At 35.8% G+C, this 144,179-nt stretch overlaps 11 protein-coding genes, 1 non-coding gene and 7 pseudogenes across 16 annotated transcripts; 11 read left to right on the top strand and 8 right to left on the bottom strand.

The window, feature by feature from the left end:
* The first annotated feature begins 7,777 nt into the window (after window positions 1–7,777).
* Window positions 7,778–11,289, top strand: LOC120164783 (tubulin alpha-2 chain-like). The gene is made up of 5 exons (XM_039174443.1): window positions 7,778–8,058; window positions 9,331–9,397; window positions 9,856–9,923; window positions 10,362–10,862; window positions 10,953–11,289. Exons 1-5 carry the CDS (start codon window positions 7,778–7,780, stop codon window positions 11,254–11,256), a joined length of 1,221 nt encoding a protein of 406 aa, XP_039030374.1. The 3' UTR covers window positions 11,257–11,289.
* LOC120164758 (importin-5-like) lies at window positions 10,869–20,951 on the bottom strand. 2 transcript variants are annotated; one of them, XM_039174424.1, is made up of 23 exons: window positions 19,725–20,951; window positions 19,198–19,401; window positions 18,557–18,661; window positions 18,388–18,453; window positions 18,134–18,298; window positions 17,516–17,590; window positions 17,282–17,436; window positions 16,770–16,905; window positions 16,616–16,685; window positions 16,398–16,525; window positions 16,242–16,298; window positions 15,601–15,786; window positions 15,377–15,469; window positions 15,180–15,265; window positions 15,035–15,101; window positions 14,889–14,955; window positions 14,679–14,815; window positions 14,308–14,399; window positions 14,129–14,195; window positions 13,821–13,981; window positions 13,611–13,617; window positions 11,615–11,622; window positions 10,869–10,882 (listed from the first exon to the last, which is right to left on the bottom strand). In XM_039174424.1, coding segments are annotated over exons 1-21 (3,330 nt in total). In that variant the 5' UTR covers window positions 20,937–20,951; the 3' UTR covers window positions 10,869–10,882; window positions 11,615–11,622; window positions 13,611–13,616. The 2 variants fall into 2 exon arrangements, with proteins under 2 accessions (XP_039030355.1, XP_039030356.1); XM_039174425.1 differs by lacking the exons at window positions 10,869–10,882; window positions 11,615–11,622; window positions 13,611–13,617 and having other exon boundaries at window positions 13,820–13,981.
* On the bottom strand, window positions 11,635–12,956 carry LOC120164784 (annotated as a pseudogene).
* Window positions 20,952–24,224: 3,273 nt separating the features above from the next.
* LOC120164716 lies at window positions 24,225–26,868 on the top strand (annotated as a pseudogene).
* Window positions 26,869–26,985: 117 nt separating this feature from the next.
* LOC120164785 lies at window positions 26,986–28,917 on the bottom strand (annotated as a pseudogene).
* A 6,646-nt stretch (window positions 28,918–35,563) lies between these two features.
* Window positions 35,564–37,377, top strand: LOC120164786 (annotated as a pseudogene).
* Window positions 37,378–38,703: 1,326 nt separating this feature from the next.
* LOC120164806 (DEAD-box ATP-dependent RNA helicase 37-like) lies at window positions 38,704–43,255 on the top strand. Its single transcript, XM_039174456.1, has 7 exons — window positions 38,704–38,924; window positions 39,321–40,168; window positions 40,249–40,332; window positions 41,037–41,279; window positions 41,712–41,879; window positions 42,032–42,145; window positions 42,374–43,255. The coding sequence occupies exons 2-7, from the start codon at window positions 39,419–39,421 to the stop codon at window positions 42,836–42,838; spliced, it is 1,824 nt and encodes a 607-aa protein (XP_039030387.1). The 5' UTR covers window positions 38,704–38,924; window positions 39,321–39,418; the 3' UTR covers window positions 42,839–43,255.
* Window positions 43,256–48,393: 5,138 nt separating this feature from the next.
* Window positions 48,394–52,834, top strand: LOC120164763 (F-box/kelch-repeat protein At1g55270-like). Its single transcript, XM_039174429.1, has 3 exons — window positions 48,394–48,404; window positions 49,820–49,912; window positions 51,338–52,834. The coding sequence occupies exons 2-3, from the start codon at window positions 49,847–49,849 to the stop codon at window positions 52,586–52,588; spliced, it is 1,317 nt and encodes a 438-aa protein (XP_039030360.1). The 5' UTR covers window positions 48,394–48,404; window positions 49,820–49,846; the 3' UTR covers window positions 52,589–52,834.
* Window positions 52,835–57,077: 4,243 nt separating this feature from the next.
* On the bottom strand, window positions 57,078–59,206 carry LOC120164710 (metal tolerance protein 4-like). The gene is made up of 7 exons (XM_039174375.1): window positions 58,830–59,206; window positions 58,547–58,728; window positions 58,248–58,446; window positions 57,853–58,031; window positions 57,611–57,761; window positions 57,386–57,516; window positions 57,078–57,303 (listed from the first exon to the last, which is right to left on the bottom strand). The coding sequence occupies exons 1-7, from the start codon at window positions 59,032–59,034 to the stop codon at window positions 57,124–57,126; spliced, it is 1,227 nt and encodes a 408-aa protein (XP_039030306.1). The 5' UTR covers window positions 59,035–59,206; the 3' UTR covers window positions 57,078–57,123.
* Window positions 59,207–67,749: 8,543 nt separating this feature from the next.
* Window positions 67,750–72,197, bottom strand: LOC120164787 (annotated as a pseudogene).
* Window positions 72,198–76,633: 4,436 nt separating this feature from the next.
* LOC120164713 (transcription initiation factor TFIID subunit 11-like) lies at window positions 76,634–85,995 on the top strand. 2 transcript variants are annotated; one of them, XM_039174380.1, is made up of 6 exons: window positions 76,634–76,723; window positions 78,005–78,380; window positions 78,587–78,674; window positions 79,098–79,197; window positions 79,292–79,461; window positions 85,914–85,995. In XM_039174380.1, the coding sequence occupies exons 2-5, from the start codon at window positions 78,010–78,012 to the stop codon at window positions 79,417–79,419; spliced, it is 687 nt and encodes a 228-aa protein (XP_039030311.1). In that variant the 5' UTR covers window positions 76,634–76,723; window positions 78,005–78,009; the 3' UTR covers window positions 79,420–79,461; window positions 85,914–85,995. The 2 variants fall into 2 exon arrangements, with proteins under 2 accessions (XP_039030311.1, XP_039030310.1); XM_039174379.1 differs by lacking the exon at window positions 85,914–85,995 and having other exon boundaries at window positions 79,292–79,549.
* LOC120164712 (octanoyltransferase LIP2, mitochondrial-like) lies at window positions 76,671–105,764 on the top strand. Of its 2 annotated transcripts, none has more exons than XM_039174378.1 (2): window positions 76,671–76,723; window positions 104,961–105,764. In XM_039174378.1, the coding sequence occupies exon 2, from the start codon at window positions 104,964–104,966 to the stop codon at window positions 105,669–105,671; it is 708 nt and encodes a 235-aa protein (XP_039030309.1). In that variant the 5' UTR covers window positions 76,671–76,723; window positions 104,961–104,963; the 3' UTR covers window positions 105,672–105,764. The 2 variants fall into 2 exon arrangements, with proteins under 2 accessions (XP_039030309.1, XP_039030307.1); XM_039174376.1 differs by lacking the exon at window positions 76,671–76,723 and adding an exon at window positions 103,583–103,829.
* LOC120164788 (protein NRT1/ PTR FAMILY 7.1-like) lies at window positions 82,863–84,228 on the bottom strand. The gene is made up of 3 exons (XM_039174444.1): window positions 84,001–84,228; window positions 83,366–83,919; window positions 82,863–83,259 (listed from the first exon to the last, which is right to left on the bottom strand). Exons 1-3 carry the CDS (start codon window positions 84,226–84,228, stop codon window positions 82,863–82,865), a joined length of 1,179 nt encoding a protein of 392 aa, XP_039030375.1.
* Window positions 85,228–86,244, top strand: LOC120164790 (AP2/ERF and B3 domain-containing transcription factor At1g51120-like). Its single transcript, XM_039174445.1, has one exon. It carries the CDS (start codon window positions 85,228–85,230, stop codon window positions 86,242–86,244), a length of 1,017 nt encoding a protein of 338 aa, XP_039030376.1.
* Window positions 92,492–105,759, top strand: LOC120164711 (annotated as a pseudogene).
* On the bottom strand, window positions 96,053–100,235 carry LOC120164708 (annotated as a pseudogene).
* A 4,012-nt stretch (window positions 105,765–109,776) lies between the features above and the next one.
* On the top strand, window positions 109,777–119,378 carry LOC120164698 (actin-related protein 4-like). Of its 2 annotated transcripts, XM_039174361.1 has the most exons (20): window positions 109,777–109,983; window positions 110,114–110,205; window positions 110,312–110,467; window positions 110,572–110,726; window positions 110,824–110,884; window positions 110,961–111,010; window positions 111,619–111,673; window positions 112,173–112,250; window positions 112,332–112,385; window positions 113,024–113,077; window positions 113,151–113,211; window positions 113,450–113,501; window positions 113,776–113,842; window positions 117,393–117,455; window positions 117,558–117,620; window positions 117,839–117,901; window positions 118,113–118,177; window positions 118,901–118,969; window positions 119,085–119,178; window positions 119,226–119,378. In XM_039174361.1, exons 1-19 carry the CDS (start codon window positions 109,971–109,973, stop codon window positions 119,128–119,130), a joined length of 1,317 nt encoding a protein of 438 aa, XP_039030292.1. In that variant the 5' UTR covers window positions 109,777–109,970; the 3' UTR covers window positions 119,131–119,178; window positions 119,226–119,378. The 2 variants fall into 2 exon arrangements, with proteins under 2 accessions (XP_039030292.1, XP_039030291.1); XM_039174360.1 differs by having other exon boundaries at window positions 119,085–119,378.
* Window positions 119,379–140,563: 21,185 nt separating this feature from the next.
* Window positions 140,564–142,176, top strand: LOC120164734 (transcription factor MYB83-like). Its single transcript, XM_039174397.1, has 2 exons — window positions 140,564–140,906; window positions 141,457–142,176. Exons 1-2 carry the CDS (start codon window positions 140,620–140,622, stop codon window positions 142,082–142,084), a joined length of 915 nt encoding a protein of 304 aa, XP_039030328.1. The 5' UTR covers window positions 140,564–140,619; the 3' UTR covers window positions 142,085–142,176.
* A 1,622-nt stretch (window positions 142,177–143,798) lies between these two features.
* Window positions 143,799–143,880, bottom strand: TRNAS-GCU. The gene has a single exon. It is a non-coding gene; the product is annotated as a tRNA-Ser (tRNA).
* Between the last annotated feature and the right edge of the window lie 299 nt (window positions 143,881–144,179).

The raw sequence follows: 144,179 nt of genomic DNA on the forward strand, positions 1-144,179 counted from the left end.
TGTCTTTTTGTCTTTGTCCTATTTTTCGTTCCACGAAAAAGGACAAAGAGGGGCAGCTGTAGACACTCATTTTCGTCCGGATTTTGGGCGTTTTATTTATTTATTTTTATTATAGTAATATAGTATAATTTTTGAAAATGTTTTTGAAAAATATATTTTTGAAATAGGTATTATATAGTTTTTTTAAAACGTTTTTGAAAACTTATATACAATATATAAGTTTTAAAACATTTTGGAAATTATGTAGTATATAGTTTTGAAATCATTTTGAAAATATAATATATATTTTTTAAAAACATTTTGGGAAAATTTATATAATATATAGTTTTAACAAAACATTTTGGAAAACTTATATAATATTTTTAAAATCATTTTTGAAAACTATATAATATATAGTTTTGAAAATGTTTTTATATATAATATATAATTTAATTTTTTTTGAAACATATATATTATATAATCTATATTATTATTAATATTTATTTTATTTTATTTCATTTCATTTTATTAACTTAATTTAATTTATTATTATTATTATTTGTTTTTGTCAGGGTCCAAACGGGGTCCAAAAACAAAGACTGGGCCTGAACCAGCCCAGCAGCATGTTAGGTTTCATATCCAGTTTCAACCAAGGCGCCGCACGACCCGGGCAACCAAAAGCCACGCGAAACAGACGGGCAACAGTGCCAACGACGGCCGAGATCCCCGGGACTGACCCATCCCGGGGTGACCGGTCACGAGCGCCCCTATTTCGGGACCACAACGGCCGGTGGAGGCCTATAAATACCAACCAGAACACCATCATCAACGGGGGGGGGATTTTTTTGAAGATAGTAAACAAAAAACCATCACAGTAAGCCGAGGGCTCAAACCCACTGTACCATCCAACAGAGAACACAGATCTACACCAAACGTCAACCACATACATAACCACAGTACACCGAGAGCCATAACCAAACACAAGTCCAAACAAAACACAACCAGAACGCAAAATAAACCAAAACAACAGCAAAAAACAAAAACAAAAGCAGACAGCCCCGATCTAGGCCACGAAGGGCCATTGGAAGCGGAAAGGTCGCCGGAGACGGGTAGGTGTCGAACGGTTTTTTGTAGATCTACGGTTATTTGGGTGTGTTTTAAAGATTTGGGGCTCAGATTCGGGTGCACGACGTTGGGGGAGTTATTTTGGTAGGTTTGGGTTTCCTACGGCCGCCGGCAGCGGCGGCCGGCACGGCGTTGGCACGACGGGGAGACCACCGGAGCTGTGGCCTAATATCTCCCATTTGAGAGAGTTTGAGAGACGAGAGAGAGCGCAGAGAGAGAGCGCAGAGAGAGAGGGAAAAACGACCAAATGAGAGAAATGAAGAAACATAACCCTATTTTCGGCTTTAAATACGAAATTCAAAACGGCATCGTTTTACGAAGGATTGGTCTGCAAATAGAGGATTTTTAAATCCTCTCCGCAGTCCCTGGTATTTTGGATCGTTTTCATTTTGGTCACTATTTGTAATTTTGACTCCGAATTTGCAATTCAATTAATTTGGTCCCGGTTTACATTTCTTTTATCTTTGTGAATTGGCTCCTAACTTTTTCAATTTTTTTTACAGTCCATTTTAATGTCAATTTGGCCCGTTAATTTTATTCTTTTTAATTTGGTCCCCCAACGTCTTACTGTATTTTATCGCTATCATTATTATTATTATTCCGTCATATTTTTTTTGTTACTATTGAACTTTACCTTTTTTTTCTTTTTACTTTTTTAATTTTATTTTTATCTATCATATTTTTCTTTCCTCTTTGACTTATTTCTGTCTATTTATTTCTTTTTCACTTATTAATTTTTTTTTTCTTTTGACTTGTTATTATTATTACTATTTTTGTTTGCGATTCATTTAATATTTGTTTATTGTTTTTTATCTAACATTTTCGATTTTTCTTTTAGAATAATTTCAACCGATCAAAGGTAAGTAATTCGAATCGGATTTCTAAATTTCAATTTAAATTTTCTAATTTTCGTAATTAAAGACAATCGGCAAATTAATTGGTACCGAAAGGGCGGTTCAAGGGTGCTAATCCTTCCTTGACCGTAACCGACTCCCGAACCCGATTCACTTCTGGTAAAACGCAGATCAGGTAAGATGGTGTCCGACCTACCTAAATTCGTTTTAAAATGGTCGGTGGCGACTCTAACCCAATTCATTCAAGTCGAAGCCCAATTCCGGGGCCCAAACCGAAAGACGGTCACGACAGTTAGGTATGGCTCATAAATATACCAGTAAAGAGGACAGGAGATGGAGCGGAGTGAGCGAAGCGAACGCAGCGAACATCAACTGTCCTTACAAAGAAAGTCTCGTTGTGGGGTTACAAATTATGTGGGTTGAGGGTGCGGGGGTACAGCCCCCGCGGTACGGTACAGGGTTAATTTTGTAATTATGTACCAGGGTTTTCTATTATAAATAGAGATGTAACCTAGACCTAAAAGATCATTGAATAAAAATTCTAGCGCCGCCTAGGCACCGAGGAAGTAAGCACATTGCCGAACCTCGTAAAATTCTCGTGTTCTTTCGTTTTCTTTACCCGTTTTCGTCAACAATTGGTATCAGATGTCAGGAGCAAAATTCGAAGTCGCGAAATTCGATGGTCAGGGTAACTTCGGATTATGGCAAACGAGGGTGAAGGATCTATTGGCGCAGCAAGGGATCTTGAAGGCTTTGCGACCTATAAAGCCGACGTCGATGGATGAGGAAGATTGGGAAGAATTGCAGCAGCGAGCGGCAGGAACCATACGATTATGCTTGGCGGACGAGGTCATGTATCACGTCATGCATCTATCGTCTCCAGACGAAATTTGGAGGAAGTTGGAAAGTCAGTTTATGTCCAAATCCTTAACGACAAAACTGTATCTGAAGCAGCGGCTGTATGGGCTGAAGATGCAGGACGATCACGATTTGGCGCAACACGTGAATGTCTTCAATCAAATCGTTTCTGATCTGGCTCGGCTTGATGTGAAAATTGAGGATGAAGACAGAGCGATGATTCTGTTGTGTTCTGTCTTCCTCTTACGAACACATGGTGACTACTCTTACATATGGGAAAGAGACTATCAACGTTGAGGAGATTACTGCAGCCTTGTTGGCTCACAACCAGCGGAAGCAGAATGCAGGGGAAAGCTCTCAAGCCGATAGCTTATATGTCAAGGGTAATCGAGATCGTGGACGGAAGCTAGAGAAGGCAGGGTCCGGGAAGCGGAATTCCAGATCCAAATCCAGGGATAAGAAGACGATTCACTGTTACAAGTGCAAGGAGGCGGGACATATGAAGCGAGACTGTCCGAAGTTGAAAAAGCAGACTGATGAGAAGCGTGATGGCTCATCCAAGTCTGTAAACGTGGTCGAGGATGATACTTCTGATTGCAGTGAGGGTGATATGCTTTCTATTTCAACGACACAATTGACGGATGCTTGGATTCTTGATTCTGGATGTTCTTATCACATCACGCCAAATAGGGAATGGTTTTCGACATACAGGCCGGTTAATTCTGGTTCGGTTTATTTGGGTGATGATCGATGTTGCAATATTGTTGGTATTGGTGATGTCAGAATAAAGATGCACGATGGCTCCGTTCGGACGTTGAGAGGTGTTCGACATATCCCAGACTTGAAGAAGAATTTGATTTCCTTGGGCACTTTGCACAAGAATGGTTTTATCCCTAAGGCTGACGAGGATAGGGAAACCATTCGGATTGTTAAAGGAGCATTGACTGTGATGAAAGGCAAGATGACTGCAGGGAATATCTACAGATTGTTAGGGAGTACCGTTGCAGGTGGAGTTCACTCTGTTGAGTCCTGTGATGATACAACAAAATTATGGCATATGCGCCTTGCTCATCTTAGTGAACGTGGTATGGCAGAATTACACAAGAGAAACTTGTTGCATGGTGTCAAAAGCTGTAAGCTCGATTTTTGCAAGTATTGTGTTCTTGGTAAACAGACTAAAGTCCGTTTCAAGACTGCGAAGCACACAACTCAAGGGATTCTTGATTATGTGCATTCTGATGTATGGGGGCCTTCCACGACATCGTCTTTGGGTGGATCTAGGTACTATGTTACTTTTATTGATGATTTTTCACGGAAAGTTTTGGTGTATTTTTTGAAACAGAAATCTGAAGTTTTTGAGAAGTTCAAGCTGTGGAAAGCTGAGGTAGAAAACCAAACAGGACGAAAAATCAAGTGTTTGCGGTCTGACAATGGTACGGAGTACACAGATTCACAGTTCCTACAATTCTGTAAGGAGCATGGGATTCAGAGGCATTTTACAGTGCGCAAGACACCACAACAGAATGGTGTTGCGGAACGAATGAACAGGTCGTTGAATGAAAGAGCCAGATGTTTGCTGTTGAATGCGGGGCTTCCCAAACACTTCTGGGCTGAGGCTGTTAACATGGCGTGTTACCTTATCAACAGATCGCCAAGGGCATCGCTGGCTGGGAAAGTTGCAGAAGAGGTATGGACTGGTCATGATGTTATTTTTGATAACTTACGGATTTTTGGTTGTCCTGCTTATGTGCATGTACCTGCTGATGAGAGATCCAAACTTGATGCAAAATCGAAGGAGTGCATTTTTCTGGGTTACAAGAAAGGTGTCAAAGGATTCAAGTTCTGGGATCTAGTTGCGAAGAAAGTTGTGATTAGTAGAGATGTCGTTTTTGATGAACAGTCTATGTTGCAGCAGAAGCAAGACACGACAGTGGTAGATTTCGAGCAGTTTCCAGTTGAGAAACCAGAAACTTCTCAACCGACTTCTGGTGGTTCCACTACGGATGATTTGCAGGATTATAGTCTCGCCAGAGACAGGGTGAGACGGACGAATATAAAGCCTCCGAACAGATTGGGTTTTGAAGACTTGGTATATTTTGCACTTACTGTTAGCAGTGATGATCCAGTTACTTTTCATGATGCCGTTACTAGTTAGGAAAACGACAAGTGGATGGCAGCCATGGTTGAGGAGATGGAGTCTTTGAATCACAATCGCACATGGGAGCTAGTTCCCTTTCCTGAGGGTAAGAAGCCGATTGGTTGCAAATGGGTGTATAAGAAGAAACCAACAGTAACAAAACAAGAGGGGGAGAAGTTCAAGGCTCGTTTGGTAGCGAAGGGTTTTTCACAGCAGAAAGGAGTTGATTATGATGAAATCTTTTCTCCTGTGGTCAGGCACACTTCAATCCGAGCAGTACTTGCATTGGTGGCTAGTTGGGATTTGCATTTAGAGCAGATGGATGTTAAAACTGCTTTTTTGCATGGTGATTTAGAGGAGCAGATCTACATGCGGCAACCTGAAGGTTTCACTCAACCTGGAAACGAGCATTTAGTTTACAGATTGAAGAAATCTTTGTACGGGTTAAAACAGTCTCCGAGACAGTGGTATAAACGGTTTGACTCCTATATGATCAAGATTGGCTACAACCGATGTGAGTATGATTGTTGTGTCTATGTTAAGAGCCTTGATGATGGTTCTTTTATTTTTCTATTACTGTATGTTGATGATATGTTGATTGCTGCGAAGAACATGGATGATGTTATCGGTTTGAAAACTTTATTGAGTCAGGAATTTGATATGAAAGATTTAGGTGCTGCAAAGAAAATTCTTGGAATGGAAATTTGCAGGGACAGAGACTCAAGGAAACTGCGGCTATCTCAACGGGGTTATGTTGAGAAAATGCTATAAAGGTTTGCGATGAGCAGCGCGAAACCAGTTAGCACTCCATTGGCGAATCACTTTAAGCTCTCATCAGAACAGTGCCCTAAGACAGATAAGGAAGCTGAAAATATGGCAAAGGTTCCGTATTCTAATGTTGTTGGCTGCTTGATGTATGCGATGGTATGTACTCGTCCTGATTTAGCTCATGCTGTTAGTCAAGTTTGTAAGTACATGTCTAAACCTGGTAAGCAACATTGGGATGCAGTCAAGTGGATCTTTCGGTACTTAAAGGGTACTGTGGGACATGGAATTATTTTTGGGAGTCAGCGGGATAATCCTTTGGTTGTAGGATATGTGGATTCAGATTATGCAGGCGACGTGGATAATAGAAGATCTACGACAGGGTATGTGTTTACTCTTGGTGGAGGGCCTATTTGTTGGAAGTCTACTGTTCAATCTGTCGTGGCACTATCTACAACTGAAGCTGAATACATGGCAGCGGCTGAAGGTGCAAAAGAAGCTTTATGGCTTACTGGTTTAGTGAAGGAGTTGGGTGTTCAACAAGGTGGAGTTCAGTTGCTTTGTGATAATCAAAGTGCTATTCACTTGGCTAAGAATCAGGTGTATCGTGCTAGAACTAAACATATTGATGTAAGGTTCCACAAGATCAGAGAGTTGGTTGCATCTGGAGAGGTTTTGTTTCAGAAGGTACATACTGATGAGAATGCCGCTGATATGTTCACCAAGCCAGTTACGACAGACAAGTTCAAGCATTGCTTGGACTTGTTGAATGTTTCGAGTTGTTAAAGAAGCAAGGTAACCCAACCCACATTGAAGTTTCCAAGGGGCAGGATATTCGCCAAGGTGGAGATTTGTTAGGTATGGCTCATAAATATACCAGTAAAGAGGACAGGAGATGGAGCGGAGTGAGCAAAGCGAACATCAACTGTCCTTACAAAGAAAGTCTCGTTGTGGGGTTACAAATTATGTGGGTTGGGGGTGCAGGGGCGCAGCCCCCGCGGTACGGTACAGGGTTAATTTTGTAATTATGTACCAGGGTTTTCTATTATAAATAGAGATGTAACCTAGACCTAAAAGATCATTGAATAAAAATTCTAGCGCCGCCTAGGCACCGAGGAAGTAAGCACATTGCCGAACCTCGTAAAATTCTCGTGTTCTTTCGTTTTCTTTACCCGTTTTCGTCAACAGGTTTTATGGAGGAAAGAATTCAATTTTGATGTTGTTAGAGAGAATGATCAATCTTTGTCTGTTATGGGAATTATCTCTGGGCATAGAGTGTTTATTACCGATGTCTATGGAAGTAATCATGGTACTGATTGTAGGAGACTTTGGAGTCAATTGTGTGAGCTTCAAGGTATTATTGGGTGTGAGGCTTGGATTATTGGTGGCGATTTCAATGTCATTGCTTCAGTGGAAGCAAGCTCTGACTTTGAGACTGTTGGGTCTCATCCTACCGCTGAAATAGAATAATTTGTTAGATGTAAGGATGATTTGGTCATTGTGGATAACCCTTTCTCGGGCCCTGAATTTACTTGGACTAATAAGCAGGTTAAGGGGGTTTTGGCCCGAAAGTTGGATCGAGTTTTGATTAATCATAGTTGGATGTAGTCCTTTGTTGATTCTTTTGTTGAATTCTAAGCTCTAGGGGCGTCATATCACTGCCCTGGCATTGTTTGGTCTCATAAGGATAATCAAGCTAGTAGACCTAAGCTGTTTTTTTTTTAATTTTTAGAATGCTAATGTGGGGTATGACGATATTTTTTAGCCTTCTTGGCTTGTTGAGGTTTCTGGGGATCCAATGCAGAGACTGTTTTTGAAAATGAAGAGGCTTAAGCATGTGTTGAAGGAGCAGAATAAGAGTTGTTATGCTGAGATTTCTGCTCGTGTGGTTGAGAAGAGGCAACTTTTAGAGCAACTACAATTATTTAATCTTTCTCATGTAGATCAGAGTGATATTGTGAGAGAGCAACAGGTTCAAGCTGAGCCGATCGAGCTTGAAAAAGCTGAGATTGCCTTCTACATATAGAAAGCTAAAATTCAGTAGTTGAGGGAGGGAGATATGGGAACAAAATTTTTCCGTTCCACTGTTTTGGAGAAGATGAAGCATAATACAATAAGATTGATGAAGATTGATGTAGGGGATCGATTGGAAACTTTTGAGGAGATGTTAGGAGAAATGGTTAGGTTCTTTACTGATCTTATTAGTACTGTTGATCCAGATGTTCATGGTTTTATGGTTGAGCAATTGCAGGATTTGTTGCAATATGTTCTTCCTGCTGGGGCTGCTAAGGATTTGGTTAAAGATGTAATTGAAGAGGATATTAGGGTGACTTTATTCTGGTAAGGCAATGATAAAAGCCCAGGACTTGATGGGTATACTGCTTGGTTCTTCAAGTATGCCTGGGAGATTGTTAAGGTAGATTTCATTGATGTTGTTAGATATTTTTTCATTCTTTTGTTATGCTACTAGCTTTTAATGTAACTGCGATTGTGCTAGTACCAAAGTCCCCTAGTGCTTGTATGGCTCGAGACTTTAGGCCTATATCCTACTGTTCAGTTGTCTATAAAATTGTTACTAGGATTCTGGTGTCAATATTAGTAGTGTATTTTCCTGGAATAATTATGCCCAATCAATCAACATTCATTAAAGGGAGAAGTATTGTGGATAATACTCTATTGGCCTAGGAGATTGTCAAGGGTTATTCTAGGAAGTCTCTTTCCCCAAGTTGTACCATTAAAGTTGATTTAAGGAAGGCCTTTGACTCTGTCGATTAGAATTTTTTGATGAATGTGCTAGAGGTTATAGGCTTGCCTGAAGTGTTTAGGGGCAGATTCAGGCATGTCTCACTGCCCTAGATTTTTGGTTTCTTTTAATGGCACTTGTTTGGCTTCTTTAGGCGTGCTAGGGGTGTGAGGCAAGGGGATCCTTTGTCTCCTTATCTCTTTGTTTTAGCGATCAATGTTCTTTCTTGATTGTTGGATATGACTGCCCAATAGGGTGTCTTTAGATTTCACCTTAAGTGTAGGAGGCTTCCTCTGACATATTTATGTTTAGCTGATAATTTGCTCATCTTCTATCATGGTTCATTGGATTCTATTATAGGGTACTTGAGTGTGCCAAAGCAGTTCTATCTGATGTCTGGCTTGAGCCTTAATGCGAGCAAGACTGATTTTTTTGCTTGTGGTCTGAGGGGGTGAGCTTGCTGATATTTGTAGGTTGAATGGTTTTAAACATGAAAATTTGCCAGTAAGATATATGGGAATTCCTTTGGTGACAAGGAAATTTAACGAAAAAGATTGTTATCCTTTGTTGTGTAAGATAGGGGATAAGCTTAGGGCTTGGTCTAGGATGGTCTTTAGTTATGGTAGTAGGCTTCAATTGATTAAAGCCGTTTTGTTTAGTGTTTCAAATTATTTGTGTATGCAAGTTCTTCTGCTTAAGGTGGTGATTAGAAAGTTTAAACATATGTGCATGAGATTCTTTTGGAAAGGTGGCTCGTGTATGTTGGCAGAAAGTGTGCACTCTCAAATCTGATGAAGGCTTGAGGGTTAGTAGTTTACTATGTTGGAATAGAACTTGCAGCTTCATCTTGATTATATTTATTCTTGCAGGGGAGGGCTCTTTATGGGTTGCTTGGTTAGCTATGTATTTAAAGGAGTTGCATTTTGGCAGGTTGAAGTAAGCCTCATTATAGCTGGACTATAAGAAGCTGCTTGGTTTGAGATGAGAGGCTAGGAGTATGTTTTGAGCTAATGTGAATTGGGTTGTAATAAATTGCAAATGTATTTGGGACTACATTTGGGAACAGAGGGAGAGGGTGTGAAGGCATAAAGTTGTGTGGTTTCCATATCACATTCCAAAGCTCTCCATTGTGGCTTGGATGATATTTTTGAACAGGTTGGCTCGTATGGGTGTGGATACGGATGTAAGATGTTTGCTGTGTAATGGTGATGTCGTTGAGTCGAGGGACCATTTGTTCATGGGCTGCTCTTTTGCTAACAGAGTTTGGGATAGAATGCTTCAACTCTTCTGTTTGCATACTAGGCATTATGAATAGGATGATGTTGTAAGTTGGGTTATTGATAGCTTGATGGGTAAATCCCTTATTGTTTGTATTCTTAATCTTGCTTGGATAGGGTTTCTTTATTTCATTGGGGAAGAACGTAATTGTAGGTTCTATTAAGGAGATTGTTACTTGTATCAGGTCTGTTGTAGGTATTCGTTTACAACATTATAGTGTAAATAGAGTGGATGTGATTAATGATAGGTTGTGTGTTGCTTGAGGGATTTAGTTAATCTTCCAGTTTTGGTTGTTTGTTGCAGTTTTTTTGCATTCTTTGGATTAATGAATTTGAATTATCTAAAAAAAAGACGTTTTGTTGAAAATTTTATTTTTTTAAACGGTGTCGTTTTTAACGTTGTTAATTATTTAACAACAGAATGGGAAAATAGGAGAGAGAGAGAGAGAGAGTAAAGTTCAGTGAAACAAAATCTAAAGTATTAAGTTCAATGAGGAAATTGAAAACTTTAAAATTCAATGCAAAATAGTAGAGTGAGTAAAGTTCAGTGTAAAATAGGAGAGTGAATAATGTTCAGTGATGAAATTTGTAATTTACCCATTTTTTTAATTTTTCAAGATTAGTTGCCTAAATAAGTCTTACAACAGCGTTCTGTCTACTCATTCCCTTCTCAAGCACACTGATGTGGCTGTGCTCTTGGACAACGAGGCGATTTACGACATCTACCGCCGGTCGCTCAATATCGAGAGGCCAACTTACACCAACTCGAACCGTTTAATATCTCAGATCATATCGTCCTTTACGACTTCCTTGAGGTTCGATGGAGCCATAAATGTGGATGTTACGGAGTTTCAAACCAATCTGGTTCCATACCCTCGTATCCATTTCATGCTCTCCTGGTATGCACCTGTTATCTCGGCCTCGAAAGCGTACCACGAGCAATTATCTGTTCCCGAGATCACGAGTTCTGTGTTTGAGCCCTCGAGCATGATGGCTAGGTGTGATCCTAGGCATGGGAACTACATGGCATGCTGCCTCATGTATCGAGGAGATGTCGTACCCAAGGATGTTAATGCAGCTGTTGCTACTATCAAAACGAAGAGGACCGTGCAGTTCGTTAACTGGTAAAGAGAATTTCGTATATCTAGGTTTTGTTCTGTAGGAGGTTATGGAATGCTAAGGGGTTAACGAAGCATTTTTGTTTGGCTGCGCAGGTGCCCGGCTGGCTTCAAATGTGGTATTAACTATCAGCCCCCAACTGTCGTACCCGGAGGCGATCTCGCTAAGCTGCAGCGAGCTGTTTGCATGATAAGCAACAACACAGCAGTGGCCGAGGTGTTTGCACGCATCGACCACAAGTTCGATCTCATGTTCGCAAAGAGAGCTTTTGTGCATTGGTATGTTGGTGAGGGCATGGAAGAAGGTGAGTTCTCCGAAGCCCTTGAGGATCTGGCTGCTCTGGAAAAAGATTACGAAGAAGTCGGTGCTGAAGGTGTTGACGACGAAGAGGATGCCTAAGACTATTGATGTTCTCACGCAAAGATATTTACATCGAAGATCCATTCATCGTCGGAGGGTATTCCCACCCCCTTTCCGGTGCCTTACTATCGTTTTATCTTCCTGTGTGTTAAATGTTTATTTTCCTTACACAATCTTGCCTTCAATGCCATCCATGAAGTAACATCTACAGTTGCGTTAACTGTTCAATGTTATTTTGTTATAAATGTTGTCTGTTATTCTGTCTATATGTTTCATGAGCAATGAATTGGCTTATAATCTACCATTCTGTCTTCTTGTTTAGTTCTGTCGTATATTCGTATTTGACACTCGTACTCAAATATAAGTGAAGAAAGGGTTAGGCGATGCATATTCGGACTTCATTATCTGTTTTATGGTTCATATTCGGAGTTCGTAATTTCGTCCTACCACATGGTGTATAACTGAAACAGTAGTGATTTTCATTTCAAGCAGTGAAAATTGTTGTTTCAAATTCTTTCTAAAGCAAACACTAGGAACAGACAACCACAAGTTACAGTCTTTGACGGTAAAAAAGACAGAATCAGCTACGGCAGAAAAGTGGCAAAGCGATGGAAGATCCCAGATAGCATCATTTGGATCGAATGAAATCTGAAGGTACTCATTCACCCCAGTCATTGCATATAAATTTGCTGATATCTGTCTTTCTACCTTCAAGCGTTCGAATTCCTGAAGCTCCTGATGAATTCCTTGAGGAAAAAGACCAGCATCTTGTGGCATCTCCATTCCTTGGCTTAATGCAATCTGATCAAACCCTGTTTCAACAGGCCAGACTTGACTGAATTGTGACGTGGCCGGTTCAAATTCCCCGGGAAAGTCGCTCAACTCCGGCCTGTACGCGCCATCAAACATCTGGATTTAGTTACATGTAAAACCATCATCCCCGGTGAGGAACGCAGCGCTACCAGCGCTACCGGCATTACTGATACCGCCGTTGATGCTAACCACAGTGCTTGCCTTAATCGTGATTTTGTTGGAGTTGGTGTTATTATTACAAGTCCCTTGCCTTAAACTCTTCTTATGATCAAGCAGGTTCCTAATCTTCAACTAGAGACGGGAGTCTGTCGGAACATGAGTCACGAAATTGGTCCGCGTATTCGAACCCCAGAGAAGGCAAGCGGCTTCCTCGGCCGTCTCGAACGTCCCCAACCACATCCTTATCTTCTGAGTCGTGTCCTTGATATCGGCAACCCATTTCCCCGAAGGCCTCTGCCTCACACCGACGAACTTGTTCCTCCTAAGTCCTACCTGCAGCAAATCTCTCCTACAGTTTGCCCTTCGGCTGGCATTGAGCTCGGTGGTGTTCCATTGGAGAGAATGGTGCTCCTTCAATTTGCAAACCTTGGGTTTGGCTTTTATATCAAGGGTATTAGGGTTTTTTAAGTGGTGGGAGGGTTGTCTCTCGTTGTTGTCTGCATGTTGGGCATTATTATATGTTCCATTGTTGGTGACTCAAATCTCAAGGTTGGGTTGACCAAATCATTTGAGATTTTGTCAGGGGGATGACACTTGGAGAAAGTAGCCTCCCACTACAACAGAATTCACCCTTTGGAAGGATCCAAAGAGGAAGAAACCAAACTACTAATATAATTTAATGCTGTTTAGTAAGTTTAATAAAACATAGTGTGTACATATTTTTCTTGACAAAAAACGAGTAAATGTAATATAACGATTACATGCATTTTTTAGGTTTAATTCTTTCTATCTTATGTGTATAATGGAAAAAAAATCTTTTTGGCCCCTTAAATTTATCATTTTAACTTTAAATTTTGATCAACTAATACAAACATGACAAAACAATAATAATATCTTGGGTAAACTATGCATTTAGTACCAAAACTATCAATTTTGATCCATTTTAATACCTAAATTGTCAATTTTTCAAAATCATACCTAATATTTAATTTTTGTTTCATTTTAATATCTCACTATTAAAAGCTTATTATATTTAGTACTTAAACTGTAGGTTTTGATCTGTATTAATACCTAAAATTTCAAATTTTCTTCAAAACATAACGTTAAATTTTGATTATGGATACTAAAATGAAACAAAAACTAAAATTTTAAGCATGAATTTGAATAAAATTGAAAATTTAAGTACTAAAACATATCAAAACTGACAGTTTAGGTAAAAAACAAGTAATTTACCCTAATATCTTTAAGCTGACCTCAATTATATTGTAAGAAAAAAAAACGTTAAATATGAGAAAAACGACAAGCAATTATATTATTAATGATCAAAATTGCAATATAATGAAAGAATTACAAATCCAAATCGGGAAATCTATGAAAAACTGAAACGAAGAAACACACAAGAACAAAACTGCATCAAGAACATTGCACAAATAGATACCTTATACTATGCACGCTCACTCTATAATAAAATCAAATAAATTTAATCTCAATCACTGATGACTTCTTCACCCTCAGATCAAACCTCCTTTGCTGCCTTGCGAATCGAACATCACGCAAAAATGTCCGAAAAAGAATACCGTATATAAATATGCTTCGACACATGAGATGCCAGTCAAGCATATGTACCTAACTATGTGGAGAGGATGGACTGCAAAGCGAGCTGTTGTTGCGGCTGCAAAGATGACCAAGTTGAGGCCAATGCTGCTGGTGGCAAAGTCTGCTGAAGCTGCTTCAGTAGATACACCATCCGGCTTGCTGTTTGTTCGGTGGCTAGATCCTTATCACATAAAACCTACAAAATAGTATATGGTTCATCGAATGGCACTCTAAAGTCGAACTACCAGATAAATAAGAACCGAGCACGACAGAATTCAGAACAAACAATTCAAATAGCAATCGCCTTTAGGTTAAAGATTAAGTGACATGAAAATTTTTTTACCTCCGCAAATACTGAGACAATCTTTGGAAGGAAATGATGATTGGGACCCAAAACTTCATTGTCCGATCTGAACGCACATTAGATATATTGTTATATCATGGGCAGTAACAACATATTGAGGGGGAAATGAACTTCAAAAATGGGATCAGTACAGTTCGATAATAAAAGGCCGATATTACCTCTCAACCATTGAACAAAGTTGTTCATGAACAACTTTGGCTTCAATCAGATCACCTTTGATTGGCAGGCAGTTTAACCATGCAGGAACAACCTACACAATACAAAGGGGATGTATGTTCAAGGCAAATCAACATCAAGAAAACAAGAGCAACCAGCTACTTTGTAAATACACAACTACTAAAATCAATCTGTAGTTGTAGAATATCTAAAAGTAATAATAATTGACACTTGTGTTAACAAGAACATAAATTTGGGGACTTAACACAATAGCTCAGAAATCTGATATGTGTTTTAATGCACACGACAGATTTCTCCTTCCGTATCAAAAGGTCTAATTAACTTGGAAAGCTATTTTTATTGCCTGCCATACCTGAGTTGCATCAATACTGTCGCGGTGGAACAGACATAGTTTTCCTAAAGCGGAAACAGCGTTATCATTGGCCATGACATTTTCAGGTAGCAAAGCATTAGGATGTCGTATTACAGCATTTAACCTTGCTAAAGCCTCTGGAAGAAGTCACAAATAATGTTAATTCTTACAAGAAATAAACACCTAGGAGACTATCCTGCAAATATTTACCTCCAACAAGTGGCTTGAATATAGGTCCCCCAAATTCCGCACAAACACCAAGTCCATATGCTGCTGCCTGAACATAAATCATAAAATTGATTACAATCTCAACAATTACTGGTGCTTTGGATGCCAGAAGTAAGAAAAATACAGACCTGTCGCACATCTGGGTTCTCATCCCTGCAAGCCTCCAATAAGAATGGAAGATACGAGTCATAATATCTGTTTCAAACACATTACAGTAATTGCATCAAATGATTCTCTATGATAATAATTAGTATATTAAAGTAGGCAGCTTACTTTAAAGCTGCTTCATGACAATGTTCCGCAACATCATCAAAAATACAAATTGCAACTCTTCTTTCTTCGGCTGCCTTTTCTTTTCCCTGTATTTTAGAAGAAGATAGAGATGAGCATACTTCTGGAAAGAAATTTTTTATTCAGGATGTTCCTTAACGACTGATTTTGGAACCAGAAACAACTTGCCTTGAACTTACCCACATAGGTGAAAGATATGGAGATAGGTCATCAAAGAAAGGCAAGAAAGAGGCTTTAAACGTTTTGATCAAAGTTCCCAAGATTTCACCCACCTGGAAGCAGAATGCTCGTTAACGCAAGAAATAAGAGGTTTTAATGGATTGCAACAGAAAAAAGAAAGGTAAAAAAATATTGCTCAGTATTTATGTGCTGTATCAAATATAGATTTTATTGTAAGACTTACTTGGTCAAAAACTTCTTCCTCTTGCTCATTTTCCTCTTTAATTAACTCTCCCTCCTCAGCATCAAAGTCTTCAGCTTTGGCTCTTTCAGCTCTCTCACGTTTTCTGCTCGCACTAGCTGTAATTACTTGTTTGACCTCATCCACAACAGATCTAACCTGACTTTCATCTAGAAGAGGACCAGAGATCTGAAAGAAACGAATTCTCAGACATTGGAATGTAAGACCTGGTAATTAATACATATTATAAACAATGGCAACAGCAAAGAGAATTAGATCAACCCACAGAACATTTGTCAAAGGTACACTGATGCATGTGAACTAAAATGAATAAAAGACAAAGGTCACGAATCGACCAAAAGAAAAGGAAACAAGGGATCAGAAACAGCCCAAGACAATACTAGGATGCAGTTTTTAACAGACACATCAGGTTAAAATTCAGTCATTAGTTCAAATTATTAGCTGATATCAAAATGCCATATTAAGTTAAAGTAAGCATTCTAGTTCTAATTTATTTATCAACACTTTTTGCTTATAACCATCTGTTGCCCAACAAAATTCATCCAAAGCAGAATAACTTCAAACAAATAACAGTGAACAGAATAGACAATACAAAACTATCTTCATTTAATAATAGCACAAACCTGTACACATTCGTTCAATGCATCTAGCATGCTTGCACATATCTCCATATCAGGCTCCTGCAAGAAAATGGTAATTTAAGTTTTCATCCATGAGGAAAAAAACAGACCAATAAAGCAAGCTTCAATACATGAATACTCTTAAGAAACAATAAGAACCTTATGTAATGCCTCCACTAGAGCCGGAATAATGTAATCAGACAATTGCTTAATATACGTCTCACTATGCCCTTGAGCTATTCCCTTCTCCACAGCTAATTTTGCAGAACACAATAACTCTGGCATGGCTACAAACAAAAAAATTGGCCAAGACAATTTGATAAAAGCCTAACAAACTTGCAAAATATTTTAAGAGAAAGTGTGCCATACTCTTCTACCTGAAACAGCTGCTTTTCTAACTTCTTCGTGGAAATAAAATTTAAGAAGAGGAACTAGAGTTGGAGCAACCTGCATCATATGTCGACCTTTTTGTTAGTATCATATTGCTAGGAAGTCTAGAATAATAACCCAATACAATGAACTGAAACACACCTGATCAATCCACGGAAAAAATCCTTCCTTCAACTTATCAGCATAGCAACAAAGCATGTTGCACGCTGTTGCCTTTTCCTCCAGGGCACTAGTCTTGATCAAAATTCTTTTATCCCCAAGGATAATGGTTTCCATACTATGGATGTAATACCAGACATAATCGTAAGATACCACCAAAAAACATAGTGCAAAATAACATCCCATTCCTCAAAGCCAATGACTAGACCTCGATGAACACAGCTAAGCTAGAACTCTGTGTCCATGAGGTGTACCAAATAACATTGCTCAAAATAAATTCCTATTGCTATAAGACAACAACTGGGAGCTAGGATATTGTGTGTCCATGAGGTGTCTATGCAGTATGCACATACTAACATGAGTTTGTCTCAGATTGTCCATTTTGAAAGGAACGTATTGAGAAGAAGTGGAGAATAGACAAGATATACATGCATGTATCAACATTTATGTTGCTTACTGGCACAACTAGTTAAAACAGTAAAAAAAAATATAACCTTTCATCATCAGAGTAATCGATATCATTATCTGAATCTGTAGATGTAATAGTTACATCTGGCTTCAGTTGAGCAGACTGGAGAAGGGGAGGCATCACAACACTCATGTAAGGGAGGAAGTCTTGTCCCAAACACTTGCAGAGTCTGGCCCATGCCTGTAATAAGGTGATACAATTATAAGCAAGGAAAAATAAAATGTGAATTGTCTAAGCATTTTCTGTAGTATAGGCATACTTGCAGCATGTAACTTATTGTTGGGTCATCTGTTTCCATTTGGGATCCTTGCAATGACATAAGCACTTCCATAACCTTGCAAGAAGGAGAAGAACAAGACAAAAGGTAACAATATAATTAAAGTCAGTTTGATTCCAGAACAAGGGCAGTAGTTGTGCATTTCATAACCCCAAAACTCATGAACATATCTGGAATCAAGTGTAGCAGTTGTGCATTCTCATAGACAAAAAAGGCAATCATAAAATTAGAAAGTCAATTTGGTCCCATAACAAGTACATGAGGAATGAACGCTGTGTGTGTGTGAACATTCAATATTTCACTAGACTTAACTAACTACATATTTGCTATAATCAGTGGAAAAATTAGCTGAGAGAACAACCTGATGGGCAACTCCCTCAAATTAATATCTAGCACACCCAAATACTTTTGAGAAACAAGAAATGCACTTTTTAGGACAGTGAAGGTAGATACTAGCTCCACAGCACCATTTCACTACCTAACTAATAATATCTCTAAACTCAAATGCCTCAGCTACCATGAATTTAGAGGAAAATAACAAGAAGAAGGAAAAGAAAACAAATTTATGCAGGACATGGTTTTTTTTACACGTTAACCAACCTCCTTAGCATCATTTCTGAACTTTTCCTTTCCAACAGCCATTCCAACAAGACTAATACACTCCATAGATTTGGCACGAAGCATACGGTTAGATTTGTCAGTTGCATTGACCAAAATAGCTTTCAAGTAAGGCATAACTGCATCATAATATTTTTGGAAGTGCTCCTGCAAACCACCATATTGTAAAACTGAGTCATCATGATATGCTATATGAAGTAATAATCAATGTAGGTTTCTTTTGGGGAAATTGATACCTGAGATGAATCAGCAACTGATGCCAAAGCAGTCAAGGCACCTTCTTGCACCATTTGCTTCCCATTCTGCATTGTATGGCTTATATTTAGACCAGCAAAAAATATTCTTCGACTCATAAAGTTAATCCATGCATTCTTGATGTAACAATTATAATTCCAACCAACATACCTGTAAAAGCACAAGCAATTTGTTAACTATTCCATCAAGGTATGATGTTAAAATTTCCGGAGTGCAGTTCTCACTGAAGTTGAGCACGGCTGAAGCAGCATGGGCCTGTTCACACACAAAGACATATATACATAAATAGACTATTATACAAAATAAACCATAAAACCTTGAAAATACTGGCAGGATATAAGGTACAGAAAATTCTTTACAATATGATAAAACTTCTAATTTGTCACACAAAGAGAATAAGCTAAAAACTGCATGATCATTATTTGATAACATAAGATATCTTTCGGTCATTTAGAATTTCTTAATAATGACCACAAGTAAATTATATAAACAAATAAGAACATATACACTCAAATAATTTTTTACTACAGGGATTCACATAGAAACGCCATGAGCATGCATTGACAACTTAAAAAGCTGGAAATTACAGAAACAAGATGGAATGAACATGGGATTGGGGGAAGTTATCAATTACGTCACAGATGCAAACACAGACATAAAAGGGAAATATAAGATGAACAAAATATTTTTATGTATAGCAACAGAGGGAATAATAGCATGAAACAAACCTTTAGCAACAGTCAGAAGCATAATCTAGCATCCTGAAAGTAAATTATATATTTTTGACAAACCTGTACTCTAGGATTTTGGAAATCATCCATAGCAGCAGCTAAGGCAGGCAACACTCTTTGGTGATATTGGTTCTGCAAGTCTGGACCCAAGTCTGTAGACAACTGTCCAATAGCATTAATAGCCGCCCACCTCACACGAGGGTGGGAATCATTGAAGGAATTCAAGACCATAGAAACCACTTGTTCCAGATTTTTAACCATAACCTGCAAATCCAGCAACAAATTAAAATGCAAGAAAAATAGGGAATGTAACCAAACTCTGACACAATGTGATCCCATTTTTTTCTTTTAACACAAACTAAATACTCCGGAGTCCGGAAGACAGTTACTAAACAAAATTTCACCCTATGGTTCAAGTAGTAAATAGAAAACACCAAGAAACTCCATTAATAATGCATGTACAGTCCTACTTAAGACTATCCATCACGAAGGAAGCAATTTTTCTTAATTCATTTCAGGAGATGAATGTAATAGTAATTTTATTAGCAAATATTAGTACTCACAAAGTACATAGAACTAGAATATACCTTGGAACAACCCTCGGCAATCTGAGCAAGGGCAATCAAAGCAGCATGGTGCTTTTGCCACTCGGTAGCAGCCAAAGAAGCTGGCAACAGTTCTGACGCAACAGGGACAATTGTATTTCCGCCTAAAGCCATTGCCAGACGGTCCAAACACTCCTGACCGACAGCATAATTGCTAGTTTCACCAGCATCCTCATCCTCAGTTTCCGCGGTATGCCAGGCTGCATCATCCTCAATATCCAACAACATTTTCATCAAAATTGCAAATAGCCTACTAATAAATTGCGGCAGTTTCCTCATCATCCCAGGAGCACGTTCCCTCGCTTCTGACAATGTAATCACAAATTCTATTGCCAAGTGGCGAGTACCTTCCTCGAGTGATTGGGCGTCTGCAATCTGCAGCATAGAGCCCACCACGTCAACGAGCTGCCTCCTGAGAAACTGGGGCTCAGTCTCTGCCAATTCAATAAGCAACTCCAAGGCCTCCTGAGCAGTTGCCTCGTTACCGTTATTCAAAGCCTCCGTCAACGTCTTCACCATTGCCGGTAAAAGATCCTGAAACCCATCACGGTCAGATGAGTTGGTCAGACACTGAATAAAATGAATGACAGCATCCAAGGCGGCGATTTTGACATCCTCATTCGAACTTTCAGTCAAGCACTTCAAAAAGACAGCATGCAGATCGTTTACAAAAGGAGCCAACACATCTCCAATATATTGACTCAGTTGCGCAAATATCAGAAAAGCAGACTCCTGTAATCTAGGAGAATCGGAAGACACACATTGAAACATAAACGGCAACAGTTCAGGCCAGCCGTTCTCCGGTAAAATACTGGAAGCAAGCTCCGCGATTGTATCGCACAACTTTTTAGACAAAGTCTGAGTGGTTTCAGACTGGATTTGAGACAAAAGCACGGATTTTAGAGAGGTCTGAGTGGAAATGTTGAGACGAGGCCAGATATAGGAATCACCACGCGTCAATAGCTTACGGAGGAGAATAGTGGCCATGGCACGAGCCTGCGGTTGAGCGCAGACCTGGAGGAGGTGGGCGAGGCGGAGGCAGAGGGCGTCGGGATCATATTGCTTGCAAAGGTGGAACAATTCCTCGGCGTGAGAACGTTGTTCGTTAGAGGAGGACATTAAATGGGAGATCAAGGTCTCGAAAGGAGCCGGGTCGGATCCTAAGACGATGGATAGCTGGGATTGCTGGTCCATGGCCGCAGCGAAGAAGAAGAAGACGATGATGAAAATGATAATCGATGATCCCTCTCTCTCTGTCTCTCTTCTTTTGTTTTATTCGGCGCCTATTTGTTCGCTCACAGGCTGAGAGGCTCGGAGAGGGTTTTTGGGTTTGGAAATGTGGATTCAGGGATTTATATAGTTTTAGGTGAGCTAACTAGGGTTGTCTTCCGAGCTAACTCGACTATTTGTATGTTTTAAATTCGTCTTTTTTTGAGTAAAAAATTGACGGTTGTCTGAGCTAGAGGTTAACATGCTAATTAAGATATAATAGTCGTTTGAGATTCTATGATTAAATTTTATCATATCTCAGTCAGCCGGTTGACTTCCAATTCATAATGGACGTCAAATTTTTAATAGAAAATGATGAGTTTGGAATATATGAATAGTCAATTGACCATTTTTTAACTTTTAATAGTCGAGGGACTCAAAAAATGAACACTATATAGTTAGAGAATAATTTTGTAATTTTTAATAATTATGGGACTCAATAAAGCATCACCATAAAATCAGGGGATTATCTATGTACTTTACCCCAAAAATTAAATAAGGCTCATTTTATTGACATGTGCTAATTTTTATTAAATGATTAAAAATTAATATAAAATAAATAGATTTTTATGAAAATAAATAAATTATCTCAATTATCTGAAAAATATATAACACTTGATTAAATCAGGTGAGGAAGAGTCATGTGCTGATTAATGAGATTTTATGTTAGAGGTTTATACGATGTGCATATACGTTTGTATACATGTTGTTAGTTGTTAGTCAGCAACGATTAGTGAGTTGTTAGTTGTTAGCTGTTAGCTAGACTGTTAGTGGTTGTTAGTGTGTTTACATTGGCAGAAACTGCTTACCAAGCTGTGTATAAATACCTTTTAAGCATATGGGCTATAGACATAATCTTGATCTCTGGATATTTTTGTATTCCATTTAACTGATGCATCTCATGATGGTATCAATCGCTGGTGGTTCTGGGTGAACTTCTGGAATCTTTTTCCCCTCCGTTGCTCGTGAAATCTTTCTGCATCTTGTTCGTGATATGGATCTTCAGCTTGGTTGTGCGAAGAACTTCTCAAACAAGAAGGTCAACATCGTTCGTGATGAAACCAATTTCTTGCTATGGAAGCAACAGGTTCTCTTGACCATCAGAAGCCATCGCCTGGAACGACTCTTAACTGGAGCATTACTGCCTCCACCAGAAACTGTAGTTGATGAGAATGGTGAGGAACGTGTTAATGACAGCTATGAAGAGTTTGTTGCTCAGGACAGTGTCGTTGCTTCCTGGCTTCTATCGACCATCAGTCCCCAGCTTCTTCCTCAATTCGTAGGAGCAGAAACCGCTATAGTAGTTTGGCAAAAGGTGTTGCAGTTCTTTGCAAACAGGTCCACAACAGCGGTGATGAATCTCCATTACAAACTCCATTCGTTGAAGAAAGGTGGTGACAGCATGCGCACGTACCTCACACGAGTCAAAGAGGTGTGCGATGCCCTTGCTTCTTGTGGGAGTGCTATCTCTCATGTAGAACACATCGTTACGATCTTGAAAGGCTTGCCACACGAATATCAGCCTTTCATGGCCATCATAACAACAATGAAAGAAACGTTGTCTCTTGACAACATCTACACAATGTTAATGGATGCCGAATCTCAATTGACAGGATTTGATGAGCAAGTTGAGTTGCTTCCTGCCAGTGCAAATGTAGCTCAGGGCAGCGTCAATCGTGGACACTTCAGTTCTTATCATCAAGATTCCAGGGCAAATCGATCTGCTAATGGACCTAATGCGAGAAGTCAAGACAGGGGGCGTGGGCGAACCATGTTGCAGTGCCAACTCTGTGGCAAGCTTGGTCATTTAGTCAAAAGAAAAAATTAAATTTTATGATAACAAATTAATTTCAAAATATTTGTATCTTTATTTAGAGATTGATTTGATTACATCAAATTAAAAATTTATAATTATCTGACACCAAATTTAATATTTATATTAAAAGAAATTTAATAGCTTAGCTGGTATCTTTACGTACGTTTTGTTATAATTATTTAACACTAAAATTTAATATTTATATTAAAATAAATTTTATAATGACTCAAAATCGGCATCTATTTATTTTCCATCAAACGAATTAATTTAATAGAAATTTAGAGGTTTTGTTAAAAATTTAAGAACTAAAATATATTTTGAAGTATAAGGGTAAAAAATGCAATTAGGCCATATAAAAAATAAGGGTAAACTATGTATTTAGTCACCAACCTATTTATATAAATCTATTTTAGTCATTCAACTATATATTTTTTAAAATCATATATAATATTACATTTTGATTTCATTTTTGTCATCTGTCGTTAAAAAATTAAAAGTGATATTAAAGTGTCATCGTAAGATGATGTTACGTAATCATTGAAAAAATGAAAAATTATCATATCAAAATGGAATAAAAATATAATATTAGATATGAGTGTTAGAAAAAAACAGTTAAGTGACTAAAACATTCATAGAAATAATTAAGCGATTAAATAAATAACTAACCTAAAAACAAATAGAGTAAACTACGCATTTAGTTAAAATCATGCCTAACATTTAGTTTTTGTTTTATTTTAATACTTCGTCGTTAAAAACTTAACGGGTGATTTGCATTATGCTACTTTTGTATAGGTAAATTACATCATTTATCACTCAACTATCTCCTCTCTCTTATTTTGGTCAATAGAGTTTAAATTTTTGAATTTAATTACTTAACTTTAAAATTACTCTTAATTTAATCACTCTAACTTTCAAAATTTAATTTTTTTATTTTAAATTATATATTAATAAAATAATAAAAAATGTCATGTCACAAAAAATTACTAGTAAAATAAATTAGAGTGATTAAAATAAGAGCAATTTGAAAGTTGAGTAGTTAAATTAAATTTTTTTAAACTTTATTACCAAAACAGGAGTGAGAAGATAATTGAGTGATAAATGATGTAATTTACCCATAAAAATACTAAATGAAACAAAAACCAAAGGTTAGACATGATTTAAAAAAATAAAAATTTAAGTACTAAAATAGATTAAAACTGAAAATTTAGATATTATATGTGTAATTTATCCAAGCATATATGTCGTAAATTACAAAGGCAGGGGCAGATGGTGATTTGTGAGGGTTTTAGATTTGGCTACGTGGACTAACACCCAACATTGGCTAAAAATGATTCCTTTGCTTTGTTGAACGTTAACCACAAGTCACCATGCCTGCACAACAGCACAAGCAACTGCCAACGCCCATCACCTTCTCTCTAGGCAAAACATGTTAATGGCGGCGACCTTCAACTCGCTTAGTTTACCCTCCTCGAAACTAGAATTCCCACTCCCATTTCCTTCATGCACCGCCGTGAGAACCCAAAGCTCCGCCCTTTCGCGCTCCAGGCCGAATGGCTTCCTTGTATGCTCCATTTCAAGGGACCATTCCAGCACTCCCATGGATGGTCAGCTTCACGACAAGACCAACACCACTGTCGACCCCCAGCCTCGACTTCAAACTCGGTACTATTTTTGTATCTTTTGTTATAATTTAAAAGGCCCGTAATTTTTAATTATGTTTCTTTTGGTTTCGTAGTACATGGAGCTGGAGGGGATATTCTATTCGCTATCAATGTGCTGGGAGCTCCGGCCCTGCCTTGGTTTTAGCGCAAACAGGTCTGCATGATTGTAAAATTTCTCCTCATAGGAAACATGTAATTTCTGTGAATATTAATTGCCAAAACTGATCAAAATAGTTGTCCTTCTCTGCATTTTCATACCATGCATGTGGAGGTCTTTTTTCCTTTTGTTCCAAGTCCTGTCCAGGAAAGGATTGCTGTTTCTCTTATTAGGCGATGTTATCGAACTGGAATCTTTCGATCTTAGGGTAGATTGTTGGTATTATTGCTTCGGGTTTCTGTTCAAACGTTTACATGCTTAATCAAGCAATTGGTGTATGAATGTCCAAGTGTGTCCTTTTAGTAACCTGCTTCCTTATTTGCAGACTTAATTCTCAGTTCTTGTGATTTCTTGCTTACTGCAGTGATCATTGGAGGAAAAATATTTCTGTTCTTGCTAAATCACATAGGGTATATGCTATTGATCTTATCGGCTACGGATACTCAGACAAGCCAAGTCCCGGCGAGGTTGGGGGCTCATTGTATACATTTGAGACTTGGGCTTCCCAACTGAATGATTTCTGTAGCAGTGTGGTTAAAGACAGAGCATTCTTTATTTGTAACTCTATTGGAGGTAACGACCCTTGTTAGTGTTTTAATTCATCTAATATTAAACATTTCTGAACGAGCAAAACTTCCATTAAATATAATGGGGGGTCTTCCTGTAGGACTGGTTGGTCTTCAAGCAGCAGTCGCAAATCCGGAGATTTGTAGGGGTTTATTCCTATTAAATATATCGCTGCGCATGCTTCATGTCAAAAAACAGCCATGGTTCGGAAGACCTTTCATAGCATCATTTCAGAGTTTGCTTAGGTAACAATGATATGGAAGCATTTTTAGGTTTTCTTTCCAGCCAAGGTTTAGAGTGTTGCAATAGCCATATTGGTTTTCTAGGCAGAAATGATGTGTTGGCAGGAACACTGCAGTGGGCAAAGCTTTCTTCAGATCAGTCGCCACACAGGAGTCAGTTAGAAGCATTCTTTGCCAGGTAATCTTCTGTGGTGGCTTTTGTAAGAAATGAATTGATCTTTTTATGTGAGCTGGGTAAGTTAGCTTGTCTAGATATTACTCAGGTTCGAGCATCTGACCTTGGCCCTACAACCAAGATTTCAAGTCACAAGTTGGATGTTTCTATGGACATTTTGCGGCATAGCTACTGGTTGATAATTGCTTCTGGTGTTGCATTTCAGTGTTACCATGACACCTCTCAAGTGACAGATGAACTGGTTCAGATTATCTTGCATCCAGGAAACCCGATGCAGTTGATGTTTTTCTTGAGTTCATATGCTACTCGGGTGGCCCTCTTCCCGAGGAATTACTGCCGCAGGTTAAAGTGAGTTTCTTAAACTAATTTCTCATCCACTTTCTTCGTTCCCTTCCACTCCAATGTTATTTTGATAGCTTAGGTTTATGCTTCTTGTTTTGCTCTATCTGCAGTGCCCTGTCTTGATAGCATGGGGTGACAAGGATCCATGGGAAAGCATCGAACTTGGAAGAGCGTACGGGAATTTCGACACTGTAGAAGACTTTGTTGTCCTCCCTAATGTTGGCCACTGCCCTCAGGTCTCTCTCTCTTGAACGCGCACACACGCACATGTGCATGTGGGCAGACAAGCTGATCTGCATGTATGCAACAGTAAATTGACACACTGGAAGAGTGACAATTAGAATTAACCTCTCATAAAATAAATATCAATGTACTCTCGAGTACAATCACTTTCAAGATTTATGGACCTTTCTTTTTTAGTTTTCCTCAATCAATTAGCCTAAAAATAGTTAAAACATGCTGGTTTGTCATTGATTAAAGGCAGTGTCATGAAGGAAGCATGGTTCAACAGGTTTTCCTGTTAATAAATATGATTTTGTTGTGAATGTCTTCTTTCATCTCAGTGTTATGGATGTGCATGCAGGATGAAGCTCCACATCTTGTGAATCCACTTGTAGAGTCATTCGTGGCATGCCATTCTAAATCTCCGGCTAGTGCTTCTGCAACGATTTGAACGGCCGGTGGAGCTTTTGTCGCTACTTCCGCATTCATTATTGACATTCATGATAGTCCTTTGCAAAGGCTACTGTCAATGCCACACTGTACATAATTCATATATAATGTTGGAATTTGGATAAGCAACTCAATGTTCTCTTATACGTACCATTTTGTATTTGAATTCCTGACTTCATCAACTATGTAAGCAAATTTTTACTTGGAATGCAATATCCTCCAAAGTATTTGGATTCTCACCTTAGTGCATAGAAAAACTATAAAATTACAACCAAAATTCCTAGAACTGATATGTCATCTTATGAGACAAGATGAATGAAAAAATGTGTACACAGGTTGTCGTATCGGAAAACCACGATAGAAAAGGCCTATATCATCTTTTCTATTCACACCTAAGAATGAACTAACTAAGAGTGTGCTCTCTGACTGGTATGTTAGCTACAAGTGTTCCTTTTAATATAAGGGATGACTGCACCCTGGAATTGATGCTTCTCTGCTATAATTTTTTCGTCTTGAGACCGTGGATAACCCTGGAATTTGAGTTTCGAGGGGTTGTTCTGAAGCAATGGCTTCCTCCTCATCACATGACCATCCTCCAAAGACTAATCCATTAGATTTTCATTAATGCAACTATGCACAAAAGCTGCATTGACAATCATCACTAATTGACAGCTCTAGGTTAGTCGGATTTCAGCTAAGGCTGCACTAGCTTCGTGTTCCCCGGAATCAACTACCCTATCGATCGAGCCTGTGGCATTGATCTCTTCAACCTCAAAGTTAAAATCCTCTTCAGGTGAGTTGCATCTAAGATGGTTACTGCTTCTCTGTTTGCCAAACAAGCCTCCTTCCTCATTCACTGGAGCCATCTGAATGTAATAACAGAAGCATTGTCAGCATACGCTCGGCATATTCGTTTCATTTGCTAAAAATGATACTCGAAGCATATAAGACTTTCTTTTTTACCCTGACATTATTAAGATCTACATGGTTCTCCCTTAGAAACGAAACAAAGTCGTTAAAATTTTATTCTAAAGGATGATAGTGACCGCTGTGAGGCCAAACTGCCTGTTGAACAAAGTAACAGTAAAAGCCTGAGTATATATTTTAAGCCAGTCAGAAACCAGTAACAACTCAATGATATTATGCATAGCTATACCTTAAGGACGCCATTGTCGACAACTAATCTTCCGGAAGCAATAGTGGCACCTCCGGCTAAGAAGCTAGAATGTTGAAATGTACCTTTCTTCTTCACACCAACATACAAGATCTTTGATGTGCTGAGGACAAAAATCCACTTAGCATCTCCGGTTTCTTCGATCGTATGGAGAAGCTTCCCTGTTTGCTTGTGTACGAACTTCCCGTCAACCAGAGTAACTTCATAGGGCTTCCGTTCTATCTGTGTACATAGCAGATTATTATTTCAGTAAGATTTTGAATACAAATCCATATAAACTAAGGTGGAAAAAAATGAAATAAAGACCCACCGGACCGAGATATTTGATGCATTGCATTTGAAGCTTTGATCTCGGACATTTTTCAATATTTACCTCTCTCCCTTCCCCAATGTCCAGCCTGCATTTTCAAGACAAGTTCATCTATTTTTTATATCGATTTGTTGAACTTCGAATCAAAATCGTGCTACCAATGAACCAAAACAAACAGTTAATGGAACTCACCAGTAAAAAAAGGGTTCTTTACTCTGAGAATGTAGCCATTGATTATAATAAAAGTGTAAATTGTGTCCATACCGGTGTCTCGGATCAATCTGAACAACACATGAAACAGGAATCACTAACAGATAATGAAGAACAATTGCAATCAAACTAAGTGCATTTTTAGTGAAATTCACTCACAGCCTCAAGCCAGTGTTGCAGGGCAAGCTTTTGAGCCTTGCCATTCTTTGATAAACCTTTTCCAACCTTGGCAGCCTTTGTTCTCGCCCTCGACCATCTCGAAATGGCGGTCTCGTATTTACCGATATCGAAAAACGATATAGAGCTCCTCTTAAGTTCTGCAAAATCCAAGAGCCTCCACCTACATTACAACAAATAATTGCATTAGAAAAATAAAAATCTGCATAAAAAAATGTGTATACACACACCATGTCTGTTCCACAAGAACTGCACAATCTGCAAGCTTTCTCCTTGTTCGAAAACCATTGTACACTTTCGGCAATCTTACAGCTGCCTCATCCTGTGGATTTCTGGGATCCAAAACTGGTGCCCCAATGCTCAAATTCTCAGCTTTAAAACCCACAGATTCTTCCAATAACATATTGTTGACGAAAACGGGTAAAGAAAACGAAAGAACACGAGAATTTTACGAGATTCGGCAATGTGCTTACGTCCTCGGTGCCTAGGCGGCGCTAGAAGTTTTATTCAATGATATTTTAGGTCTAGGTTACATCTCTATTTATAATAGAAAACCCTGGTACATAATTACAAAATCAACCCTGTACCGTACCGCGGGGGCTGCGCCCCCACACCCCCAACCCACATAATTCGTAACCCCACAACGAGACTTTTTATGAGCCATACATAACAAATCTCCACCTTGGCGAATATCCTGCCCCTTGGAAACTTCAATGTGGGTTGGGTTACCTTGCTTCTTTAACAACTCGAAACATTCAACAAGTCCAAACAATGCTTGAACTTGTCTATCGTAACTGGCTTGGTGAACATATCAGCGGCATTCTCATCAGTATGTACCTTCTGAAACAAAACCTCTCCAGATGCAACCAACTCTCTGATCTTGTGGAACCTTACATCAATATGTTTAGTTCTAGCACGATACACCTGATTCTTAGCCAAGTGAATAGCACTTTGATTATCACAAAGCAACTGAACTCCACCTTGTTGAACACCCAACTCCTTCACTAAACCAGTAAGCCATAAAGCTTCTTTTGCAGCTTCAGCCGCTGCCATGTATTCAGCTTCAGTTGTAGATAGTGCCACGACAGATTGAACAGTAGACTTCCAGCAAATAGGCCCTCCACCAAGAGTAAACACATACCCTGTCGTAGATCTTCTATTATCCAAGTCACCTGCATAATCTGAATCCACATATCCTACAACCAAAGGATTATCCCGCTGACTCCCAAAAACAATTCCATGTCCCACAGTACCCTTTAAGTACCGAAAGATCCACTTGACTGCATCCCAATGTTGCTTACCAGGTTTAGACATGTACTTACAAACTTGACTAACAGCATGAGCTAAATCAGGACGAGTACATACCATCGCATACATCAAGCAGCCAACAGCATTAGAATACGGAACCTTTGCCATATTTTCAGCTTCCTTATCTGTCTTAGGGCACTGTTCTGATGAGAGCTTAAAGTGATTCGCCAATGGAGTGCTAACTAGTTTCGCGCTGCTCATCGCAAACCTTTCTAGCATTTTCTCAACATAACCCCGTTGAGATAGCCGCAGTTTCCTTGAGTCTCTGTCCCTGCAAATTTCCATTCCAAGAATTTCTTTGCAGCACCTAAATCTTTCATATCAAATTCCTGACTCAATAAAGTTTTCAAACCGATAACATCATCCATGTTCTTCGCAGCAATCAACATATCATCAACATACAGTAATAGAAAAATAAAAGAACCATCATCAAGGCTCTTAACATAGACACAACAATCATACTCACATCGGTTGTAGCCAATCTTGATCATATAGGAGTCAAACCGTTTATACCACTGTCTCGGAGACTGTTTTAACCCGTACAAAGATTTCTTCAATCTGCAAACTAAATGCTCGTTTCCAGGTTGAGTGAAACCTTCAGGTTGCCGCATGTAGATCTGCTCCTCTAAATCACCATGCAAAAAAGCAGTTTTAACATCCATCTGCTCTAAATGCAAATCCCAACTAGCCACCAATGCAAGTACTGCTCGGATTGAAGTGTGCCTGACCACAGGAGAAAAGATTTCATCATAATCAACTCCTTTCTGCTGTGAAAAACCCTTCGCTACCAAACGAGCCTTGAACTTCTCCCCCTCTTTTTCTGTTACTGCTGGTTTCTTCTTATACACCCATTTGCAACCAATCGGCTTCTTACCCTCAGGAAGGGGAACTAACTCCCATGTGCGATTGTGATTCAAAGACTCCATCTCCTCAACCATGGCTGCCATCCACTTGTCGTTTTCCTGACTAGTAACGGCATCATGAAAAGTAACTGGATCATCACTGCTAACAGTAAGTGCAAAAGATACCAAGTCTTCAAAACCCAATCTGTTCGGAGGCTTTATATTCGTCCGTCTCACCCTGTCTCTGGCGAGACTATAATCCTGCAAATCATCCGTAGTGGAACCACCAGAAGTCGGTTGAGAAGTTTCTGGTTTCTCAACTGGAAATTGCTCGAAATCTACCACTGTCGTGTCTTGCTTCTGCTGCAACATAGACTGTTCATCAAAAACGACATCTCTACTAATCACAACTTTCTTCGCAACTGGATCCCAGAACTTGAATCCTTTGACACCTTTCTTGTAACCCAGAAAAATGCACTCCTTCGATTTTGCATCAAGTTTGGATCTCTCATCAGCAGGTACATGCACATAAGCAGGACAACCAAAAATCCGTAAGGTATCAAAACTAACATCATGACCAGTCCATACCTCTTCTGCAACTTTCCCAGCCAGCGATGCCCTTGGCGATCTGTTGATAAGGTAACACGCCATGTTAACAGCCTCAGCCCAGAAGTGTTTGGGAAGCCCCGCATTCAACCGCAAACATCTGGCTCTTTCATTCAACGACCTGTTCATTCGTTCCGCAACACCATTCTGTTGTGGTGTCTTGCGCACTGTAAAATGCCTCTGAATCCCATGCTCCTTACAGAATTGTAGGAACTGTGAATCTGTGTACTCCGTACCATTATCAGACCGCAAACACTTGATTTTTCGTCCTGTTTGGTTTTCTACCTCAGCTTTCCACAGCTTGAACTTCTCAAAAACTTCAGATTTCTGTTTCAAAAAATACACCCAAACTTTCCGTGAAAAATCATCAATAAAAGTAACATAGTACCTAGATCCACCCAAAGACGATGTCGTGGAAGGCCCCCATACATCAGAATGCACATAATCAAGAATCCCTTGAGTTGTGTGCTTCGCAGTCTTGAAACGGACTTTAGTCTGTTTACCAATAACACAATACTTGCAAAAATCGAGCTTACAGCTTTTGACACCATGCAACAAGTTTCTCTTATGTAATTCTGCCATACCACGTTCACTAAGATGAGCAAGGCGCATATGCCACAATTTTGTCGTATCATCACAGGACTCAACAGAGTGAACTCCACCTGCAACGGTACTCCCTAACAATCTGTAGATATTCCCTGCAGTCATCTTGCCTTTCATCACAGTCAATGCTCCTTTAACAATCCGAATGGTTTCCCTATCCTCGTCAGCCTTAGGGATAAAACCATTCTTGTGCAAAGTGCCCAAGGAAATCAAATTCTTCTTCAAGTCTGGGATATGTCGAACACCACTCAACGTCCGAACGGAGCCATCGTGCATCTTAATTCTGACATCACCAATACCAACAATATTGCAACATCGATCATCACCCAAATAAACCGAACCAGAATTAACCGGCCTGTATGTCGAAAACCATTCCCTATTTGGCGTGATGTGATAAGAACATCCAGAATCAAGAATCCAAGCATCCGTCAATTGTGTCGTTGAAATAGAAAGCATATCACCCTCACTGCAATCAGAAGTATCATCCTCGACCACGTTCACAGACTTGGATGAGCCATCACGCTTCTCATCGGTCTGCTTTTTCAACTTCGGACAGTCTCGCTTCATATGTCCCGCCTCCTTGCACTTGTAACAGTGAATCGTCTTCTTATCCCTGGATTTGGATCTGGAATTCCGCTTCCCGGACCCTGCCTTCTCTGGCTTCCGTCCACGATCTCGATTACCCTTGACATATAAGCTATCGGCTTGAGAGCTTTCCCCTGCATTCTGCTTCCGCTGGTTGTGAGCCAACAAGGCTGCAGTAATCTCCTCAACGTTGATAGTCTCTTTCCCATATGTAAGAGTAGTCACCATGTGTTCGTAAGAGGAAGGCAACGAACACAACAAAATCATCGCTCTGTCTTCATCCTCAATTTTCACATCAAGCCGAGCCAGATCAGAAACGATTTGATTGAAGACATTCACGTGTTGCGCCAAATCGTGATCGTCCTGCATCTTCAGCCCATACAGCCGCTGCTTCAGATACAATTTTGTCGTTAAGGATTTGGACATAAACTGACTTTCCAACTTCCTCCAAATTTCGTCTGGAGACGATAGATGCATGACGTGATACATGACCTCGTCCGCCAAGCATAATCGTATGGTTCCTGCCGCTCGCTGCTGCAATTCTTCCCAATCTTCCTCATCCATCGACGCCGGCTTTGTAGGTCGCAAAGCCTTCAAGATCCCTTGCTGCGCCAATAGATCCTTCACCCTCGTTTGCCATAATCCGAAGTTACCCTGACCATCGAATTTCGCGACTTCGAATTTTGCTCCTGACATCTGATACCAATTGTTGACGAAAACGGGTAAAGAAAACGAAAGAACACGAGAATTTTACGAGGTTCGGCAATGTGCTTACGTCCTCGGTGCCTAGGCGACGCTAGAAGTTTTATTCAATGATATTTTAGGTCTAGGTTACATCTCTATTTATAATAGAAAACCCTGGTACATAATTACAAAATCAACCCTGTACCGTACCGCGGGGGCTGCGCCCCCACACCCCCAACCCACATAATTCGTAACCCCACAACGAGACTTTTTATGAGCCATACATAACACATATTCCTAGAACCAGCTGATAAAAACATCACTGGCTCAGAATCTAAACTTTGGCAACTTATAGATCCACCAAGTGTTTTAGTACCATCATCTCCAAAACTAATGGAGCTCACAGCTATGGATTCTAAGCCATCTTCCATATGACTGCATTTAGCAAAAAGGGAAGGCAAAACAACACCCATCTCTCTGAAACAAACAAAAAAAAGGGTACGTGAGATTCCTCTGTATTATTTCAGTTTTTTTTTCTATCTATTGACCATAGAAGGCAGTGCTTGAATCCTGGGTGCAAAAACTGAAGCTACAGAGATGATGATGGCTTTTATGTTTTGAATACGTTGAGACAGGCAGACAGCTACTCACAAAGTTTAGTGACCTAAACACGGCTTTGTCCTTGGCTTCTTTTCGGACACGTGAACTAGTTATTAGGAATATTTGTACATAATTGAGTTCTTAAAGTTTAAAATGTGGGAAAGCAATAGTGAGAGAAAGAGAGAGAGGCTGCTCATCGGATTTTACTTTTGCACTTTAAACCATGCTGGAAAAGAAAACAAACGCAGACACCATTATTTGAAAAATTATATATATGATTGTAGTTCAATCTTTTGCATGCAGGCAGCATGCATCCGGTGGAAGCTTTCTTACATATCATAAATCTATTGTCAGTTACAGGAGGATTTTGTTCGGGTCAGATCAAATTTAAAAATTTATTTGAAAGTTATAATTTAAAAAAATTGTTCTGAGATTATTAACTTCTCCTCAAGATATAAACAGGATATACAATACATCATATATATATTTTTTATGTGAGGTTTTATGTATTTGATGTAAGATTAATGCTATCTCACTCTCGTAGTCAACTTGTCCCCTCTTTCAAACGAGAGAGTGGCATTCTTCACCATCTAATCTCGGGACGTCATTGTTATGAGCTCGTATTTGCTATTAGTTCGCTCTAATTACTTCACTTGTCGAAGTGTTCGACATGAAATCATATAGTCAAAGTATTATCTCAATATCACTTGTCACAAATTCATTATCATCTAATTAAATGATATATTTTATCTGTCTTATTAAATTCGTTTCTTTTATATTTTAAAATTGTCATTTTGAAAAAAAACAAAAATAAAAATTTACTAAACATATTTCCGTTTCTAATTTTGTTTTAGTTTTCTAAGAAAGTAAAATTTAACTTTTTCCAGATGGAATTATCATTTTACTTTTTTACAACACTTCTTTAGTACAAACGTTTTATTTCTAAAATAACGTGAAAAGTCAACAATAGACGATATAGATAAGGCGGAGAGATTACATAATATCACTCTTTTTAAAGCTTTATTTCTATTATTTTTTATGTGAGATTTAATATGATAAATTAGATTTTTAAACCGATAAAGGGTTTAATTTTGTTATTAAAAACTATAAAAAATGATTTCCCCCTCAAATCTATCATCCCATTTTACAATTAATTATTTTTTATAGAAAGCCGTTACTTTTATTAAAAATAAAAAATATCCAGAATTGTAATGATACGAAATAAACGAAAAAATACACAAAATAAAGATATGAACAAATCTGACTGCATCAAAAAACGAACCACAAAATGGGACTAACCTACTGAAAGACCATCGACAAATCAATCCGAGGGTCCAAAACAGGGAATATCAGATGATAACAAATAAACGTCATCTTGATTAGTTGTGGCGATGTCAAATCCAAACCTGAGAAAAAAGATAAACAAACAATGGCTAAACGACTGAAACTATCAAAAGATGTATAAAAAAACGTGTTACAAAGACAGAGATAAACGTGTCACAAAAACATAATTATTCTTATTAAAAAATTAAAAAATAAATAAACAATCGATGATCAACAACTAGTATCAAAACGGGTGTCGTCGCCAGTTAAAGAAAATAAAAAAGAAATTAATTTAATCTATAAAAAATGTCACGAACTGTAAAAAAATGGCTATCTGTTGAACTTTCTGTTATAATTAATTTTAAAATTTTAAAATTTAAAGTAACCCACCGAAATCAGCAACCAAGGTATGTAATGTCTGCAATTGCAGCTAATTGAGTGCAGTTTAATCTGTTTGTATTTTAACTAATCAGTCCTTTACCGTTATCGTCGCTTAGAATGAAAATATCATGTTCTCTGGAGTTAGTATACTTGTACATAACTGCATAATGTTGCTATGTTAGTATTTAATTACATCATTATGTCTGTTGTAGATCAAACCATTTCACTCCAGCTTATCTACCAATAGATTCTGCAACTAACATACTATTATCTTCTACTGGTTTGGAGATTTTCAAGTATATTTATCGAACTTGAGCAGGAGAACCGAAAGCTATTCCATGGAAGCAACGTTCGCCTATTCACTGTTCTTCTGAAGCAATACCTCACATTAATGTTGGAGTTGGAGATGTTTACTGCTGGCCAATGAATCTCGGATGGGTGATGGGACCGATTTTACTCTTCTCGTGCTTTCTAACTGGTGCAACCCTTACTCTCTATCATTGATCGCCTTTGGGCCGCTGTTTCGGAAAATTTGTTCAGGATGCAGGAGTAATTTTTTGGGCACGGTTCCAAGTTTAGTGAAAACTGGGAAAAATACAAACTGCATGGAGGGCTTAGACTGGACAAAGATAAAGTAAACTTTCTTTCCCTTATCCAAAATCTTAACTTTTGCATCAGTTATAATTCTCGTAAATGAGACTCGACCGTTTTCCAATGCAGATCTTTTCCACTGGAGAAGCCTCTAAAGTCGATGATGACCTTTGGCTATCCTCGAAATATTACTGCAAGCCGATTCTTGAATGTTGCGGAGGCACAAAGCTAGCATCAAGTTACATCATAGCAAGTATGCTGCTGCCACAAGCTTTCGGAGCATTTAACACTGCATCGATGGCAACTAGTTTTGTTATCTTGGACGAACACGGAGTTCCTTACGTAAGAACGTAATCCGGAAGTTATGAAATGGTTATAATACTAAAGGAGTATATATACATTACATATATATGTCTGACCTGTTCGACCTTTGTGACAGCCGGATGATAAAGCCTGTGTTGGTGAAGTTGGTTTATTCCCTCTCTTCTTTGGAGCAACTGATAGATTGCTTAACGCTGATCATGACAAAGTTTACTTCAAGGGAATGCCTACATTTAAGGGAATGGTATGGTCAAATTCTGTCCCCCTTACTAAATTTTTTGGATTCCGTGGTAAATATTTCTGTCGATTACACGATGAGTTTGATTCCCGATCCTTAGAACAATATTCGAGCAACGATTGCTTTGTAATTACCCCTTGAAAAATGCTTGGAACGAGTTATCTCGTTGTTTGATGCTTGCTTTGACAGCGCCTTAGGAGACATGGGGATATCCTCAAGAGAATGGTCGGAGGGTACCTTGTTGTTCAAGGAAGGGCTGACGACACGATGAATCTCGGTGGCATTAAGGTATTCCATCCTCGAGAGAACGTTTGATTGAACTCGAGATAATCGGTCTCCTCCCGAAATCATAAACTTCCCTTCTTTTGCAGACGAGCTCCGTTGAAATCGAACGCGTTTGTGACCGAGCCGATGAAAGCATTCTGGAGACTGCTGCAGTCAGCGTGGTACCACCCGATGGTGGTCCAGAACTGTTGGTGATTTCGTGGTTCTCAAGAAAGGTTTCGATCAGCAGCCAGGGAAGCTGAAGGCGGTCCTCTCGAAAGCCATTCAAGCCAACCTCAACCCCTTGTTCAAGGTTCGGATTCCTAGCTAAGCATAACCGTTTAACTCGATCCGAACGCTTGGATTCGGAAGTTGAAATCAAATCCATTTTCATCTGCATTAAGAGAGGAATATTGGCTGTTGATTGATCAGAGGTGAACGGTGTGAAGATCATCCCAGAACTGCATCTAACAAATTGCTTAGGAGGGTCTTGAGAGACCAAAAAAGCAGGATGTGAAGGCCTGCAAACTTCAGCAATGCTTCAAGAATCATATATTTTAACTCTAAACAACAAACTCGTAGTTAGACTACTTTAGATTCAAGTTTTTTTCTTTCTTAAACTTTTGTTATTTTAATCGATTACATTATAATCGAACATAAATTTTGAGTTTTTGAAATTTATCTCCTTGTTTAAGGAAGTATATATATATATATATATATATATATATATAATTAATTCAAGTTTGAATAATTATATTTATACGAGTGTGAATTAATTCAAATATAAAATCGAACATAAACATTAACTCATAATCTTATTAAAATGATAAAAAAAAAACAACGGGGACTGATGGTTTACCCTACATTTTACTTGCTTTCGGCTTTTTGAATATAATCAATTAGGTCAAGAGAATGATTGTATACTCGAAACAACATGTACATTAAGGATTTCTCTCTCTCTTTCTCTCTCTTTTTTTTTTAATTTTACATTGAAATTTAAATTTTATTTATTAATTGGGTAAGTTGCCCGTTTAATATTTAAATTATCAGTTCTGGTTCTTCTTAGTATATAAAGTCTCATTTTTTTTTAAAATCACACATAACATTTAGTTTTTATTTTATTTTAGTATCCCATTAAAAACTTAATGTTAAATTTTTTAAAAAATTTGAAAGTTTAGACACTAAAATGGATCAAAATTGATAGTTTAGGTTCTAAATGTGTTAAGTTTTTACAACAGGGTACTGATGTAAATAAAAATTAAATGTTATGTATGGTTTTGAATTTTTTTAAAAGTTTATGTATTAAAATGGATTAAAACTGATAGTTTATGTACTAAATAAATAATTTACTCTTATTAATTTAACAAAACAAAATAGGGTAAGTTACACATTTAGTACCTAAACTATCAATTTCGGTCTATTTTAATACTTAAACTTTCAATTTTTTCAAAGTCATACCTAAAGTTTGATTTTTATTTCATTTAAATACCTTCATTCAAAATTTAACGTTAAATTTTAAAAAAAATTAAAATTTTAAATACTAAAAAATAAAAGTTTAAGTACTAAAATTAATTTGTAGTTTTATGGAATTAAAATATCTTGAATTCGTAATTTAAGGAGTAATCGGGGGGTTAAATGTAATTTCCATAACTCCAAATATTTATTACTGCACAGTAAATACAGTGGCGTAACTTGGGTGCGTTTTGAGACCGTTCATTTCCTCTTACCCGCAAATCTTGCATGGACATATATAATTTGTTTATTTTTTTTATAAATTTATTTAAGTTTTTGAATTGAATGTAGTTTAAAATAAAATCGAAAATTCGGCTATCGCAGAGACAAAGCGAGAAGAAACTTTTCTAATAAGTAAAGGAAAAAGAATAAAATATACAGAAATCGGAGAGAATAAAAGGAAGCTTTTGAAAAAAAGTGAAAATAATTTCATCTTATATTTCTTCTTCTCCGCTTGTGTCTGCGTAACTATTAGGGTTCTTTTTTCCTTTTTTTAGTCTGCTCGGATCTTGATTATTCTCAACGACGGATTTCGAGGTTTGCCCTCTCTGGGTATGTAATGATTAGTTGAATTTATCTGTGCATTTGAATCGTTTATGAGGTGTTTGTATTTTCTTTTTGTATCCTTTTGTAAGGTATTAGCAGATCGATTTTTTTTCTTTTTTTATTTTAAAAGATTTTTTTTAACATATTTCATGATAAAGTTGCACTGGGGGGGGGTTTGTTTGTTGATTATGTGGCGTAGGCAGCTTCCCCCCCCCCCCCCAAAAAAAATTCAATCGAATAAATCGTTGTTTCTGTTTTTTATATTAAGTTTCGGGGTTTATTCCCTATTTCTTCGAGTTGATGGTTTACATTAGCATGCTGCATTTGTGTGATTAATGAAGTAAGATATGATTGCATCATTTGTTTTGATGGGTTTATGATTTTTTTTAATGATTTGTCCAGGTTCAATAAATTTCATATTGGGGAAAATTAACTTGGTGGATTTTGACTAGAAAGGGTTTTCTTGAAAAAATCGGAATCTTGGGTGTTTGTGAATTGTAATGACTACACGAACATCATGGGCAGATTTGGCTGCAAATTCTGCAGCTGAGAATGTAGGTGTTGGCTCTTCTTCTGATAGCATCAAAGTTGCTGGTTCCACTTCAGGTGGTGGGCGACCTGCTTATGTTCCTCCACATCTCCGTAACCGTCCGCTGTCAGTAGACCCACCTGCTCCTACTTCCAGTGGCCCTGCTTCAAGTAATGATCGACCTGGACAAGGGGGATCGAGTTGGGCTGCTGCTAGGAATGGTTATAACAACCGATCTGGGTACGGTGGTAGTGGTGTTCGAGGATGGGGTGGCAGAAGTGGTGGTTGGGATCGTGGGAGAGATAGGGAAGTTAATCCGTTTGGAAATGATGATGATACAGAGCAGGCATTTAGTGAGCAAGAGAATATTGGAATCAACTTTGATGCCTATGAAGACATACCCGTGGAGACAAGTGGTGACAATGTGCCACCACCTGTTAATACTTTTGCTGAGATTGACTTAGGTGAAGCTCTCAATCTTAACATCCGGAGGTGCAAGTATGTGAAGCCAACACCTGTTCAGCGGTATGCCATCCCGATTTCACTTGCCGGAAGGGATTTGATGGCATGTGCTCAGACTGGCTCAGGAAAGACAGCTGCCTTTTGTTTTCCAATTATCAGTGGAATTATGAGAGGTCCTGTTCCACAAAAACCATTACGAGCACGCACAGTATTCCCATTAGCTCTTATGCTCTCACCTACCAGGGAGCTGTCGATGCAAGTGAGTGTCATATCTTGACAATTCAAGTGATGTGCTCGTATTAATAACTTGAAATTTATATTCAGTGACAATTATTGCAGATACATGAGGAAGCCAGGAAGTTCTCTTATCAAACAGGTGTTAAGGTGGTTGTTGCTTATGGAGGTGCTCCTATTAACCAGCAGGTAAATTTTCTCTCTATTTCTCTTTATTTTCGATTACCTTTAATTTATATTAATCAGAATTTCCTAATATAGTAGTGCTATGGTTTTGATGACTAATCCCTTTTATTGAAAAAGAGTTTCACTCTTAATTTTGCTGGTCAAAGTGAAACCTCTGCTCTTGAAACAAATAGTATCCTTCTTTACCATATTTTAAGTTTATATGTTCATCCCAGTGCTGTCAAGAGTGCAATGTGCTCTCCAATTGCCAGAATCCATATACTTCCTAGTGCAAAAGGGACAAAAAAGTGTTTTTGTATGTGTGTGTATGATAAGATTAAGATATATAATCATGATAACAAAATATATAGAGTAGCGTGGTTTATCTAAAAAACACACAATTTTTTTATCGATCAATATGTATAACATTCTCTGTTTGATAGTATCCCCTCTTTACTAGTAAAGTTAGGTATAATGAAAAAAATTAAAAGAAAAAGAAAACTTCAAATAGGCACAGATATTTTATGCCTACCTCCTTTGAAGAAAAGCACACGACCTAAGCACTTATCAGATGCCCATTGCCTGAAAGAGTACGAGTCGCTTTCTTCTTCAAATATTTGGCATTCTGTTATCATTTAATCTCTAATTCTAGGTCATCATTTTTTCTTAAACTGTATGTTTGAAATTTATTTCTGTTTGTTGAAGTTGATGTTATTTGATTTGAACAGCTGAGGGAGCTAGAGAGAGGTGTTGATATTCTTGTAGCAACGCCTGGAAGATTGGTAGATTTGCTAGAGAGGGCTAGAGTTTCTCTGCATATGATCAGGTACTTGGCTCTTGATGAGGCAGACAGAATGCTGGATATGGGTTTTGAGCCTCAAATAAGAAAGATTGTGGAGCAAATGGACATGCCTCCACCTAGTGTTAGACAAACAATGCTATTCAGTGCCACCTTCCCAAGAGAGATACAGGTTGATCATATCTTTGCAAAGAACCCTGCTAGGATCTAAACAATTGATCATTTTCTTATCAGTTTTCAATGCTTTGCTCATGCACTAACTCTCTATACTAAGTAGTTCTTTATTAGATGCATACATGGCATACATGTTACTGTGATGCTGATTATATAAGGTTATTCTTAGTTACATTTGCATTATTTGTGTTGGAATTTTAGATTTTTATTGGTAAAAGGGAGAGCACTACAGCTAAGAAAAGTTCTTTAGCGAAACTCTATTCTATTCTTGCCACTTAAATTGCAACCAAAATTGCCCCCCTCCCCCCAAAACAAAAATAAAATAAAATAAAAACTGCAACCAAACTGGTACTTACCGCTGAGTGCTATTTGGAGTCTGTGTACCTAGCTTTTAGGTAACTATTTACCCTTTCGTTATTGTTTCATGCAGAGACTGGCCTCTGATTTTCTAGCAAATTATATTTTCTTGGCTGTGGGGCGAGTTGGATCAAGTACCGATTTGATTGTCCAAAGAGTTGAATTTGTTCAGGAGTCAGACAAAAGAAGTCACCTTATGGACCTTCTTCATGCTCAGAGAGCAAATGCTTCCCAGGGCAAGGTACTAATGTTTTCGACTTGTAATACTTTATCCTAATGATGTTAATTGAAAATCCTGTATGACTCAGATTAGCTCTATTGCAAATCGTCTATTTTTGGTTTTGGGAAATTGACAAGCTTCTTATTAGATAATCTTTTATTCTAATCGTGCAGCAAGCTCTTACATTAGTTTTTGTTGAGACAAAAAAGGGAGCTGATTCGTTGGAATATTGGCTCTGCATGAATGGTTTTCCTGCAACTACTATTCATGGTGATAGAAGCCAGCAGGTAAGTACGCATGTTTTTGTTTTGAAATAATCTTCGGCTTGCATCAATCATACTCTGTACTTACTTTTTATTTGACATAAATCATATTCTCTGCCTCCCGTATATTTTTGCAATTCTTCATATAGGTGTGTATCACTGTTGTTTCTACTCTTGTAAGGTATTGTTTTGACCGTGGCTCACAATTCTTTTACCTCTTGTTAAAATGCCAATTTATTGTGTATGTTGCAGGAAAGAGAACAAGCATTACGGTCATTTAAGAGTGGTGCTACCCCAATCCTAGTAGCTACTGATGTGGCAGCGCGTGGTCTTGATATTCCTCATGTTGCGCACGTGGTGAACTTTGACCTTCCCAATGATATTGATGACTATGTTCATCGAATTGGACGAACAGGGCGTGCAGGCAAAACTGGTTTAGCCACAGCCTTCTTTAATGATAACAATTCATCCTTGGCAAAGTCATTAGCTGATCTAATGCAGGAAGCAAACCAAGAGGTGCCTGCTTGGCTCACTCGATATGCAGCTCGTTCATTTGGAGGGAGGAATCGTCGCCCTGGAGGAGGCCGATTTGGTAGCCGTGACTTTCGGAGGGATTCATCTTTCAATAGGGGCGGATCAGATTACTATGGTGGAGGCAACAATGCAGGCGGGTATGGTGGAGGCTATGGTGCTAATGTTGCCAGTTCATGGGATTGACAAATTTGCATTTCTTATTAGTTGTTAGCAGAGCTTACCTTTCAATCATAGGGACTATTTTATTTCTTTGGTTTACTTTTACTTATATTTTTCTGGTAAATCTTAGCAAGTGTCGAAAGAGTCAAAGGAAATTGTGTGCATTGTGTTAGTAGGCATTGGTGAAGAAATTCTAACCAAAAATAGGCATCACCGCTTCCTCCCTGTTGCTGTCATATACTGGTCATTTTACTGGTAATTTTGTTAGGTAATATCACATCTTGCAGAATATGTTGTGGGAGAGAGGAACAACACATCTTGTCTGCCATCTCGCTGCCGCAGGCGGTGGTAGTTCGGGTCTTATTTTAGCATCAGATGTACCGTGCTGTACTCTACTGTAATGATATCATTGTGAAAAACGAATTCTGGGAGCTCTTTAAGGTTATAAGAATCCATGTATTTTTTTTTATAAGATTTATTTCCCCTTTTTGAATCAGATTCGTATTGTCCTTTATAATAGTTAATTCAGGTCATAGTAATGGGACAACATTGTTAGTGAATTGTTTTGTTGAATATTTGCCCTAATTGGTGGGCTTTGAGGTGCATAAGCAGACCCACTCTTATTGGGTTGGTTTTTAAAAGAAAGTTTGGGGTCGGGTCGGGTATTTAGAGATGTTATGTTCGGGTTAGATTTAGGTTAGGGTTAAAAATATTTTATCCGAATTGAAAAGTAATATAATTTTGTCTTTTATATTTATGGATAATTGGAATAAGAATCTTTTATATATTATTTTTACAATTAAATTCATATTTTTATTGAATAAAATTAATATTTTTTTTATAAATATATTATTTTGGATCGGATTACGGTTTTATCTTAAAAACGTAGATCGAGTTCAAGTCGAGTGGAGGTCTGAAGAGTATATAATTTTTGGATTTGAGTATGATAAAAGATATAATTTTCAAGTCGAGTCGGATTTAACAAAAATTCAGCCCAACCCCATACCCATCCCTAATCCTACCTTACCTACCTTGTGAGTGTCATAGGTGATTGGATCATGTCAACGACGATACCGAAGATCTATGGATAATTTAGAATGTGTATTTGAAACATGGCGGGAGCTGAAGAGTCATGGAGAAGAAATGTAGGAGGTGACTGGAAAAGGGAGCGACGTCAGCTAGGAGTTTCTGTTTTCGTCGATAATGTCAGTAAGAGAGTCCCCCAAATGGCTTTGAAGGAACTATTTCAATCGTACAGAGCTGTTTTAGACACCTACATCGCATACTCGAACCTGAAAAGAAAGACAATGAAGACTACATTCGCCTTTGTCAGATTTAGAAACTGGGACGAGGCGAAACGTGATGTGAAATCGGGATACGGGAGACAGATAGATGGTCATATATTATCAGGGTTTACCTTAGCTCAAAACGGAGAGAATGACATCTAAAAATAGGTGAGACAATAAAAAAGGCAAGGCGGACAAGTTATGCTCTTATAGATTCGAGAACTTTCAAAGAAGTGCTGATCGGAAAAGCAAGACCTAGCAACAATGGGGACTTGAATTGTTCGACAGAAGTGGTCACACCCCGATTTTCATTAGTTTTAATTTAAATTGATTTGTAATTAATTATGAGAACCAGATCGTAAAAAAAAACTTTGAAAACATGAGGTCAGTTTTTAACAATTACAGAAAGCTCAGGGACCTAACCTAGAATTATTCCATCAGTCTTTAACTTTGAAAAATAAATATAAAAAATATAGGGGTATAGTGCCCCAAGTCCTACCATTTAGCCAAGGCACTATTTTAATATATTATATTAAAATTATGTTTTATAATTACTTAGTTTGGATTTTAAATTCTATATTATTTTTTTCATTGAATTGGAACTAAACTTAAAAAAAAGAAAAAAATAAATAGGAAAGGTTTTCCAAACTCGTCGCCCCTCCGTTCACTGATCTTCGACTGACGGTGGAGTGCACCGCTATCACCATTTTGTTCCTCGTTGTCCTCCGATCAAAATCCCTCTGCAAATTTTTCGAAAGTCGATGTCGTTCGCTTTGAATCAGCAATTGTTTGCTCGTCGAAAATCCAAAATCGTTCTTTTCTTCTCCTTGTGATTCCGCCACCACAAGCGACTGTAGGCCCCGACACCACCAACGTTCGACTCGTCGTCTCACAACGAGAAAAACCCGACCAACCTCTCTCCGCTTAAGCCCACCATTTGCCGTGAATCAACTGAGAAAGTGTCATCGGAAAATTTCACCCATCGTCCAGGTTTTCACAATTTTCGTGCCGATTCCATCGTCGGTTGACCTCACCGCCATCGCTGGTCCCCGATCAGTTTCGATCATAATCCAACCGATATCGTTCCCTCCTATCGTCATTTTCTCTGTCTGCCATTGGGGTAAGCTTCAATTGTTTTTCTAATTTAAATTTCATCGAGTTTTGGCTGATTTTTGAACTGATCTGAGTTGTTTGTATTTTTGGTTACCCTCAAAGTGTTCGGCCGTCGTCATTGTCCCTGTCATCCGTCACTAGGGATAGGCATGAGTCGGATTTCGGCCAACCCGAAAATTTTACATCCTTCACCCAACCCAACCCAAAAAATATATACCATCCACCTGACTCGAACCCGATCAGATTTTTTGAGATAAAATCTGAACCCGACTCGACCCGACCCGATATAATAAAAATATTATTTTTATTCAATAAAAACAAACTATTCACACAAATTGTTAACAATTTATTTACAAAGAATATGAAACTCTCTATAGGGTTTTTGGAACAATCACTGGACTAGAGTTCTGTTGTTGAGGGAGGCTTTTCCAAGGGTATTCAGTTTAGCAATTAAAAAAGAGGGTGTTGAATAATCGGGTAAAGTAAACGAAAGAACACAAGAATTTTAACGAGGTTCGGCAATGTGCTTACGTCCTCGGTGCCTAGGCGGCGCTAGAAGTTTTATTCAATATCTCATAGGTTTAGGTTACATCTCTATTTATAATAGAAAATCCTGGTACATAATTATAAAATTAACCCCCACCGCTCCGTCCCCTGTCCTCTTTACCGTTATATTTATGAGTCATACCTTAAAGAGGGTAAGCTGGTTGAGTTTGGTAACAGAATCAATGGGAGATGGGAATGGAACATAGATATCAGAAGAATGTTATACTCATGGGAATTCAGTTTGTGGGATGACTTTATTCTAACATTAGATGAAGCAGTCCAAAGTAGCACTGGAAAGGACAAAGTTCGCTGGTTAGGCTCCCCAAGCGGAACGTATACCCATAAATCCTTCTGCTCAAATGCAGTATATGACGAGGAGGTGCGAGATAATTTTTGGAAGATGGTGTGGTCAAACTTAGCTACCCCGAAAGTGGAGATTCTTGTGTGAAGAGTTGTGTTATAAAGATTACCGATTCTTGAAGAGCTAAGTAAGCGGGGAGTCGTCAATCCTGAATCTTGTGTTTGTGTGTTGTATATAAAAGAAAGGGAGTAAGTGAATCATTTGTTTTGTCGGTGCGAGGTAGTTTGGCGAGTTTGGATGAGATGGTTTACACTGTGGAAAATCCACGTTGTGTGTCCTGGGAGTATAAGAGCTTTTATGTGCCTCTGGGAAAGCTTATCGATCAATAAAGCATGTATGCCAATATGGAAGCTAGCCTTTTTCGGTTTGTTTTGGTCGGTCTGGTTAAGCAGGAACAATATATTGTTTAATAAGAGTTCGTTTAATGAAGATAATTTATTTGAATCGACCATAGTTAGAATCGAGTGTTGGTGCAGTTGGAAGTGGCATGAATGTTGTCCTGTTGGGGAAAACGGGTTATTTCTCACACGAACGTAGTTTTAAAATTGACCTAAAATGTCAAGATTAAAACCACCAAAGGTTGCACAGCGGATAAACCTGTCAAACTATTGAATATTGAAACACAATGGAAAAGAACCGAATAAAAAATAATAAAGGAGAGAACACACCAAATTTACGAGGTTCGACGAGAATATCGTCTACTCCTCGAGCACCACACCGGATGATAACTTCACTATATCGCCAATATTACAACAAATGGAATTATTTGGAATTCCCAAAGTGGGAGAATGAAGAATACAAGAGGAAGAGAGAACTTGTTTTTGGGATGATTTCTAATGGAAATACTTAGGCCTATTTATAGTTGAGTTTCAAGAACAATATGTTCAAAGTTTGGCCACCTACCAAAGAATTTTCCAATGTGTACAAGTTAGCCACCAAATATGAAATTCACATGTTCAAAGTTTGGCCACCAACCAAGATGAAATTTCCAACTTGTCAACTTAATTTCTAGACAAATCTAACAAATCTCCACCTTGGCTTGAAATTACCAAGCCTACTCAACTTCTTCAACTCCCCAAATTTGTAGTGCCTCTAATTGCGCTCACAAGCGCCACACACCCGAAGGTGTTCATACTTTCAGGATGTTAATCAAGTTCAAACAATGATTGAACTCGATTACTGTTACCACCTTGGTCATCATATCTGCAGGATTTTCTGATGTCGCAATTTTCTGAAGTAGAATCTTTCCTTCTTCAAAGATCTCCCGCACAAAGTGATACCTCACGTCGATATGCTTAGTCCTTGAATGGTAGACTTGATTTTTCGCTAAGTGAATAGCGCTCTAACTGTCATAATAGAGACTAATGTGACTTTGAACAACTCCCAAGTCTTCCATCAACCCTTTAAGCCAAATTGCTTCCTTTACAGCCTCTGAAACTGCCATGTATTCTACCTCTGTAGTAGACAAGGCCACCGTAGATTGCAATGTAGACTTCCAACTTACTGGGGCTTTAGCAAGAGTAAACAAATACCCAGTAGTTGATCGACGCTTATCCAAATCACCAGCATAATCGGAATCAACATATCCAACCATACACTGACCAAGTGCTTCATCCTGTTCAAAAACTAAACCAACATCCACGGTTTGTTGGAGATACCGTAGAATCCATTTCACAGCTTGCTAATGTCCTTCTCCAGGATCATGCATGTACCTGCTCACAACTCCAACTGCTTGTGAAATGTCAGGACGCGTACACATACATCAAGCTCCCAACTGCATTAACATATGGAACTTTTGCCATATACTATTTTGGATTGCTATCAATTCATATAGAGGGTCCTGGTTGGAAAGATTATATCCGACAGTGGAGGGAGCCATTGATACTTTTATGGCCGAATGAGGTGGTGGAGCTATGATGTCTATCTTTGTAGATAGATTGCTACTGTGGTGTCAAGTTAATGGTTGGATTCTAGGATGTGTGCTTAATAATTAGGATCGAATGCTGGTGCAGGTTGGATAATCAACGCCTTTGTGGCATTGACTGCTTGTACAATCGATTGATGGGTTGCTACCTATGCGTGGTTTTGTGTCTATATTTTATGTTCCACTCAGGTTTGGCACCTTGTTTTGGTATGAGTCGAGTGAGATGCATATGGTAGACATGGTTGTAGTATATCTATAGCCTCTTGAAGGTGTTGGTTTTTTAAGTCCGTATCATTCAAACTCTCTTTATTTTTGAGTTATTTAGGATTAGGATTTTTTTTTGATGAAATCTCGATCATTGTCGTTGTCTCTGTATGTTTTCATGTTTTAATTACATAGAAGACGCTATTTTCAAAAAGAAAAAAGGTGTATTTTCAGATATCGAATATCATCCAATTTTAAATTTTGGATATTTGAAAATTCGAAAATTAACGTGTATGTTGGTGAGTGATCCTTGATAAGTTTGAGGGAATGATGTGTAAAAAACTAGTTAATGTAAATTGCTTTATTTGTAGAAGGTTTTAACGTTAATCATCAGTAAATAAAAAATTCACTCGAGCATTTTACGTGTTCTCAAAGCATAGTGATGTCTCTAGCAGTCCAAATCATTGTATTAATTGCACATTGTTATTTTCGTATCAGGTCGGTCCATTTATCATTCATTACCTCATGACTTTTGTCACAACATTTGAATGTCCTCAAAATTGAACCCAGTTGTCCTATATTTACATTTTGATTTTATATGTATTTTAAATTTAATTTCACAAGCAAAACAAATTTAATAAATTTAACTATTTTTTAAAGCTTTATTTTTTATTAATCTATGGTAAATATAAAGCAGTATATGTTTATAGATAAGTCCATTATTTTGACATTGAATACTTATACTCTTGATATTCTTGATGCTCAACTACTGAATCTTAAGGAATAACAACAGTTTATTTACCACCGAAACTGTTTGATTCGTGTTTTTTTAGTACATAATTTAATTTATATTAAAAATCTAAAAAAATAAGAAGAATAAAAGATGATGCCAATATTCATGCAAAAATTTCTCTGTCTTGCACCGTTTAAAGTGGATTTTGACCTAATTGTCTTGTAACCAGACTTGAACATTTATTAACATTAAAATTAAATTCACTCAAGAGTTTAACATAAATCCTACATTAAATGACAAATTAATTTCTTTATGTAAGAATACCTAATTTAAGTAAGTTAGTTGGTGAAAGCCATGGATCCAGCGTGTAAATTAACAAAATGGGAAAATTATAATTGAGGTCATTGGACTATGCTCATGATCATTTGGGTTATTAAATTTTAAAAAAGTTATAAATATATCATTAACTTTTATCATACTGTTGCAGAGTGGTGAGTGGTCATCGAATTGAACAAAGTTTTACCCTTATTATAACGTCACAATGATATTTTATAATAATTTGATAAATTTAATAACTCATTTTATAACTTTTAAAAGGTCAGTGATTAAAATGACCATTAGAACATGATTTGCTTACCTTTAGTGTATTTTTCCCATTAAAAGTTGTTGCCGTAAAATGCAAATGAAGTCTGTTTTATTTATTTATTTATAAATTATACTGTGTAATATACATTTATAAGTTTTACAGTAACAAGGACAGAGTTCAAAGTTGTAATCTTTAAGGTTGGAGGATGAGATTCTGAGTATTAAATCTCTTAATTGGGTTTCTCGATCTGAGATAGACAAATTTGACTCTATCTAAAGGATGGAGCAATCTATTTCCCAGCAGTCACCCAATGCTCTCAGAGGGTTTCGAGTTCAAGCTCCATTGGTAAGTTTTAACGTCGTCTTTTACCATTTTTTTCTATAGTTTTTTTTAGATGCACAGTTGATAAATATGTCGAAAACCTGATTCGAAGATTCCCTACAATTCTACTCTCTGGGATTTAGTTTTCATGAAAATTTGAAGATACCCAGGTGGAGAATCTTTACTTAATCTGGAAAGTAGGATTCTTGAATTTGAGACTTTGGTAGGGCTTAGCTTAGTGTGCTGTACAATGGGTTCTTTGTGCTTTTTGAAGGCTTAGTTGGATTTGTTTATTGATGGTGGGAGTTCTGCTGGGTTGTTCTTTCGTCGGGGAAGCTCTTGATTCTGAGATCAAACACTTTTGACCCATTCTATCATTCTTTTAGCAGTGATTTGGGTTCTATTTGTTTCAATTCTGCGGCTTATCGGTTTTCTTTTCGGCTTGGTTCTACGTTTTAGAGTCTTTTTCTCTTCAATTTTTATGAAGATTTTGCTCATATCATGCTAGATTTGGTATTGTTCATATACATTTTCTTCTTTTAGCTGATACTTTGAGAGATATTACTTTGTTATTTAGAATTTGCTTTTGTTACTTGGTAAAGAAATGAGGAGTATTACAGCATTTATATTATCTCTGAAAAATCTTGGATGCGAAGTTACTTGGAGTTTATAAGGTGAAACTCGTATAATGCGGTTACTGTAACTAGTGATGCCTGCACTGGTTTTAAAATTGGTGAACTTCGTGTTCTTCAGTATACATACATCCCAAGAAATTGCAATTAAAGGAAATTCCCTTCTTTCTTTGAAGACTGCATAGTTCTTGTACTTGATAGATGAAAGAAACTTGGAGTACTGTTTTTCGGTAGACCAAAAAGAAACGTGGAGTATTAGAACTTCTATATTATTTCTGGAAAATCTGAGATGCATAGGTTCTAGGAGTGAAAATGAACTCTTATATTTTGGTTATTGACTAAAGGTAATGATGTGCAAGTAGTTTTAAAATTGGTAAAGTGGATGCCTTCTGGTCTTCGTACAGAACAAGAAATTGCAGATAATGAATTTTCCTGAAGACTTGCATTGTGGCTTCAGTATCTGAAGCTTTCAGTAGAATTCTCGTCACAATGTGGCATCAAGCACATGCAGTGTTAAATTAAACAGCTTTTCATATCAACTAAGCAAACACTCCGGGTAGGAATTATCAAATGTTCATATCTGATTTGTCTCCAGACAAGTTGAAAGCTTTTCTTTGGTTGTCTTCTGGAACTGATAAAGATTGCTGCTTTTTGTTGACATTCTTTGTAAGTGCATTAATTGTGAGTAAGGAAAGCACAAGGATTGATCAATTATGATGTGTATGGATAGTTTTTTTTTCTTTATTTTTTCCTGTTCTACACCTTATTCGTATTCAGAAACTAATTATTTTTTGCTCCCAACTGAAAAATTTTGCAGGTTGATTCTGTATCTTGCTATTGTAAAGTTGATTCTGGATTGAAGACAGTTGCTGAGGCCAGAAAATTTGTCCCAGGATCGAAGCTTTGTATCCAGCCTGATATCAATCCCAATGCACACAAGAGTAAAAGCTCTCGCAGAGAGAGGACTCGAGTCCAGCCACCTCTTCTCCCTGGCCTTCCTGATGATCTTGCCATTGCATGTCTGATTCGAGTTCCTCGTGCTGAACACCGAAAACTCCGTGTAGTTTGCAAGAGATGGTATCGGCTTTTGGCTGGTAATTTCTTTTATTCTCTTAGGAAAAGTCTTGGAATGGCAGAAGAGTGGGTTTATGTCTTCAAACGAGATCGTGATGGAAAGATATCATGGAATGCATTTGACCCTATCTATCAGCTGTGGCAGCCACTTGCTCCAGTTCCAAGGGAGTACTCTGAGGCCGTCGGTTTTGGCTGTGCTGTTCTAAGTGGTTGCCACCTGTACTTGTTTGGAGGAAAGGATCGACAAAGGGGTTCAATGAGACGTGTTATTTTCTACAGTGCTCGGACTAACAAATGGCACAGAGCACCAGATATGCTTCGAAAACGTCATTTCATTGGTTCCTGTGTAATAAATAATTGCCTTTATGTGGCTGGTGGAGAATGTGAGGGAATTCATAGGACTTTACGATCTGCTGAAGTTTATGATCCTAACAAAAACAGATGGAGTTTTGTTCAAGATATGAGCACAGCTATGGTACCTTTCATTGGGGTAGTTTATGATGGGAAGTGGTTTGTTAAAGGGCTGGGGTCCCATCGTGAGGTTATGAGTGAAGTATATGATCCCGAATCTAATTCCTGGTCTCCTGCTAGTGGTGGGATGGTTTCCGGTTGGCGCAACCCTAGTATATCTTTAAACGGACAGCTGTATGCCCCGGATTGCCGTGATGGATGCAAGCTTAGGGTGTATGATGGAGCCACAGATTCTTGGAGTAAGTTCATTGATAGTAAGCTCCATTTGGGGAGTTCTCGAGCCTTGGAGGCTGCTGGCCTAGTTCCTCTCAATGGCAAGCTTTGTGTCATCCGCAATAACATGAGCATAAGTCTCGTTGATGTTTCCAGCCCGGATAAACAGGTTGAAAGCAATCCTCAGCTTTGGGAAAACATTGCAGGTAGAGGACATTTCAGGACTCTTTTTACTAATATATGGTCGAGTATAGCAGGGCGAAGTAGCTTGAGAAGTCATATCATTCACTGTCAGGTGCTTCAAGCATGATAAGGGAGATTGGAATATACCCATCCATGTTCAAATTTCCCGCATTTGTTTAGTTTTTCTTGCCTTGGTAGTCAGATCTCAAATGTTTATTCGTTCACTGATATTTCACAGTTCGGCTCAGCATCTCCTGAATGGAAAAACTGACTATATTCTCCGTTACCTTTCCCGACGTTTTGATTCTTGCTATGGTGATTGATATCAACGGTGAGCCCCTAGGAGAGGGGACTGATATCCACATTAGGAATGTTTCGCTTGTTACCGACTCGAAGAAGTGAAACAACGAAGACGACCAAGGGGGCTTTTGAGATTTTAAAAACAGCTTGGATATTATCCCATGGTGCATTTGCAGGTGAGGTGGTTCACTATTGATCTCAGCTACACACTTATGAGGTTATGTCTTTACATTTACGAAGAGCAGCAGATACATGTAAATCTTTGGTCAATTGAGCTTAGTACTGGTCCTTTTCTGTCGGAACTTTTATCTATCTTTTGTATTATGCAATGCAATTCATCTTATTTCTTGTTCAAGTTGTAGTATGCTAGTCTTTAAGATGCTTTGAGATGTACAAACATATACTTATAAAGATGTTTATATAACGTGTAAAATCAGTATTCTGTTACCCAATAACTGCAACTAAGAGACAATTTCGTTATAAATCGATAATGTTAGTGATTGATATGTTACTTTCGAAACTTCAATAGAAACAACAAAGATATACTTAAATGTTAGTGATCATTTGTATAGCTTACCCAAAAAAAAACTCTCATTATTGAAAAAGACATTGGCAAGTATAGACGATGAGGGTAGAGTTGTAGGCAATGGCAAAAATCGTTAACGATTAACCTACTTTGATTAAAGTCACTCATAATTATTAACACTTTAAAAATGAAACTCCAATTTAAATTAGCATAAGATAGTTTTATTTAAATCACATTTATAATTCGAAGGTCTCCTACGGAAGCTACTCTCAACCTAGTGTTGGGGGCAGCCTACTATCTTACCTTCCCCTTACCCCATTACATATGGGAACAAGGGACAACCATTTATATAAGGACGTTTTTAATTTATTGTTCACCAATATGAATTTTCCTTCAAAAAAATTAAAAATAGCTTAAAATTTATTTTCTTTAATTTCATTATAATTTCTTTTAAAAAAATCTAAAAAACCCAAGTCTTTCACCCTCATGAGGTTTAACTAATCCATAGGGTAGAGTGAGGCACACCTCTGAAGTGAGAGTAGGGAAAAAGATCTAAAAATACACAATCAAAACAGCAAAAGTAACTAATAAATAGGGTTAATTGCCTTTTAACATTATCTATTCTGGTTTTAAAAAAATAATATAACAGGACTTGCCGATTCTAAAATTTATCATATTCTTCTTTCTCTGAAAATAACATACATGCATGGCTAGATACTTTAGAGACTCAATTGTGGATTATTGTCTCCCCCTTCTCTCCACCTATGTTTCTTCGCTTCCATCTTGTTCTTCGTACTGCGTTTTTCCTGGTACGTAAATTTCATGTCATTGTACGAGGATTTCATGAACCAGGTCAAGTTCTTCTTCATGCTGTCCCCGGTAGTTCTCTGCTTCACTTCTTTTCGGGTAACATCCGGTTCCTAGTTCCGGAACCGGACAAGGATCGGCTTCGCCGTGGGGAGTAGCACTTGTGCTTGGCTCCTCTTTTACATGATTCACTATCATTCCTCTTTCCACGAACGCTGGTTTCCGTTGGGGGCCTAAATGATCTAATGCAACGGATATTACAACATGCACGTAATAGATATTGTAACATGCAGAGTACTTGTGACTATAATTGCTAGTCATTTCCGAGAAACAATAATTGATGAACAGTTTCACAAGATATGCACAACATGTGGGCGAGCATTTGTCTGACGAAAGGACAAGGTTCATTACTTTAGTCCTTTTAACGACCATGGAATAGTTGGTTATATGTAAGGACACGTATCAGGAATTAGTTCGTTATTATGAATTTTCTTTTAACCAGTTATCTATTTTATGATTGTGATTAATACTTGTATAAAAATTTTATTTTATTTTTTTTTCTCGGTAAAATAAGATTTTATTAAAGATTCGAATAAACAAACCCGAAACCAACATTATGTGACTCTTTGAAAATCTATCTAAACCTAATTGGAAGAAAAGAACATAACACAGCTCGAAAAAAGATACAACTCGACAACTCAGAAAAGGACAACCACCAACAAAAGCGACAGAACAATACAAATAAATATCCGCAGAAACGCAAATACAAAACCTACCTATGCTGACAAATATCCCTTGCCATCAAGCTTTAAATAGCTCACACAAACCCATCCCTTCTTTGGCCAGATGATCCGCCAGACTGATAAATCTTCTAGGCGCAAAAACGAACTACACTCGTGCAAATGACCAGATCAATCGAACTACTCGACAAAGAAATTGCAACACCGTCGTGATCTCAACATCAAGATTGAAATCTAATACGAGACCACTTTCGCCTATACTAACCATTGAGATTTTTAGAAAGATTTCTAATGCTATTCAAAAGAAACCATAATTGCAAACTCCGGACCATCAACTCAGAACTGAAGCAGCCAATTAGCTACTCCCATTGCTTCCATTTCTTGGCCGACCAATGAACTCAAACCTGGAGCCTACAACACAAATTTCTGAAAACCAGGAGACTCCCACCCACTTCACAGAACCAAAAACCATGACCAGACTATGCTAAAGGGAAATTCAGTCCATTGGTTTCACGAAAAGAAGACAAACTTCACGAACAATATGGAGAAAACATGGCTGCAGCTTCTTCAAAGAAATACCATCAGAATCCGCCAAATCAAAACCACTTGCCGTCGGAAGTAACGGTAAGTTCCCAACTTTCACATGTCCTCAACTTAAACAGACTATCAGAAGAAAAAACTAGAGATTCCAATGGATAAAATTTCCTATTTTCATCTCAACCCAGGAAAGATTTATGCGCGAAGAGAATGCAAAGATATCTGCAAAGGTGATGTTTCTTTCACTCAAAAGTAACACACCGTCTAGTCATCCGGGGAAAGCAAACGTAGTGGCACCATGATGCCTAAGATGTGCTAAGATATGACCAATTCTAAGATGTTGCATTAGGCACATCTTTACTAACTGGGCGTAGATGCCCCAAGGCTCAACGGAGCAAGTTAGCTGGTGCACAATTCGATGTAAAATTTCAGATTTCCACCCTAGGTAGGATAGAGGGGTGCGTGACCTCCGAGATTAAACTCCTCAACCGCACCATGATACCTATGTTTAGCTAGTATACTCACATGCTAATGATTATGAATTAAGTATGTTTTAAGTATAAAAATTAGAGGATGAATGTAGTATAGTTCGGTTATTAGTGTGGCACTGAGCTTGTGAGCTCAGCATTCAGAATTTTTTTTCGTGAGCAGATTAGGAGCATGAGCCTTTGGAGGAGCCTATACTTAGACCGACTAGCACTAGCCGCCAACTTTTGAGTATGTCTCATCTTTTGTACTAGTGGCATGTAATGTAAATGAAATTGTGTATGTCCATCTTTTGTACTAGTGGCATGTAAAGTAAATGAAATTGTGTATGTCAGGTCAAAATGTAAATTTGAATATTTTGTAAATCTTAATTTCAAGTATTTCGGGGACTCCGAATATGTAAATAATTTACATGAATTTATAAAAAAAAATTGTATGTCAATGTATGGATTTATGCAAATGATCTTGTTGAATTTTAAAGAAAAACTTTGGTAAACCTCTTTTATGGTTCTTGTAATGTCAGTCTGTTGGTCTTCGGATCTTACTAGATTAGGACGTTACAATGTGTGAGTATATATATATATATATATATATATATATATATATATATATATGTTGTGTATTATATATATGCACATATAATAGTGTGTTTACAACACCATATTTGATTGGCAGGGCTTGGTGCACGAATCTGACGTGGATTCCTTCAATACACCTTACTATTACCCATGTGAAGAAGAACTTAGGGAACTCATCGAAAGAGAAGATAGAAATTTTTAAATTGAATTGGGATTTTGAAGATAGTGGCTATAATGAAAATTTTGTGTTCGAGAAGGGTAGAAGTGGACAAAATGTTGCAGATTGCATAAGAGCAATTACTGAATCAATGCTTGCCGATCATTTTGGAGATACCATCATTGATGATTTGTTCACACAATATGCACGGTGGGTGAGCATTTGTCCCATGAGAAGACAAAGCATGTTAGTGTTGTACTTGTTTTTTTTTTGTTTCGGATGTGAGACGATTGATTGTGTCTGAGATGTTCGGTTACGAAAATTCTAAGAAGGTTCAATTTCAGTTTTCATGTTAAATTATGGATTGATGGTGAAGTAGGGTTCAGTATATAGTCCTCGAAATAATAAAAGAAGTCTTTCATAGTTTGATTAAATACATTTATTTTTCTCAAAGGCTAAGCAAATTCCCCAAGCCAATGCTCTTTATAGTTGCAGAAGAAAAAGAAAAGAAAAAACTCGTGCTGCTAATTTTTAGTCCTTAGTGTTGGGTAGCTTACTAAGAACAGAGTGCTCTGGTTTGTGCTCACATTCGAAGTCGAGATGAACGAATGCACGCTCGACTTCTTGAAGTTTCTCGATCTTTATCTGCAATGTCTCTCCGATTTGATGTGCTTCTTTCAATGGCAAATCCTCAGGTAGTTCGATGTCCACCTGTATAAACAACATCACCAGCGTCTCATATGCACACATTTCGTTTAACTGCATGTGACGGGATGGATCGCATGAAACTAACCTCGACGAAGTAAAGAACGCCGAACGTGTAGGCTCGGACCGTGTCGATACGCTTGACTCCATTATGTCTGATGACAAGATATGTCAGTTTTTGTAGGAACTCGGGAGGAGCTGCTTGCCCTACTAGAGAAACTGCATCAAGACAACCTCGTATTCAGTTTGCTGTATGTATGCATGAATAACTGGATAACCTCAAATGATCATATCAGATAAATCCTTGGCTTACCTGCATTTTCCATAACAGTTCCCGACCAATTCGTTATCGTGTAAATTGCGAGGATGACAGCACCAGCAGGATCAAGCCACCAATAATATTTATCGCCCAGAACAGCTGCGAGTAATCCTACTACATTTGTTACAACGTCGAAATAGTGATCCTGGGAATCGGCATTCGAAAAAGTTACACAAGCTGTCAATCACAAGCAAAGTGAAAAATAAAGAGAATCCATAAGAAAATCGAGCAGAAACCTTTGCGTAAGCCCGGACGATCTTGTTCGACGAGCTTCTGCAGTAAAGCCAGAGGGCCAGTTTTACAACTGTAGCAGTCAACATGATGGTGTATAACCATAGCAACTTCTCTGCTGACATTTTTTCTGAAGGTACATTTGCTACTAACTGCTGCACAGCCTGGATCAACACTTGGAACCCTGCATGTATATGTGATGTTATAAGTGATTCATTGACATAAACAGTCCAAAAATTTGTTTCTGAAGACACACACACACACATACATACATACATACATCAATATATATAGAGCAAGAGTCCAGGGAGATTATGGATAGGTAAAAGATTAGACATTCATACACACACACATACATACATACATATTTAAGCCAGCAACGAACAAGGGATAAACCAACCTAGTGTAGCCATCACTGCAGCAAAGATGACTATGCCTACTGGCTGTATCCTTAGTTTTCCAATAGGATACTTGTAGATGTTTGTGGATTTCATTGACAAGTGAGTGAACCAGAGTATGCCGCCGGCCATGAGATCGAGCAAAGAATCTAATGTAGATGCTGCAATGGCTATGGAACCACTCCTTATGGTAGCATAGAGCTGCACAAACACTGGTAATGTTTACTTTTAACAATTCAAACACAAACGATACAGCAGAAAAAAAGTTTTGATTTTGAAATCTTGACAGAAAAGAAAAGACCTTAAATACTAGCAAGATGATATTTGCATAATTGGAAATCCTCATGGCTCTCTCATGTTGAATCTGCTCTTCATCTTCATAATCATCATGTTCTCCATCAGTGGTCTCAGAAGGATCGACAGCATCGACTTCTTCAAAGTCTTTCAATGTCTCGAATTGTGTTTTGTAGTATTCCTTTACACCTAACCAAATAATAAGAAGAAAAAGCACAATCGAAAGCTATTTTCCAGCCAAAACGTTTCTCGGAAACCAAAAATGAAAACTGGGGGGGGGGGGAGAAGACCTGAACTTAAGCCTTTGGTTTTGGAGACATCAATGTCGTAAGGGGATTCAGCGTCGAGACCTGCTCGAACCTTGTCCGGCAACCTCAACAAAAAATCGTTCCTAAGCGAGTTCACCGAGTTACGGCGACCGAACCGCCCACTTCTGCCGCTCTCGCTCTTCGTCAGAAACGCCGACCGTAACCCAGAATTCGATTCACCCTCCATTTTTCTTCCCGGATCCAAAATCAGCCCTGAAGCCCGAATCCGATAAGATGTCAACTGAGTCGGTTAGTTTCAAAAATTCCAAACGGACGCCATAATAGTACTGCACGAAGTCGGTTTTGTTCGCGGAAAATCCTTGTTTGTTTCCTTAGAAAAGTTGGGTTCTTGTCCAGACCGATGAGAGCTGAATCATGACATCAAATTAAATACTACTATTTGATTGCATCTAGCAGTTAAAAATTCTATTCTGACTTTTCTGGGATCTCTTAACCACCTTGCCCTTTTTTCTCAATTATGCTGGTTGGCAGGTGAAAATATCTGCCTCCTGCTTTTTCCATTTTTATGATCAATCATTCTATAATTTGACGATTTTTCCTATATATCATCGGTGATCGGTAATATTATCGATCTAACATCGATTAGATTATATTTCTCGATCTAACACCCTTAGCAGTAAAGCGCGCCTCCTGCACCGCGCTATATGGTGAGCTGACGCCACGTGGGTATAGCGCGACCCCTGCAGTGCGCTATACTTGTATATCTGACACGTGAGGTATAGCGCGGTGCAAGGGCCCCCTATACTCCTAACTACCTACCCCTCCTCCCTATAAATATCTCATTCTCAATCAATTTTATCACACCAAAATCTCTTAAATTCTCTAAATTTCTCTCAAATACTCTCTTTTTAATTTTATAATATTTTTACTATTATATTTTTACTTTATTTAATATTTTACTAACATAATTCTTTTGAAGATATATAATGGAAGGCAGTCTACTTCGCTCAGATGGAAATCATATATCTCTACACTTTGCTGATACGACAACATTTTAACGTTTTAATTTAATTTAAATTATTAGTAATATTTAGTTATTTATTTAATGCATGATTATTATATTAATAATTAAATATCTCGACACTTTGCTGATACGATAATATTTTAACGTTTTATTTTATTTTAAATTATTATTAATAATTAGTTGATTCATTTAATGCATGATTATTAGATTAAGAATTAATTTTTGTAATTATTTATTTTTAGGAGAAGGACCGTGTAGTAGATCATTTTATTAGGAATCTTAAGTTAGTGATACCCAGTAGTGTCTTGTCGTATTTAGTAGAGGTTGGATTCGGTTACATAGGTATATATCAAGGTCACTGTAAGATAGAGCCAGACCTGATTTCTGCCTTAGTAGAGCGGTGGAGGCCGGAGACCCACACATTCCATCTTCCGTGCGGAGAGTGCACGATCACGCTTGAGGATGTTTCTATGCACCTGGGGCTTCCGGTGGATGGAGATGTGATATCGGGGATAGCTTCCGGTTCTTGGACTGGTTTGTGTCGGGATAGTCTAGGACGTGTCCCGGAAAATTTTATCGGATGTAGGATACCGTTAAATTGGTTAGATGCCAATTTTCGGGAGTTGAGCGCAGACGCCTCTGAGGATGAGGTTAAGATGTATGCACGGGCATGCATATTGCAGCTGATAGGAGGGTTGTTGATGCCGGATAAATCACGCAACCTAGTTCACTACATGTGGTTGCGACATCTTAGCGACTTTCGTCTCGCCAAATCATTCAGTTGGGGCTCGACAGTTTTGGCTTTGCTGTACAGGGAGATGTGTGGAGCCACTGACTACAGGCGTAATGCTATCGGCGGATGTCTCCTTCTGCTGCAGTCTTGGGCATGGTATAGATTGCCCTTTTTATGTCCCGTTGTGAAGAACACATTCGTATTTTCACGACTTCTGAGGTAATTATAAAACTGATTTTGTATATTAATAATTTTATACAGCGTATAACAAAATTTTTTCCTTGAATAGGTGGTCTACTGATAGGAAAAATCATCAGGAGCTACCTGGTGATTTAGAAAAGATTAGGGTGCTAATCGATCAGAAGGCTGGCGCACAGGTATGAATTTTAATGTTTAAAAATCGATTTTAGATTATAGTTATATAATTAGATTATTATTTTGATAAAAATTATATATTATTTGTTTTAGTTTGAATGGGTGTCATATTCTACTGATGATGTGAGGGCGGTGATCCCACCTGAGTTGAGGGGTCCATTAGATGTTTGGATGGCGATGGTCCCTCTGATCTGTTATGCGACCGTCGAGTGGCACTCCACTTATCGCGTGCTCTGGCAGTTTGGTTGTTTTCAACCAATTCCGGAAGCACCTTGCAATATGGATGAGTTGCATTAGCTTAGATAGACGCGGCAAGACAGATACAGATTGGCTGGTGAGGCATCATGAGTGGGTCGTGTTGTGGGAGGATCGATATCGGCGCCTTCCACATAGAGAGCCCATTTTTACTGACTTCTTGATGTATACTGAGGATTATTATGAGTGGTTCAACAGTAACGTAAAAACCGTTTCTACTTCCCGAGGATGCACGAGGGCAGACCTTTCCACGACGTCGACAGAGACGTTCACCGACACAGCACCATCGTCTCCCGACTCGTGGATGGAGAGCAGGTATTTTCGGTTCATCCTCAGCTGCACCAGCAGGACCTTCCCAGCAGCCACCGCAGCCATATAAGATGCCGCAGCCATATATGATGCCGCCATCGCCTTTCCATTACCAGATGCCGCCGCCGCCGCTTTCACCCGGTTTTATGACCCCCGCTACCGCCACCGTCACAGATGACCCCTCATGGAGGCTATTATGGGTCTATGTTTGCAGACTCGACTTGGGGTTCATATACTGGATATTTAGCGGGTTCAAACTCATCACCCATGGCCGCAGCACAGACACCGCCTCCTGTACAGTTTTCACACTTAGCGATGTCTGGGTTTTATGACTTTTCCCAGTTTTCGCAGGCCGGTGGGATAGTCAGTCATACACCTCCAGGGTCCTTATTCTACGGAGGTGCTTCATCATCATCAGTTCCTCATGTACCTGCGCAAGACGACGACGACGACGACGACGGTGATGATGATGACAGCGAGGAGTCAGAACCAGTGATACGATGACAACATTTCCTCATCAATTGTTACTTGATGACAACAGAAGTGGACATGTTTTTCTAGTGTGTCCTGGATTTCTACAATGCCCACATCTTCTGTCTTGTCTAGATCTTTCTCTAATATACATATCGCAATGAATTCGATTGGATTTTGGACGACCACGCTCCCACAATAAACTCAGATTTGGTACAATCGGAAGCCAATCTTGAACCTCATCATGGTCTTTGTCATTACCTATGGGGGGGAACTCAAATTAGTATACCTTAAAAACTTCAGATAGTAGGTATACGGGATCCACAAAATGGTTATAGTCTTGACGTGTATGCGAGCAAGCTGCTATCACATGAGAGCATGGATACTTCAGAGCTTGAAAAAACCCGCAGTCGCACGTTCTGTCCCTTAGATTTACTCTTAACGACACAGCTTCAATCCCTTGAAGAGGTCGCGGTAACTCTGTGACACGAAACATTTCATGCCTTCTAGAGAAGCTTGTTACAAACATTCCATTTGATGCATCAATTTTTTTCTGTAGATCTGCAACTAATCTAGGGTGATAGACATGACCGCCTTGCATCCAGGTTTTAGCTTGTCCCTCGAGTTTTGCAAAAAGCACCCCCAAACGAAAATATATAGTCTTTACCAAAGCCGCTACAGGTAAGTGACGTGCACCCTTTAAGGTTGAATTGATTGCCTCTGCCAAGTTGGTCATCATGTGTCCATATCGATATCCACCATCATATGCGTTCGTCCACATTTCTTTATCGATAAGGCTGATGTAATCATATCCTTCCTCGTTCTTCGCCCGCAACTCTTGAAACATTGATTCAAACGTTCGAGGAAGTAGTTCGTAACCTGATCAAAAAATATATAACTTACTAACTTGATGTCTTTGCAAAATTAAAACGATCGAAAGATAACAAACTTGCTAAGTTTCACTTACCCATGCGCACAATTAATTGACGCTCATCATTCTTCTTGTACCTTCCATGGTAGTTCACGGCAATGTGTTGACGACAATACCTATGTTGGACAAAGGGTGGCTGCCACATTGGACCCAAAGACTCCATTGCTGCTTTGATCCCAGCTCCGCGATCTAAAATGACATAAATGTTTTCCCTCGTGATAACATGTGCACGTAAATTTTGGAGGAAAAAAGCCCAAGAAGCTGTATCTTCTCCTTCGACAAGAGAAAAAGAAATTGGAAGAATGTTGCGATTGCCATCTTAGACAACTGCCAATAATAAAACTTGCTTGTATTTTCCATACAAGAAAGTCCCGTTGATCTGGACCACAGGCTTGCAGAATTTGACAGCATTAACGCATAGTGGGTAACTCCAAAAAACCATGTAGAATTGGCATCGATCGCGAAGAACTCGATCATTATGGTATGCATAGGAGGTTTCGAAGTCCACAATTGTCCCAGGATTCAACGTTCGCACCAGCCTAAACCAACCTGGAAGTTCGTTGTAAGATGCATCCCATTCGCCATGAAGTTTGACAATGGCATTTTGTTTTGCCAACCAAGCTTTTTTATAGGAGACAGTGTACCCATACTGCGATTGTATAGCTGAAATCAACACTGCAACAGCTATATGAGAGCTTTCTTTGACCATGGGCATGATGGCTTGGCATATCACTTCAGAGTCCAAGTTGGGATGATCTTGGGTGACCCCTCCAGAACATGTGTGAGGACCGTTGTATACTGTTAGTTCCCATATGTTGTTTTTCCTCTTCAATACGCGAACCATCTAATTGCATCCGTTTTCGCGCTGGGCACAATAGCATACATATTTTTCGGTCGTGGAGCGGTCTACTCTGGACTGAACAGAATTACGAATATTGTAATTTTTTATAGCCATCATCGCTTCTTCTTTGCTTGAAAACTTCATGCCTAAAGATAACTCACCATTATTTATTGATGATTCTGGTCCGTACATTGCACCATAATCAGCTTCATACATGTGTGCAGGAGGGTCAGTTTGTGCCACATTTCCTGGAACTTCATCATCATCGGAGTTGAATTGCGGTGATTATGGGTCAATGAACAGTCCAGTCTCAGCACCATCCGCACCAAGCTCACGAAGCGGTTCTTCTGGTGGAGATGATGGTTCCTCCATGCTCTCCACATTTAGGTCAAAGAACCTACTACTTGCACGTCTTCCCCTTGAGCTGGAAGGCATATCGACATTGAGATTGAAAAAACTCGCAGTCAAATGCCTCCCCCTAGAGCTTGAAGCCATCGCGTCAAATGGAAACTGCACAGATGGTTGCGTCGATGGCATCTCCATATTAAGGTCAAAGGGATTTGCAGATGAATGCCTTCCCCTTGAACTGGATGCGATGTTGCCATACGGATTGTTCGTCGACCTACCTTGATACATATCGTAAGGAGTTGCGGATGAATGTCTCCCCATTATGGCATTAAAATCATTACACATTACTGTCGTCGGGCTGTCAACTTGTTCAGTCAGCCCATAGTGGGAGCTTAATGATTGACTCCGAACAACACGCACTTGAACAAAATGTGCATACATCTCAATAGCGGCGTCTGAATAATTACTTTGAGCTTCAACCATCATTTCAACATTATCATTGTTCGAAAGTTCGAACACTGTATAAGTTAATGGCAACAATGATGTTGGAAATCTATACTGCAACGACGACACTCTTCTACTACTTCCAACATGAATCTTCCTCGAAATCTTCGTTATAAGCTCCTCAAGAGTTATGTTTCTCTTGAATGATATTTTAACACGCTCATTTGATACGAAAACAACGCCGGTTTCATCTTCTCGAATTTCACCATCATAATAAACAATAGCTGAAAGTCGCGCCATTATTTGAGTTTAAAAGTATGGCACTATTATATCTGGAAAAAAATGAAACAAACCTGATTTAATAAATTATATATGAACGAACATATAACACAATAAAATTTTTACACATCAATGTAAATAAATTAAATAATATAATTTAATATTATTACATGCACCGCAAAACTATTTCGACGTATGCTCCCGCTTTCCAATTTTACAAACACAAAAATTAATTGAAAATAATTAGTATATTATTTTTTTCAAATAATCATAATAAACAATAAATAAAAAAATTATAACAAAATTACCTTATAACGAAAAATCGCACAAAATTCTAAATAAAATATAAGAAGATTGCCAGAATTATTGACTCGTTGACGGAATTGTTGTATTAATTTATAAGTTGAGAGGAGAGATGTGAGAAATTAACCGGCGGAGAATGGTATTTATAGCGAGGAAAGTTATACAAAACGCGGTACATGCCCCGCGCTATATAAAATTATTAGGAGTAAAGGTATAGCGCGGTACCTGATCCGCGCTATACCCACGTGGCACCAGCTCACCGTATAGCGCGGTGCAGGGGGCGCGCTATACCCCACGTGACGCCATATCATCGTATAACACGGTACAAGGGGCGCGCTTTACTGCTATGGGTGTTAGATCGGGAAATATAGTATGATCGGTGTTAGATCGATAATATTACCGGTCACCGGTGATATATCGGAAAAATCGCCCTATAATTTGGGTAACTTAATCACGTTAAAGTGTTTTCCCCTTTTTTTCACAAATCAACTTAATACGGTAGTTAAAGTAGTTGTTGTTGTTCCTACACTTTATGAACTTGAATACTACCGATTGCTAACAGAGTAATTAAACATTTATTATCAAATGATTAAAAATATCTAAAGTAGATATTACTTTATAATTACCTTAACTTAATCAAAAAAATGTTTTCCCTTCTAATCATTGGAATTTAAGCAATTATTATTATAATTAATATATATATTTTTTGCTCTTTCGATTCCCCGACTTTGACTTTACTAATTCAGACTGACCCACGTTGTACACCAGATTTTGGTGAGTAAGTCTTCCAACAGAGATTTTCTGCATACACAAAGATTCGAACTTGACAACTTAAAAAATAGTATTGTTATTTATTAATCTAGGCTGAATACAAATGATAATATCTTTTTTTTAATCTAGGGTGAATACAAATAGTAAAATCTTTTTTAAACACAATTAATCATTTGATAATAAATATTTAAATATCTTATAGTTCTTGGTGTTTGAACTCGAGATCTTTAAAAAATAGGGTAAAGTACATGAATGGTCTTTTAATTATATGTTGCTACTTTATTAAGTCTATCGACTATTAAAAGTTACAAAATGATCCTCTGACTATAGAGTGTTGTTTTGTTGGGTCCCTCGACTTTCAAATGGCCACTCAATTATTCATTATGTTTCAAATTCATTATTTTTTATTAAAAAATTGACAGTATTATGAACTGAACGTTAACTTACTATTTGTGATATGATAAAATCTGATCATACAATCTCAAACGACTATCACATCTCAATCATCATGTTAACGTCTAGTGTAGATAACTGTCCATTTTTTAACGGAAAATGACGAGTTTGGAACATAATGAATAATTGAGTGACCATTATATAACTTTTAATAGTTGATAGATTCAACAAAGCAACACTCTATAAGCGAAGAACCATTTTATAACTTTTAATAGTCGAATGACCTAACAAAACAGTACCCTATAATCGGGAGACCATTTACGTACTTAACCGTTAAAAATAATAACCCTTTAAATAGTCGGTCACGTTAAATTTTTTAATGTATTCACTCAAATATGTATTTTGGATATAAAATAAACGGTGACCATGGCACGAAAATGGCAGGTTGATCTTACTATTCATTTGTTCTTATTAAAACTATATTTTACATATTATAAAATTCTCAAATATGTATTTTATATTTTATATGCAAGTGATATACTAGCGGCGACTAGTAATCTGCGGGCTCTACCGATAAAAGAATTGTTGAGATTTTGATTAACCCTCCGGAGATTGAAGCAAGAGGTGGGGGATAAAGACTACAGTGGTAAGAGGCAAGGCCCCTTAGCCCTAATGGCACCTCCCTTGGAAGGATCCTTTGCACCTATTGGATAAGGTTATAGAGAGAGAGAGAGAGAAAGTCTGCAGCCCAACAAATTTGTTTTGTGTGTCACCTTGGACTCTCATAAAATTGGAATATTTTGTTGTACGAAAACTTAATCTAAGATTAAAGAATGATAAAAAATAAATATGAAAAAAAATATTATAAAAAATATAATATTATCGGTTGAATATAATTTAAAATGTTAATTTTTAATATTTTTAGATTGAATAAAAAATGTTACGAAAAATAATGTTATAAAAAAATATGTAATAAAAAAATGTTAAGAAAGGTATCTTTAAATTACCTCAAATTAAAAATGATAATTTTATAATATTTTAAGTTGTACAACTTTAAATTAGATTATAGTACATTTCCCACAAAACTAGTCCAACGCATTCATGTGGAGCTTTCCGAAATGTGTGCACCTGCTACTCTTGTCGCTTTTCCATATGCAGAGAGAGGGATAAGGTACATCATATGCAATATAGTCCATATAAGATGTAACCAACCATTTCATAGTCATTAATAGAACCCTATTAAATAACTTTTGGCTTCTCATGTGATATATAATTGCTCGTATCACGAGTATTAATGATTGAAGTGTATTTAAATGTCTATTATTAAATAAAATAAAATATTTAGAATAAATATTATTACTTGTAGTTATCTTAAATTAATAAAAAAAATGATTGTTCACATGTGCAAATTTTGAGAATAAATCATCAATATTGGTTCTTTGGTAGAAATCCAAGAATATTATACATCTTACAAGATAATCAGAGTAAATAGAACAACTACTTCCTAGACGTTGAAAGTACAACACTTGCATGTTTTGCCTTCTCATGGGGCAAATGATCACCCACACGTTGTGCATATTTTGTGAACAACTCATCAATGATGGTATCTCCAAAGTGATCGGCAAACATGGACTCAGTGATTGCTCTTATGCAATCTCCACTTTTACCCTTCTCGAGCACAAAGTTTTCATTATACTCACTATCTTCGAAATCCCAATTCACTTTAGTTTTTCTATATTGTGGAGAGTAAAAGAGCCTTCTCATTCGATGATTTCCCTAAGTTCTTCTTCACATGGGTAATAGTAAGGAGTATTGAAGGAATCCACATCAGATTCATGCACCAATCCCTGCCAACCAAATATGTTATTCTAAACACAGTATTATATGTGCATATATAATACACAACATATATATATATACACAATGTATGCAAGTGAAGGGGAAAAAAAGAATAAACCTTGGCCACCAAGTCAAGGAGTGATTAGTCTAAAAGGTCCCATAGGCAACAACTGTCTTTGCTTGTGGGATCAGTGATGCTCCTACCAATGAAGTTAAGCATCATTCTCCCTCCACTTATCATTTCTTCGGAACGACGAAGTAAAAAATTCGAGAAATCATTTTGGAATTGTTCCGAATAAGCTTTGGATACATTAGGTAGACTCGACTTTGATATATATATATATATATATATATATATATATATATATATATATATATATCCCCCTTGTTATTCTCAACTCCTTTTGGGACCTAAGAGTCATTGACAATCATATATATATATATGTTAATACTAAGAGAATTCTTCGCACTCATATTTTTATAGCTAAATTTTAAAAATATCAATTCACTCTTATTTTGGTAACTGGAACATTAAATCAGAAATGAAACAATGACATAACAACTATGTATGTTGATGTGGACAAATTTTTTTCACATGTCATCCAAGTTATTTCCCCTTTTTTATATTTTATCTTCTCCCTCTAAATATGAAAGTTTTATAATTTTTATTAATGTCTCACGCTGGCGTTGTAGCTGTCACTATTCGACGTTTTCTCCGACCACTCGCCGCAACTAGCAAGCTCCACGCTCCACCGGCGAAAGAATTGTTGAGAAATATTAAAGAAACTTTTGATTTTCCCGCCGGAGATTGAACCAAAGTGGTGGGGGATAAGAGAGGCCACTTCAACCCTCCATAATCCATATGGCATCTCCCTTTGGAAGGATCCTTGCACCTTTTGGATAAGGCCATATATATATGGAAATGTGTTTTTTTTTACATGATTCCACCACTGACAACGACTAAGCCTGCATCCTAATAAATTTGTTTTGTACGTGACCTTGGCCTCCCATAAAACCAGTTCAACGTATCCATGTTGAGTTTTTATAGATATCCATGTTGAGCTTTAGATAAGGTACATCGTATGCCATATGGCTATGGCCTAGTGGAAGTTTATTTACAATTAGAGATGGGCATAGGACTCGAATCCGATATGTTCTAATCCAACCAGATTCAACCGAGTCAGCTTTTAAAAAAATCGAGTTTAGATCAAGTTAGGTTTTTTAGAGTGTAGGTTCAGGTCGGATCGGGTTTGGGTTTAGAGTGAAAAATATCCGACCCGATCGAACCCAAAAAATATAAAAATATCTTATATATTTAGGAATAATTACAAGAATACACATCTTTATATTATTTTTTCAATTAAGTCCTTATTTATTAAATAAAATTAATAATTTTATATTATTTAGATTGGGTCAGAGTCGGGTTTTATATCAAAAGTCAGGTCGGTTACGAGTCAGGTGAAATCACTCTAAACTTGGGTCGGATCGAATTTCAAGTGGAGGCTATAAAATTTTTAGATTTAGTCGGGTTTTCCAAAAACTCAACCCATGCTCATCCCTATTTATAAGGTTAAAGGGAGAATTTTATAGAATTTTATATTGTAAGGTGAATTTCTAAAATTAAAAGGATAAATTTATAAAATTTTAAGGAGAGTAAATGTAACACCTCGGAACCCGGGTTAGTAATTAAGGTCAACTCGGGACCCATAAGGTAGAGTCAAGTGACCCATTAAAATAATTGGATCAAGTTTAGTGTTTGTGGGCTTGAGTTTAGACCCCAAGAGTTTCTTGATGGAAGGATGAGTGTTTTATGAAATAGGAAGTTGAGGAACTAAAAGTGTAAATTTCTCCTTTTTATAGTTTGAAAGGTGAAAATCCCCTTCTTATAATATGATTTTTACGTGAACTACCCCTTATTTTTAGCTCACCAAACACTCATCTTCTTCTTCCATCTTTTCTCCTTTCTTCTTCCACCTCCCTTGGAAGGATCCTTTGTACCTATTGGATAAGGTTATATATATATATATAGAGAGAGAGAGAGTCTGCAGCCCAACAAATTTGTTTTGTATGTCACCTTGGGCTCTCATAAAATTGGGATACTTTGTTATACGAAAATTTAATCTACGATTAAAAAATAATAAAGAATAAATGTGATAAAAAATATTATAAAAAATAAAATATTTTCGGTTGAATATAATTTAAAATATTAATTTCTAATATTTTTCGATTGAACCGAAAATATTAAAAAAATATTATGAAAAAAATATTCAACTGAAAAATGTTGAGAAAGTTATCTTTAAGTTACGTAAAACTAAAGTAATATTTTTATAACATTTCTTGGTTGTACAATTTTAAATTAGATTATCCTTATAGTACATTTCCACAAAATTTGTCCAACGCATCCATGTGGAGCTTTACGAAATATGTGCACCTGCTACTTCTGTCGCTTTTCCATATGTAGAGAGGGGAATAAGGTACATCATATGCAATATAGTCCATATAATATGTAAGCAACCATTTCATAATCATTAATAGAACCCTATTAAATAACTTTGACTTCTCATGTGATAAATGGTTCCTCGTAACACGAGTAATAACGATTGAAGTATATTTAAATGTTTATTATTAAATAATTAAAAGTATTTATAATAGATATTATCGCTTATAATTATTTTAAATTAATAAAAAAAAGTTATCGTTCACTTGAGAATAAATCATCAATATTGGTTCTTTGACAGAAATCTTAGAATATTATACATCTTACAAGATAATCAAGAGTAAATAGAACAACTACTTCCTAGTCGTTGAAAGTACAACACTTGCATGTTTTATCTTCTCATGGGACAAATGATCACCCACACGTTGTGCATATTTTGTGAACAACTCATCAATGATGGTATCTCCAAAGTGATCGGCAAGCATGGACTCAGTGATTGCTCTTATGCAATCTCCACTTTCACCCTTCTCGAACCCAAAGTTTTCTTTATACTCACTATCGTCGAAATCCCTATTCACTTTTAGTTTTTCTATCTTGTGGCATGGGTAATAGTAAGGAGTATTGAAGGAATCCACATCAGATTCATGCACCAATCCCTGCCAACCAAATATCTTATTGTAAACACAGTATTATATGTGCATATAGAATACACAACTTATATGTACACAATGTATGCCAGTGAGAGAAAAATGAATAAACCTTGGCCACCAAGTCAAGGAGTGATTTGGCTAAAAGCTCCCATAGGTAACAACAATCCTTGCTTGTGGGATCAGTGATGCTCCTACCAATGAAGGTAAGCATCATTCGCCCTCCACTTATCATTTCTTCGGAACGACAAAGTAAAAAAATCGAGAAATCATTTTGGAATTGTTCCGAATAAGCTTTGGATACATTAGGTGGACTCGACTTTGATATATATATATATATATATGTTCCCCTTGTTATTCTCAACTCCTTTCGGGACCTAAGAGTCATTCACAATCATATAAACACTAGTTGATACTAATGCATGTGATCCCTATGCAATAACATTATTTTAATTTGTTTACAAATTAATCTTTGAGAGCCAATGAAGACGATAAGAAGAATGCACAAAGTGAATGGTCTAGCTTGGAAAAAGTCTTTGATAAAAGGAACCTGGTACTCCAACTATAAAACAAGGCCCACTCGAGTGTCCCTTGTCTTCCCTGGGCCTTTCATTGAAAGTAGGAACAAATCGAAAGACAATGTTGAAGTCATTTTGGGGAAGATCGTTTGGAGACACCTGAAACTCAGGTGATTCCCTGTGTTGTTACTGGCAAACCCTAGTGACGGTGTTCATGATTTCATTTGCTGGGAAGAAGGCTTTGGGACCCGAAGCTCAGCCCAAGTCCACCACCTTAAGACACTACAAGAATTAAGACTTTTAGTGATCATTAAATCATGACACTAAAGACTTTCGTCACGGAAAGTATGTTATTTATAACAAAAATTATTTTTGTCACTTTTAGAATGAGTATTGTGACTTATTTTTATTTTGTCACTATCTAGATAATAATTGTGACAACTTTGAAGTTCATCACAAGTAATACATCATTAATAGTGTTTTATTGTGACCAAAGTAAATTGTCATTTTCAATTGGTCACTAATAGAATGGTCGAATTGATATCAACTTATTTTTCTACGGGAAAAATTTTAATAGTGACAATATATTGCGTAGTCACCAATATTATTTATAATTATGATGAAAACATTTTTTCACTAATGTTAGTTGGTGATTTGTAACGATAATTATTTTTGTCACTGGTCTTAATTGGTGATTTGTGACAATAATTGTTTTTATCACTAGTCTTAGTTGGTGATTTGTGTTAACAATATTTTTTTATCACTATTGAAGTGAATAGTTGTGTCCTATTGTATTTGGTCACTAATAAAATGCTTGAATTGACATCACATTTAAACAAGAAATGATGTAATAGTTGTAACATATTAAGTGGTCACTATTATTATTCCTAATTGTGGCAATAACATTTTTTTCACTAGTAAGTTTACCATTTTATAATGATATACTTGTGACAGTCTTAAATTACGTCACAAGTATCACTACAAGAGTAAAGGTTTTTACTGACAAATTTATAGTGATTATTAGTAATTTTGTCACAAATATTAAACTTTTGATGACAAAAATTTTGTACGACACTATTAATAAAAATAAGTGTGATGTATTTTTATTTTGTTGTTGTTATAGTAATAACTATGATGATTATATTTTTGATCCAAATTTCACGAACACAAAAATTTTGAAACTATTAGAAGTGCAAATTGACACAATTATTTTCTTGGCAAAAAAAAGATAAGATAGTGACGATATATAATTTGATATTTGTTGTGACAATATAGTTGCTTGTCAATTAAATTTTTATTTTTGGTTGTGATAAATATTGACATCAATAATAATTAAAATTGTTGTTAAGATAAAATAGTTTGTATAACTGTAAAATTTTGTTATTAGTCTTATATTCTAATTTGATCAATTTTAGCATGTATACATTTTAAAATTTTAAATTTCAATAAATAAAATCACCTTAACCTTTTAAATATATTGTTTTATAATATTATTAATTTTTATTAATGAATGAAATAAATGACTGATGATACTATAAGCTTTGATAGTGCCATTATGATTATTTTTTTTCAAAATAATTGATTAATTTTCATATGTAATATATGATATTTATTGGGATATATGTGAATTTTGAAAACACCAGTTAATTATTAGTATTTTTTTAATTTAGGACACTACAAGGGTTATTGCATTGTCAAATATTTTTATTTTAGTTTTTTAAATATTATTTAATAACACTTGGTATTGTTTTAGACTTAAATCTTAATATGTATATGATTATATGTTAAAATAAACATAATTATTATTTTTTATTTATCTTCCATGTACGTATTTCATATGAGAAATCATAAAAAATTAATTAAATTGTTATAATAATAATTAATATTATATATATATATATATATTAAATAAATAAAACTAATTCTAACAATAGTTTAACATAAATATATTTTTTAATAACATATGTTTATTTCTCAGCACAATGATTAGACGTTGCACTCTTTCTTTGAAAGTCCCAGGTTCAATCATTTTAAAAGCCATGTATTGTATTAATTTATCAAAAAATAACATGTTAAACCAACAATCAGATGATCACATCATCTATCGTTAACGAATTAATCGATGGCAATGATTGCAATGCAAGTTCCTAAAGAAGATAGATACAATTAAAAATGTAATATCTACTATAATTGATTTTATAATAATTTTTTTAATTATCTTAGTTATATAGTTGTGATAAAATATTTGGTCACTAAAAAACACTTAGTGTGACAACATTGGTGGACACAAAATAAACTTTCATTGTCAAATAAATTTATCATAATTTCTATTGATAATAATATCAGACATTTGGTCACTAAAATACTTAGTTGTGATCATATTGATGTTCACAAAATATATTTTAGTGTCAAAAAAATTCATCACAATTCATATTTATAATTATGTCGAATAAATGGTCACAAAAAAAGAACAATTGTGACAATTTTTAGAACAATTGTCACTAATATAATAATGATGGGATTATTAGTGACGACAAGTGACTACTTGAAATTTGTCACTATGTATTTTAATGTCTAAATTTAATGCTTTTAGTAATCATTTACATTGTCACTAAAGGTGCATTTTCTTGTAGTGAGAGAAGAGCAGCCGGCAAAATCTTGCTCACCATATCTTTCACGGTATCCTCTAGGAGTGGCCTTGTCTTCAATAGTATAATTTCTCTGAGGGGAAAAGAGAGAGAAGAAATGGTGAACAAATTAGTTTAATTGAGGGATAAAGATAGTAAATATTGGACATGGGAAGGGATAAAGAGACCTGTAGCGAGGAATAATTGGCATAGCTAACTTGTTTTTCAGTGGCATTGGTGCAATGTACATTTGCAGATGCCATAACCATTGCCTGCTGCATGCTCATATAGAAAAGGAAATATTGATGATACGCACTATGCTCTAGGTTGGCCTCGTCTTCAATACTATGTTTCTATGAGCAAAGAGGAAGGAAAACGTGGTGAAATCGACGGAGAAAGATGATAAATATTGAACAAAGGGAAGATACTTGTAGTTAGGAATTATTGGCATAGCTAACTTGTTGCACCAATGTACATTTGCAGATGCCACAGCTAGGTATTGATCGAGAGTGCAGTCGTACCTTTAAAAATTTTAAATTTTTTATTAATAAATTTAATTATGCACTCATAATTGATAATACATAAATATGACATATATATAATTGTTTGAATTCAAATATTCAAAGAAAATCAACATTCTTCCTATATTATTGAAATCATTAAATAAATTCTAGTTATATTAATATATTAATTTTAATGAAACCAAGGTAGTAATTATTATTTTTGATTTTTGATTGTGACCTTACATAATATAGATGTGTTACTATTAATTGTATAAAAAAATTATTCAAACGTACTCTTAAGTGAAAAGAAATTAGAACTCATCCAACGATTTGATTAACTGACCAAATTTCTAAACCCTTAATGATCGCCTGGTATGATTCCAACCCGAAATCCTCACAATAACTCAAATCATCATCGGCATCATCATCATTATCAAAGTCCTAAAACTCTCGCATACCCCCCAAACCTTAAGCATCAACCCCTCATTGATCTTATCATCACAAATCCAAATTTTTTATTGAAAAATCATAATCGCCCAACTCTCAATTTCTAGTACATATATTTTCCTTTGTAGATCTTAACGATTAAAGCATGACATGTTCAACGAAGAGTGACATGTCTCAACCGAATAACAATCAGACGTGAAAAAAGTATGAATTTGGGTTATTTGATTTAGACTTTAGTTTAGTTTTCATAGTTTTTTTTATAAAGATCTAAATCGAATTATTGAAAATCGAAAAAAAAAACTTTCATTCGACATTGGTCTCAACGCAAATGGTGACCTAAACATGATGATGTATAACGAAGATGATATCAACCCTATATTTTTTGAATTTAAGTTGTTTTTCGATTAACCAGACAACATATTCATTTTCAGAAATATAAGACGAGTTTAGTGAGATATTTTGAGATTCATCAACCTCTAGTGAAGGTGGTCATAATGGAGACCAACGTGATGATTGATGTTGGATTAGTTTTATGCATGGATATAAAATGATGTCATTTTTGTATAATTGGTCGTATCATGACCCCATTTCTTATTTTAACGGTAGAGTGATCGAAATATAAACAATTCAAAAAAAATAAAAGACTAACGTGAAAAGTTATGAAATTTAGTGACTAAAATAGAAAATCGAATATAGTTGAGTACTGAAATTTGTATTTTAGCCTAAATTTTTACGTTTTCCCATGAAACCGCGCCGGCCAAATTAGTGCGCCCTTTTAAGCTGCTTCAAATCTATTTCATTCTCTTGTTTGTTTGCAAAGGAAACTTTTTCCGCTCATTCGTAATCCGTATAGATTTTTCTTTAAGGATAAACTATACAATTGACCACTCAACTATCAAGACTTTTAATTTTTCCATAGATCTTTCAATTTTTTAATCAGAACACTTAACTATTTAATTATTGTCACAATATAACTGGAGGATATTTTAATTTTATTTTCTATCCAATTAACACATATATTCAATTATTTATATAATTAAATTATTTAATAAAGTTAAATCATTTTTTTGCATTCGTTACAATACGCTATATATCAAATATAGCATTGTAAAACAAGAGCAGTCTGATTGACAAAATTGAAAGATTGATAGGAAAAGTAAAAGAGATAAATAGTTGAGTGGTCAATGGTATAGTTTACCCTTTCTTTAATCCATGCCTTTCATATTGTTTCTTGTTTCTCTCTAATTTTGCCGAATCGAATTCTTAGAAGCTTCAGATTGGGTTGATATCTTTCAGCGAATTGAATTTCCGGCGATCCATCAGCGTTTGGGGCACAAATATCCCAGCCACAGGATACCTACAAAACCTAGAAGTTGAACCCTAAATAACTACAGTTGAAGCAACTACTTCAACCTTTTGGGTAACGCCCTATCATTTGATTTAGCTTTCTTTCTTTTGCTCATTTGAAATCCTATCTATTCCAGTAAGTGATGGTTTTCCTAGGGAAGCACTAGACCTGTCTTGATTGCATTTTCCTTGTTTGTTTGGTTAAATTCATTGCTTTGATTTCTTTCATATATGTAATTCATTTGGTGGTTTTGGATTTCTCTGCTTTATTTGCATTTTCGGTGGTCATCTTCCTGTATATTGTTCTTGGATCGAATTTCTTAATGCCAAATAACAGTATGCGCATTATTTGGATTTTATTCATTTTAACTGTATTTAGGATTTTATAATCAAAATTAAATTTATCCAAGGACCTGGGCTCTCTCCGCTCCCGCCCTAGTTCTGGCTCATGCCTTGGCATAGATTTTTAGACCTTTTATTGTATGATTAAAATATGTTTTTCAATTTAAAATATATTCTTTCTCACTGTTAAATTTAAAATATTATTTGTTTTTGAAAATGAGATTTGTATTCACAAGCATATTTGCGTTCTAGAATGGGAACCTGCTGAATTGATCGGCAAGCTACTCATAAGTTCATAATTTCAACAAAAAGACAATAAGAACAAAGAATATCTATACAGGAATCTTATCATCTGCCCCCTAGTTCTTAAGGAGCATTTTATTAACAATGCCTCCCTGGATCTATTGAAGCCATCTACTCTACTCTACATTTGATTGCGACCCTAATCTGGTTAAGGATAGACGAGATGGTGAGGGCTCTCCATTGCAGTCTACCTTCCAGATAAACTGGATGTAAGCATATTAAATTAACATTGTTTTGTTTTAATAATGAAACAATAGTTAAATTGGCGGGCTGAAATTGGGCAGGCCCGCTTGATTGCTATTGCCCAGGTATGCCATTTCGATCTACTCAGCTGTTTCTTTGTCTTTCCCTTGTTTTCTCTTTCTTTGTTGGTCTTGATTAGATAAACTGATAGAGCAATTGTTGGCAATATTGCATCTTTGTTGCGGTATTCATTCCCACATGCATCTGCTAGCATTTCTGAAACATGTATATTTTTACTCTGGACCTGTAGAACATGTTTGTTCTTCTCTATACTCTTCAACGTTAAAACCTTAGCCAAAACCCTCCTGCTCATCTTAATTTCTAAATCCCTACTCTAGCATCTAGCTGTAACATTATTAAGTAAAACTCCTATATCTCCCTAACCGGTGATATCCTTTTACCATCCAGTGGTTTTTCTCTTTCTACCATGTGATTTATGTGCATTACCTTTGCAATGGTTTGTTAGATAGAATGAAGCAATCGAAGGATCCATTTGAAGCAGCATTGGTGGAGCAAGAGGAATCGCCACCTGATTCCCCAGTTGGTGAGGATGAGTTGAACAATCAAGCTCCAAATGAAGCCCAGAACCAAACCGATGGTGGACAGAATATGCTTGTAGATGATGATGATTACGATGATATCGGTTCCAACAGCAAAAATCCCTCTCATCCGTCATCGAGTTCAACTCCTAAGTTGCACTTCTCAAGGGCTAATGCTAATGTTGTTGCTGCTGTCACCAAAAAGAACAAAGAATATGACGATGACGAAGAAGAGGAAAATGTGGAGGTTGAGCTAAGCAAGTTCCCTTCTAGTGTTGACCCTGCTAAAATGGCCAAGATGCAGTGAGTTCCCCTACTCCCTCTTTCTCTTTCCATATTGCTGTTCTGTTTTTAAAATATTATGTATCTGGTAAACAACCAAGTTTTCTGGTGTTTTAAATGACTATGTATAACTATTTCAAAATTGAAAATCTCTTGCCTTTTCTATTGCCTTTCTCCGATATAGGGTGCATCTGTCTAAAGCTGTTAAATATTTTTCTTCTTTTCAGAACTATTTTATCACAATTCACAGAGGACCAGATGAGTAGATATGAATCATTTAGGAGATCTGCACTTCAAAAGTCTAACATGAGAAGGGTAGGCTTCTTGGCAAAGCATTTTTGAGTGGCTTTCTCTAGAATCATTATTAGTAGTAGTAGGTTGCTGCTTTTTTTGTGGTCTTTCTCAAGAATTTTCTTTTATTATCATTATTTGATGGGTCTATAATTATTTGTTGTATCTTTACATGCTCTAAATTCTGTTCTTGCTTTATGCTTCTTTTAAAAGATAAAGGTGACATATTAAACTGCCTACATTTCGATTGTTATTTTTTAACATTTCATTTATGAGGTAGTGATTATTAGCTGAAAATTTTTCCAGTTATTGATGAATAGACATGAGATTCCTTACGGTATATGTACTGCAGCTTGCTCAAAGTCCATGGCTCAATTATGTGTTTCAATATCGCAAAACATGATTTGAATTATACACTGACTTAAAGTTTGTTCTTGGTGAATGTAGTTGTTGGTAAGCATAACTGGCAGCCAGAAAATTTCATTACCAATGACCATTGTTGTGTGTGGGATAGCAAAAATGTTTGTTGGTGAACTTGTTGAGAAAGGTATATGCACTTTTCTCCTGTAGTAGTTAAATGTTCTTGGTAAATGCAGCTGGAAAATTTCTTTACCAAGTGTCATTGCTTTGGTGGTTTTCAGCTAGAATGGTCATGACGGAGAGAAAAGAATCTGGCCCAATCAGGCCTTGCCACATCCGAGAAGCTTATAGACAACTGAAGCTTGAAGGCAAAGTGCCTAAGAGATCAGTGCAAAGGCTGTTTCGCTAAGTGTATCTACAAACAAGCATGCTCATCATCTATCTGGTGTTTGTTACTATTAACATGGATTGCATATCTGACAACACTTGGTAACTAATAACTTTTCAACCTTGTATTACCGTCCATCCTTCTTGTTCAATGTTGTGGTGGTTAGATACCTGTAGGCCATGAATCCAATGGCGGGTGTTATGCTGAGGGTTCAGCCACAAGATCTTGAATGCAAGAGACACTTTGAGAAAACTGACGGCTCTTCTATCCGATTTCATTCAGCAAGATTCGACAATCGAACTTTATTGATAGTACCGTTGCTTATAGTTTTGATTCAATGCATTGCATGATGATGTTATTTTCAGGAAGCTCCCCATACTTGGGATGAATCATCCATGAACTTGGATCGATGAAAGAAGCCTATCGATCCGTAGCATGGGCCGTTGGATATTAACATGCATATCGTATTATTATGAGACAATTGTTCTGCAGTAAATAACCACAAAGGAAACTATCATAAGAGATTGAATTTCGTTTCCATCTCAAATTTCCATTGTCATGCTAGATCATTCCATGCCAAATTTTACTGCCCAGGTGATCTGCATCTAATCAAATACATGGTTTGCAATGCTATAAATTTTATGACCATTGGCATTTTCTTCTTTCTTTCAACCCAACAAACTTGATTATGGTTATTTTTCCTATTGATTTTAATTTTTTATATAAAAAGAAACACTTTCCGTCAGTAGAGTTCATTAGTGTCAGAAACATGAAATCAGTGGGAAGGTATCTAAACTGGGGTTTTTTTAATCAATAGTCCTTTTTTATTAATATCTTGCATTCTGCAAAAAAGTGTTTTTAGAGTTTTATGTATTTCTCGTGTCTAAGTTCTTCCACGTAGATAATCTAGTTCTGCAAAAACCGAAATATTCTGACCCAGCGAAGTATTCTTACGTGGGTCGTTTGGGAGTATTTTTTTTCAAATAATTCTGGATGGGTTTTTTAAATTAATAAAAAATGGATTTTTTAATAAAAAAAACCTAGAAACTGGATTAAAAAGTTCCAAACTACAACTAATGGGTTTGCTCTGCTTGTTCTGAAGGATTAATATTAACCGCCCGTTTTTGAAGAGAGAAGGAATAATTGCATGTATTTAGCAATTATAACATGGCATCAATGGAAACTTAATGCCCCACATGGAGAAAAATCATGGCCTTTTACGTAATGTTCACTGCTCAAACTCGTGTGATTTCCGACACTGACATTGACCAAACCAAATAACAACAACAACAATGCATTATTTGGTGGATAGAGACATCAATGATAGATACCTCTGGTCAACCTTTCCACTGTTCCTTACTTCATAGGAGCAACATGAAGAAAATGAGAGGCAAATGAACGATAATATCAGAATGAAATGTTGTTAATTAGCATAGAGATAGAAGCAACATAAAGAAGATGAGAGGCCTGGATTTGGGGGTTACATCAATGGAGTACAACATTAGGTTTGGTCCCCTCTCATTCATTCTCATGGGGAGACTGATATGAATTTGCAGGCTGTTACATCAGTCACCTGGACCTCAACAGTTGGTTTGGTCCTCTCGTTTTCCTGGTTTGAATTACATGGGAAAAAAAGGCTTAGCTTCTTTGCTCGTCACCAGGGATGGACAGACAGGGGGAAGGGTAGGATAGTCATCCTGAAAGTTTAAAATTATCTTATATTCTAGGTTTTTTCTCTGTATTTTCTATTGAATTCTTGAAATTTAAAAACTCAAGTTCGTCCCCAAACATTCGTTACCCTTCTAAATATTCGAATCGAATTAAAGGGATTGCACCAATATGATGTCCCCACCCTGGTGTGATCGCACTATTTTGAGTATGGATGTTATAACAATCAAGGTGAAAATTGGGGAGGAAGTAAAGGAACATATGGGGTTTTCATTTGTGATAGTGAATGGGAGCCTCGAGTACAATTTGATGTTCGAGCAATATATACTAAAACAGTATGTAACCGGCCGTTTTCAATGTAATTTGACAACTCTGGTAGGCAATTTCTATCCCATGTAATTAGCACAAATTGAATGGCCTCATTGATTAAAAGATTGTTGTTTTATCTCGAGATTTCAAGTTCAAACACCGCACATGTTATGACCTGGAATTTTTTTTTTTTTTGTTTTTAAACAAGAAAAGCAGGTTATCATCTATTAAAGGAACACAAGTGTCCAAGCCAAACGCAACGATGAGGAAAAGAAAACAAAGTGCCAAAACAGCTGGCGGAGAAACTAAAACAAACAGCAACATAAATGAAAGGAAAGGCAAAACCACGAAGCAAACCGATTATTCACTCCCTTGCTTAACCAGAGAGAGAGACCGCTAAAAAGAGCAGAAGCAAGGGGAGAAGACAAACGAAAAAATGACGAACAACCTAGCACAGGATTTTTACAAAAATACACAAAATGGTTTCCTCCTCACAGCCCGTACGCGTATTATTCGAGGTGTAATACTTGTGAATTTTCATTGATTGATTTGATAATTACTAATAATATAAATTTATGTATGATTTTTTTGGTACATAAATTTATGTATAATACTAAATGATAATTAAGTACAATACTTACTGACAAGTACCCTAATTTTTTATATTAGAATAACACAAACTCGAATCAAGTCGAGTGACAATAAGAAAGTGCAAGTGCTACATAAAAATCAATATTTAATTAATATGAGATTTACCATTGCCTACAAATCCGAATTTAAATAGACTAATGATTAGATTGTCAACGCTCGAATTCCCTTAAACTAACGAATTCTTAATTTTGTAATTTGTAATCGAATCCAAATATTCAAATCCTCATACACATAAATAATATGAATATTCAAATATTCATAATTATAAAAAATAGAAAATATTGAAAATTTAAGATAATAATCATAATATTAGATTTTTTATTTATAATAACAGTGAAAAATAAAGACAGACAACAACACACAGATTATAATAACGTACAAAGGAGGGAATCATGCAGGTAAAATTCATGCCTCCCATGTCCAAAATGGATACAAACTAAACATTTGCATGCACCTCCTCCTGTTGTTTTTCCAATTCAATGCCCTTCTCGCTGGTGTCAAGGTTGATGCAAGTGTACCATCTGGCACAGAGCACATAGATTATGAAATCGACCACGGTTAGACCGGAGATGAGGAAGTAGAACCGGTCCATGTGGCCAGAGTTGAGGTCCTCGGGGATCCATCCGGGGCCGCCGTCTCTCGTCGTGATCTCCATGACTATGTTGATCAACAGGCTGCTAACGAAGTTGCCGAGAGACATGGAAGCCATGCAAAGGGAGCTCCCGAAGCTTTTAATGCCATCCGGTGCTTGTGCATTGAAAAACTCCAATTGACCAACGTACATGAAAACTTCAGATGCCAGAAAATGCTTAGAGAGCTTTTCTTCTCTCCCGGTGTCACGGATTTGAGCCTTTGTATCTCGGTGATGAGTCCGATCCCATTCTTTGAAGCTCGGTTAGTCCCTTGGGGTTATTGCTTAATCTTCGAGCCAGGGGAATGACAACGTGTCGGTACACCCCGGTCCAGATGAGCACGCTGCAAATGTCAAATGCCGACATGCTCGCTGCCGGAATGCGGAAGTCTCCGAGTTTGGACGCCATTACATCTCCTTGCTCCACGAAAAGGGATGCCATTTGCGTGAAGATTACAGAGTACATTATAGTGCAAAGCCAAATTGGTAACATTTTTAGTACACATTTGGCTTCTTCAACCTGTGTCACGGTGCAAAGCCTCCATGGATTGTTTGGTGCACTCAAATCATTCGGAGTTATCATAGCCGCCTTGTCGAGGAACCTGCAGATCGATTTTCAGCTGCTTAACAAAGCACCAATGATAAAGTAGCATCATCACAAAGTGTCCAATGTCCATGATTGATCTTATACTTACTTGAACTCATCACTGTGAAGTGTGAAGTATCTTTTTGCTACCTTTGATTGCGGATTCGGTTCGTTCGACCTCATACAAGGCACCGGCATTAGCCGGCGTGACACCCCACTTCCTATATGCAGCCACGAATACTTGAGCGACGCGGGGCAGCGGATTGCCACTCGCTTTCATGTACCGATATCTCGGAGTCCCCGACCGATAGAATAACAGGGCTATGATTGCAGAGCCGAAAGAAACCAAGAAGCCTAGCGTCCACATGCCTGAATTCTCATAGTAAACCAGTATAGTGTCTGAAAATAGAGAGCCAACATTGAGTGCAAAGTAGAAGTAACTAAAGAATGCAGCTTTCAAGTTCGCTCCTTTGTGATGCGAATCATTGAACTGGTCTGATCCAAATGTGGCTAAGGCCGGTTGATGCCTGCCGAATCCGAACGCTACAAGATATATCGATAAGTAAAACATAGAAAAACCGAGTTGTGATGGGGTGTTGCAGAGTCTTATTCCATCACCACAATCAGCAGGATTTATCAAGAAAAGCCTTGAAGCGAGTGACAGTAGTCCCAAACTCTGTAACAACATTTCACAATCAGTGCTACTGAAATCAAGTGCATACATAAATGAAGAAGAACGAATTTGATTATCCGGTACCAGCACAAGTATGAGCTGAAAGATGGCACATGTCAAGTACCGACCCCAATATGAATCACTAAGGAACGCTCCGATCAGCGAGCACAGGTAGACGGTTCCGGTCCACTTGCTAACGTTATTGGCAGCGCTAGCGTTGTCTTGGTCGAGAACCTGGGTTAAGAACAACACCAAGTTCACTCCTACTCCAAAGAATGCTAATGTTGCTAGGCCTTGATTCACTGCAATCATAAACAAAAAGTGAAGAAAGTGCAGAACAATTCATGTACTATTAAGTCTATTATTACAAATGTTGCTTTGCCTTTTACTTACAGTAATTTTGATTTGTACATAATTTTAGGGGGGTTATTACCAAAATAATAACAAAAAAATGTAAATTGTGAATTAATAATATATTTGGTTAATATTTAGGGTTAAGTACACGAATGATCCCCCGACTATAGGGTACTATCTTATTAAGTCCATCGACTATTAAAAGTTATAAAATGGTCACCCAACTATTCATTTTGTTCCAAACTCATCCTTTTCTATTAAAAATTTGATGGTATTCTCAACTGAACGTTAACCTATTGATTGTGATATGATAAAATCTTATCTCAGAATCTCAAACGATTATCTTATCCCACTTATCATGTTATCGTCCAACTTAGGCAACTGCCAATTTTTTAACGGAAAATGACGAGTTTGGAACATAATGAATAGTCAGGTGACCATTTTGTAACTTTTAATAGTCGATGGACTTAATAAAGCAACATTCCATAGTCGGAAGATTATTTTATAACTTTTAAAAGTCGAGGGACTTGATGAAGCAGTATCCTATAGTCGAGGGACCATTTGTGTACTTTACCCTAATATTTATAATTTTTTATTTAAATAGCCTGTATTTTTTTTTCAAATAAAAACGGTTTAAAATTTGGTTTGAATTTATAATTTGTTTTGGTTAAAAACCATTGAACCAGAGGCAATTGTTTAGTTGAATAGGATCTAACTGAGAGGCTAAGTAAATAATTGAAGTTAAACAAAATATGATTAAGAGTTATTCACTCACAGAATTTGTTTCAACTTACTTGATTATGCTGTGTTAATTACCATTTTAAGTTAGATTTATGGTTTTAACTTAATCTTCTACATTTTTATTATAATTGTTGGTAATCATCTTTCATATTCAAAAACCTGCCATTTTCATTATCCTTCATCACATAGATTTGTTTTTAAGACCAGGATCTAGTGATGGACGATGATTCGAGCATTGTTTTGAACACTAAATGGAGTGCTTTTCCGGCCGGAACCTCGGATTCAGGCGAGAGCAGCTTCGATCATCGTCCCAGCAAACGTGTCCGGCGGAACGATCACGGTGGGTCGTTGCCGAGGTTTAAAGGTGTCGTCCCACAGCAAAATGGGCATTGGGGTGCACAAATATACGCCAACCACCACCGGATATGGCTCGGGACGTTCAAGTCCGAGAAAGAGGCTGCCATGGCATACGACAGTGCGGCCATCAAGCTACGGTGCGGCGGCAACACCCATCGGAACTTCCCCCGGACCGATCTCAACGTCCAAGAACCGGCCTTTCAAAGCCTCTATTCCGACGAAGATGTACAGAACATGATCAGAGACGGTTCGTATCAAGCCAAGTTGGAAGATTTCGTCAAGATTTTGTCTAACAAAGAAGGGAGATCGACCGTTAATCTTAGCAAGAAGCTCGTACATGGCGATACACAGTTTTCATGCACTCAGCTTTTCCAAAAGGAATTAACACCGAGCGACGTCGGCAAGCTTAACCGGCTCGTGATCCCTAAAAAACACGCCGTTAAACACTTCCCTCAAATCCGCGAGACCGATCAACAGAGGTTGGCCGGCGGTGCGGTCGAAGACGCCGAGCTTGTCTTCTACGACAAGTTAATGAAGACATGGAGATTTCGTTACTGCTACTGGAGGAGCAGCCAGAGCTTTGTGTTCACAAGGGGATGGAGCCGATTCGTGAAGGAGAAGAAACTCAGTGAGAAAGATGCTGTGACGTTCTACGCATGCGAAGAGTGCCCCGGATGGGATCAAAATAGTAGGAATTTCTTCCTCATTGATGTGAATTACAATGGCCGGAAAGATACATCGGCCGATGACGACGTTCGGAAGGATAATTTGGAGTTGGAGCTGAATTTAGGGAAGAAGAGTTACTGTAGTATTAGTGGTGAAGATGAAACAGTAGAGAAGAGAAGTGTAACCCTTTTTGGAGTACAGATCAACTGATGAACATACATACATGAATATATTAGAAGAATAACAACTAACCTTCGAAATCCTCATCTAGAAGTTATTTTCGATCTTATTTATGTTTGTAATTTTTTTTTAACAAAATGACTGAGATTATATATCAGAAAAAAAGATTTTCATAATAATCCACTTCAAAGGTTATATTTTGGATTAGGGTGACTATTACATTATAACGAAGAAGGCGATAGAAATATTACATGTCTTCAATTTAATTCTGAAAGACGCATGAACGACAATACATTTTCCGTTTCGTTTTCCCTCGCTACTTCAACAGATTCATACATAAAACGTATAGTGATTACTATATCTTCCAAGAGATGCACTATATTTCTGACGTCTTATAAATAATAATGTTTATTTTATTCCACTTCAAAAAATAATTTCTCAAACACCCCAAATCGATTAGTAATTTTTTCACCGCATTATTTCATAATTTTATTGATTTTTTGGTTAAACTATCTCCTTTATTTAATCCCAAGTGTGTTCTTAAATTAATCAAAATGCAATGAATGTATTAAAAATATTTGATATTGTCATACCAAAATTCAAATGAAAATCATGAAACTTCGAATTATTGCTCGGCCTCTTCTTGCTTCTAGAGCAATGACTACCAAGCAGATTTGGGAAGAGGTTCGATTGAAAGGCAGTAAAGTCTTCTGGCATAATCTGGTTTGGTATTCATTTCACATTCCCAAGCGCAGCTTGATTTCTTGGATGGTCTTTCTACCAAGGATAGGCTGCAACGATTTGGTATTGATACTAATGATCAGTGCATTCTCTGTTCTGAAGCACGGGAATCCAGAGATCACCTATTTGTCGAATGTAAGATGACTCTTCAATCTGGAACTCAATTCTTCAACTCACAGGTATACACAAATTTCCTTTCACTTGGACAAATTTGCTAGTTTGGGCATATAACAAATGGAAAGGAAAATCTTTGCTTACTAGTATCTTGAAACTTTCTTGGTGCACTCTCTGTTGAGGAAGACGGCTATCGGATAGAGTAAAATCACAACTGATAATTTGAGAAAATAAAATGGAAGATAAAAGAGACACAAAATTTTACGTGGAAAACCCCTAAATAATATAGGGTAAAAACCACGGGCAACGGTAGAAGAATTTCACTATGAGAAAATATGAATTACAACTTCTCTCTATCTACTAAGGAGAAAACAAATTATAATTCTCTCTTAATAAATAGGAGAAAACAACTCTCAAGAAACTCTCTAAATTCTCTAGTATTGGGAGAAAGCTAGAATGATTTGGGATGATTTTGAAGTTAAATGAGCTAGGGTATTTATAGTTTAAGCTTAAGAACTAATTTGTAAATACCCTAAATTATAATGACTAAAATTGAGATTTTACCATTATTGATTTTCAACAAATAGCCAACCCTTTTTGACAATTTTTTTTCGGTGGAATTTTTAATTCCACCTTTCGGTGGATTTGCTAATTTTCAATAATCTCTCACTTGAAGATTTGATTGGAACAGTCATATCTTCACACCATTCTTTCTATCTTGTACCATCATGTTGCTTATGTCTCTGACAGGCCACAAGAGGATCGACACCAAGTAAATTTATCGGCATTGATAGCCTTCGTCATGAAATCTACTATGTTGTCTTTGGTATGGATTTTCTGCATATCTACCGTCCATTCTTCCACCTTTTCACGAATGAAATGGTACTGAACTCGTATGTGTTTTGACCTTGAATGAAATGTTGGATTCCTTGCTAAATGAAAGGTGCTTTGACTGTCACAAAACAGAGAGACATACTCTTGCTTGTGCTCAAGCTCCTCCAATAGTATCTTCAACCAAATTGCTTCTTTACTGGTTTGTGTAGTTGCTACATATTCTGCTTCTGTTGTGGATGTAGCCACAATTGACTGCAATTTTGAAACCCAGTTTACAGCTCCATCAGCAATTTTGAACACATATCCTGTCGTATATTTGCTTTTATCCAAATCCCTTACATAGTCAGAATCTACATACCCATTGATTAGTAAGTTTGATCCTCCGTAACATAATGCAATATTTAAGGTCCCTTTGATGTATCTCAGGATCCTCTTTATTGTATTTCAATGCTCTTTGCTTGGATTCACCATGTACCGACTAACCACTCCCACTGCTTGTGCAATGTCTGGTCTTGTGTATATCATAGAGAACATTAAACTTCCCACTGCTGATGCATACGGTACTCGAGACATCTTCATTTTGTCTTCTTCACTGCTAGGACTCATACTGGAGGATAATTTGAAGTTAATAAGAAGAGGGGTAGAAATTGGCTTACAATCTTGCATGTTGAATCTTGACAATATCTTCTTCAAGTAATTCTTTTGTGAAAGCCAAATCTTCCTATTACTTCTGTCTCGGTGAATTTGCATTCCTAGAATATTGTTTGCTGATCCCAAGTCCTTCATTTCAAATTACCTAGCCAGTTGTGGCTTCAATTCTTCAATATGATCTTTGTTGGGTCCTGCAACCAACATGTCATCCACATACAACAGCAATATAACAAAATCGTTATCACCAGACCTCTTGAAAAAAAACACAAGGGTCTGAATTAAGTCTGTTATATCCAAGGCACATAATGAAGGAATCAAATCTCTTATACCAACACCTTGGCGCCTGCTTTAGACCGTACAGAGATTTGTTCAACCTGCAAACCAAGTTCTTCTTTTCTTTTTCTTCAAAACCTTCAGGCTGGAGCATGTAGATCTCTTCTTCAAGATTTCCATGAAGAAAAGTTGTTTTAACATCTAGCTACTCTAGATATAAGTTCAATATAGCACACATTGCCAAAACTACTCGAACTGTTGTTAGTCGAACCAGAGGAGAAAATATTTCATTGAAATCAATACCTTGTTTTTGAGCATATCCTTTGACCACCAGTCTTGCACGATACCTCTCAACTTGATCATCATAATTTCGCTTGATTTTGAAGACCCATTTGTTACCAATTGGCTTCCTTCTTTGTGGTAGTGGCACAAGATCCCATGTATTATTTTTATGAAGGGCTTCGATTTCTTCTTACATCGCCATCATCCACGGTGAAACATCTGAGCTATTTATTGCCTCTTGGTATGTTGATGGCTCACCATCATCTGTTAAAAGGTAGTATGCAATATTACCTTCTATAACATAATCTGAGTGCCAATTAGGACGTCTTCTCACACGATCTGATTGGCGAGTTGTTGGAGCTTCATAACTCTCTGGTTTTTGTTCATCATGTGATGGTTCTGCTTCAGAAGAATCTCCTTGTTCAACCTCTTTTTCCACATGTATATGTGTAGTCTCTGACTTTTCAGCACTATCATCATCTTCTTTTCTTTGTAGCTTATCTTCTACAAAGGTAACATCCATGCTGATGATCACTTTGCGGGGCAGTGGGATCCCACAAGCGATACCCCTTTACACCATCAGTATACCCCAAGAATTTGCATTTCCTGGATTTTGGATCCAGCTTTGAAATTTCTTGGGAGTTGTACATCACGTACACTATACTTCCAAATACATGGAGGTTTGAATAATCAGTTGGTTTACCAGTCCATATCTCCATTAGTGTCTTCAGCTCTATCGCAGTTGATGGAGCTCTATTCACCAAATAACATGCGATATTGACTGCTTCTGCCCAGAATAATTTTTTTAGGCCTGCATCCCTCATCATTGCTATTGTTCTTTCTAACAAGGTTCTGTTTATCCGCTCTGCCACTCCATTTTGTTGAGGAGTGTTCGCCACTGTGAACTATCTTTTGATGTCTTCTTTCCTGCAAAAGTCATCAAATTCTTCGTTTGTGTATTCTCCTCCATTTTCTATTCTGAAACACTTTATCTTATTTCCAGAATCAGGTGCTTTGAAGTTTTTGAAAGTTGAAAACACATCTGACTTCTTTTTAATAGGGTACACCCAACATCTCCTGGAGTAGTCATAAATAAATGAGACAAAATATTTTTGCTCCGCCTATGGATGTAACTGGTGCTTGCCATACGTCAGAGTGAACCAATTCTAGAACATTTTTGCCTCTAGAATTTGATGTGTTGAATTTCAACCGGTGTTGCTTACTTGTTATGCAATGCTCACAAAAAGTAAGTGATACATTTGTTAAGCCTGAAAGTAGTTTTTGCTCCACAATGACTTTCATTCCTTGTTCTGACATGTGTCCAAGTTTCTGATGCCATAGCATTGCAGAATCTAAACAACATGAGGCAACAGAGGCTTCTGCTTCTAGCAAAGTCTTTCCCTTAAGCATGTACAAGTTTGTTGTCATCTTTTCGCCTTTCATCACCACAAGCGCTCCACGGAACACCTTCATGATTCCTCTCTGTGTTTCAATCTTGCTTGCATTATTATCCAACAATCCGTAGGATAATAAATTTTTCTTCGGGCCTTTCACGTGTCGCACATCTCGAACAACTTTAAGTGTTCCATCATACATCTTCAACTTGATGGTTCCAACGCCAACGATTTCTAAGGCATGATCATTGTAACTATACACAGATCCTCCTGAGACAAGTTCATAATGATGGAACTATTCTCTTCTTGAGGTCATTTGATATGTTTCTCCCGAATCAATTAGACATATATCTGTAAATCGTTTTCTACCTTCCACGGTGGTTGACGCTTCACAACATAGAACATATCCATCATCTGAAGTGTTTGTGGTATTGACTTGTGGATTGGAGTTTTTATTTAGAATCCAACAATCCTTCTTCAAATGACTTTTCTTTCCACAGTTGTAACACTTTAAATTCTTTTTGCTCCTCGACTTCGATCTACCATGTTTGTGACTGCTGCTTTGGTCACGTTCTGTTGATCTCCCTCTCATCGTTGTCAACGCTTCTACTTGTTGCAGATTTACTTGTCTGTCTTCCTTGTTCTTGCGCCGATTTTCTTCTTGGAGAACAGCAGCTGCAACGTCATCGAAGACTAGACTGTCGACATTAGTGTTTGTCAAGTTGATGATGAGTTGATCATACGAATCAGGTAGACTTTGAAGTAGAAGTTCAACACGTTCTTGTTCTCCTATTATACATCTTAAGGATGTAAACTGATAAAATGACGTGTTCAGTGTGTTTAAGTGCTCTGTCACTGAAGTAGATTCTGACATACGGAGAGTGTACAATTTCCTCTTAAGGAAAATTTTATTATGCAACGATGTGGCCTCGTACAATTTGGTGAGATGATCTCATATCTCCTTAACTGTCTTCTTCTCCTCGATGCTTGACAATACTTCATCTGCTAATGCTAGATGAAAGTTTGTCATAGTATTCTCGTCCATTTCGATCCATTTGTTGTTATCTATGAAATCTATCGGTATTTCACTGATAGCTGTTAGACATCCGTCTTTCCTCAAGATAGCTTTCATCTTCAATTTTGACAATGAGAAATTTATCCCATTGAACTTTTCAATATCAAATTTCGTTGCCATAACTTCTATTACGGATACCTCCCACTATTTCACTATCGTGAATAGTTCTCTGGAACCTTCAAAGAATGGGTAATACCTTCTTACTTTCTTATGTTGGAGGATCCACCTTTTCGTGGCAACCATAAAGACAATAACCATATATTACACAATTAAATTTGGCTCGAATACCAATTGTTGCGGAAGACGACTACCAGATAGAGCAAAATCGTAACTGATAATTTGAGAAAATAAAATTGAAGATAAATGAGACACAAAATTTTACATGAAAACCCCCTAAATAATATAGGATAAAAACCACGGGCAACGGAAGAAAATTTTCACTATGAGAAAATATGAATTACAACTTCTCTCTATCTACCAATGAGAAAACAATGATAATTCTCTCTTAATAAATAGGAGAAAACAACTATAAAGAAACTCTCTAAATTCTCTAGTATTGAGAGAAAGCTATAATGATTTGGGATAGTTTTGAAGCTAAATGAACTAGAGTATTTATAGTTGAAGCTTAAGGATTAATTTGTAAATACCTTAAATTACAATGACTAAAATTAAGATTTTACCAATGTTGATTTTCAACAAATAGCCAACTTTTTTCACAATTTTTTTTTTTGTGGAATTTTTTATTCTACCTTTAGGTGAATTTGATAATTTTCAACACTCTCAACTACATATGAAAAAAAAAAAAGGAACCGAACTATAAATTCAAAGACGAGATTCTGAACTCAATCAAACAGATAGTAAGAATTTAACTTAGTAATAGAAATACTAATAGATTAGATAATATTAACTTTTCTCTTTGTGGGGTATAGTATAATTTTATGCAAAGGGATTCCTTCTGGGTTAGCTGACAAAGGTTGCCCCGCCGTCACTTTAGACATGAGAGGTGCCGGAAGGTCAACCGCAAAACCTTCTCTTCCAGTTTTTTTCCCCCTGAAGTCGCCGTCTGCAATTGGGTTTGTCAAAATCTTTCTTGTCACGAGATCTTGTTGCTGGGTTCTTCTGCAGGTATGAACTAATCATCCTTTTTTTCTGGAAAATACATTGATTCTGATATGGAGAAGTGTTCTTTGGTTTTGTGTAGTGATTAGATCTTTGTTTATATTTAGATTCCATTCATAATTTACTTAAGAAAAAAAGTTGACCTCTTTGTAACATTGAAGGGAAGTTAGTTTGGAGAAATTCTATTTCATATGAGTTAAGAGCTAGAATTTGTGATCTAATTGTTTTGCTGAGTAGTGGTTCTAGATTTATGATCAATACTTCATGAATATGGATAAATGCACATCTACTACATGTGTAGATGATTATATTAGATGCCCGAGGTGGAGTTACATTTGTTTTAGAAAATGATTTGTTGAAAACTTTCATCATTTGTCCATGAGATAAATTGAAGTATAAAGAGTATTATCAACACTGGTCTTATAAGGTGAGGACCGAGGAGTGGGGACAGGGATGAGTTTCATTTCGGCTAGGAAGCCTGGATTTTTTTTCTAGTTCTAGAACAAATTAGTGAATTTTGTTTTTCAAATGTGCTCTGATTTACTTGTAAATGTGACTGCTTGACTGGATTCTTATTACAGGCTTCGTCAAAGGCAAATTAGTCTGTACTTTGAGTTGCTTAAAATTACTCTTTGTATAAGGCTTTTGACTAATATTTTTTCTTTTGAGGTTATTGATGTGTTGTGGGTTTCAAATTTAATAAGAAATTAGGCATATCTATATTCTGCTAAACTTTACATTGTTTAAGAAACTAGAGCATTAAGAAAAGAAAAGGCTTCATATTTTCTCCTTGGGTATCGCCATGTAGTTGTGGTTGGAAAACAGCGATTTGGAAAAAAAATCTTGACTGTTATCATTTCAAATTTTCAATGCTAATGTTGTTTTCTAAATTTTGAGTTGTGTTCAGTCTTTTATTTTTGTATTTAAGATGTATATCTGGTTAAAGCTCTATCTAACCAAAATATATAGACAATAGGATCGACTCAATCCTTTTAGTAAAAGATTGGGCCGAGTTTAAGTGCAAGTCAGCTAAATCGTTGTTAGGCTAAGCTCTTTTGTGAATTAGCAATGACTTAAACATTACATGTGAAGAATTGGCTTTGCAATCCCTTATAGTTTCATATGCTTCGAGAAGTAGTAGGTTTATGCTGTACCGGATAGTTGATTTCATAACTAGAAATAATAAATCAAGGAAATGTGCTCATTGATGTTGTATTCTACAGGGAATGAGAGGTCCTCTTAAACTTGAGGTGTGGAAAATGGGCTTTGTCAATTACTTGGATGCCCTTAAGCTGCTGGAGAAGCTGGTATCGGAGAGAAAATTATGTAAGATTCCTGATACTCTTGTCCCTGCAACATCCACCAACATATACACTTGGAAAACGGCGAACTGATCACAATCTGCTAATACCTGCATCTGAAATGAAAAATATAGGAGCTAAGTTTCATTACACGCAAAGGGGAGGAGACATTACATTTCATGGTCCCTGTCAAGCCATCCTATATCCTATTATTTCACTTCGTGAAATTGGGCTTGGTGCCTGGAATTATGTGGAGAAACTTGAGTCGACTATGATAGAATTGCCATCCTTGTATGGTGTTAAAGCTTGTGTTGGCCAAAAGGGTGAGACAGGAGTTTAGGTTGGAGAAAGAAAGATCGGTGCAATTGGTGTCCGGATATCCATGGAATAACCTCTCATGGGCTAGCATTCAACATTGATCCCAATTTAAAGTACTTTAAACATATTGTGCCTTGTGGAATTACAGATAAAGAAGTTACATCTTTGAGTAGAGAGACATCTACCGTGCTTCCTTCTGAAGAAGTCATTCACGAGCAGTTAATTTCTTCTTTTGCAGGACTTTTTGATTATAATACTGTTGTATGGAAGGAGTATCCTTCAATATTGTCTGATCATGAAGAAAAAGAGTGAATTGCAACTATTATTGTGTCAAATGATTCAACTATGTAACCTTTGATTAAATCATCTTGGAAGAGAAACAATCAAATTTGCTGATTTCATCATGTGACTGAAAGGTGAATTCAATTTAGAGATCCTCATTCATGGTGGACTCAGGATGTGTAGAAGATATTCTCAAAGTTGAATGATGTCCACACTCTACGCTCTCCTCCCATCCAGGTATAAAGTGGTCGGCATCTTTAATACCTCAAAACTTTTTGATAAATATACATCTACTACATGTGTAGATGATTATAGTAGTGCCCGAGGTGGAGTTACAATTGTTTTAGAAAATGATTTGTTGAAAACTTTCATCTTTTGTCCAGGACATAAATTGAAGTGTAAAGAGTATTATCAAACCTAGACTTATAAGTTGAGGACCGAGTAGTGGGGACAGGGAGGAGTTTCATTTTTGGCTAGGAAGCCTAAATTTTTACGCTGGTTCTAGAACAAATTAGTGAATTTTGCTTTTCAACTATGCTCTGCTTTATACATAAATGTGAGGGCTTGACTGGATTCTTACTACAGGCTTTGTCAAAGGCAAACTAGTCTGTACTTTGAGTTGCTTAAAATTACCTTTTGTTTAAGTTTTCTGACTAATGTTTTTCCTTTGGAAGCTATTGATGTGTTGTGGGTTTCGTGCAGTATTTGCATCGAGGAAACCATTTTCATTAATGGTTGTGAGAAGCATAAGTTATTGAATCAGATATATATATATATATTGGTAGAATCTGTGTGATAATTAATTATGACATTGAGTTTTTCTTATGCTTTATATACATTAAAATTTATCATTATTAGGTATCAAAATGCTGTTATAGTTTTCTATTAGTTTTTGCATGGATGGTTTTCGATTCATTAACCATAAAATGACTCCGCTGAAAATAACTAGGTTTGTTTTCTTTTGCATTCAATTTCTTGCAGGCCAGAGATAAATGAGTGCTCTTTTTTATTGGGGGTGTACCTATTGCAGGTTCTGCAGTAGATCAACTAAAGCGGGTTGTGGGCTTCGTAAGTCTGGGGGTACCCTTTCGGCGTGATGGCATCCATCCTTTTCGGACGACATCAACTTCAAAATGGAAGGCCCTGATTCTGATGCTGAGACGGTGTACTGTATCCTTGAATTTATTGCCTCATTGCAGGACAAGCAACCTATTCTTCGACTGGTTGTTTGAATTGCTCTGAAATTTGTTTTCCTTTGCATTTGTTTCTATAACTTTTGTGCAACTTGCAGGAAATTAAACCTTTAGTTTCCCAATATTGTAAACATTGGTCCCCACGGAACATGATTGCAACCAAATGAACAAGGATAGGTAAAAAGATGATGGTAAAAGCAAAAGACAATATGAAATAAATTTTTACAAGGTCAGGGATATATCATTCACTAGCATTTAAAAAATTTATACAAAGCATTTTCCTAGTCGACACAAGTCAAGTTGAAGTTGCAATGAAATAAATCCAACGAACTTTCTAACCAAAAAGATTTATGTACTATGAAAAGGGTATTAGCCTAGCTGATAGAAAAAGTAGAGGATAAAAGAAGATACAAAAGCTTCTGCAACTGCTACTGGATACATAGAGCTGGCTAAAATCCCATGTTTATATGCCTTTAGATCCAATCATTCTCATCAAACTGCGGGTTTTTCCGTGCCCTTGGTTGATCCATTGATAGTCCTTGTAAGAAATGGATACTCACCATCTGCTTTTATGCCAAACAAATATATAAATATTAAAAACCATGGCAACCCAAACTGTGTTTCGGACATCTATTGTAGAAAAATGGGCAAACAAATGTCAAGTTTCATTTTAATCAAATGAATTTAAGATGGCACAAAACATTCTTACTTCATGAGTAAAGATACAACCTCTCAACTGTTTGAGCCATATACCCCATAAAATTAGGGTAATGAAAACATACGAGGTCACACAGGCTTAAACATGTCACAGCTCATTTTCCCCCGTAATGGGTTTACATTTGCTGCTGTTGAAGTTACAGGAACGGCAGCTAATTAACAAGTTAAATTATGAGGCAGGTTTAAGCTAGAAGATATGTTAAACATACGGTGCATGTCCATGTCTGTTTGAAATTTGTATCATTGCATTCATTCTTACGAGGGTGGTAATGAGGAAAAACAATAATTAATTGGAATTTTTTACACCTTTTCCACAGGTAAACCAAACATCCGAAAGCTACGATTAAACTGTACAATAGAAGATTGCTGCATCCTTATTTTAACTAAAATTATATAACTTATGCAATTAGTTATTACCACTTTCACCATCGGATGCACCTTCAAGTCTTGCAATTGCATCAACTAGGTCTTGTTCATGCTCCTGCAATAATGACTACCCACTATGATTGCTGCAACTGATGGAACACTAGAATATCAATAGTGGACAATACTTACATTCAATACTTTCTTCGCTTTCTCAATCTCTATTGGATCGGGATGAATTGCACCAAAGACTTTTTCCACCTAATCAAAATTTCCAAAATTAGAAAGCAATCACACAGCATTTTTGACATTCTCAGTATATTAGATTATCTTTGAGCAGCAATTATACCTCCTTTATTAAAGTATCTGTACGAAGTATCTCAATATCACCCAAAACCTTTTTCCCAACACCATTTTGGGCCAAAGGGAAATCCTTCTTGCCCTGACCCTTTATACTCCCCCTACCTCTTCCTGCTCCAACCACCCCACCACTATGTCCCATGGACTTCTTAATCCCAAGGCCTGGTACAGGGCGACCGCCTCTTTGGGAAATTCCAGGATCATCACCTTCCCATCTAATATCTTCAGGAGATATCTACCATCAAATATATAACAAACAGTTTAGTGGACTTTATTATTGTATTTGAGTGACCGAATAAGTGGATACATAAAATACCATTAGCTCATTATGAGCCTCAAGTAGTGAAAGGCACTAGAAGATAACAAAAGATATCCTTGGAAGTAACAAAAATTTGCAAGTGTTACTATTGAAGTTACCACTTTACCTGCAATATTACAATCTTAGAACAAAGTCATGCATAATGCATAGGGATCACAGATACAACAGCTCCAAAACATGAACCAGATCCTCTGAATATAATGCAAAACCCTTGATACATTTGACTGAGAATGATAATAATGAAGCAAATTGTCAAGATGTGCACAGACAGTTGATGACATTGGTCATTACTAGGTAACACAACTTGAATCGAGCAACAGGTATGTCAACTAGTAGGACATATAGCTGTATCACAATTCCCTCGCTCATATTAATAGATATATCAAAATACATGCAATAGTATATCGGTACCTCATAATTTCATTGTTTCCAAATCAAACTGCACCCAAATTCAACAAAAACATATTTAACATTAATTGAAAAGCTTGGCAATGTAGTTCGTAAATCTATGTGATTTACACCATATCTCTGGAAATGTATGGTTCAGGGAACAAGGATAGACATGCACATAAATTCTGCAATGTCTTGTCAGTGGCATAAAAGATTTGGAGAAACATATGCAACAAAGATAATAATTGATTTTATTAAAATTTCATTATTTCTAAACCAAACTGCACCCAATTTCAAGGAAAACATATTAATCGTTTAACTGATTAGCTTGACAATGTAGTATAAGTTCGTAATATGATTTACACCATATCTCTGGAAACATGTGGTTTAAGGCACAAGAGTAGACATGCACATAAGTTCTGCAATGTCTTGTCAATGGCATAAAAGATTCGGATATGCAACAAGGATAAAAGTTGATTTTATTAAAATTTCTATGTAACATAATAGCTGAAGGTAAATGCGGTGACACAAAGCAATAATAGTATATAATACACTGTATGAGATAGCATGAAAATGAAATAATCCTACCTCTTTGAGATTGACCCATTCCCAAGTTTCATCTGCTGTATTAATGTCATAAACCAAAGCATGTCGCCCCTATCAACATGGAAACATAGGATTATAAAATTCAATTAATTAAGAATGTACTACATATACAACTACAAAATATACCTCAACTCGATTATAGTCTGTTATAACAGCCTCATAAAAATGATTGTCTTCAGGCCACCTAGTCCAAACTTTCCTTCCAATTAATGGATCATATGTTGCTGCTTCAGCAGGTTCATTTGTTGCAAAGGCCCCTGAAGACATACGGTTAGAAGCCTGGGGTCTGCCAGGAAGCCCTGCAGAAGGGTACTGCGTCGACTTCATTGAAGATACAGCAAAACAGCATATAATATCAGTAAATGGTGAAAATAAGATATGCATAATCCATTCATTAACTTCCTTGGAACAAATTGACTCACAGATTTTGCCTTCTTGCTCTTTGCACCTGTGGGGGGACCTCGTCTCAAGGCCGATGAAGACGGTTGCATAGATGGATGCAGTGCAGGACATGGTGCAACCATTGACAATGAAGCTACAGATTGTGACGTCTTTTGTTTCTTGCGTGAACCTGATACTGTAGGACTAGGTAAAGGGTCACACATAGGCTGACTTGCACTGAGCATTCCAGGCTGGATCCCACCTGCCGTTCTCCATTCCCTAACAACAATATTAAACATAGTTCCCATTAAAATGCAGATATGACAAGAAGTCATCACATATATAATAAAAGCTGCTCAGTAGAGCATGGCAAAGTATAGTCGGACCTTATCCTCCGGATCAAGTCATCAGCATTAACCCTTGATAGAAGCTCTCTATGTTCCACATCTGACACTCTCAACTCCTTCCTGAGTTCAGTTATTAAACTTTCCTTCTCCTGAGGGAAAACACATTTGGTTTAAATAGCATTAAAACCTACTTGACACAATTTTTGTGGGATAAATTTTTGATTTTTTTTCACAAATACCCAAGTTAAAGCATCTGATTGAGCTTTGAAGGCACGCAGAACTGAACTGTATGCTTCCTGTTCGATGAGATGGATTTGTGTTTCCATATCACCACCATGAATCCTGGGCAAAGGAGCAACTTCTGCTCTTCCGTTGCCCACAGAACCTACAACTGCTGATCTTCCATTGCCTGCAGCAGTGCGACCCCCTCTCTGAAACCTATTCTGATGTGAAGAAGGAAGATCATCATCTGTTCCTGCAGTTGTTTCAGATTGGAAAAAATTCATTAGCTGATTTAAGCTTCTATTATAGGGAAAAATTTATGCAAAGGTTTGCAGAACACCTCGAGCGATGTAGTAATTACAACATCTAGAAAGAGAATGGGGTGCGAGAAAAAGGATGCTCGAACCTTTTGTGATTACAAGTTATTGAATAGCAAGGGCTTAAATATTCACTCAAATTAACCAAGGAAATCGACTTAACTTTTCCATCAATAAACCAATCTGAAGAAAGCCTAGTTCTTTGAACCTCAAAATCATCTAATGCTACCCCGTGCGCGGGGGGTTATAAACTAAAACAAAACTTTCATCTGAACTCACCACTGCTATCAGAAAGCCCATAGTCCATGACAACTCCTCCAAAATTCAATCTTCACTGAAATCTATGAAAGTACTTAACTACTTATGAACCAATACAAGCACCAGAAGCAAGCTGCTAAGTTCTTGAGGAAGGCAAGGTACAAATACCTGGAAACATAAAAATTCAATCAAGTCATAAGCCTCAATTTAGCTAACTACAGACTCATTATTCTAGTATTTGGTAGTACAAGAATCAACAACAATGAATTATCAAAATAAACCCTAGCTGAACCCACAAGCCTTAACTATGTTTTCATAATATTAAGCATGGAAATTACACTTGCAAGTTGCAACTTATTGCTTCAAACTAGATCAACAAAAACAAAAACAATGTGATAGTTCAGTGGTGTTTTACAAATGTGATTTAGGTTTTTACCTTAATGAAATTATCTTAGTTAAAGTGTTAAACACCATTTTGCTACTTGCATTTCGCTTCTATAAGCACATTTGAATACAACAGCATGAACTTTTAAAAAATAAAAAACGTAACTCTTTTTTAATAAGAATTGCAGTAATCCTACCCCTACAAAAACAATGAATTCGACAAAATTCGTTGAAACAAAACCCTAATTCCCAAAGTAAGATCTTAACTAAAACAAAATAATACAAAGATACGAACTCGCCTCGCTCGTCCAATTAGCTTCCAACGACGCTTTCTCCAAAACCTATTCGAAAACAGAGAAAAATAGGTCAAAGAAGCTCGGTAGAAGTTAAATCCCGAGTAACGAATTCGTCCGATAAGAGGAGAATAATCATGTTTCAAAATTTCGAATTCTTCTTGAAACTTGAACGGCGATGTGAATATGAGGAATTAAGGAGATGCTTCGGGATGGAGATTGGGGATAAAATTAGGGTTTAGAGTGAATTTGAGAGTGAAGAGATACGCTATTGGATTTGCACGAGAGAACTGTGTGCGCGTTTGAGAGGGAAGAGAAAGAAGGCGGACTTGAAATACGTGTTTATGGCGCAATCTTTTGTTCAGTTTGAGTTCCGCTCTCTACTCGTCGCCCATAATTCCATGTCGTTTTGTTTAATTACATTATTAATGCGTGAGTTTAGTTACTACGGAGTGCGGACTTCGGTCTAACCCTAAAATTAAAAGGTCTTCGTGGTAGCGGCTTAGTCCCTCACAATTCTCTACTCTTTTCAGCTTATTTATTGATTCTTTACTTCGTTATTTGTAGCAGATTCAGTGATGCTTATCTGAGCGAGTTGATAGTAAATTGGGTAGTTTTTAATTCGTATTCATTAAGAAAATTAGTTATTTGATTTGTGATCGTTAAAAAAATTTATTTTTTGACTTTTGCTCGTTAGTCACTTTGTTGCTAGTTAAGTTCATCAAAAATTTTATCTTGTTTTTTAACTATATGTAAAATCTACTAATATTATATAGAGTTTAATATAAACATAAATTGATACAGTTAATAAAAAAATTATCTAAAGAATGTATGAAACAAATCGAAAGCCTAAACTCGAATAACAATCTACAAACACATTAAAATAATAATTAGTATTTAATTTTTTAGTGTAGTAAAATAATAATTATTAATTAATAATTTAATATTTTATTATTTATTAGAATATTAATGAATTATTCATTTATTAATAAATTAGTACTGTTTAATGAAATACTTTTTTAAGATAACTAGTAAAAAGATATATAAAAAAAATAACGAGTTGTTCGCGAACTTATCAAGTCGAGTTTGACTTTGCTCGACTCAGTTATTTAAGATCTCGAGTCGAGCTTTAATCGAGTTTTGACTAAGTCGAATTCGAATTGCTCATGAGCTGTTTAATTCATTAAACATAAGCTTATCATAATAATAAAAAGGGTAAATTACATATTTAATACCTAAACTATTAATTTTAAACTATTTTAGTACCTAAATTTTTATTTTTTTTCCAAAATCATACCTAAAATTTAGTTTTTATTTCATTTTAATACACCATTTAAAATTTAACATTAAGTTTAAAAAAAATTGAAAATTTAAGTGCTAAAATAGACCACAACTGATAATTTGGGTAATAAACAAGCTAAGTTGTTAACTGCGGGTACTAAAATGAAACAAAACTAAACATTAGGTATGATTTTGAAAAAAAAATTAAGTACTAAAACAAACTAAAATCAATAGTTTATGTACTAAATTCGTAGTTTATCCCAATAACTAAGAGTGTTCAAAAATATTTAATTTGTAATATTCAACTTGTTGATTTAGAAGGAAAAAAATTGAATATTTATCAACTATTTTTCTAATAAAAGTGCTTACGAAGGTGCATTGCATAATGATAATGGTGATAAGCTTTGCTCCATCTCTTATTAATAACCGATCTTAGCACACAACTTTATAATTTTAATGTACATTGTACTTATTAAATATATTTAAAATTAATCTAAAATTATAAAATTTATAAATCTTAAATTTAATTATAGTAGATCATCTTAGACCGACTCAACCTTAAAACCTTAATAATCACCCAACGCAATTTTAATCATGAATCTTCATCGACCACCTAAATAATCGCCGACCTCATTGTCATTATACAAATCCTAAAATACTCACATACCACCTCAAACCTCAATTTTCCATCGACTTTACCATCACAAGCCTTAATTTTTTTTATTGAAAAACCATAAATCTCAAAGTTCTCGAATTCTAATACATCCATGTATCTGGTTGTAGATCTCAACGGTTAAAACACCGCACGTCCAATAGAAAGTAATATATCTCAATCGGATAACAATCAGAAGGTGGAGGAGGTACAAATCGACGCTATTTGGTTCATATTTTAATTTAATTTTTATATAGATATAAATCGAAAGATTAGAAAGGGGAGAAAAAAACTTTTATTCAACCCTAATCTCGACACAAATGGTGACCAAAGTATGACAATGTAATATGATGATTGTATTAAAGCTAGATTTAAGGAGTTTATGTTATTTTTGATTAAATAGCTAATAAGTTTGCGCTCAAAAGGGAGAAACGAATTTGGTGAAACATTTTGAGATTCATCTCTGATGACAGTGATCGACAGTAAGTAGAATGGCGGCTAGCGTAATGACCGATTATGGGCTGGTTTAGGTTGAGAGAGGAAAAAAAAGGTAAAAAATAAGAAATAAGAAACGAGGGGAAATGAAAAGAAATAATTTTTATTAGAAATTAAAACGATTTCATTTGAACAAAATTTGTTTTTATGTATGGATTCAAAATAACGTCATTTTGGCATAGTTGATTGTCTCATGATACCGTTAATTATTTAATGGTGGGTGACTAAAAATTAAGTATTTACATTTTTTTAATAATTAAATTAAAAATGCTAAAATTTTATTAATCAAAATAGAAGAGAGATGATAATTGAGTGATTTGAATTTGTATTTTGCCCTACATGCGCTGGCCAACGATGGCGCCTTTTAAAAGCTGCTTCAGATATACTTCATTCTTGCAAAGGAACTTTTTCCACTCGTTCGTTATCCGTATAGATTTTTCTTTAATTTATGCCTTCCAAATTGTTTATTGTTTCTCTTTAATTTTAATGCGAATTCTTAGAGGCTTCAGATTGGGTTGATATCTTTCAGCGAATTGAATTTCCGGCGATCGATCAGCGTTTGGGGCACGAATGTCTCAACCACAGGATACCTCCAAAACCTAGAAGTTGAACCCTAAATAACTACAGTTGAAGCAACTACTTCAACCTTTTGGGTAATGCCCTATCATTTGATTTCGCTTTCTTTTGCTCATTTGAAATCCTATGTATTCCAGTAAGTGATAATTTTCCTGGGGAAGAACTAGATCTGTCTTGATTGCATTTTCCTTGTTTCTTTTATGGTAAAACTGTTGGCGTCATCTTTTGTGTCCAGTTCTCATTTGATTTCGCTTTCTTTTGCTCATTTGAAATCCTATGTATTATAGTAAGTGATGACTTTCCTAGGGAAGCACTAGATCTGTCTTGATTGCATATTCCTTGTTTCTTTTATGGTAAAACTGTTGGCATTATCTTTTGTGTCCAGTTCTCAACAACCATTTTCAGTGTTCCTTAAACTCGTATCCTTCTTTGAGTTGTAAAGTAAATTTAGCCTGAATTTCTGGGCATATTTTTGGTTTCTTTTGATGGGTTATGTTTCTTTGCTTATGAAAATTGCAAGATTTTGTTCAATGCTTCTTTTCCAACCTCATAAATTTCCCAATGATTTGGTTGCTGCAGTTGCTTACAAAAAACATAGACTTTACTTCTCAAATCTTCACTTCATCGGTAATCTTTTACAAAAAAACATAGACTTTTACATGATAATGGTTGAGCTTACAAATTTAATTAGAAACTTGGCATATCTATATCCTGTTAACCCTTAACTTTTACATTGTTTAAGAAAGTAGAGCATTAAGCTTCATATTTTTCTCCTTGGGTATTGCCACGTAGTTGTGGTTGGAAAACACCGAGTTGGTGAACTTTCTTTTTACTATTATCATTTCAAGTTTTCAATGTTAATGTTGTTTTCTGAATTTTGAGTTGTGTTTACTCTTTTATTTTTGTATTTAAGATATTGTATACCTGGTTAATAAAAATATCTAACCAAAATATAGACTATAGGATCGGCTCAATCCTTTAGGAAAAGATTGGGCCGAGTTTAAGTGCAAGTTGGCTAAATCTTGTAAGGCTAAGCTCTTTTGTGAATTAACAAAACTTAAACATTACATGTGAATAATTGTCTTTGCAATGCCTTTTTGTATCAGATGCTTCGAGCAGTAGTAGGTTTATGATGTACCTGATATTTGACGTCATAACTAGAAATAAATAAATCAAGGAAATGTGCTCATTGATGTTGTATTCTACAGGGAATGAGAGGTCCACGTAAACTTGAGGTGTGGAAAATGGGCTTTGTCAATTACTTGGATGCACTTAAGCTGCAGGAGAAGCTGGTATATAATAGAAAATTATGTAGGATTCCTGATACTCTTCTGTCCCTGCAACATCCACCAACATATACAATTGGAAAACGGCGAACTGATCACAATCTGCTAATACCTTCATCTGAATTGAAAAATATAGGAGCTGAGCTTCATTACACGCAAAGGGGAGGTGACATTACATTTCATGGTCCTCGTCAAGCCATCCTATACCCTATTATTTCACTTCGTGAAATTGGGCTTGGTGCCAGGAATTATGTGGAGAAACTTGAGTTGACTATGATTGAATTGTCATCCTTGTATGGTGTTAAAGCTTGTGCTGGCCAGAAGGGTGAGACAGGGGTTTGGGTTGGAGAAAGAAAGATCGGTGCAATTGGTGTCCGGATATCACATGGAATAACCTCTCATGGGCTAGCATTCAACATTGATCCCGATTTAAAGTATTTTAAACATATTGTGCCTTGTGGAATTACAGATAAAGAAGTTACATCTTTGAGTAGAGAGACGTCTACCATGCTTCCGTCTGAGGAAGTCATGCACGAGCAGTTAATTTCTTGTTTTGCAAGACTTTTTGGTTATAATACTGTAGTATGGAAGGAGAATCCGTCAATATTGTCTGATCTTGAAGAAATAGAGTGAATTGCAACTTATATTGTGTCAAATGATTTGATTATGTAACCTTTGATTAAATCATTCTTGGAAGATAAATAATCAAATTTGTTGATTTCATCATGTGACTGAAAGGAGAATTCAATTTAGAGATCACCATCGATGTTGGTAAAATGGGTGGAAGTCTGTTGAAAGAGTGAATTTTCTTTTCCTTAGCTTCTGAGTATCACCTATGTATTATCTTTTGGCCAATCCCAGCCTAAGCTGTCTGTTTGGAGCAATCATTTTTCTCTGGTGTTACCATTCATTTCTAAATGCATTATAGGACAATTTAAAACCTTATGCATGGATGGAAAACGAGAATTTCTGGAAATCATATTTGGACAGTTAACTGGAAAAAAAAAAGTAACTCTACCTTCCTGGAAAAATCTTCATTCTCCAAATGAAAAACAGCTTAAGTGATTTTGGTAATATATAAATCCTTCAAATGCAACTCTCAGGTTAAGTTAATTGCACCAGTCCTCAATCATGTATGTAAACTTTCCTCCTCTCCGTTGAATTCGGCTGCAGATTAAGTTCAGTGCACCAGTCCTCAATCATGGCTGGCAAGCCTGTTAATCAGGAAAAAAAAACAGGAGATGATGCTAGAAAGGAGAAGACCCTTCTATAACCCCAGTGAAGTTGAAAAGACTCAATTGGAATGCATTTTACCAGAAGCATTATGAGCGGTGGTTTTGCAGAAAGCAGGATTATGCAGCTAAATTTAGCTGTTTTTGTTACACGGGTTAGGACAGGCAAATGATGCAACTGATTTTGGTCTCATGTGATTGGTCACATGAGACATGTTATCTATTATTTGAGGATTGCACAAAAGACAAATACTTTTCAAATCAGTGTCAAGTGATCAGCAGCTTCTAAGTTCCCATTTCATTATGTAACAAAGGAAAATGAACAAGAACAAATCTGATCAAGAAGATATTCTAATCTACATTATTAGTGGAAATCCCAGCATGCAATTTATGATTATTTTAATGAACTTACTGGCCTACTTTGCTGTCATTAGTTTTCTCTAACCTATACTTATGTTTGGTTATTACTTCGAATAAACCGTGCTTATGAGTATCTTTGCTCCATTTAGAACCTGATCGGATATGCATTAGATCTGGTGATCAAAATCAGTTAAGTTTAATATGCCATAACCCTGCTTTACTAGCTATGATATTGAATTTAGTTTAAGCACATGATACCTAGTCAAGATAGGGCTATGATATAGAATTTAGTTTTAAGAACATGATAAGTAGTCAATATAGGGATGTGATATTGTATTTAGTTTAAGCACATGATACCTCGTCAAGATAGGAATATTCAACTTTGAAACAGTGTTCTTAGTAGGTATGGAGTAATTGTCTAGTAACATTTTTTATACATTACACTCATTTTAAGACATTAGCATAAGCATGTAAGACATGCAGTGTCAACTTTCCTGAAGATATCTCTCTATGTCTTAGCTCTAAACTCATCTCTATTACAGTTATTTTCCAACAGAAGATCAGTATGAAATTCATTCATAGAGCTCTGTTTGCTGTCTTTTCCTTAATACTCTTTAATTCACTCATCTGTTCTCCGCTGTTGGAAAAACACTCGTCCAAGAGCTGGAAATCAATCGAGGAGATTGTTAGGTTCTTTTGCTTCTATTTCTGCAAATCTAGACAAGTTGAGTGAAGCCATTTGAGATCCTTTGGAGACAAGTCTAAGACAAGCACCACCGAGTGCTTCAAATCCCAACCAAAACAAGTGACTCCAGCGCTTGCCTACTGCCTAGAGATCTGAGGAAGAAAGAGATATAAAGACCACTTTTATCTTTCAGCATTTTTGCAGTATTCTTACGTTTACTGTCGGATACATAGGACTATTGGATCTCTAGTTTTTTTTCTTTTTTATATCTGCAAATTATTCAATACTAACTTATTTTTTCTGCAAGTCTTGTTTTGTAGTTGATTTAGGGCTGAGATTATACAGTTTCTTCACAGTATCCTGTAACTGTAAGAAAACAACAGAAATAACAGAGTTTCTTTGAGAATATCACAAGCATCTTGTCTTGTGATATTTGTGCAAATCATTGTTTGTTTCCATTTTTTTGGTTCTTTCCCTTGCTAGTTTATTTTTCTTTGTGCAGTGAAAGTCTCTGCAGAAACTGCACCTTTCTAATTTGAATCATCTTTCTCTTGTTCTTCCTAGTTTCCTTGCATGTGACTTCATGTGATGAACAAGACAAGATTGGGCTACTTAATTCTTTTGTTTACTTTTCTAGGTAACATGATCCATGATGCAGATCATGTAAAGACAACTAAACACGTTACCTTATAATAATGCTGCTAGAAATCCTTTCAGGTAGAGAATAGAACCCTTAGAACCAAAAGCAAGTGTTAAGAGGATTCTCTCTCTCTTTCGCACACACACAAAAGACTTTCTTTCCAAGTTACTGTCCATTTACCCTGTGTTCATGCTTCTCAGCTAGTTTATTAATGTCCTCTCAGCTATCACATATGTCTAACATTGTATATGCATGAATGCATGGTGTGTACGTTCATTTATTTCTAGATTCGTCCGTCTTCATCGAGTTTTTATTAGATTAAACATGGTAACAATAATCCGATTATGCAGGAGCAGAGAAAGGCTGAGTTCCAGGAGGGGAAGATCGAGGAACATGATAAATCGACCTGGATTTACCTTGTGGCAACGTGCTTTACAGCATCACTGTGACTCAAACTCTTTTATTCTGTCAAAATATAAACTGCTCGACACTCATTTCCATAAAAGGCCAATGAAAATTTAGCTTTTATATGGCTGTTGGGGATCCATACAGATACAGCTGCTAGAACTTGAATGAATTTTACATACTGGCTATTGATATTTTACTGCTTATTGGTAACATTAAGGCCAAATGATCTTATGAGTCTTCTGTTACTGCCTCCAGTTCGCGGCTGTCAAATTGCTTATAATCTCATTCATGCTTGAATGATTTTCGAGGTTTTCATTCTCATTTTTGCATACGGTTTTGTTCTTTAGATTTTGTGTAAATTACGCCTTTAGTGCCTAAACAATCAGTTTTGGTTTGATTTAGTATATAAATTTTCAACTTTTTCATAACCATACCTAAAGTTTTGTTTCATTTTAGCACTCCCACCATTAAAAACTTTAGTTTTTTTAGTATCCCGTTCAAAATTTAATTTTAAGTTTTGAAAAAATTGAAAATTTAGGTACTAAAACGGACAAAAAATGATAGTTTAGGTACTAAACACGTTAAGTTTTTAACGACGAGTGTTAAAATGAAATAAAAACTAAACTTTATGTATGATTTAAAAAAAAAATTAAGTAATAAAACAAATCAAAACTAATAGTTGATGTACTAAATATTTTTATATAAGTTATGTATGCTTTTATTATAATACCATTGAGTATATTATTTTTAAAAGAGGACGACCAAGTATTAAAAGTCAGGATTTGTCTTGGTAACCAATATGATACTTTAGGCTCAATCAAATCTAAGGTGTTAATATATAAATAGCATAGTTCATGTTAACGGTGGAGGGAGGAGGATTTCCTCACATTAAACCACACATGCCCATTTCAATTCCACAAACTCATTTCAATTCCCCCAATTTTGCTACAAAAATATTACACCTATAAGCTCTTTCTCTCTCTCTCGCTTTATATATATATACACACTAATCTTATAATTTAGCATAATTCATGACAACAGTGGAGGGAGGAGGATTTCAAATATATAGTTTGTTTTGCATGGTTTTCTCTGTGGAGGTTGATAAACATGAACGTGGGGGTAGAATTATCTTTTTTTTATTTGGAAAACCTCAAAAATAGATATGGAAGCCAATTTTTTTTGTGCAGAAGAGAAAAAGAAGAGGGTGGGGCTTCTTTGGTGCAGAGAAGAAAGAACAAGAAGAAGAAAAAGGATTAAAAAAAACACGTGAACTATTTTATTTCCACGTCACTTAAAAATTACCTTTTGATGATTTGTTTATCTGCATATTTTTGTAGGAAGGAGGGAAAAAGAGAAGGGAAAAAAACCCATACAAAAACTATAGATCCTAAATTTGAAAAAGGGCCCAAAAAACCAAATAAGAAAAAGATAGCTGGAAACCCTCGAAACCTAAAAAAGCCCAAATCACAATCAAAGAAAAATCGAGGGAACTCTTCCCGCCGCCGTCGAGCGCACTTTCGCCGTCTCTCCATCTTATTTGTGACTGGCGAAACCACATTTCCGAGCTGTTCCCGCCAGTATCGCTCGCTTTCACTTGAGTTGCAGCTATGTATGGAGGAGGTGAGTTGGAAGAAAGTCGAGCCTCATTTAGCTTTTTTTGTGTGTGTGTATTTTGTTACTTTGATGATTTGCCTACTTACGTCTTGAATCTCAAAATTGAGTAACTATACATAATAATTAACATGCACAGATGAAGTATCGGCTATAGTGATAGACTTAGGGTCTCACACTTGCAAAGCTGGTTATGCTGGTGAAGATGCTCCCAAGGCTGTATTTCCCTCTGTAAGACAAGTCCAAGCTTCTTTCTTTCTAATTTGATGATTCCTTTTGTTTTTTCGACCTACTCACATAATTCTTCATTGTTTATGTTCTTTCTTTGTTTGTTAAGGTTGTGGGGTGCATTGATCAAATGGATGTCGGTGATGACAAAGAAAACAACGATTCCGAGACTAACAACAATAATGATGATTCAAACAAGCCCAAAGATAAACGCAAATTGTATGTAGGCTCTCAAGCCTTGGGTTTTCGCCGTGACCATACGGAGGTGAGGTCCTTGCTTGATTATACTTGATTTTTTTTCTATTAGTTCATTTATGTATTTCTAGTTGTGTATGTATTAGTTAGTTAACAGCTGCTTGCATTCATCAGGTGGTGTCTCCCCTAAAGGATGGGGTGGTTGTTGACTGGGATATTGTTGATAACATCTGGGATCATGCTTTCAAGGATTGTTTACTCATTGATCCCAAGGAACATCCAATGCTACTTGCTGAACCTTCTTCCAATACTCAACAACAGAGGGAAAAGTCAGAATTTCCGAGCAATCAAGCTTAGTTAATTTTCTTCGCTTTTTGCTTTCCTCAATCTGAAAATATAATGTTTGGTTTTGTTAAAATCTAACAGGACAGCGGAACTCATGTTTGAAAAGTACAAAGTTCCTGCTCTGTTTTTGGCCAAGAATGCGGTAGTACTATTTTCCTCATTTCCAGCTCTTTGTGTTTTATTAATTGGGTTTTGATTAAAATTCTTTTCTATGCCAGGTTCTTACATCCTTTGCGTCAGGTCGTGCTACCTCTGTTGTTATTGATAGGTATGATTTATATTCTTAAATTTTTCTGTAATCAGAGAGTGGCTTTAATACCTTGTGGAAACAGAGACAAAAACAATGCTCTCTGTTGTTTCTTTGATGAAAGAACCATACATAAATAGCCCAGAGAGGCTATTGGGTTCAGAACATAAATAAGGAATCTATCCCTTAAATCAAGGAATTGATATTACGAATTAAAGTACAATATAGATAAAATAGCAATCTTCCAACAGAAATTATACCTCACCCATTCTGATACTTAGGGCATCAGATCCTACTACTCATTTTATCATTCTTTTTCGTTTGGCTTCCTTTGAGACTTCTACCCAGCTATCAATATTAGTCTGTCAAAGGTTGAATATAGAATACTGAAAGTTGCACGTAAGAGTAACCACAGGAATCACATACAGTATAGAAGTGAGAAAACCTTGAAACTTGAAAGATTACTTATTTTCATAGTTATGAGAACCTGAGTTATGTGAATCGGTTGCATTTGTATACTTACATATAAATAGAGCAAAAGAAGTATCTTCACTTTTCTGTGCTGGTTTTGCAATTTTTCTTGCTTTCTTTTGCTAACATGTTTTCTGTATAACTATTAATTCCTTCAGTGGTGGAGGATCAACTATGGTTGCTCCAGTACATGATGGTTATGTTCTTCAAAAGGTCTCTCTCTCTCTCTCCCCCCCTCCCTCTCTCTCCCTCTCTACTCTGCTGTTCAGATTGCCCTTTTTTCCCCAAAATTATTCAATGCTGAAGTAAAATTGAAAGGACTAAATTCTTTGCTTGTCTAGAGCTTTTTCTGGGGAAATTTTTGATCTTGTGTTTCTTGATAGGAATTAGGACAAAATTCTTTCTTTTGACGAAAATGGCAATATGTTAGCAGCTGTGTTGAGTTGCAAATTCCTACGATAAAAAAATTCTATAACTGAGGCTAGAATATGCACCTTGGCTTTATAAGTTGTTGATTGTTTCACTCTCTTTACCTTATGTGAAGTAACGATTTGCTGGGGGAGCAAAATTCTGCTATGTTCTTATTTTTTTATCCTGAAAATAAACTTCCTGATTGATTACTTTTTTCTATTCTCACTAGCATTTACCAGTCCGATGATCTGTCTTTTTGTTTTTACCTTTCCCCGTTACCTTTTTTGTTTGCAATAAACAGGCAGTGTCTGCTTCTCCTATTGGAGGTGAATTTCTTACCGATTGCTTGATGAAAAGCTTGGAAAGCAAAGGCATCGTGGTAAGTGATGGCAAAATGTGAGAATTCATGTATCATTTTTCATTGCTTCAAATTAAACTGTTTTTATCGTGATGTTTGTAGATAAAACCAAGGTACACTTTTAAGAGAAAGGAAATACAACCAGGGGTGTTCCAGGTATATTTTATAGTATCACTGGAACCCGTTTAAGTTTTATGCAATTAATTGCTTTTGTTTTTTGCATCTCATGCATACATGCCATCCCAAATTTAACTTCTATGACAACGCAGGCAGTCCTAATGAAATTAAACAAAAACCTATTTGACTTTTTTCTTTGTCAACATGGTGTACAAAAACCCATAAGGTTTATGATCAGTTTCAAGACTTGTTTTGAATCCTTGATTCTGCTCAAATGTGGCAATTGGGAGATGGCATCACTCCTTGCTTCCTGTGTGATGTTTCAGCAATTTGAATGTTAACAGTCACCGAGTAGTAGTTAAAGAAATCAAACACTGACAAAAGTTCCCTTCCTCTTCCTTTCTAATGGTATGGGGGGAAATCCCTTATTTGAATTATGCTATAAAAAGAGAAGACAAAGGAACTTAAAAGTATTGTTATATGGTAGAGAATGGTGCTTGTCTTGTTCTTATGTTAATTGATTTTCCAAAGTAAAAAAGTTTTCTTGAAACTGCAACGTACTCTAATGGAAATTTACTCCAGCTGCTGTTTCACTTTTTCTTGTTTGTATTAATTTCTAGTAAATAACCTACATTGCTTTCTGACAATTCTCTTTGCTTTTGTTTTGAGAATCTCAGACTGTAGATGTTGATTTGCCACACACAACAGAATCCTACAAGCTTTATTCCCAGGTTTGTTTTTAATCGTTGTTACCCCTTTCCAAATTGGCAAGTTTGTTCCAGTAATACCTTTTTATAACAACAGAGAGTGATTGCAAGTGATATCAAGGAATGTGTCTGTCGAGCTCCAGATACTCCATATGATGGTTTGTATTCATTTGCCATCTTTTCTCGTGAAGTCATGGCACTTCATCCTTTTATTCCTATTTTATGTTTGTATGTTATGTATGTTCATAGTCATGGAAGCTGCCTTCAATAATATTTAAAAGATCCTTGTTTGCTGTAGCTGGAATGATATCTATGGCATTATACTATTTAAAAAATCTCTTCCGAATAATATTATTGATTTTATTATACAGCCGTATGTTGCCTTTTCCTTTGCAGAAAGTTCATATTCAAATATCCCAATGACCTCATATGAGCTTCCCGATGGCCAGTGAGTACCTTACAAGTTTATTAGCACCGTTTTGTTGTCATAATTAGGTTGCTTTTGTTCTGTTTGCTATCATCCTTGAGTTGAACTATAAAGTATAAACAACGTTTGTACTTGCTTTCTTTGAACCCTTTGCATTCGCCAATCACCATACAACTTGTAGTAGTAACAACAGCATTGTCTAACACTGGTTAGCTATAAAAAATAGTCCTTGGATCTCGGTTTCCATTATTACTTATATTAATTGATCCTGCATTTTTCCTTTATTTTAATTCAGGACAATCGAAATTGGTGCTGATAGATTCAAGATCCCTGATATTCTGTTTAACCCATCTTTGGCTCAGGTAGGTGGTCTTCAAATTTTGGAGATCCTGATTTCATTTTCTTTCATGCTTTTTGTGCACTTGCACTTGCAATTTCATTTTTTTTTTGTTAAAAAATTATTTTTATCCAAGTTCTGGTGGGGGTATTAGCATGTGTTCTTCGACTTCTATCTCGGTTTTGGTAAATGGTGTCCCTACTGAGGAATTTCCAATGACTAAGGGACTTAGACAGGGCTGCTCTCTCTCCATTGCTCTTTAATTTAATTGGGGAACTCCTTAATTTATTGTTGTTGAAGGTGGTTTCTATTGGGCTGTTTTGTGGTTTGAATATTGGCAGGAATGAGGGATCCTTTAAACTATCGCATCTGCAATTTGCAGATGATCTCATAGTTTTCTGCAATGCTTCGAATACTCATATTAGAAATGTTAAGAGAGTATTATGTATTTTCGAAATTATGTCTGGTTTTCAGTTGAACTTCTCCAAAAGCAGATTATTCGATATTAATACAAGCGAATAAGAGGTGAAAGATTGGGCGTCTTCTATCGGTTGTGCAGTTGGTACCTTTATGTCTTATTACCTTGGTCTTTCGCTTGGAGCCAAGAGAAATTCAAAAATTTTGTGGGAATCTGTCATTCATAAATTTTACAGTAAACTTGCTGGTTGAAAGGAAACATCTCTCTTTGGCTGGGAAACCGGTTCTGCTAAAAGTTGTTTTATGTTCTCTCCCAACTTATTTCTTATCAATTTTTAAGATCCCATCAAGTGTGAACAGGAAGCTTAATTCCATCATGGCAAGATTCTTATGGGGGAGGATCAGAAAGGAATAAGATTCATTGGGTAAATTGGATGATTGTATGCAAATCTAATACCAGTGGAGGTCTAGGAGTGATGGATATCAATTTAATGAATAAAGTCCTTTTAGGGAAATGGTCTTAGAAGTTTGCAAATGAAAAGGACTCTGAGTGGAGGAAGCTGATTTGTAGTAAATACAATTTAGATAAAAGTTCGTTGCTACTCAATAATCGAATACCAACTCAGGCTTCCTGGATTTGGAGATTTGTGGTGAATAATCATTTTTAAAATGATTCTTTTGGCTTCAGATTTCACAACCATTTTCAAATCATGGTGGGAAATGGCGAGAATATTTGTTTTTGGCATGACATTTGGGTTATGGAAACCCCCCTCAAAGAAATTTTCCCTAGGCTATTTGCCCTCTCTACTAATCAAAATGGAAGGTTAATGGAGTTTGGTGAATTTGGAGCTTCAGGCTGGTTTTGGCTTGTAGAGATGAGAAGGAATTTGAGTGATTGGGAGTTAGATCAGTGGGTCGAATTGTTGGTTGTAAGTAGTGTTTAAGTTAAACTCTTAATCCTAATTTATCTCTAAAACTATCTCTTAATTTGTAGAAAATATGACTCCTATTTTATCTACGTCTCTAATTCATGTATATAAAAACCCCATGGACCCTCTTGTGTAGGATGCAATTTTCCTTTGAATAAAAGTATTTCAATTCTTTCATAACCGGAAAAATCTGGTTATTTACATTGGTAACAATTAATAATATGTCTTGTGGGAAATTTGAGAGATGCTCTAATTTGGAGAGGAAATGGGGATGGTTTTTACACAGTTAGATCTTGTATAAAAACTTGCTCCATCGAGTCGGATCTAGATCATTTATGGAAAAGTTATCTTTGGAAGGGTTTGGTGCTTCCAAGGGTGGAGACTTTCATGTGGCAAGTAGTTCATCAAAAAATTGCCGTAAGGGCTGAATTAATAAAGAGAGGTGTTCTTGGGATATTGGATCCATTGTGCCCTCTATGCAAGCTGGAAATAGAGACCTTTTCGCATTTATTCTTCTCCTACACTGCTGTGTGGAGATTGTGGAATAGGTTTCTGCATTTGTGGAAGATTTCAGCTGTTATACATGAAAATGTGTACTGCTTTCTTTCAGCTTGGGAGGAGTTGGTGCCTCATTCAACTTTGGAGATTTATTCCTGGTGTAGTTATGTGGACGATTTGGAAATGTAGGAATGTCATTGTTTTCGAGAAGGGCGTGTTCGATTCGGTTCAGTTGTTTTTCACAACAAGGTTCAGATTAGTAGCTTGGTTCCTAGCAAAATTCACTGATAATCCCATTTCGATGGATTCGCTCATTGGTGACCCTTCTCTTGGAGACCTGTGCTTTGTCTCAAAAAGTTAGCTAGCAAATCAGATTTCCTGGTCCCCTCCTCCTGTGGGGTTTCTAAAATTGAATGCGGATGCTGCTGTCAAAGGTGATTGGAAGGCAAGTGGTATAGGTGGGATTCTAAGAGATAGCTCCGGCACAGTGCTAGAATCCTTTCAAGAAGCTACTGGTCCGGGTCCTCCACCTTTAATGGAATTGAAGGCCATTAAATCTAGCTTAATTTTTTTTATCTTCTAGTTGGTGCTCGATTATTGAGAGCGATAGCAAGTTGTGTGTTGAGTGGATTAAGAACTTGGATAAATGCCCAAGTATGTATGTTTCAATTTCTAAAGAAATTGCGGATAAGATCAGAAACTTGGAGGGTATTCTATGTTGGATAGCTAGGCCAACAAACTTAGAGGAAGACGTTTTAGCTAAGGCAGGAATAGGTTAAGATAAGGAGTTTTGGTTGGGTTTTGTTTTTTCTCGTCTTTTGTTTTATGTTTACTGTACTAGGTTAAAAGTTTGGTTATACTCATATGCTTTGCATTGTTCTTTTAATTAATAAAATTTGAGGCACTCTTGTCCTCCTTCCGCTGTTTTCTGGAATACCCTATGGTGTTCTAGAAATTATGAAGGGGGTTTTAAGGAGGCCTCCATTTCTTATCCAAAAAAGAAAGAGGGAAAAAAGAGAGAAGAAATTTGGGGAACAAAGGGTTTTGAAAAGAAGTAGAACAATCAGGAGAGGAAAGCAAAATGATACTAGGTGATAGAAATCAGAACTCAATCAAAATTTTCATGATTTGAAGCCACCAGAAATTGAACCACAAATCCTTATTTTAATGTCAACTACCAGTGTAACACTAAAGCTCTAATACATAGAAAATAATTGTAACATTAAAGAATACAAAATAGCCAACATAAAGAAATGAAAGCTTACATATAGCTTTTTACAAATAAAATCCTAAAGCGTTGTAAATTGACAAAACTAATATCTTAAGGATCTTAATCCATAAGCACTTCATTCCAACATGCTTCATCGGCATGTTTCTTGTCAATTGATGTTCTTTTGAGTATGTGTTCAGTCTGCAGCTTTTTGTCCTAAATATATATGCATTCTGCATTTTTTTTATGACAATGATAGGACCTCTTATCTTTGTCTATTTGTGAAGTGCTTATTTTGGATTTATGATATCATCTGTCTCTGATTTCATTGCTTCTTTCAATCGGCTACTTTTCGTTTCTTGGCTAACCTGTAATTCTTGGTGATAAAATGAATATGAAGAAACAATTTAATGTTTTTTTTTGTAGTTTATTTATTGTTTTCCATGCATAACTAGAGTCTACTTCCATTAGTAAGTTAGTGTGTATGTTGATATTGTTTCTGATTTCTTGTTTGGCACTAGACAATTCCTGGAATGGACAATTTTACTGAGATTTCTTCACCTGCTCGTGGTTTGCCACAAATGGTATGCTAATTTATTTCATGCATTCTGTCTTTAATATCAACCTCTTTCTTGTATTTTTACAAGGATTATTTAATTAAGCACTTTTTTTTCTATTTTTTACAGGTCATAGAAAGCATCAATAGATGTGATGTGGACATCCGGAAAGAATTGTTTGGCAGTATATTGGTAAGGCTATCCCACTCAAGCAAGCCCGTACTCCAGTGTCCTGATAAGTTTTTTCATGTCATGTTTCTTTATTGAATATCATATTCCAAAACAAGTAGCTTATTTGACTGTATGAAATGTGTATTAATAATCTAATTGATAAACACGGATGATCTTTTAAGTGATAGATTGTTGTGCATAGCTGATACTATCACTTATGTTATTCCTTTATATTGCAGCTTTCTGGTGGCACGGCATCAATGCAACAATTGAAAGAACGACTTGAGAAAGACCTGCTAGAGGTATTCTTTTTTGTTTTCCATTCATGCACAAGTTTTTTTCACTCTATTTATGATCCTAATGCTTGTTTCATGTTTTAGCAGTTGTTGATGTTTTGACATAATCCTTGAGAACATGATTTCATATCATCACAGTTTCTGTCATAATTCTGCATGTTGGTAGAATAAAAATTTTGGTAGCAAGTTAACACTATCATTGTCTGTCCATATGAAGGAATCTCCTCATGCTGCTAGAGTTAAAGTATTGGCGAGTGGAAATGCAACAGAAAGAAGATTCAGGTTTGTTGTGGTTTAATTTTCATTTTTTGGTTCTACCTGGTTTATTTTTATCTGTTTCATTTGGCTAAAGTAGCACAGTTGATTTCATCGTCAAGTATATGATACAGGTTCTATTCGTCCCCCTTGTTATAGAATCTTCGAGACTATTACCTTGACGTTGATCATGTACTCCCTATTAATGCAAGAGCCAGTAACCACTTTCAGGAACTAGATGTGTTCATAAACATGATTGTATCTTAGAAACCAACTTGCAGTTTGAAGGTTTTATCAGTAGGAAGATGAATGAGATTCTATTTTTATGGTTCATGTTGAGTGGAATGATCAAGAAGCCAAAAAAGGTCTTATGTGAGTGCATACGCCCATTTCCTTTGCAAGAGATATAGCAGACCTTTGAAATAAGAGACAAATAACTATGGGGTTCAAGTACAGCTGACTACATAATTGGAAAAACTGAAATATCTGGAGGAAGAGGAGCTATTACTAAGATGTTGTTGGCCCAAGCCTCGGCGATTTATAGAGAATAGGAAGTTCCAAGAGTAGAAAATATATAATTCATGAATATATAAGATGAATTATTAAAAATCATAGTGATTTCCTTCTATTGATTATAAGAACTTAGTACCTTTCTAGTTTACTGTTTTAGCATAACCTTGTGTAAATTTTCGGTAAGAATTTTTGTTTTTCTCTTGCTCTTGTTAAATGCTACTAACTTGCATGAAACAGTGTTTGGATAGGAGGGAGTATCTTGGCATCTCTTGGTTCATTCCAGCAAATGTGGTTCTCCAAGTCCGAGTAAGCATCGTGCTTCACTTTTCGTATTGCAATCTCGATGTTACCGACATCAGTAGAAGTAAACATATAGTAGGTTATTGTAAATTACTTAATTTTATGTGCATTCATCTTACAGGTATGAAGAACATGGAGCTTCATATATACAAAGAAAATGCCCTTAAGATGAAGAAGTTGATAGGCGTCTGCATTTATCGACATGGGAAGCTGATGCCAAGCCCATTCACAAACTTCTGTTTCTCCATTTTGCTTATTAAAGCTCCTTTTCATCTCTTCTAGGTTTGGGATGTACTTCTTTCGGATCCGAAATATGCCCCATTCGTGCTAACTATGCCCAGATTGTAAGATATTCTATTTACAAACGACTATAACGTCTATTATCGTCATCCTAGCTCATAGATGTTCTATTTACTACAGACTGTACTGTCTATTATCATCATCCTAGGTGGTGCAGCATTCATGGTATTAGTTTTTCTTCAATTCGAGTTCGAGCTCTGTTAATATTTTAGATTTAGATGACCTTATACGGCTTTCTGCGTTATTGGTTAATGGAGACGTCTTTGTTAAAATAGATCGCAATGTATGTTGAGCATGGCATTTTTTTAAACTGCCCTTAAATGAGGGATGGTTTCCTTACCTTATTGGAGTAAAAAAATGGAATAGGAAATTCAAACATAAACTAATTTTTTTGGCATTTATTTTTAATATCATAATATATTCTTAATATTATTATGTCATTAATAATATTACATCATAAAAATTTGATCGTCGTGATCATTTAAAAAGAGTTCATTGGAAATATTGAAACTTCCCATTGAAGAGGGTATTCTTTGGTAATACTTCATGATATCATGTGGATTGCTCTCATCTTTGCCATGATAGAAAGGTCTTTTCCACTACACCATCTCGTCTTTACATCAAGTTATAGTAGGTTAAAGTACACAAAAGTTTTAAAATGGTCTTTCAATTATAGGAAATTATTTTATCGAGTTCCTCAACTATTAAAATTTATAAAATGGTCCTTTAACTATAGGAAATTATTTTTGTTGAGCCCATTGACTATTAAAAGTTATAAAATGGTTATTCGACTATTCATTATGTTACAAAATCATCTTTTTTTGTTAAAAATTACTATCATCTGAGTTGGACGTTCAAATGATGACTGAGATATGATAATCGTTTTAAATTATGAGATCAAATTTTATTATATCTTAGTCAGCAGATTAACGTATAATTCAGATTGCCGTCAAATTTTTGACAAAAAAAAAACGAGTTTGAAACATAATGAATAATTAAGCGACTCTTTTATAACTTTTAATCAACAAAGCAACTCCTTATAGTTAGGAGATCATTTCTTAACATTTAATAGTCGAGGGACTTGATAAAGTAACATCCCATAGTCAAGGGATCATTTATGTATTTTACCCATCATAATAATACGAATTTAAATAAACATCTATAATTATTAAATTTTTTAAAACAATTTCAAGCAATAATGTCTAAATTTCTGCATCCTAGTTTTGGTTACGAATATAATGTAAAAACTAACAACCCTCTATTTTAAGTCTGCAATTCAGCAGTGCTGCATCCAGCTTGAGTCGAAAATAGTAAAGAAAATGCAGGCTGGCGAACAGCAAGAGAGAGAACGAAATTTGAGCAATTAAATTCAAGTCCCCTATCCGATCCAAATGGTATTTCCTCTTCATTTAGCTTAGACAGATACCAAATGTAACAACAATTCATTGGCAGGTACATCCCCGATGCTACGCATGCTGTTTATGATGTGATGTGTTGAAAGATATAAAAAGAAACGTTATGAGGAGGGGGTGAGTGTGACATGAATGGTTAATTCAATTGTTACTTATTTATTTATTTTAATATTTGGTGATATACATCAGTGATTCTTGTTAGTTGATTGAAATGGCATTAATTGAGAACTTTGTTGGTATGGTTTTTTTCAGGTTAAAAATGATTAAATTCTGATTATTGAGATTAAATTTATTTATTTTATTGAATTAAATTATTTTTTAAAATGGTGTAGATTTCTATTAAAATTTGGGAGTCAAATCCCTTTAAATTCGAATTAGTCTTGTATCTCTAAATCTGAGTTGAGCTAGATTGGGTAAGAACCACGACCCGATATAAGATCTTAATAATAATAATATAATTATTTCTTATATATTTATGGATGATTATAATAATATTCTTCTCTCTTCGTTTTTTAATTTGTTTCTTATTTTATCTAGTGTCGGAATCGGGTTGAATCTCAGATCAAGTGAGACCTTTCGAATTCAAGATCAAATAAGATGACAAATAGAGAAGTACAATACTCAATTCGGATTTAAATTGATTAAAAACTCGTCCTAACCCAACTTTTGACTATCCTTAATCATCATGCATTAGTTTGGTTTTTCTATTTTCTTTAAGTGTAAAGTATATATAGGGTACCCTGACTACATGATATTATTTTATTGAATTCATTGACTATTAAAAGTTATAAAATAGTCACTCAACTATTCATTATGTTACAAATTCATATTTTTTTCATTAAAAAAAAAATAATGATCATCTGGGTTAGATGTTAACATACTGATTGAGATATGATTGTCATTTAAGATTATGATATCAGATTTTATCATATATCAGTCAACAGATTAGCGTATAACTTAGACTGCTATCAATTTTTTAACGGAATATGACAAGTTTGGAATGCAATGAATAGTTGATTGGCCATTTTGTAACTTTTAATAGTCAAGGGACTCAACAAAGCAACTCCCTATAGTTGAAGGACCATTTTGTCATTTTTAATAGTCAGAAGACTTAATAAAATAATATGCTATAGTCAGAGGACCATTATGTACTTTACCCTTTCTGTAATTGGTTACCGAAGTTTCATCACTAATTGCTATTAATTTATGAGAGATTATCAGAATAAAAACACGAAGAAACCTCCACTTGCTAATGAAATATGATTTGATTATTTGAATCATGTCCAAAACTTCGTTTAGATAATAAAGTTTTGGCATTCGTAATCGATTAACCGCAACAAATTCTTGAAGTGATATGATTCGGGATGGGCATGGGTCGGGTTCTGGTCAACCCGGCTTGACTTGAAAATATATATACTCCACTTGAAATTCGATTTGATCCGACCTGAGTTTAGGGGTGATTTTACTCGACTCAAACTCGACCCGACATTTTATATAAAACTCGATCCGATCTGAAATAAATATATATAAATATATTATTTTTATTCAATAAAAATATAGCTCTAATTGAAAAAAAATAATATATAGATGGTTATTATTATAATTATCCCTAAATATATTACATAAATTTAAATTATTTTCGGGTTAAATGGGGGTATTTTTTACCATAAACTCAAACACAACCTAGATATATCCTCTCAAAAATATGTCCTGACTCGAAACTAAGTTTTTTTTTAAAAAAAAACCCGCCCCAAGTACCAATCAAATCGGGTCAAATCGAAACATATCGAATTTGAATTTGTGACCATCCTTAGATATGAATAGTAATTCGAATTTATGTTTACCATAGTGAAGGCCCAACACAAATTTATACATATATATATATATATATATATATATATATACGTACAAAGAAAAATGACAGTCACAGTGTTTTCAAAATATCTAGAAATAAATGTTCTACTTTAAAGATAGGCGGTAAAGCATTTTCAAAGATAATTAAAGTTAAGGAAAGTCAGTAATGAGTTGTCATATCATTTTCAAATCAACATAATTATATTATGATTAGTCACTAAGAGTGTATTTAATTTTAGGAAAAAGTACACAAACGGTCTCCCGACTATAGAATATTACTTTGTTAAGCCTCTCAACTATTAAAAGTTATAAAATAATTCTTCTACTATAGAATGTTGCTTTGTTGATCAGTCCATCGACTATTAAAAGTTATAAACGGTCTCTCGACTACTCATCCTTTTTCGTTAAAAAATTAATGGTTGTCTAAGTTGAATGTTAACATGATGACTGGGATGTGATAATCGTTTGAGATTCTTGGATCAAATTTTATCACATCGCAGCTAGCAGGTTAACGTTCAACTTAGAATACCGTCAAATTTTTAACCAAAAATGGGCGAGTTTGGAACATATTGAACAGTCGGGTGACAATTTTGTAACTTTTAATAGTCGATGAACTCAGCGATGCAACACTCTATAGTCAAAAGATTATATTGTAACTTTTAATAGTCTAAATATTTAATAAAATAGTATCTTATAATCAATGGATCATTTGTCTACTTTACTTTTATAATTAAATTCATGTTGTAGAGAGTCCATACTTGGTTTAAAGCCCGGTATTAACTTAAAGTTTGATAACTCATTGAAAGCCCAAACATCAAAAATCTTAATGTAAACAACCAATGCATTTCTCCACAACATGTAAATGAAATATTGGCCATTTTGAGCACAATTCATCCCCCAAATTCCTTCAACTCTCTCTTCAATGTGTTATTGATGCAATACCCTCTTTTGTGAATGAATGTTTAATACAAAGCACGCAATGAATAAAGTGACCCCTTGCACGAACCAATTTACTTCAGTGGTTGAAAGAATTATTGTTCTTCCTAGAGGTCACAGGTTCGAGCACCTACGACTATAGCAGGGTGATTGAGCTTTCATTGTCAAATGATTTAGAGTATTTAGAACAAATAATACTTTATAATCACCTTAGCTTAATCAAAATAAATAAATAAAGTGACCCCTCCAATATTATTTCGATTAGTTAATGTTCCGTGAAGTTTCAAAGGATGCATGATTGAGGGGACTAGTTCTGTAATTTGTCCAAATTGATGATGTCCCCTATTATTAATGCAAATTTAAGGAAACCCCAAAGTGGCTGCCGATTACTTGTATACACAACCAACTTTAATTATATGTTCCGAGTGTTGACAATGCAAGCTCGAAACATGTGATGAATTAGGTCTAAATACGGTGGGTTTATTTCCCTCTATTTCTAGAATTTTTTTTTTGGGCTTGAAATGGGCACTGTCCTTTTCCCATCACGAATAGCAAATAATAATGTTTTCATTTGCACCGTTAAAAAATTATTTTAGTGACTAATAATATTAAATTGATTTAATGTGATGAGACACTATATCTTTCAAATAACGTTAGAATTCGAATTTTGATATCATGAAAGTCGTAAATTGATAAAGAATGATTAGTTTCATAATTGATTTATGCAATCCCTAATTTAAATTAATTGATCAATAAATTAGATATTGACGATTAGATAGAGAAAAAACTCAAATCACCCATTATATAAAAATATAATCATTGCACGAACCTATATTGATGACTAAGATTAAAACTTTATAAATAACATTATCTTTTATCTTTTTTTATTTTTCTAAAAAAATAAAATAAAATAATTTTTATTTTTAACTTTCTATTTAAATTCATCTAATAATTATATTTACGCATAAATTAATAGATTTTACATAACCTATCCAGCTCATACATATAATATATTATATATATATATATATATATATATATATATATATATATATATATATATATATATGGATATGATCTTATTATACAATGTAAAACCCTTAATATTACAAAAATTTAGAACAGATGGATGAGTAAAAATAGATGGTCGAGATTAACGGTAAAAAATAAAAATATATTCATATTCATAAAAAACAATAAATCAATCTCATACGGCTATTTTCTCTCGATCCCAAATCTACGTAAAAGGTCCTAAATCTATTTTCTCTCATCTCACACATACATGAGATTCACATTGTCTTGCTTCTAAAAGGTGCAATTGGAAAGTCAAGAAATGGCTGCAGAAGCATGAACTTTTCTTCTGCTCATGGTTTTCCTACCTTAATCGTGTGAGATATTTTAAATATAAATTATGTGTTTACTGGAAATGTAAATGACTAAGTTTCAAGGCAAACACAACCCATTTTCTTGAATCACGATTTTTTTTTCTTATTAATATGAGTAAGTACAAAATAATATTTGTTTAAAGAAAATTCTCAATCTTTTTATATTAAACGTTCACACATTGACATTTATAATATTTAAAATCGGGTCCTAAAAAAATAACAACAATTTATTTATTACGAGGCCACTTAATTCGTGCTTGAATCACTCTTCGTGTGGGTTTCTTAATTGCTTTTGGTAACCGGTAAACTTTGGTTATCGGTAAGTATCTATCCTTTTTATAAAAGTGTCCATACTTTTAACATATCAAGTAAATTTTACCGGTTTTGTCATAATGAATCTGGTTTTGTCATATTTTTACCTGTTATTTGTAAATTATCTATCCTTTTTATAAAAGTGTCCATACTTATTTCACTGTGAAATATATTTATTATTATCTTTAGTTAATATTGTTAAATTTAAAATCTAAATAATATTTATAAAATATCAAAACAATCAATAATTTTTGTGTAAATGAAATTATTAAATTAATATTGTAGGTGGAAAACATGAAACACTATTAAAAAAATTGAAACATAAATTACATAACTTTCAAAAAGTATATATCATTTTTATAAAAGTGTCCATACTTATTTCACTGTTGAAAACATATTTATTATTATATTTGGTTAATATTGTTAAATTTAAATTCTAAATAATATTTTATAAAATATCAAAACAATCAAATAAAATTTTGTGTAATTAAATATTAAATTAATATTGTAGGTGGAAAACATAAAACACTATTAAATAAATTGAAACATAAATTACATAACTTTAAAAGCAGTTTTAAATCCTAAAAGTGTCGATACTTTTAAGAAATATATCGATCCAAAACGATATACCAGGTAAAAATTATGATAAAACCGGTAAACAAAATGATAAAACCGGTAAAATTAAAAGTGTCGATACGTTATATAAGGATCGACACTTTGTGAATTTAAAAGAGAAGCAGTTATAGCGCCTATAAGTGTCGATACTTTAAAAAAAAATATCGATCCACAACGATATAACAGGTAAAAATATGATATAAAACCGGTATCAAAATGAAATTAAAAACGGTAATATGATATATATTGAAAGTGTCGATACTTTCGTAAGTACGTGTAATAAAATTATCGACACTTTCAAAGAAATAGGTAATATCCTTTCGAAAGTATCGACACTGACATAAAAGTATCGACACTTTTGTATTTGTATCGATTAAATATAAATAACATATCCGATGAAATATAAGCTAAATATCCTCTGAAAATAGATAGAACGGACGAGTTTTTGAAATCGAAGAGTAATTGTTGCTGCATTTCAGAAGGCGTTTCTAAAGCGAAGTTTGTTTGTGTTTGTTGCTGCAGTCGAATCGAAAAGTATGTTGTCGAAACCCTAATTTTTTATTATTACAGTAATCGCGATAGGGTTTTTTATGTGTTGTTGGGGTTTGGAGTAAGGAAGCATTTGGGACCGATTGCAGGTAGAAATAGATATTCAAGGAAAACGATAAATGTCGATACTTTTATTAAAATTATAGGTAGAAAATGATATTATAGGTTGTATAAATGTGCCGACACATTTTGGTGTGGCCATTCAATTCTTTTGAAGAAAACCGTTTACCACAAGAGTAGTTATCTATATTTGTATATTGAAAAGTGTATGTAACAAAATAATTTGATTTGCGTAAATGATATATGAAGGAAAAATGGAGTCAATGGGTTGGAAAATTGTTGGTGGAGCAGATGACTTTGAAATTGAGGCCGAGACTCGAAAGCAACCAAAGGGTGGATATATGTACTTCTAGTAAGTATCAATGTCTTTTGTTATTATTGTTGAAATGGTAATTAGATTAAAGTATCGATAAACTTTAAATTGATTACAAATTTTAAATGTTAACAGTATGGCCGAATGCAAAAGGATGAAGGGAGATGGCACACAGAGCGGTTCGGTATGTAAAATGAAATTGACATTGAATAGTATTAGTAGTGTTAATGTATTGATTAAGAAACGTTTATGTTAATATTAGGTGAAAAAAGATGTGAGGTCCAAATGGAATTCAATGAGTGATGCTGAAAAGGAACCTTACATCACACAGTCAAGGAATGATAGTAAAGAATACAAAGAACGGAGGAAAGCACATGAAAATAAGGTATTCATTAAACTTGTAAAATACGTTGATACAAAATATATAAGAACTATAACATTATATATTGTTAAAAAATGTAGGAAGTTTCGACAAGATGCAGCATTAAAAGGGTGAATTTATTAATTAAACACCTTAAGGAGAAGGGTCAGTTGAATGTGCTGGGAGAAATAGGTTTTTGGATCGTTTCGGAGTAAGGGATCGACCTATTCGGAGGGAATTGTGTCGATCCTTGATGGCACAATTTGACGTCAGTCAATGTATGGCTAAGTATGGTGATTATTCATTCCCTCTGGGGGTATCGACTGCTGCTGCAGCCGTATTGGGGGTACAAAACAAAGGCAAAGTGTTATAGAAGTCTGTAGGAGTAAGAATGGAAAGCACTTGCTCCAATATGGTTTGAATCATAAGGTGACATATACTGAAGTTGAAGAGGATATCAAAAGTGGATCTTACTTGGGGGATGAGCTGAAGGCCCGAGTTCTATTGTACCTGTCGGTATATTTCTTTGTCCAACGGGTGATACGTCAACGAACAAGGAATATGAAGCTCATTTGCGATGAAGGCTTGAAGGGTGAATTCAATTGGGCTGAATATATCCATTCGAGATTGATTGAATCAATTATCACCTTTAAAAAGGGCAGCCAGAGATACCTCAAAGGGTGCATAGCAATCTTAGAGGTAAATGAGTTGAATCACTTTTTTGTGTTTTTATATAAAAATTCTAATTTTATTATAAATGCAGGTTGCACTGTTCGATTTTTGGTCGGGCATGGGGGAAGGAAGAGGTGGTTAGAGTGATGGTGAAGTTGAAGTTGGATAGAGGGAAGAAGCAAGAAATGGTAATAATGTAATTAAATAATATTAAGAATATAATCAATGTCTTAATATTGTAATTTAATTTTGAAGGTTATTGGCAAGGATTTAGAGGAGGCAGTGGAGGCAGAGGAGAAGAAAGGAGGGATGGTTGTATTGAGGGAGAAGTATTGGGGGATGAAGGTGAGTGGGACGACTGTGAAGCAAACAGAGTAACTTCGACATTTTGATGTGAATTGGCTGATATCAAAAAAATCCAATTTGAAATCATGCAAAGACAATCAAGAGTCGAAGAGAAACTTGATCAAGTCGTAGAGAAACTCGAGAGGCATAAGGGGGTAGTGGAAGGAAAATAGATGGAGTGGTGAAAGAAGTAGAGGTGTTGAGGGGTGAAGTGGTGAAAGAAGTTTCGGTGTTAAGGGGTGATATTAAGATGGTGAGGGCGAAATTTGAGGGAGTGGTGAAGGAGGTTGTTGATTTGAGGAGTGAACTTACGGGGGTGAAGGGGTGGTTGATAATACTCGGATGAAGGAGCTCAATTGAAGGGTGAAATAAAAGATATGAGAGCTATGTAGAAAAAAAGTACGATGAACTGAAAAAATTGGAAGAAGAAAGAGGGAGGAGGAAGAAGAAGAGATGGAAGAAATGAGGAGGAAGGAGAGGCCCAATGTGCTTTATACACCGGAGAGTGTCATACAGCAGTTTTGGATTCGGAATGTCCTGCACCCCAGAAGAAGAAGCAGAAGGTAAGTTTAATAAAAGAATACTTAATTTGATTTTATTATGTTGTTGTGACAAAAATTTGTATGCAAAATTGTAGGTTGAAAAAGCGGACATTCCAACTGGAATTGATGACATCGAAGCTGCAATTTGTGATTATTTATGGAATAGCGAGTTAGAATCGGGGTAAGTGAAATATATTGTTTGTTGTGAGTGATATTTAAATATTCATGACAAGATATTAATCCTAATGATTCATACAGATATTCTGTAATATCAATGGGAAATCAATTCGCTACTGTATACGACGTTGCAACGTTGAGCCTACAGAATGGGTTGCGGTGTGGTAAGTAGAAAGTAGAAAATAATAAAACTTATTGATATGTTCTGATGTGTAATTATTTTGTTAGGTTATCGATTTGCTCGCCTGGACCATATGCTACGATTCTCAAAAGTCACACCGGAGGATTGGCTACCTTCCATACCTCTTAGTGTGAGTTAAATTAATAAATATTGAAAAGTAGTGTTATAGACGGTAAATTAATAATGTTGTTGCGTAATTACAGCAACAGGCGTTGGAGCCAACAATAAAAAGTGTTGAGAATATTTCTACTTCTGGGGTGTCATATTGGATAACTATGTGAAATTCACGGACTGTGAGAAGGTAAGACACCATACCAATTGCAAATGATGTTTTCGGATATAGAATGTTGAATTTTGTCAAATGGGTGTGAAATTTGTTGCAGATAATGATCACAATAAACTACCATAATTCACACTGGTATCTGTTGGTGTGGATATGGTAGATCATGTTGTAACAATATGATAGTATGTTTACAACTGAAGCAGCTAAACAGAGAGTGAAGGATGCTAAGAGATTGGTATGTATGTATGTATGAAAGGACATTATGTAATTATAATGCATAATTTTTTTGGTGCATAACTTCTTCTATTTTAATGCAGATTAAAATATTAGATTCTTATAATAAGAACGCATTGGGTTGAGTCATGTGGATCTCTAGGAAGTATCCCTTGAAAACTTCAAATTTGTGGAGCATAAGAAGAATAAGCAATTGAATGGGTATGAGATGTTATCACAAATAGAAAGCTTATTTATGCAGTATTCATCATAATTGACATGTGTGGTTTTCAAATTTTGTAACAGATATGATTGCGGCATGTATGTGATGATGTGGATCGATCGTTTCTACAGGGGCAACTGGTGATTTTGTAAGTGGATAGAAAAAAATGTTTGTGGTAAAATTGTTAAAGTCGTAGATTGAATGCTTAGTGACAATACTTAACGTTCTGACAATTTGAATATAGGTTGGAGACTGGGATCGATCGCGAGTATTAAATGATCTCGTAAGCCACAATCAAAATGAACGAAGACAGGAGATAACAAAAGCCGCAATATTACATAAGAATAACAAAAGGATGCAATGATGTAAATGTCGAGTTAATTTTGTATAAGATTTATAATTTTGTATACGATTTATAATTTTGTATACGATTTATATTTTTTTATGTGAATAAATTATGAATGAGATGAGAAAGTTAGCAGTATGTTGTTGTACATGTTCTTATACACATTAAGGGTCATGTCGATACTAATATAGTTTGTGTCGATATTTTTTTCCAGAATGAATTAAAAACAAGGTGCATCAAAAGTGTCGATCCATATATAAAAGTGTCGATCCCAAAATCATCGAACCCAAAAGTATAATGTAATATGTAATTTTTCAATCTAACCGGTACAATTATACCGGTTTTATGAGAGAATAAGTCTAATAATGTGTCGACACTAATATAGTTTGTGTCGATATTTTTTTCCCAGAATGAATTAAAAACAAGGTGCCCATAAAGTGTCGATCCATATATAAAAAAGTGTCGATCCCAAAATCATCGAACCCAAAAAGTATAATGTATATGTAATTTTTCAATCTAACCGGTACAATTATACGGTTTTATGAGAGAATAAGTCTAAATAATGTGTCGACACTAATAGTTTGTGTCGATATTTTTTTTCAGAATGAATTTACAAGGTGCATCAATAAAGTGTCGATCCATATATAAAAAGTGTCGATCCCAAAATCATCGAACCAAAAGTATAATGTAATATGTAATTTTCAATCTAACCGGTACAATTATACGGTTTTTATGAGAGAATAAGTCTAAATAATGTGTCGACACTAATATAGTTTGTGTCGATATTTTTTTCCCAGAATGAATTAAAAACAGGTGCACCCATAAAGGTCGATCCATATATAAAAAAGTGTCGATCCCAAAATCATCGAACCCAAAAGTATAATGTAATGTAATTTTTTTAATCTAACCGGTACAATTATACCGGTTTTATGAGAGAATAAGTCTAAATAATGTGTCGACACTAATAGTTTTGTGTCGATATTTTTTTCCCAGAATGAATTAAAAACAAGGTGCACCATAAAGTGTCGATCCATATAAAAAAAGTGTCGATCCCCAAAATCATCGAACCCAAAAGTATATGTAATATGTAATTTTTAATCTAACCCGGTACAATTATACCGGTTTATGAGAGAATAAGTCTAAATAATGTGTCGACACTAATATAGTTTGTGTCGATATTTTTTTTCCAGAATGAATTAAAAACAAGGTGAATCAATAAAGTGTCGATCCATATATAAAAAGTGTCGATCCCAAAATCATCGAACCCAAAAGTATAATGTAAATGTAATTTTTAATCTAACCGGTACAATTATACCGGTTTTATGAGAGAATATGTCTAAATAATGTGTCGACACTAATAATTTTGTGTCGATACTAATTTAAATATCAAGTGTTTTCCACCGTTTATATAGTACTCTTAATCGAGAACCCTAAACATAAATGCAAGCAGGCAGATCTTCCTCTCCTCTTTCTTCCTTCTACCGTTATCATAAGTGACGATCAGATATTCAGGTAAATTTATCGATATTTTATGGGTTTGATTGATTTCTATATTGGAGTTTTTATCCTGAATGTGTTGTGTTCCATTGTAATAGGGGTAGCAGCATCCAACCAAAATGGCTCCAAAACGTCAGCGTCAGAAGCGAGGTCTTTCTCAAAGTCTTCTCAACCCAGTTCTTCTCAAACCACCTCCTTCTGTAACAACGATTCTTTGAGGAAATCAGGTCCTTCGAAACTCTGAACTTTAGATCCGACATGGAGAAACAAGATGGCAGACGAGTTTTAAAGTAAGGAAGATTCGTCCCGAACGTGTCATTGACTGGGTTTCTTGTTTGATGATAAATATGCATTTAGTTTTAAATCCACATTTACATTTGGGGTTGGCTGAATTCCTTGGGTGTAGAACAAGATATTATCCCAACCTAGTTAGAGTCTTCTACAACAATGCTTCCTTACAGCACGAGCCTATAAAGGTGTCATAGAAGGATATTATTGTCTCCAGTCTATGCGGAGGTTTAGGTGTAGCGAATACAGGGGATTCAGATGAAAATGGTGTAGATTGGTCTACAATAAACGGGTTACTAGAAATAGCCCAATTCACCTCGATGTAGAGTCGAGAGTGTTTCACAAAATGCTCACATGGTATATCCGGCCTAGTGGGGGAAACATTCAACGCTTCGAGACAGCGATTATTGGTGGATAGCAAAGTATAAATCCAAAACGGCTCCAAACATTGCAAAACTCATATTTAATACAATTGTATATATGGTCACAAAGGGAGCAACAATTTCAACTACACTACCATATGGATGTGTCATCACCCATCTGTTGAAGAAGAAGGAAGTTGATTTTTCGCATGACGCCCCTGTTCGATTAACCCGCAAGATTGACATGGTATTTATTAAAAAAGCGGGATATGATTTTGTTGAAAAACTCGGTTGGAAGCGTGTCAAGGAGGTCGGATTAGATCAAGAGGGAGGAAATGGACCCCGTTGGCCATGAAGAAGAGCAACCAAGTGGAGACGCAATGATGGAAGAAGCAACAGTTGCAGAGGAGTCACAATAAGACCGTGATGGAATACATGGTCAATTTTCGGGAGCATATTGATTCCCTTGTGAGTGGAATGCGATCCGATATTTCATCATTGCAACGTGAAGTCTCCATGTTGCGTAACGAATTACGTCAACGACATCAAACGAGTTAGGTAATTCATTATCTATGTTTTAACATTTACACGTTCTGAACTTTATTTTATTTTCTTTTAACAGATGTGGACAACAATCGGTCGCAGAAGATGAAGCTGACGATGAAGATGACGATGATGATGATGATGACGATGATGATGAAGATGATGATCCAAACAAGTATATCGTGTCTGCAACGCCGCCTTCAAGAAACTTTTAATTTTTGATCTCAATGGTGTCCTTGCCTACATCCCAAGACTGCCGGCAGGTTTTAATTCTATTCTTTGTATCCATTATTTGCCTACATCCCAAGACTGCCGGCAGGTTTTAATTCTATTCTTTTGTATCCATTATTTTAACATATAAGCGTAGAACTTAATCTCATTTTCTTCATGTTGTAGATGTTGTCCTCAGAAGAGGATTATTTGAATTTATGCAATTTTGTGTCGACAATTTTGTTGTTGCCCTTTGGTCTTCAAAGATGAGGTTAGAACATGTTTGAGGCAATTGAATTACTGTAGTCAAAATCGTTAATATACATTTGAATGTTAACATTCAATCTTGATTACAATCTCAGGCATAACGTCGACCGTGTACTTGAGAAACTACCTGTATTTTCCGAGCATTTTCTATTCGTGTGGGTAATGAATGTCATTACAGTTTGCTGACTTTTCCTTGTCTATGATTCCTACATATTTATGTTCGACTGTTTGTGAACATGATCAAAAAAATGCAAAACATACGATTCTGTTACCTATTGTAAGATCTCAATGAGTTTGGAACGCGTGTCCAGATTTTAACGAGCTAAATACACTTTTGGTCGATGATTCAGCGGAAAAAATGATTTATAATCCGGTAGGTTGCATTTATGCAATATGTTTCTGATCAGTTGAACAGGTGTTCAGACATTGATTATTTTAACAACTTATGTGTTTATATAGAAATACAATTACATATGTCCACATACCTTTGACGCTGCTTCCCATTCGAACGACAAAGCTCTAGGTATGACACAAATTTATTCATGCTTATGCGAATTTAATTTGTTAGTAAAATTGCACCTCATTAGTTTGATAATTGAAATTATTTATGTATGTCCTCAGAAAAAGGCGGAAACATACGAGAGTATTTGGAAAATTTGTTGAAGGCCTCTAATGTTCCGGACTTCGTTAGAAACAAACCCTTTTTCATCGGATTAATTTTGTTTGTCGGTACATTATTTGAACATTCTTGTGTATTTAAATTTTGGTGTGATTATATTGTATGTATATTTTCATTAATTATTCCATATTTGCTTCTGTGTACATATACATTTGAGTGAGTTTTAAGATATTAATTTAGTAATTATAGGCGTCTAATGATTAATTTTTTACGTTACGGTATATTATTGTTAAATTAAAAATTCTTAATATTATTTTATAAAATCAACACAATCAACTAATTTTTTGTGCAAATGAAAATTATTAAATTAATTGTAGGTGGAAAACATGAAACATACTTAAAAAATATTGAAACATAAATTACATATCTTTAAAAAAAGTTTCGATCCTTTTTATAAAAAGTATGGACACTTTCAACATATTATAATAAATAGATAATTTTGTAATATAACCGGTATAAATATACCGGTCTTATGCGCGAATAGGTCTACAACCTATATCGACACTTTTTAATATTGTGTCGGTACTTTATGTCCATATTGGAAGAAAAATGTGTCGATACGATTTAAAAAAGTGTCGACATTTTACACATCGGAACCCATAATTATAATGTATAGATAATTTTGTATATAACCGTATAAAATATACCGGTCTTATGCGCGAATGGTCTACAACCTATATCGACACTTTTTAATATTGTGTCGGTACTTTATGTCCATATTGGAAGAAAAATGTGTCGATACAATTTAAAAAAGTGTCGACATTTTACACATCGGAACCCATAATTAATGTAATAGATAATTTGTAATATAACCGGTATAAATATACCGGTCTATATGCGCGAATAGGTCTACAACCTATCGACACTTTTTAATATTGTGTCGGTACTTTATGTCCATATTGGAAGAAAAATGTGTCGATACGATTTAAAAAAGTGTCGACATTTACACATCGGAACCCATAATTATAATGTAATAGATAATTTTGTAATATAACCGGTATAAATATACCGGTCTTATGCGCGAATAGGTCTACAACCTATATCGACACTTTTAATATTGTGTCGGTACTTTATGTCATATTGGAAGAAAATGTGTCGATACATTTAAAAAAGTGTCGACATTTTACACATCGGAACCATAATTATAATGTAATAGATAATTTTGTAATATAACGGTATAAATATACCGGTCTTATGCGCGAATAGGTCTACAACCTATCGACACTTTTTAATATTGTGTCGGTACTTTATGTCCATATTGGAAGAAAAATGTGTCGATACATTTAAAAAAGTGTCGACATTTTACACATCGGAACCCATAATTATAATGTAATAGATAATTTGTAATATAACCGTATAAATATACCGGTTTATGAGCGATAGGTCTACAACCTATATCGACACTTTTTAATATTGTGTCGGTACTTTATGTCCATACCATTTAAAAAAGTGTCGGTAATCGGTAATTTGAAGTAACGCGGTTTTTCTTCCTTCATTCAAAATATTTATATGTACATACAATAGGAGTGTTGATACTTACGATATATTATATGGAGATCGTTGTCATTCCATTCCGTCTTCGAAAAATCAGTTGATGTAGGCTGTGCTTGTACTCAAACTAAGCTTGACTTGAGGACATGTTAGTTTGTTATGCCCCTCACCGTTGCAGTACCCACATCGCCTAATTTGCTTCTCGACCTTGTTCTTCGGCACTTCTTTTCGCTTGCGTTGTTTTCGTTGAGGGTCACGAACATTGTTTACTACAATGCTCTGGTTGACTGAATGATTCAAACCAAACGAGTTTTCTAATTCTTCTATTAGTTTTTTCATCTCATCTCTTGCGGTTTGAAGACTCGTCTGTCTTTGATGCAATGTAGCATAACCTACTTGACGTTGAACGTAGAGCAGCGAACCTTGCCATTTGCATCACTTCTGGAGACACATTCAAATCAACATAGCTGGGTGCAGAAGCCTTCGCATCATTAGTCCACCTACTTTGAATCAAGTCCCGGGCAAATATGTGTAGTCCAATTGCTTCAAAATGTGAAGTTGATGGCGACACGGAAGTCCAACGGTCTCGAATTTTGCAGGAGCAAATTAGAGTTTTCGTACGAGAATCAAAACTAATTTCAAATTTCCTATTTTTTTCTGCGTACTTTGACAAAATATAATGTGACATTCATCTGATAAGGACTTAATCTCTGCCTCAATCCGGTACAATGTCTCCCGTGTAAGTTCATCTTGGAACACACGAAAAGATTCGCGGGTAAAAATCGCAGCGGCATGGCTTTCAAGGTCGACCAGTTTTGTGATCTGGAAGGGCTTCGTATGGGAACTTAAGTAATCCGCTTTCAACTCGTTCATACGCATTCTACTAATTCCATCTTCAATTGCACGAACAACATCTAAATATGTCTTCTTGTGTTTCAGTGCAATAGCTAGTGAAGCTTCATAGACTCGCACCTTTGTGTTGAGCGAATATTGGCAAAGAAATGACGGTTATATATGCTTGTGCCCATAAGTGTGTGTATTTCCCTTCTCAATCACCCATGGATGCTTTTGGACGTTGAATTCTGAAACAATCGAACGCCATTGAATATCAAATTCCTTGGTTGTCCACCAGGAAGCCATGCATTTTGAGAATGCTGCTGTAAACTTGGGTCACCAATGTTAGCTTGTGCATTGCGAGAAAGATGCCAAGAACATAATCTGTGCTTAGCATAAGGGATAACAGATTTGATAGCCCTCTGCATTGCCCTATCCCATCGGTTACAACAGAAATAGGTGATTTATTCATCATGGCTTCTAAAAAATTCTGTAGCACCCACTCGAAAGATTGAGACGTTTCGTCAGCGATTATGGCAGTGGCAAAAACAATTGTGTTATGGTGATGATTGACACCAACAATAGGCATAATTGGTCGACCATACAAATTATCTTTGTACGTTGTGTCGAACGCAATTATCACCGAAGCATGTGTAATCCGATCTCGATGTAGAATCCGACCAAATAAGATTATACAATGCCCCCGATTCGTCTACCGAGTATGTCATAAAAACCCGGGATCATCATGTTTCTTATAATCAAAGTAGGCAATAAGCGCATTCACATCCCCATCGACGATTTCCTTTGCTTTACCTCTTTGAAGTGCATTGTAGAGGTCTTTATGTGTAAATCCAATTATGATAGCCCCCTGCCTGCTGCGTTAAATAGTTCATTACTTGTGACGTGCCAACACCGACCTCTTTCAATGTTGTTGCCTCATCGATATCAGCCTTACTTACAGCTCGATTAGAACGCATAAATGGTGTCATAGCAGATGTGCACAATGCATGATTGTTTCTGATCAGACTTACTTAACCCACTGATCGTTTGTATTTGTTGCTGTAACTACGACTCTAGCCTTACTGTTCTTGTGACTGGCGTATGAGCACGTTGACGATCAACAGTATGACTTTTGATACTCGAAACCTTCTTTGGAACAACAAAATTCTTGTGTCTTCACATTCCCTTCCACGTCAAGCCGTGTTGTTCCCTTACGTGCACTAAACCCATGTTCCCGTGCGAATCCCTTGTAAAAGTGCCAAGCTTGATCACGTGAACAGAAGAGCTGACCAACCAATCTGTCAGATTCATCAACATTATGTACTTCATGGCATTCCTCGGTTGGCTTAACATTGTCTACATCAGTATATCCATGGCAAAATTTTGTTGTGCAAGTTCAGTGCTCCAGGAGTTGATGGATATGTAAACGAAGGTTCATTTGAACATGTTTCTGTAGTTAAAGGGTGGGTACAACATTAAATTCGCAGTACATATTTAGGTATGTACAATAACTACAAGTATATTATCATTTTAAATTCGCAGTACATGTTAAAAAAATTGAAACATAAATTACATAAGTTTTAAAAAAAGTATCGATCCTTTTTATAAAAAGTATGGACACTTTCAATATATAGGTAAACATATGATGTATAGGTAGCCCTTATATAATGTAATAGGTATCGTTTATAATGTAATAGGTAATGGTTATATTGTAAAGTGTCTATCCTTTTATAAAAGTGTCCATACTTTTTTCACTGTGGAAAACATTAATTTAAGGTTATCTTTTGAGTGGTTTTAAGATATTAATTTAGTAATTATAGGCGTCTAATGATTTTTTTACGTTACGGTATATTATTATTAAATTAAAATTCTAAATAATATTTTATAAAATATCAAAAACAATCAAATAATTTTTTTGTGCAAATGAATTATTAAATCAATATTGTAGGTGGAAAACATGAAACACTGTTAAAAAATTGAAACATAAATTACATAAGTTTTAAAAAAAGTATCGATCCTTTTTATAAAAAGTATGGACAAATAGGTAAACATATGATGTAATAGGTAGCCCTTATAATGTAATAGGTATCGATATAATATGTATAGGTAATGGTTATATTGTAAAGTGTCTATCCTTTTTATAAAAGTGTCCATACTTTTTTCACTGTGGAAAACATTAATTTAAGGTTATCTTTTGAGTGAGTTTTAAGATATTAATTTAGTAATTATAGGCGTCTAATGATTTATTTTTTACGTTACGGTATATATTATTATTAAATTAAAAATTCTAAATAATATTTTATAAAATATCAAAACAATCAAATAATTTTTTGTGCAAATGAAATTATTAAATCAATATTGTAGGTGGAAAACATGAAACACTGTTAAAGTATCGATCCTTTTTATAAAAAGTATGGACACTTTCAATATAATATAATGTAATAGGTAAATTTGCAATGCTATCGGTATAATATACTGGTTTACTTATAAATAGGTAAATATAAGCGCTACCTATTACATTATATAAGCGCCTAGTATGTTATTGTACTTTATAATATTTCCGGTTAAATAAATAACATAACCGGTCTAAATTTTAACCGGTCACTTGGTTAACCGGTCACGCCGTATATTAGCCGTTTTTTAGGCGCCGCACCGCAGAACGACCCTAATCACATCACATTAAGCATATGAAAAAAAATGAAAGAATATTTTTGTAATCACAACAAAGAAGCTTTTTTCTACTTAAATTATTAAATTATTTTGTATGATTTAAAGTTGGTCACCAGGTCCATATCTATAGCTTCGAGTGCAAGTGTGGGCTCATTAGATGTTGAAAGTAAGGGAAAAGATGATTATGTGAATTACAAGCAAATATAAAGATTTATATTTGATAGAGTAATAATAATAAAGCTTAAGAGTCGTTTTTGTCCTTATAATAGATTAAATTTATAATTTTCACTTTTATTATATTTTTTTATTAATTTAGTCGTCAATATTGTTTAATTGTGTCATTCTATATCATCTTCTTAACTTAAAACCCTAAATAAGTGTTTAGAGGTAATAAGGTTATAGTTTAGGGTTTAAGAATTATAATTTAGGATTTTAAGTTAGGGATAGAATTATAGAATAATACAATTGAGCAACTTCGAGTGCTAAATTGATGCGAAAATACAATAGGGACAAAAGTGATAAATTGAGTCTACTACATGGACAAAAATTACCATTTTACCTAATAATAATAATAAACTTCCCTCAAAAAATTAAAGGGTAAAATATATTAAACATCACCGAACTAATTAAAATGATCGTTTTTATTATTGAATTTTTTAAAATTAAAAAATAATTATTAAATTATCGACCTACGAACGATAATTTAGAGTTCAAAAGATTTCATTATCAAAATACCTAGGGATTAATTGAAGGAGCGATGGTATTTCTTTTTATATAATTTTGAATTTTAATATAATTTAAGTATTTTTTTTGGTTTAATGACTACTTTCACTATTGTAATAGATCCAATTTATTGTTTTTACTTCTATAGTATTTTCGTATCAATTTAGCATTTGAAGTTGTTTAATTACATCAATATTTAAAATATTTAATATTGTTTAGGGTTTTAAATTAGGTTTAGGTTTTAGGGTTTAAGTTTAGAGTTTAGGATGATGTAATTAAATAACTTCGATGGTTAAGTTGATGAGAAAATACTATATGGGCGAAAACAATAGATTATGTGTACTACAGGATAAAAATAACCCTTAAACCTTTTATTTTCTATTGATAATATATTTTTAGTATCTTTAAAATTTTATACCTTTATTCCTAATAAAAAAATATTGTATTTGTCCAAATAATAAACCAATTTAAGGTCGTAACGTTAAATTTTAAAGGTAATAATACGAATTAATTTATTTTAAATATTATGTGATGATTACAATGCAGTATATGTTTAAAATCTTTCTAAACAATTGACAAAACGTGTACACATTCTGTAAGCGTAGTTATTCGAATTTGAAACCTCTAGACAAAATAATAATCTCTCCGCTCGATAGACTTGAATTAATTTGTTTTTTTATACATATTTATTTTTTATATTTGTCTCTCTCTCAATGTCCCACTCCAAACCGTTTACTACTTAGACCCATCAACTAACTCATTTCACTCCTTATTTCTTTCCAAAATTCTAAGCAAGCCCCCACAACCATCACCATCATCGTCTTCTTCATCATGACCATTTCCCCCCACCATGAAGCCTCCTCCCCTAACCCTCTCTTTTCACTCTATAAAATCTCTACGAACCCATATGGCTAAACCTATTAGTTATCAACAAAAAATAACCCATATTGTTTTTGTTCTTGGATAGGGAGATCCAAGGCTTAATTCCCTCTCCTTAGGGTATTTGATTTCCCATGATGAAGAAGCCTAACAAAGGTAGCATCACCACCACCATTGCTACTACATATAAGCTTAGGAAAGGGTTGTGGTCGCCGGAGGAAGACGAGAAGCTCATCAACTACATGCTAACCAGTGGCCAGGGTTGTTGGAGCGACGTAGCTCGAAATGCCGGCCTGCAAAGGTGCGGCAAAAGCTGCCGTCTCCGGTGGATCAATTACTTGAGACCCGATCTCAAACGAGGCGCCATTTCGCCGCAGGAGGAAGAGCTTATCGTGCATTTGCATTCCATTCTTGGCAACAGGTATGCTTCGTCTTTCTTGCATGCATGTTTAAAAACCTAGTTAAGAATATAAGGAGATGTACTCTCTAAATAATTCGGGTTCGAATAATTTTATCTACTTGTGTGGATGAGTTTAACCGGATTTAACATTACTTTATAATCACGTTTATTAAAAAAACTAGTTAAAATAGTTGTGGGAGCTAAGCAATGATAATTACATAGAAATCGTCTAATTGCTTGCTTCATTAGGTAATACCTTTCAACGTTGTTTATCATTTCATTGACAAAATTAGCGCTTTTGATCATAGTCTTCGTTCTCATTATAGTCCCCTCTTCCCCCCATTAGAAAGAAAACATAAAGCAATACCTTTTTTAATCTATTTAATTATGAATCCGGTCCTTTATCATATTTAAAATAAGGATTTAATCCCTATACTTTATTTTTTAGTCTTTGCTTCGGTCGGACTTAATCTCAAATTGAAGTCACAATCGCTTGTTTAGAATGAAAGCATCCATGCATTTTATGCATGAAAAGCAATTGACTCGTGTTTTTAATTTTTTTGCTTCAAAGGTGGTCTCAAATTGCGGCTCGCCTGCCTGGTCGTACCGACAATGAAATAAAAAACTTTTGGAATTCAACCATAAAGAAGAGGCTAAAGAATCTGTCTTCCACCCCCTCACCAAACGCCAGCGATTCATCGACACCGGACCCCAACAGAGATTCCGTGGCGGTTGGCGGGTTCATGTCGATGAAAGAACAAGCGATTCTTCCCACGTACATCGATTTATCATCGACTTCGTCCAACTCTTCCTTGCAATCCGTGGTCTTGAATCCAACCGGAACCATGTTCGGCGCCACCGCCGGGTACTTCGTCGACGTAAACAGCAACGGTTTCTACGGTGAAAACGAGATGTTCGGTTGCACCGACAACGGGGAGGAATTATATATCCCTCCTTTAGAATCAATCGGAGATAACCTTCAAACGGAGAATACATTCGATAGCAACGTCATCGCCGCCGCGAACGATAACAACATTAACAACAACCCTTTTAGTGTCATAAACAACAACATCAAATCGGAGAACGTAACGGCCAACGGGGATTTTTGGTTAGGAGAAGAGCTTAAAGTTGGGGAATGGGATTTGGAGGATTTGATGAAAGATGTTTCTTCCTTTCCATTACTTGATTTCCAAAGCTGAATAATTAAACATTTAGGTCAAAAATTAAATAAACCCTATAGTCCATTTCCAAACCTTAAACCCTGTCTGTTTGATAGCGAAAACACTACAAACATCCTAGATTCCGACAATGCTTGCAAAACCAGTCCCCCAAAAAAAACATTTGTATAAGGTTGTAGGATAGCTGAGTTTTGGAATAACGGTGCTGAGTTTTGGAATAACGGTGGCATGAAAATCTTTGTAAGTATTATTTTTTCTCTCTTATGAGTGTACTTTGATTTGACTTGAATAAGCCATTTAAACAGTATTTGAAATAAGAGGAATATTTCATTTCTGATGAATAGTGCTCTTTGTAATTTGTCTGAGGGATTTCTAATTGGGTAAATTATGCATTTAGTACCTAAACTATTAATTTTGGTCCGTTTTAGTACCCGTTCAAAATTTAACTTTAAGTTCTGAAAAGATTTAAAGTTTAGGTACTAAAACGAACCAAAACTGATAGTTTAGGTACTAATCACATAAAGTTTGTACTAAAATGAAATGAAAACTAAACATTAGGTATGATTTTGAAAAGATTGAAAGTTTAGGTACTAAAACAGACCAAAACTGATAGTTTAGATACTAACTATGCAATTTACCCAAAAATACTATTGATGAGACATAAAAGGGTGGAGTAAACTACACCATAGTACATACACTATCAGTTTTGATTTGTTTAAATTTCTAAACTTTTAATTTTTCTAAAACTATACCTAAAGTTTAGTTTTTGTTCCATTTTAGTACCTCGCTCTTAAAAACTTATCGGGTTTAGTACCTAGATTATCAGTTTTGATCCATTTTAGTATCTAAATTTTGATTTTTTTTTTAACTTAACGTAAAGTTTTTAACGGGTACTAAAATAAAACAAAAACTAAAGTTTTTAATCTAAAATGAAACAAAAACCAAAACTTTAGGTATTGTTTTGAAAATTCTAAAAGTTTAGGTACTAGAACAGATCAAAACTGATAGTTTAGGTACTAAATCTGTAATTTATCCAAAAAAGGTAATAGAAACGTTATACAAAAATTAGAGGGTGAAAATAAAATTTATCATTGCATCAAAAAGATGTGGAAATCTTTTTCGTGTGACATTACGAAATTCATTATTAATCAGTTGATCCAACATTCTTTAGCTTGGAAAGGAAGCGTTACTAAAACTAATTGAGTATTTACTTTGAATAGTATCTGTCATCCACTGGATTTTGCCTTTAATGGTTGAGATGTCAGTTTCCATTAATTAAATCTCCCGTTGTAAAAGAAACCAAATTAAAAAGTAACTATTAAGCGAGGCCTAATTAGTTAGACAATGGCTTCAAGATCAATGAAGCCAAAGAGGAAGGGAAGGGGTGACCATGAAAATAAATGTTTTGTCAATTTCGTTTTTAAAACACAAACGATTAATCATAAAATATTGTAATTTCTCTTACGGTTTTAAATCGAAAGAAAGAAGAAGAAGTAGTTTTGTGATTTTTTTTATCAAAGAAATCATCAAACGAAAAACATAAATAATTATCAATTTTAAGCTCCAGAAACCTGGGAAGAAGTCACGCCAGTTCTTTTTAACGACAATTAGTAGTAATGAGGGCGAATTAAATGTTTAGTGATGGTATTGTAAATTTTAAAAGCTAGGTAACCAAAATGCAAGTACACTACTAAAAGCTCAAGGCCTATTTGTATAGTTACCCAAAAATAAAATGCGACGCCTGAGAGATTCGAACTCTCGCGGGGAAACCCCATGTACTTAGCAGGCACACGCCTTAACCACTCGGCCAAAGCGTCGCTTGTGTACTTCCTTAACCTATGTTATTTATAAATTATGCACTAGATTTATTTATTCACCCTTCTTTTGAAAACTTCGGATTATTCTTTCAAATTCGATGGTGAATACATCAAACAGTATGTTTTTACTCATCATGTATAAATTATAATTTAAATTTTTAATACACAGATTTATTCTATATTTATATAACATATTCTTTATTTAAAGTAAAAAATATTTTTTTTATTAAATACTAATATTTATATTTATCTTATTAAATGGATGAATCTTATTTGTCGTTACCTTGATCAAAAGTGGT

This window comes from Hibiscus syriacus, unplaced genomic scaffold (genome assembly GCF_006381635.1).
Source record: "Hibiscus syriacus cultivar Baekdansim isolate YM2019G1 unplaced genomic scaffold, ASM638163v2 tig00111542_pilon, whole genome shotgun sequence".
Classification (NCBI taxonomy): Eukaryota; Viridiplantae; Streptophyta; class Magnoliopsida; order Malvales; family Malvaceae; genus Hibiscus; species Hibiscus syriacus.

Coding starts and splice junctions, on each gene's coding strand:
- LOC120164790 (XM_039174445.1), top strand. CDS start 85,228: ATGGACGATGATTCGAGCATTGTTTTGAACACTAAATGGAGTGCTTTT.
- LOC120164734 (XM_039174397.1), top strand. CDS start 140,620: ATGATGAAGAAGCCTAACAAAGGTAGCATCACCACCACCATTGCTACT. Junction 140,907..141,456: donor CATTCCATTCTTGGCAACAG/GTATGCTTCGTC, acceptor TTTGCTTCAAAG/GTGGTCTCAAATTGCGGCTC.
- LOC120164713 (XM_039174380.1), top strand. CDS start 78,010: ATGAAGCAATCGAAGGATCCATTTGAAGCAGCATTGGTGGAGCAAGAG. Junction 78,381..78,586: donor GCTAAAATGGCCAAGATGCA/GTGAGTTCCCCT, acceptor TCTTCTTTTCAG/AACTATTTTATCACAATTCA. Junction 78,675..79,097: donor AAAAGTCTAACATGAGAAGG/GTAGGCTTCTTG, acceptor TGGTGAATGTAG/TTGTTGGTAAGCATAACTGG.
- LOC120164698 (XM_039174360.1), top strand. Junction 110,885..110,960: donor TGTTTTTGGCCAAGAATGCG/GTAGTACTATTT, acceptor TTTCTATGCCAG/GTTCTTACATCCTTTGCGTC. Junction 118,178..118,900: donor GCAACAGAAAGAAGATTCAG/GTTTGTTGTGGT, acceptor TGCATGAAACAG/TGTTTGGATAGGAGGGAGTA.
- LOC120164806 (XM_039174456.1), top strand. CDS start 39,419: ATGACTACACGAACATCATGGGCAGATTTGGCTGCAAATTCTGCAGCT. Junction 41,280..41,711: donor CCTTCCCAAGAGAGATACAG/GTTGATCATATC, acceptor TGTTTCATGCAG/AGACTGGCCTCTGATTTTCT. Junction 41,880..42,031: donor CAAATGCTTCCCAGGGCAAG/GTACTAATGTTT, acceptor CTAATCGTGCAG/CAAGCTCTTACATTAGTTTT.
- LOC120164710 (XM_039174375.1), bottom strand. CDS start 59,034: ATGGAGGGTGAATCGAATTCTGGGTTACGGTCGGCGTTTCTGACGAAG. Junction 57,517..57,610: donor AACTGTTATGGAAAATGCAG/GTAAGCCAAGGA, acceptor GTCTTGATGCAG/TTTCTCTAGTAGGGCAAGCA. Junction 57,304..57,385: donor GCGTTCTTTACTTCGTCGAG/GTTAGTTTCATG, acceptor TTGTTTATACAG/GTGGACATCGAACTACCTGA.
- LOC120164763 (XM_039174429.1), top strand. CDS start 49,847: ATGGAGCAATCTATTTCCCAGCAGTCACCCAATGCTCTCAGAGGGTTT. Junction 49,913..51,337: donor TTCGAGTTCAAGCTCCATTG/GTAAGTTTTAAC, acceptor AAAATTTTGCAG/GTTGATTCTGTATCTTGCTA.
- LOC120164758 (XM_039174424.1), bottom strand. CDS start 20,936: ATGGACCAGCAATCCCAGCTATCCATCGTCTTAGGATCCGACCCGGCT. Junction 19,402..19,724: donor TTGCCGAGGGTTGTTCCAAG/GTATATTCTAGT, acceptor CTGGATTTGCAG/GTTATGGTTAAAAATCTGGA. Junction 18,299..18,387: donor CAGTTGCTGATTCATCTCAG/GTATCAATTTCC, acceptor GGTGGTTTGCAG/GAGCACTTCCAAAAATATTA.
- LOC120164783 (XM_039174443.1), top strand. CDS start 7,778: ATGGGAACAAAATTTTTCCGTTCCACTGTTTTGGAGAAGATGAAGCAT. Junction 8,059..9,330: donor ATTAGGGTGACTTTATTCTG/GTAAGGCAATGA, acceptor TTATTCTTGCAG/GGGAGGGCTCTTTATGGGTT. Junction 10,863..10,952: donor ACCGTGCAGTTCGTTAACTG/GTAAAGAGAATT, acceptor TTGGCTGCGCAG/GTGCCCGGCTGGCTTCAAAT.
- LOC120164788 (XM_039174444.1), bottom strand. CDS start 84,228: ATGATTGCAGTGAATCAAGGCCTAGCAACATTAGCATTCTTTGGAGTA. Junction 83,920..84,000: donor TTCAGCTCATACTTGTGCTG/GTACCGGATAAT, acceptor ATGTTGTTACAG/AGTTTGGGACTACTGTCACT. Junction 83,260..83,365: donor AAGATACTTCACACTTCACA/GTGATGAGTTCA, acceptor ATCGATCTGCAG/GTTCCTCGACAAGGCGGCTA.
- LOC120164712 (XM_039174378.1), top strand. CDS start 104,964: ATGAGAGGTCCACGTAAACTTGAGGTGTGGAAAATGGGCTTTGTCAAT.